Source organism: Benincasa hispida, chromosome 9 (assembly GCF_027475165.1).
Source record: "Benincasa hispida cultivar pf3 chromosome 9, pf3_genome.v1.1, whole genome shotgun sequence".
NCBI lineage: Eukaryota > Viridiplantae > Streptophyta > Magnoliopsida > Cucurbitales > Cucurbitaceae > Benincasa > Benincasa hispida.
In genome coordinates, this window is record NC_143486.1 from 81,395,991 (window position 1) to 81,540,169 (window position 144,179).

General features: G+C 36.6%; 4 protein-coding genes and 1 pseudogene across 5 annotated transcripts; 1 reads left to right on the forward strand and 4 right to left on the reverse strand.

Moving 5' to 3' along the window:
* The first annotated feature begins 8,399 nt into the window (after positions 1-8,399).
* On the forward strand, positions 8,400-66,206 carry LOC120085557 (DNAJ heat shock N-terminal domain-containing protein). Its single transcript, XM_039041586.2, has 10 exons — positions 8,400-8,881; positions 9,543-9,602; positions 21,264-21,346; positions 21,462-21,621; positions 45,659-45,788; positions 58,918-59,076; positions 64,275-64,453; positions 64,561-64,641; positions 64,732-64,878; positions 65,839-66,206. The coding sequence occupies exons 1-10, from the start codon at positions 8,795-8,797 to the stop codon at positions 65,947-65,949; spliced, it is 1,197 nt and encodes a 398-aa protein (XP_038897514.1). The 5' UTR covers positions 8,400-8,794; the 3' UTR covers positions 65,950-66,206.
* LOC150034105 (uncharacterized) lies at positions 50,427-54,386 on the reverse strand (annotated as a pseudogene). The gene is made up of 2 exons (XR_016532130.1): positions 51,161-54,386; positions 50,427-50,515 (listed from the first exon to the last, which is right to left on the reverse strand). The product of XR_016532130.1 is annotated as an uncharacterized LOC150034105 (transcript).
* Positions 66,207-70,969: 4,763 nt separating the features above from the next.
* Positions 70,970-74,725, reverse strand: LOC150034106 (uncharacterized). Its single transcript, XM_090317228.1, has 6 exons — positions 74,354-74,725; positions 74,202-74,258; positions 73,146-73,349; positions 72,280-72,681; positions 71,993-72,103; positions 70,970-71,023 (listed from the first exon to the last, which is right to left on the reverse strand). The coding sequence occupies exons 1-6, from the start codon at positions 74,723-74,725 to the stop codon at positions 70,970-70,972; spliced, it is 1,200 nt and encodes a 399-aa protein (XP_090173354.1).
* A 38-nt stretch (positions 74,726-74,763) lies between these two features.
* On the reverse strand, positions 74,764-75,378 carry LOC150034107 (uncharacterized). Its single transcript, XM_090317229.1, has 2 exons — positions 75,260-75,378; positions 74,764-75,160 (listed from the first exon to the last, which is right to left on the reverse strand). The coding sequence occupies exons 1-2, from the start codon at positions 75,376-75,378 to the stop codon at positions 74,764-74,766; spliced, it is 516 nt and encodes a 171-aa protein (XP_090173355.1).
* A 37,260-nt stretch (positions 75,379-112,638) lies between these two features.
* Positions 112,639-114,434, reverse strand: LOC150034108 (uncharacterized). The gene is made up of 4 exons (XM_090317230.1): positions 114,232-114,434; positions 113,712-114,087; positions 113,070-113,391; positions 112,639-112,961 (listed from the first exon to the last, which is right to left on the reverse strand). Exons 1-4 carry the CDS (start codon positions 114,432-114,434, stop codon positions 112,639-112,641), a joined length of 1,224 nt encoding a protein of 407 aa, XP_090173356.1.
* Between the last annotated feature and the right edge of the window lie 29,745 nt (positions 114,435-144,179).

Genomic DNA, 144,179 nt, shown 5'->3' on the forward strand with positions numbered 1-144,179 from the left:
TATGTCCAAAAACTTGCAGTTTGTAAAATGATAAACATTTTCTATAATCAATAAACTTATTATTGATTTTATAAATGTATGAAAGTTTAAATCCAATAAACTAAGACCCATGACTATTGCATGAGCACTTGAACTTTATGTGGAGATATAAAAGTGGATCAAGTTCGAGTAAATAGTCAAAATGATCTATGGTACATGAATAAAGGTTGGGTACCTTATTCTAGTAACAGCATTGGATGCAGCTTACTCTGTAGTTGTTACAAAGAGTTGTAAAGTGCTACATACGAAGTAATCCTAATTTGTATATGTTATGACATGAGGAGTGGGGGCGTCCTTTGCAATGAGTTTGCATAATATCAGACCAAGAAATAAGTCACTCTTACTTTATAACGTTGTTTACTGTATAAGATTGACTATTTCACCTAGATGATCTAGGTAACTCGATCTTAATCTTGAGCTAACTATGAACTCTTGTTTATTCGAGATTATCCTTAGATTTGCATAGGTGAGGGTTGGCTCAACAGTGTCGTCTCAATAAGACTCCCATTTCAAGGGTAAGACCGAATAGATAGCTGGGGACATAGGGTGTAAGACGGGGTTCACGCCTACCCGATTTAGGGATAGGAGAAAGGTTGTTCTCTCAAGTACTGAATCCAAGTCTTGTACAAAAGGCCCCACCCTCTCACTGGGCTGAGAGAGTTTGGTTTAGTGATTGAATCAAAAACTAGTTGTTCATTAGAGGATCAGTAAGAACTTGAGAAATAAGACGTAATCTCGGGGGTAAAACAGATATTTGACCCAGCCGTTATTACGAACAACCTGTGAAGGGTCAACTTGCTGATTGTGGTTAAATCATGTGTACATAATATATCTACAGTGAGGGGAGTGCAACTATAGGCTTTAGTGGAGTGACCCATTAGTTAATGAATGGGGATTAATTTGGTCTAATGAGTTTAGCCAATTAATCTCGGATCGTTGGAGCCCATGATCTGTAGGTCTGCGAGGTCGCCCTACTAACCGTGACGGACTAGCTCTAGAATAACCTGATAAGTTAATTTGAAATGTTCAAATTAGAATTAAGAGAATTAGTAATTATATGAGATATAATTTCATGTTTAATTTGAGAATTAAATGGAATATGAGAATTTATATTTAAATATGATTTAAATATATAAAGATGGATGTGTGTAAAAATTAATTTAATATTTGATCTTAAATTAATTAAGTATTGTTTAAAAAATTAATTTTATTTTTCAGTTTTTTAAAATCAAAATGGTTTTTGGAAATATCAATTTTTGATTTTGAGATAAAATTGGAAAATTGGAAAACAAAACACAAATGGAAAACACATGGTTTTCCATTATCCATCTCCTACTTGCTCACACAAAAGGCATCAACATTACCTTGTGTTACTCCAAGCATGAGCTGCAACTCATGCAATTCTCTCCCTTGCATGTTGATCTGCAATATATTGAAGAGTTTGGAGTGAATTTCAAGTATGCAATCAAGAGAGAATTTTAGAGAAAATTCATGCTGATGAAAGTGTTCTTCACCAAGATTACTACTGTGAGAAATTCTCAATCATCCCTTGATTCAAGCTTGTTCTGAGTCCCACAACTCAATCTAGAGCACCAAGAGAATAGTGGAGAAGATCTTGAGGTAGTCTACAAGAAGATTTAGAGAAGATTGCAACTGGAGATCAAACTTTGAAGAAGTTCTACAAAGGTATGTCATGAAACTCATTTGTTTTCTGCAAGAACATAATTTATATTTTGCCAAAATTAATGAATTAGAGTGCTTAAATGATCCTTGTTGCTTCCGCTATTGCTAATACATTCCTACATAACAACATTTATGAACTGCGTAGTTTAGGACATTCCCAACAGAGTTAGCATTGGACTTAGGTTTAATCAGAGTGTTTGCAATGCTCAGCAAGGTAGCATCCTTCAATCCATCGTCATTTGATCAATTTAGCTCCTAACTTCATCATTTTAGCGCCTTTTTGTCCCGAACGCTTAATTGACTGCTTATACACTCGAGTCCTACAAAATAATCAATTTAACTAAATTAAGTAGGTAAACCACCCTGAGTTAAGCGAAAGAAGATAGCACAGTTCTAGTGATATCAGTATTCTAGCAACGAAGTTATTGGTAACACTCTTGCTTCTTTGGTAATAGCATTGAAGCATTCATTGTTGGGGTTAATGCCCTAAAGTCTCATGTCCTGTAGTTTGTAAACAGTATGTATGAACGCTTGTGTTGTTAATATATGATATTTACTTCACATCTTGTATTTTGCTCAGTTACTTGTTTTATTTGCTTTACCACAAACTAATGAACATAAAATCCTTGGTTATCTGTATGTGACTCAAACATGTATGTGGTGACATACAAGTGGATCATGTCTTGAGTGATAACCAAAATGGTCTGTAGTATATGGATATAGGAGGGAAACCTTATCCTGGCAACGCTAAGGATGCGGCCCGCTTTGTGGAATAGTCACAAGTGTTGTGATTTGTCACATATGGTCTGATCCTGATCATTCGTGTTGGGGACATGCAAGCGGGGGCGTCCTATACAAAGAGTTTGTATAAGACCTGACCATGAAGTGTTAATGTCTCGTTATATAACACCGTTCATGACAGAGACTTCACTTCATTAGGATGACCATAGGTAACATGACCTCAATCCTGAGTGAGTTGGGAACTCCTGCCATTGAGGGCGGTCCTTTGATTTGTATTGGTGCGAGTGGCCAAGTCGTCGATTCAAACCTACCATTTTAGGGATTTGTCTGATTTGGGAGCTGAGAACTCAGCTACACTAGATGGAATTCACTCCTTCCCTGAGGTAGGGTTAAGTAGATAGATAGCACTCTTAAGGGTTGATTCCGGGGCTTGAACGATGTGGTACCACACATCTTCTCTTGGCCCGAGAGGTGTTCACACATAGTCGGACTATGTTTTATTGTTCATTAGAGGAATTAGTGGTACTTAAGGAGTGAGATGTAACTACAGGGGCATAATGGTAATTTGACCCAGTTGTACTTACGAGCATCTGTGAAGGGTCATCGTACTCATGATTGGTTATATCCGATGGACACAGAAATATATATATGGTAAGAAGAGTTCAGCTGTTGGTCTTTAGTGGAATGCCCGACAGTTAACGGATGGTGGATCTCGTGGCTAAAGAGTATAGTCAGTTATTCACGGACCATTGGAGCTTCGAGTCACAGGTCCATTAGGTTCCCTTGGTAGCTTGGATAAAGTCGAGAACTAGTATTTGGGTTAATTTGAAATATTCAAATTGACAAGAGGAAGTTCGATTATATATGATATAATTGGACTGGTTAATTATATATGATATAATTGGTTGAATATATGAGATACATTGTTTTAGAGGAAATTAAATATAAATATGATTTATATCAAGTAGAGGAGAAAATACTATAGTAGATATGTGATATCGAACTATAGGATAAAAATATAATATGATTATATTTATTAATTAATTAATTGGTTAATTATATGATAATTAAGCCAAAATTCACGTTCGGACGTGGGTTAGTAGACAACGTCGGTTATTGTAACCGATGAGTTAAAATAAAAATTGTTTTCATTTTTGCATTGTCCATCATTCGCCCAAAAGATTTCGAGAGCGCGCGTTGGTGAACATTCTAAGCGATCGCTTAAGAAAAACGAGACTATATGATAGTTCTTCTCCGCCTAAAGAACGTCCACCTCGTGCTAAACGATCGCACACTGTCGCCTACACGATCGGATAGCTTCTCTAAACGTTCGTATAGTGTGCCGATTCTACTAAATGATCGTGTACCTTTTCCTAAATGATCGTTCAGTAAATCCTATACGATTGTGTAGCTCCTCCTAAACAATAAGCATTTCTGCTATGCGATAGCGGCTTTTTCCCTCCCACTTGCTTATCGCCTACACGATTTGTGTTTCCTCCTTCCTCTACCAAATTCACCAAAAACCACCCTTTGGGTTTTCACTCCGAGAATACCCGGGGCTCTGGTGGTGCCATCCCCACAGTGTTCGTGTTTGTGGTTGTTCATGTTACTTTTGTTTACACTGCTGCTGGGCGCTGGTAGATCGCGTGGAGGGTTTCCGCTGCGTTGGAGTTCCGAAGTGTGAAGAACGTCTTCAACTGGTATGAAACTCTTTCCCTTATTATTTTGTTGTTCATAGCATGCCGATAATTACTTGTTGTTTGCATAACTGTATGTTGAATGTATATTGTTGTATTTCGGTCACTGTGAGATTGGAGCGATCCCAACGCGCTCATGGAACTCTTAGATTTGAGATCCTTCATTCAACACTATTACTGGCCATGTTATCATATTGGTTCCGGAACTAGCAACATCGTGCCCACTTCTGAATACAACATCCTCTAAATATCTAACAAAGGAACCTTTCTTGTAGTTCACTATTTGGACCCAATGACACTTGAACTCTGATTCTCGATACGCTCTACAAGCATCGTGAAACAATTTTCTAACGACCTTATCTTTGAAGTATTTCTCCATGTTCCTTTTCAAATGGAAGGTACAAAGTCTGTGGTAAGATTTGGGAAATACAATATCAATGACATTAGCTATACTCTATCTATGGTTTGAGACGAATATGAGTTAGGGCATTCTCCAATTGCTGTTTTAAGGTTCGTCATGAACCACTTCAGGACTCGGTCATTCTCATTATCAACAATTGCATATGCTAGTGGATATAGTTGGTTATTACTGTCCATTGTAACACCAACTATCATTATTCCCTTATATTTACCCTTTAGATGAGTGCCATCTACAATGATCACAGGTCGACAACTCTTAAAACCTCTTAAACTTGGCACCTAGTGCCATGAACATGTATTTGAAATATTTTGATTCTTCAAGCTCGATCTCAAATACAGTTCTAGAATTTTCTATCTTTAAATCACATGCATGCAAGACGACATATGATTCCTCTGGCATCCCCTTTGCAAGAGCAAAAGCAGTTTCTCTCGCAAGCCATGCCTTGTCATAACTAATATTGACACCATATTGATGTCGCATATCCTCAATAATATGGTGCGATTTGTCCCCCCGACCAATGCCAAACTTGTCCTTGATTAGGTGACCAATAACAAATGTGTTGGCTTGCCCGTGGTCATGATTCAATACTTCAATCAAGCATGTGTGATTGGACGTGCATTTTGTGATCTTGAAAATATTACATTCATCCATTTTAATTACTCGAACGACCCACTTATAAGTCTGATGTAAACATCGAGCACTATATAATTTTGTTGTTCGATTTTTTAACCTGTAGCTCAAAGTTATTCTTAATGGCCAACATTGCTAACCTCATCTTCACGTCATTCTCGTTGAAGAAAATTTGACCTTCTTAAACTGTATCTACCAACCCTATAGACGAATTTGGTTATATGACCAAGTCCCTCGTTCTGGTGTTACTACTAGATGGTACATTGTTCAAATTTTGGTGAGGCACACTCCCAACAAAATGGCCGAAATAAATTGACAGAACCGGAGTGGTTGTTCTTCATTCCCAACAAAAGGACACTCCCTAAAAAAACCTAGGTTGGCTGTTCTTCATTCACAACAGAAGGATTACTCCCTCAAACTACCAGGGTTGTATATTCTTCATTCCTAACCTCTTCCTCTTCTATCATCACATTCTCATTTACACATGTCCCAACATCATCTATTGTCACATTTCGATGCAATACGTTTGCTATATTAACATCGATGTTGTTGTTTTCTAGTGAGACACCCCATGGACAAACATCATGCTCATTTACATCACCTCCACACATGGCTTGGTCTGATCTCTCTGGGTAATAAAATGTTGTCCCGCGATGAATTTCTTTGAATCATGTATATTGTCAGAAAATCCCCCAATTTGTGTATATTCGTACATGAACATTAACTATAGAGCAGGTTCCGACAACACAGAGAATTCAAAAGAATCGAGTATAAAGTAATCGAGCATCGAGTATGACGTAGATATGATCGAGTATATATGTATCGATTGCAGCCGTATCGAGTGAACATGAAGCTGAGTATCAAGTGACCATGCATCGAAGAACATGTGACAAGCCATCGGGTATCGAGTGACGAGCCATCAAAGATCGAGTAAATTCGTATTGACAGGTGTGCATGTGCATCTCAGGGGAAAATCGGTAAAATCACATACTTATGATGTAAGCAGAAGACCACTTTCCATTACTTTCCCTACAGATAGCCATTTTTCATTTGGGCCTCCAAAATGAGGCAATTTGTATAAAAAAACCTTCCCCGTCCCCATCCTTGTCCTCACCCCTATTTCAATCCCCATCCTCGCAAAATTCTTCGCGGGGATCGAGGTGGGGATTCCTGACTAGGAATGTTCAAAAATCTGATGACCCAAAAAAACCAATCAACCCAATCCAACCCATGCGGTTTGGGTTGGGTTATCAACTCATTTGAGTTGGGTTCAAATAAATGAAAATTTTATGGGTTGGATTGGTTTATGGGTTCACCTAATATAACCCAAACCAACCCAAACCAATCCGAATTTATTATTAACTTTAAAATAAATATTTTTTTATTACTTATAACACAATTATTTATACATATATTGATTTTAATTTTATTTAGTTCCAATATTTTTTGAATAATTTATTTTTTAACAACTCTTAAAAGCAGTTTCTTTGCACTTTAGAAAGAATTTTTTCACTATATAAATTGAATTGAGTTGTGAATCTTAATTCTATATATGAAAATAATTAAATTAGATTTTTACATATTTATGTTTTGTTTTTTTAAGAAATTTTTTTAAATAAATGACCCGATTAACCTGAACCAACCCAACCCTGGGTTAATTTTTTTAATAAGGGTCATTTGGGTTGAAAAAAAATTATAATGGGTTGGATCTAAAAAGTCTTTCAACCCAACCCAACCTATGAACACCACTATTCCTGGTGGGGATCGGTTTCCCGCGAGAAAAAATATTTCCATTTCTTTTCTTTTTTTCATTTTTTTTAACAACTTTTAAATTATTTATGCTCAACCTTGATACAAATTATTAGTCAAATGAGTCATTTCCAATGCATTCTTTTTAAAGAAAAATTTATAAATTTTTCTAATAAAAACAACAATATTTTATGTGCAAAGATATTAGACATACTTAAAAATTTAATCTCACAATTTCTAAATGTTAAATATTACAAGTCTAGTCTTCAACTTAAACATTATAACATTCATGGTAATAAAAGTAATAAAATTTTAAATATTAAAAACCTACGTATCTTAAAAATGTATTAAATTATGAAAAAGTTGAGATGAAAAGTAAAAAATAAGTAATGATTGATGTTATGAATTTTGTAATATACACATATATAAGATCTAATCATAAAATATATGTATGTAGTTTAGTATATATATTCATCGGGGCGGGGTGGGGAAATGGGACAGGGAGATCGGAGTGAGGAACATAATCCCCGTCTCCGTCCTCGTTTAATCAATGGGTTGGGTCTAAAAAGTCTTTCAACCCAACCCAACCCAACCCATGAACACCACTATTCCTGGCGGAGAATTCGCGGCGATCGGTTCCCCGCGAGAAAAAACATTTCCATTTCTTTTCTTTTTTTCATTTTTTTTAACAACTTTTAAATTATTTATGCTCAACCTTGATAAAATTTATTAGCCAAATGAGTCATTTCAAATGCATTCTTTTTAAAGAAAAATTTATAAATTTTTCTAATAAAAACAACAATATTTTATGTGCAAAGATATTAGACATACTTAAAAATTTAATCTCACAATTTCTAAATGTTAAATATTACAAGTCTAGTTTTCAACTTAAACATTATAACATTCATGGTCATGAAAGTAATAAAATTTTAAATATTAAAAACATACATATCTTAAAAATATATTAAATTATGAAAAAGTTGAGATGAAAAGTAAAAAATAAGTAATAATTGATGTTATGAATTTTGTAATATACATATATATAAAATCTAATCATAAATATATGTATGTAGTTTAGTATATATATTCATCGGGGCGGGGTAGGGAATTGGGATGGGGAGTTCGGAGCGAGGAACATAATCTCCGTCCCCGTCCTCATTTAGTCAACTGGAAAAAAAATCTTCCTCACTCTCTCCTTCATTTCCTGGGCGGGTCCCCGACCCTACGGGTTAAATGGACTTTTGTAAATTTGAGTTCTCCGATGCTTCTTTTCATGTACTTCATATTCTTTTTTTTCTTTTACAAATATGTGAATTGACAGATTTATCATTTTTTTAATTGAAGATAAATTTATATAAAGTCTATATTGTAATATTTAATAAATTATAGGGAGTTTAATTAATCAAATTAAAAGTATAAGGATGTAACTGTAACATACCGTGGTTTGTGCAATTTTCCATTATTTTCCCGTTTACTTTGTTTTGAGAAAAGGAATCCCGAATCAGTGATACCCAACGCCAAGTCTTTTATAAATCATAATATTCACTTCAGAAGGTGGACGGATGCACATACGTAGCAAAGTAACGCCACCTGCCATCGTCCCACGCGGCTAGGGAATACTGTTCTTCGTTTTTCTTTTCTTCTTTTTTAATATTTCTTCTATCCTCCAAGGAGTGACCCCTCCTCTGAGTTCGTCGCTCTTCTTTAGATAAATAAATCCTTCTCCCAAAGACTTCCAACATTTGAACCGGGTATTCCGATATTCATTCTAGCAAAAGGCCCGAGGGGACTTATTCCTACATCATAGAATCAATTGGCTGATCGGAAGTCCCAGATGGTGAAGGAGACGGAATACTATGACGTGCTTGGAGTCAGCCCCGCGGCTACAGAAGCCGAAATCAAGAAAGCTTATTACATCAAGGTGGTTTCCCTTTACATAATTTCCGCCCAGCTTCTGTGATATTCGGCTTAATTTTATTCCCTTTTCTCAGTTATCCTTTTTTTTTTTTGGTCGTCGTCTTACTTAGAACATCATGACATTCGGACTTGATTATTCCTTCTGTATCAACCTATGCTTTACCACATTTCAGATTAGCTTGAAGAGATTTGACATTCATCCCTCATCTATTATATGTGAGCAATAATTTGCAGCTGGATCTATTCAGTATTGTTGATGTATAGACCTCACCGCATCGAATCTAATTGCCTGCGAACTTATTTCTCGTATTGTTTATCGAATATGCTTTAATTGCCATCCTTACTACCTAAAATTTCCCATTCCAGATGTTTTCATATTCCTAAACACAGTAATTGTATTATTAGGTGTCTAGAGCATGCGAATCACGGCCTTCTTTGCCCAATCGTTAAACCTTTATGTAAAGCAATGGATGATGTGTAGTTGTGATTGATTACATTTCCAACTTTGTCTTCATTTGGAATTCACTTTATTCGATCTTGTCCTTCTGCTTTAATGAATTATTTTAATCTTACCATATGTTGTATCTGTGCTCTACTTGTTCTTCTATGTGGTAGGCAGATTCTTTGACTTTTATCAATAAATCATTTTTTTGTATGGATTTTAGGCACGGCAGGTTCATCCAGATAAAAACCCAAGCGATCCTCTGGCAGCACAAAAATTTCAGGCATGCTTTGTTAGCGCCCCCCCCCCCCCAAAAAAAAAAAAAAAAACCAATGTTCATCATTTGACGGCATGTTGAATGGTTTCTAATTGTTCGTTATTATGTTTTAACTTGTCTTGTGTTCATATTTACATTCCCAAGATTATATGCTAGAGCTTTTATTTTATGAAAGGATCTTATACTGTAGTTGATATCCTTTGTCTGATTGATGGAGAGAATGACATTAGTGTGTCATGGTTAAATTCAACCACTTGTAAAAACATGAATACTGCTAGTACTAGGTAAGTATTATGTATGGATATTTCCTCACTTTTCTTGATAATCAAATCACAGCAACGATTACAAATCAAAACAAAGTTCGCAAGCTAAAAACGAAAATCAACTAAACAAGATAATCCAACCTATTTGAGAGGGCTGGTGACTCTCCCAAAAGAAACCTGCACGTGCTAATACAATTTCAAGATAATGATCCCTAACCACAAAACAGACTCTTATACCAACATTCTCTTGACAATGTACAACAAACTCTCACGTCCTGCTATTCTCGCGTCTAGGGTGAAATCCCTTTCTTTCCACTCCTTTCATAAACCTTTTGGATAGGAGGCCTAACTTATTAATGTTATCTTGAAGAGATTTGAGCCAACAGTTTTTGCATTAATGATAAATCCGGAGTATTCTCTCGTTTAAGGCCAAAAGTTAAGATTGTTGGGTGGGGGAGTGACCTCTTTGCTCTTTGCTTTCTGACCTTTATAATTTGTCGTACCTTAAAAAAATCATTTTGTTTTTGACTTCTTAGAGTGGTCTGGGAGCTCCTGTCTTTTTCTTTCAACTTTTGTTGCTCTCTTTCCAATATGAAGTGATGGATGTGGCCTCTTTTCTTTCTTTGCTCGAGGGCCACTCCTTTAGGTGTGGGAGAAGGGATGTGAGGTTCCGAAGTCCCAACCCTTTGTAGGGATTCTCGTGTAATTTGTTTTCTTCGTAGTTTGGTTGATCTTAATTCCTTAGGAGCCTCAATTTTTTTTTGGGGTTTTTTGGAAGATTAAGATCCCTAGGAAAGCGAGGTTCTTTACTTGGCAAGTTTTACATGGTCGCGCTAACACGATGGATTGGCTTGTGAGAGAGTGCTCGCTTGTTTGACCATTCTTTTGGATCATTTGTCCAAAGATGGAGGAAGATGTGGACCATATTCTTTGGTGTTGTGAGTTTCATTTGGAACTTTTTCTTCCAAACGTTTAGAGGGATGGAAGGAACCTAAGTGAACTTTGGCCCCTTATTCACTTTTGTAAAACTCTTAGGTTTGAGAGAATCAGAATACATTATTCCATTCCTAAAGATATGAATATATGCAAGTATACAAGAGTGACTAAAGAAGGAAAGCATAGAGAAGGCCATAAAAGGAAAATATAACAAAGATATTTACAATAATGGACTAACAATAGAACTATAACACTCACCCTCAAGTTAGAACATATATGTTAATCATGCCCAACTTGTTACATAGATAATCTATACATGTTCCATTAAATGCTTTCGTGAAGAAATCTCCTAATTGTTCTCCAGTCTTCATATATCTCAACCTTGTTGAATTTTCTCACGTACAAAATGGCAATCAACTTTAATATGTTTAGTCATGTCATGAAATATTGGATTAGACGTGATATGAAGTGCTGCTTGATTATCACACCACAATTTTGTCGGTGTGATGATTTCAAATCCCAACTCAACAAGAAGTTGGTATATCCAAATCAATTTACACATAGATTGTACCATTGCTCTATATTCTGATTCCATACTTGAACGTGACACCATATTTTGCTTCTTACTCTTCCAAGAAATCAAATTACCACCAATAAAAACACAATATCTTGAAGTTGATCTTATGTCTTCTTTAGATCCTGCCCAATCGGCGTCTAAGAAACATTCAATATTAGTATGATCATAATCCTTATATAATAAACCACGTCTGGGAGCAGCTGGCTTTCAGATAACACAAAATTTGTTCCAATGCAGCCCAATGATCAACTGTAGGGCCTGACATATACTGGCTCACAATACTCACCAAATAGACTATGTCGGGTCCAGTCACTGTAAGGTAATTAAGTTTTTCCACTAACCTCCTATATCTTTCAGGATCTTTTGGTATTCTCCACCTTTTGTGAGCCGTAAGTTGGGCATCATTGGGATACTACATGGCTTGCCCCTAGCTTCCCTATTTCAGTCAACAAGTCAAGTACATATTTTCTCTGTGATAATAGTATTCCTTTCTTGCTTCTTATTACCTCAATTCCTACGAAGTATTTCAACATCCCAAATTTTTTTGTATGGAATTGACTATGAAGAAAGATCTTTAGGGACTGGATACCAAAAGCATCATCACCAGTAATCACTATATCATCAGCATATACGACTAATAAGATGACACCACTCTTAGATCTCTTAAAAAAGACCGATGGCTCTTCTGCATTCCAAAGCTTTCAATCATTTGACTGAATTTATCAAACCAAGCTCGTGGACTCTGCTTTAATCCATACAAAAATTTACGAAGACGACATACTGTTCCATTATCTCCCTGAGCAACAAACTCTGGTGGTTGCTCCATTTACACCTCTTCTTGAAGATCATCATGAAGAAATGCATTTTTAATATCAAGTTGATGTAAAGGCCAATGATTGATTGAAGCTAATGAAATAAACAACCTTACAGATGTCATTTTTACTGTTGGAGAAAAAGTATCAGCATAGTCAACGCCATAAGTTTGTGCATAGTCTTTCGTTACAAGGTGTGCTTTTAACCGAGCAACAGAACCATTAAGATTGACTTTAACCGCAAACACCCATTTACAATCGATAGCCTTCTTTCTTGTAGGGAGGAAAACGAAATCCCAAGTACAATTATCATCTAAGGTAGTCATCTCCTCCACCATTACCAACCAGGATGAAACAAAGCTTCATGAACAGTTTTAGGGATGGATACAAACTTTAAGGATGCAATAAGTGAACATGTAGAAGACGACAAATGGTTATATGAAACAAAAGAGAAAATAGGATGAGCACACTTACATCTATCTTTACGAAGAGCAATAAGAAAATCATCACTCATTTTCGGATCTAATGACAAAGAAGACTCTGGTCTAGGACATGAAACTGAAGGAGATGAAGAAGCCTCTGGTATAGGGCATGGAGCTGAAGGAGGTTGTCGTCGAGTATAGACCTTAATGATGGGTGGAAGAATAGAGGTAGTCATATGTAGGGATGAATCAGGAAGAGGATCAGAAAGGGAAACAATTGTGTAGACATAGAAATCATCCTCTAACTCCTTATGCTCCTCTTGATTCTTATTCGAAGAGAAAGAAAGTGATGAAAAGAATGATGAATGTTAAAAAAACGTGACATTAGGAGAGACAAGATATTTACTTAGACTAGGACAATAGCACCGATACCCTTTTTGAACATGAGAATAACCAAGGAAAATACATTTTAAGGACTTTGGGTCCAACTAGTATGTTGAGGCTGAACGTCCCGAACAAAGCAGGTACAACCAAATATTTTGGGTGGAATGGGAAATTTGGGGCATGAAGTACGAAAAGATATTTCACCCTTAAGAACGGAAGAGAGCATGCGATTTATTAAGAAACAAGCTGTGGAAACAACATCAACCCAAAAGGATTTTGGAACATGCATTTAAAATATCAAGGCTCTAGCTGTCTCAAGAAGATGACAGTTCTTTCGTTCTGCAACCCCATTTTGAGATGGAGTATCGACTCAAGAAGATTGATGAAAAATGCCATGGACATTTAAATAAGAATTGAGTGTATGAGAGAAATATTCTTTAGCATTATTGTTTCGTAAGATTTTAAGAGCACCATTAAACTAAGTTTGAATTTCAGCATGAAAGTTACAAAAATGAGAAAGTGAATTAGAATGAATTTTTATTAAGTATAACCACGTCACACGAGAATGGTCATCGACGAATGTAACAAAATATCGAAACCCTCCTTTGGACTCAATAGGACACAGACCTTAAATATCAGAATGGACTAATTTAAATGGAGCACTAGCTTGTTTATTGATTCAAGGATACAAACTCAAACGATGACATTTAGCAAACTGACATGATTCACAATTTAAAGAAGACAAATGTTGACGCTGGGATGAAGACTCTTCAACACAGAGATAGAAGGATGACCCAAATGACAATGTTCTTCAAAGGGAGACGACACGCTAGAGCACATGATGGTTGTAGGTATTTGTGGTTCAAAGATGTAAAGATCCTCAAATTCATGCCTTTTACCAATAGTCTGCTTTGACATAAGATCCTGAAATGAGTAATAACTAGGAAAAAAAGAGACACAACAATGAAGATCACGAGTGAGTTTACTGACTGAAATCAAATTAAAAGAGAAATGTGGTAAATTTAAAACTGATGACAAAGAAATTGATTCTGTAAGATGGATGGTTCCTGATCCTAGAAAAACAGTGGAGGTTTCATCAGCTATAGTGGCATTAGGTGAAGAGGTAGATGTACAAAGGTTAGAGAATAAACTGGGGTTACCAGTCATATAATCTATAGCTCCGAACCATATAACAGGTAACCTTAGTTTATTAAAAAGAATAAACGGGAGGTTGGTCCTTAAGAGGCTAATACAACCGGAAATTAAAAAGAATGGAGGCAAAACAAACCATTTGGTGAAATGGGACATTGTTACACGTTCCTTAATTGATGGAGGCCTCGGTTTGGGGGGTCGAAAAATAGAAATATGGCTTTACTAGCTAAATGGGGTTGGCGATAATTGGAGGAGGAAAATTCATTAGGAAGGCAGGTGGTCAAAAGCATTCATGGAAAAGACCTCTTAAATTGGCACACGGCTGGGAAAGTTGGGAATAGCTTGAGAAGCCCTTGGATTAGCATTTCGAGAACTTGGTTGAAAATGGAAGCTTGGGCTCCTTTCAAACTTGGCAATGGTGCTAGGATTGCTTTTTGGACTGACCTATGGGTAGATGCACTTCCTCTAAATATTCGATATGCAAGACTTTTTAGGATTGTTTTGTTACCAAAGGGATCCATAGCATCTCATTGGGATCATATGCTGGCTTCTTGGTCTATTGTATTTCGTCAGTGGCTTAAAAGATGACGAGATAATAGAGTTTCAAGATTTGTTAACTCTAATTTCAGGTGAGAGAATACATGGTCCCTAGAAGCTTCCGGTAGTTTCTCCGTTAAATCTCTCACTACTCATCTCTCCTCTTCATCCCCTTTGGACAAACGTCTATACAAGGCTTTATGGAAGACTAAAAGTCCGAGGAGAGTTAATATTCAAATCTGGATAATGATGTTTGGCATTCTAAATTATTCCTCAGTCATGCAAAGAAAGTTCCCGCGGTCTGTTTGTTGTTCTCTATTTGCCCTTTGTATAAAAAGGATGCTGAAGATTTGCCGCACCTATTTTTCAATTCCTCATGTTCAACAAGATGTTGGTCGAAAATTTTCTCCATTTTTAATATTTTTTTGGGTGTTCCTAGATATTTCTAGGAGTAATGTTCAACAAATTTTAATGGCCCTTCGGTTAATTTAGGTTAATATAGTTAAGGCTCTACTTGCAGAATTGTGGTTTGAAAGAAACCAAAGAGTATTCTATGATAAAGAAGCAGGTTGGATGGATCGGTATGATTTAGTGCGAAGAAATGCTTCATCCTGGTGCACGTTATGTAAGACTTTCAAAGATTTATCCATATAGGAATTATGTTTAAACTGGCCAGCCTTCATCTTCCTAGATTTTTAATAGTTTTTGTCTCGGCACGGTTTTCTTCTTTTGTATTAGTGTATCGGTTAGTGAATTGTCTTGGGACCTTTGTTGTCTTTTGTTTTTATCATTATGTTAGTTTTGTACGGATATGATGAGGGTGCTGAGGGGTGGATATGATGAGGGTGCTTAGGGAGTGTCAACCTAGTTGAGATGTTCGGGTGTACCTCTGACCCTTAGGATTCTTGCTCTTTGTATAATTCTCTTGTACTTTGAGCATTAGTCTCATTTCATTTTATTAATGAAGAGGCTCGTTTTCATTTAAAAAAAAAAAATTATAAAAAGAACATAAAACAGGACATAAAAAGGGGCAGCAAATAAACATGAAACAGGGGAAGCCAAGGCAACTAAACCACTGAACCCAAGTACATTATCGGTGACCTTGGGGAGAAAGATAGTATCTCCCAACTTTTAAGATAAAATCTCGTATCATGTCACAAAAAACAAACCAACCCTTTTTTCAACACCAATGGGTACATGTAATATCTTTCTACCTCCCAAAGGTGGGCAAGCAACGCAATCAAGTTTCCATCCTTAGGGAGATCTACACTTGGCCAAGCAGATAGTCCTAGAAGCATCTCTGATTTGCTTACGAATATATGTGTATGCTGGATTTTGCATCAATTCAACCATAGGATTTTAAAACCAAATCAGATGAGAGAAACAGAGGGGAATTTTCATTTTGTTTTCAATGTCTTCAACAAAACCCAAGTCACTTTCATACCAAATGCAAAAATAAAGGTTACAAACACAACAACTAATCAACTACATGGAAAAAAGGGCTACGTTGCTACGACAGTGACTGACAACGAAACAAAAGAGGGAGGAGAATTCCGGGGGATCTACTCCGTTTCATTTCTACAATAACCGGCTAAATATAGTGTAATTTGGGCAAATGATGGAGAATTCTTTATCCAATCATCACTCTAGTGGTTGGCTTGGATATGTCCTTCATTTGAAGCTACTCATTTTGAAAGCTGATATTAAAAATGGCATAAAGCATGAGTCCAAGCAAAGATTGAAGGAAAAGCAACTCACTGATATGATTGTATTGTTATGAAAAATCAGAAAATAATCCATTACTAGATCCTATGCTCAAAGTGAGCTATGAGTTTTTATGTGGTTGAAGAATGAAATTTAATTCAGAATTTTTAAGGGTGTGGAGAGGGAGCCTTGTGAGCTTTCGTCATGGGTGAGGTTTCATGTTTCTATTTGGGCTTCGATTTTGAGGACTTTTTTGTGATTATTTGCCCAAAAATATTTGACTTAGTTGGTACTCTTTTTTGTGGGCTTGGATTTTTGTATACCCTTGTATTCTTTCGTTATTTCTCAATGGAAGAAGTTGTTTCTATAAAAAATTAGCTAGAAAAATAAAATGATGTAGTCTAAGTAGCCTCAAGGTGTGCGGTTGCCGATCGGAGAGTTCCTCCTCCATCTGCCTTTCAAAGAGAAGGACCGTTTTTGTGGTTTGTGGGGGTGTGCACTTTATTGTGGGATCTTTGGGGGGAAGAATAATTGAGTGTTTAGGGGTGTGAAGAGGGACCATAGCAAGGTATGGTCTTTGGTGAGGTTTCATTATCTTTGGGCTTTGATTTCGAAGGTTTTTTGTAATTATTCTTTTTTTTTTTTTTTAAAAAAAGGAAACAAGTCCCTTTATTAATATAATTGAAAGAGACTAATGCTCAAAGTACAAGAGAGTTATACAAAGAGCATTAAGCATAAGACCTATGGATCAGGAGGCACACCCGTACATCTAAACTAGATTGATTCCCTCCCCCCTTAGCGCCCTCATTATATCCCACAAACTAATCTCAAAGTAAAAAGATTCAAGGCTGAAACACAACTCTTACAATGAAAAAAATGAAGATACAATAAAAGACCACTTCCCATAAAAAACACTACAACAAAACATCGAATAAAAAGAAAACAGCCTAAAAGCAATAGCCAAAACTATATGCTGTAAAGAGAAATGCCCGCCGGCTTCTAAAAAGGAGGAAAAATAAAAGCTCGCCAATTCAGATTTAGCTCCTGAATTGAGTAAACTTCAAAGGATCTTTAAAGTGCACCAAGAAGAAGCGTTTGGCCGAGCAGACTCAAAACAATCTAACCAAGGGGAAGCTTTCTTAGGGAAAACTCTTTGGTTTCTTTCAAACCATAATTCAGCTAACAGGGCTTTAACTGCATTGCTCCAAATTGATTTAGGACCTCTTTTAAGGGCTGGCCCAACCAGTAACTGCAAAACATTGCTCCTAAAATCATAACCAAAAACCGAACAAATATTAAAATTATGGAATAAACCAGACCAACACTTTTTAGCATAAACACAATAAAAAGGTAGGTACTGTAAGTCTTCCTGGTTATCCAAAGCACAGTGGACAAATGTGAGGTGAAAGGCAGTGAGAGGGGAGCTTTCTTTGCATGACTGTGGCACAATTTAAGTTCCCAAACAGCATGATCCATTAGTGATGTTCACTATCCGATCCGTGGACTTTTTGGGAGAGGCCACGGATAAATGATTAACAAGAGGTTTAACAGTGAAAACACCACTTGCTTCTGGTGATCAAAATCCCTTATCCGGAATGCTAGAGATTTTTCTGTCCATAAGAAAGCCCATAAGAGTCTGGAAATCAATGATTTCTTCATCTTTCAACAACCTTTGAAAGAAAATTGACCATGAGAAGTGGATAAGTCCCAATGGTCGGATACAGAGGCTTTAGGCATAAGTGCAATCTTAAAAAGCCATGGAAATTTAGCCGAGGATCAGACCGAAAGGCTGTTATGCTCTCATTCCCAACCTTAAACAACGCCAAGTCTTCAATTTTTTGTCACTGCCTTGAAATATTTACCAACGGGCTTCTAAGGCTGGAGTGTTCCTTCCCATTAGTGTGCCATTTGAAAGGGTTGCTCCCATGTATGCTGCATATAACCTGACACCAAAAAGAATCTGCCTCATTCATAAAACGCCAGCCCCATTTGGATAACAAAGCAAAGTTTCTGGTCTTTGAACTTCCCAAACCAAGGCCCACGTCCTTTTGGGCTTTAACAACATTCTCCCATTTTACCAAGTGGTTCAACTTACCCCCTAATGTCCTTCCCAAAAGAATTTTCTCATGGATCTTTCTGAGGATGCAATTACCTTTTCTGGCATTAAAAAGGTAGATATATAGTAGGTGGGATGTTTGGACAACACTGCTTTGCAAAGTGTAATTCTGCCTCCACGGGAAAGGTTGTGATTCCATTATCTAATTTCTCTTGGACTTTATCAATGATAGGTTGCCAAAATGATACCTTTTTTGGGTATCTTCCTAAAGATAAACTGAGATACATCAAAGGGAGCTGCTCAACTTTACAATTCAGCGAGGAAGCAACCACACGAACCTTGTTTTCATCTATATTGATCCCACAAATGTCTGATTTTTCCAATTAATCTTTTGACCAGAGCACCACTCAGAGTTATAATTTCCTTTGAAAAATCTCTAGCATATCATCATCATATTTACAAAAAAGAAGTGTATCATCGGCAAATTGAAGAAGAGGGACATGAACCTTTTCTTTTCCCACTATAAATCCTTCGTTCAACTCTTTCTCATGTAGTCTACAGATAAGACTGCTCAATACTTCACTGACAAGGAGGAAAAGGGAGAAAGGGGATCCCCTTGTCTTAAACCCCTAGAAGCAAAGATTCTTCCGCTTGGTTGCCCATTGATGAAGATAGAGAATTTTGGTTTTTGATGCAACCCAAAATCCATGAAATCCACCGAGAATCGAAGTTTTTTCCTTTTAAAAGCTTCTCCAAGAATGTCCATTCAACTCTGTCAAAGGCCTTTTTCAAATCCAGTTTAAGGATCCAGCCTTTCTTCTTTTTGGATCTATACTCCACAATTTCATTGACTATAAGAATGAGATCTAGTATTTTACGAGCTTCAATGAAAGCACTTTGAGTGGGGGCAATGATAGAATATTCTTTTCAGCCTCTCAGCAAGGACTTTTGCAACCACCTTTTACACTAAAGTGGTAAGACATGTGCCTAAAGTCTTTTACCAAGATAGAATCTTCTTTCTGAGGCTAGTGAAATTGGCCTTAAACTGCTCCCAAAATTTAATGAAAAATTCCACTGTGAAACCATCTGGTCTAGGCGCTTTGTTTTTCCTCAAAACCTTCAATGCTTCTCTGATTTCTCTCAAAGTGAACCTCAAAACCAGCCACTTGTTCTGATCTTCGGAGACTACATGCCATTCTAAATTGGTTGGAAAGGATCCAGCACTAGGAGTCTTCTTAAAAAGGGACTTATAGAAGTCAATGATGAGATTTTCAATTTCTCTGAAAGAATTTGTTGGAAGGCCTTGATTATTTGTTAATTCCGAAATCAGATTTCTTCTCCTTTTTGCAGCAAGGAAGCGGTGGAAAAACCTCGTATTCTCATCTCCCAGTTTGATCCAATTAAGTTTACTCTTTTGAATTAGATTTCTTTCATCCAATCTATAAAGGGACAATAAATCAGCCTTCAAGGACATCCTCATATCCAGATTTAGAGAGTCAAATTCATGAGATTCCACTTTATCTTCGTCTTTACTATTTCTTCTAACTTTTCTTCCTGTCTTCTATGTTTAGCTTCACAATCAGCACGACAAACTTTTAAGGTGTTCTTTAATATTCACAATTTTGAGGCTATTACAAAACCCGCCCAGCCTTGGTAGTTACCCGAGTTTAAGGATCTTTCTATAATTTGGCAACAATGCTTGTTTAGCAGCCAGCTGTTGCAAAAGCGAAAAGGAGAGGGCCCCACTCAAAGGAACCAGCTTCTAGTAGAAGGGGGAAATAATCCGAGGAGATCCGGACTTTCCTTGGTACTCTTGTGTCTGCAAAAGCCTCATCTCAGTCATTTGAAACAAGGAATCTATCAAGTAGAGAACGTGAAACCACCCTTCCTTCTCTTGACCAAGTTAATCTTCAATTGGATAATGGTATTTCCAGTAAATTGGCTTCCGAAATAAACTTTTTGAACTTCCTCATGCCTCTTGCCAATCTTGCTATTGGAAAGCGTTTTTGGTTTGTTCTAGTAATATTGAAATCTCCACCTAAGCACCAAGCTTCTGTGCAGTAGGCTGAAAGGGAGGATAATTCGAGCCGAATATATCTTCTTTCTTGTAATCTGAAGGACCGTATATGTTAGTCACCCAACAGACCTTTCTATAGTTAGTTCTACATTTAGCAGATAAAGAGTAGCCTCCTTTTAGAACTTCATTAACTGAGATTTTGCTTTCATCCCACATAGTTAGCAATTCCTCCTGATTTACCAAAGGCTTCAACACAAATCCAGCCTACATCTTTTGAGCTCCATAAAGCTTTGATAAGGTCAATTTCAACTGATTCTCTCTTAGTCTCTTGAATTAACACGAAGTCTGGATTTGTAGTCTTAAGAAGATTTTTAAGGGCCAGATGTTTAGATTGGTCTTCGAGTCCTCAAGTATTCCAAGTTATAATCTTCATTGTGGACAATTACCTTAACTTTCTCACTGTTCTTTTTTCAATGAAATAGCTTCTTATATAAATACATAAACTCTCCCAATTTTATTTCTTAGTTAAAAGAGGAAGAGAAACTGAAAGATAATACCAGAACCTTTTATTTATTTTTTAAATTTAGAAAAAGAAAAAGGATTTTGATCAAACACCAATTCACCATGCATTATTAGAGTTCACTAGTTTTGCTTCAGATATTTCTTCTGAACAAAGGACCTCTGTTCCTTTGCTTCATGGATTACCTCTAACTTCTGTTCACTAGGTTGTCTTTCCTTCCTTCTTCCTTCTTCCTTCTTCTTCTTATTATTTTTTAATGTTCCTTTTTTTATTTTATTTGGAATCAGGTTCTGGGAGAAGCTTACCAAGTTTTAAGTGATCCAGCTCAAAGACAAGCTTATGATGCTCATGGGAAGTCTGGAATCTCAACGTTAGATTTTCCTCTGTTTAGTTTCGCTTTTTATGTTTTCTTTGTACTTTCTTTTGTTTGTAATTACTGGATGCGTTTTGAAGCTTTCATGTGCATTATCGTCTTTTTGTTGCAGTGATGCGATTATTGATCCTGCAGCAATTTTTGCAATGCTTTTTGGAAGTGAACTTTTTGAGGAATACATAGGTCAGCTTGCCATGGCATCGATGGCTTCTCTGGACATTTTCACTGAAGGGGAGCAATTTGATGCTAAACGGTTGCAAGAGAAGATGAGGGTATAACTTTCACCCTGATGTAATGCCATTCTTTTAACCTAAAAGTCCATCACTTCCTTGCTATTTTGCTTGATTCAAAATTGGGGACTATTATAGTTTTTTTTTTTTTAATTTTTTGATAAGAACAACTTTTTTTTTTAAAATGGAAACAAGCCTCTTCATTAATAAAATGAAATGAGACTGATGCTGATGCTCAAAGTACAAGAGAATTATACTTCAGTGAAGAAAAAAAGAAAATTATACAAAGAGCAAAAGCAAAAAAGCCTAAGGATCTGGTGGCACACTCAGACATCTCAACTAGGTTGACACCCTCTTAGCACCCTTATCATTTATGAGCAAAACTAACCTCATTATAAATAAATCCAAGGCTAAAACTTAGCCCATATAAAGGAATAACAATGTTAGATGATTAAAACATAAACCAAAATTGGGCAAAACAAACAGAGCAAAAACCTTCACAAAGCCGAGGACAAATTGACAAAACAAGTACAAAAGAGACTCAATTTAAAAACTAGAATGGAACTGATCCGAGAGGCAATCTTCTATCATTTTAGGAAAATGAAAGCCCACCAATTCAAGCGTAGTATTGAATGGAGTAATCTTCGAAATCCTTGCTTAATGTGCTTCAAGAGGAAGCATTTCGACGTGCTGTTTCAAAGCAATCCAACCAACCAGATTCATTATCATGGAAAACCCTTTGATTTCTTTCAAACCACAGTTCAACCAGTAAGACTTTGGCCATATTGACCCAAATTAGTCGAGGGCTCTTCTTTAAGAAAGGACCCATTAAAATCTGCTGAACATTGATGCTGAAAATGTCTTCTAACACCCAAGCAACGTTAAAGTTAGGAGAAGAATCTCCACCAACAGTTAGCCGAATAAGTGCAAGCAAAGAATAAGTGCTGTAAATCTTCACCTTCCTTTTTACACTGAGGGCAAATAGGTGATGACAGGTAGCTAGAAAGAAATTTTCTTTGCATAACTTAGAGTAGCTTAGGAGCCCGAATATCATAATCCACACGATTGTAATCCAATAGGTTTTCTTGCAAGTAGTGATGCATTTGACTGAAAGAGAGTACCTCCTTTGAGTGTCTCCATTACCAATAGCTTGCTCATATCCCATATAGTCAAGATTCCTTCAGATTTTCCATAGGGTTCTACGAATTCCAATCCTATAACCTTGAAACTCCACATCGATTTAATAAAGGCTACATCAAACTCATCTCTTTTTGATTCTTGAATTAGAAGTAGATCTGGATTATGTATTTTGAGAAATCTTTTAAGAGCTAACCGTTTAGACAAATCTTTAATACCCCTTGTATTCTAGGTCACAATCATCATTTGAATGCTGCCAACAAAGTTTTGGACGTATCGTTAAGAAAGTGGAGAAAAGTCGGGCCAAGGTTATTCTACCGTCCTTAACAATGGAAACCAAATGTTTTGGTATTTTCGATGGTCGTAGTGGAGAGAATCTGGAAGCGCCTTGCTATTTGCATAAACAGAGCATAAAGATCCATTCCACATATTTCTTCTTTCACCAGATCATCATGATCAATTTCATTCTTCAAGCCTTCAGAGTTCTCACTATTGACACTAATAGGGGATTCAATATTTGATCCACATTTTCTTTCTTTAGTGGAGTTTGGAGGAGGGCATGGTGTACCTCTCGAAAAGTTAATTTTCGAGTTAGGAATGGTGAACAGACTAAAAACAAAATGCTCTCCCCTCTCTCCTCCTTTTCTCCCTTCCCCCGCATCCCCCCTTCCGACCACCCCACCGGAGCCTACCATGCCTTCCTCAGCCTTCCCTCCCTCTGATCGCCTCTCCCTCCCTTCCCCTTCTGTTCTCCCTCCGATTCCCTCCCTTCCCCCGACCTCCTTTCCTCCCCTATTTCAGCCTTGCTTTCCAACCTTGGCTTTTAACTCTTGCCATACCAAACCACGTTGGTAGTTTAGTTCTACAGTCAGCCCCAGACTCCATGGAGGTGAAGAGTTGCAAAATAGGTGTTCATTTCTTCTGTATGTGGAAAGTGAGCAACGGATTTTTCATAGAAGACTTGAAAAAAGGACAAAAAGTTCTTTTCTCTCCACTAATGGCGCAATGGCTAGAGGGCAACTTGAAGAGATTACTGTATGGTTCATCTTTCGAATTTTTCCTCCTTAAAAAAAGGGTTGATCAGTGTGTCATTCGCCTGTCCAAATTCCGGAAAAGTAGGGGTTGGTTCATAGAATGTGCAGTCTGGCCCTCAATGGGAGGAAGGAAAAACATTCACATCCCTTTTAGGGATGGCACCTCAGGCTGGCAAGAATTCAATGATATGGTCAGCGGCTGCCTCAAGAATTCCTCATCAAACTTGTGTTCTTTTGAGAACAAATCCCCCCCTTCAGCTGTAGACAAGCCGTCACTGAGCTCCCCTCTTCAACCGCAAACTTCCCCAAGGAACCAGAGTTCCCGTCTCCCTTGTTTTGATGGTAAAAAAACAGAATAGGCAGCATCAATGGGTGATCAAGCAAGCTGATGACTTCTCTAACCTTTGGATTGTCTCACGTCTTTTTGAATTCGATAATTGGCTTGATATTTGTAAGGCACTCAAAGACCACTTTCAATCTAATGTTATTATCAATCCTCTATTTGCAGAAAATGCCCTGGTAACAATGAATCGAGACTCATTGGATGGACTTGATAATTTCTCAGGCAAGTGGCAGAAATTTGGCTCCTTCCATCTGAAATTCGAAAGATGGAACAACTCCACCCATGGCAGACCAGCTTATGTCAGGGGTTATGGGGGTTGGATCTCTATCAAGAACTTTACCCCTTGATTATTGGTGCAAGCAGATCTTTGAGGCCATTGGAAAATACTTTGGGGGATTAGAAAGCATTGCTATGGAAACACTTAATTTAATCAATGTTTCAGAGGCCAAAATTAAAGTAAAGGAGAATCTTTGTGGTTTTATCCCAGCAACAATTGAAATATCAAATGAAAAAAGAGGATCAATCTACTTGAATTTTGGAGATATCTCAACATCTAGCCCTCCTAGTAAGGTCAGGGGTGATTTATTTGAATCTGACTTTACAAATCCCATTGATTTAATTCGGATAAATGAAGTTAAATGTGATGAAGGCATTTATTGTGATCCATTAAATTCAAAATTCAACTTCCTACTTCCCCCCAACTACAACATTAAGTTCTCTAGATAGAAGTCCAGGAGTCTTTGTGGATAATAAAGAAAACAAGATGGGAGAGATTGAATCCAAGGCCAAGAAGTCAAGAGGCCGCTCAACCTCTAAGTCGCCCCCTCATTCATACCTCATGCCTCAACCTTTTGATTTTCCCGAGCAACCACCTTCAGAGCCGTCTGCAAAGGACAAAGATTTAATTAAAGGAATAATTACAGAGGGTCGTGACCCTTCAACTTCCTCTAAAAAAGGCGCCAAAAATGATTTATTGATTGGAAATAAGTCAGAGGGTCGTGACCCTTCAAATTCTTCTCACAAAGGCGCCAAAATTGACTCGGGGAAATCCGGTCCGATCCTTCCTACTCAGAAAGCCGGTTCGTCTCCAACCAAGTTTGAGAAGTCTGTTACTCAAGATTTTATCATAGAGAAGCTGAAGGCCTCGATCTCTATTCTTTTCTCCCACAGACGGCTCCAAAAGGTGAAAAGGATTAAGCCATTCAAGCATCACAATTCTGCAAAATCGAATTCATTTGGGCTGCGACCTTTTCCCAGACACTTCATCAGAAAGCACACATCCTTTCAAAACCCCTGGTCAGCCATCTCCAACCTGGATATTCTTGAAGTTGTGCTAACCTACAAGCCAATCCTCAAACTTTGAGGCCTGATAGGGAGAGTCCTATCCAACCTTCTCTTCACTGCACCTAAAGTGATTAAACCTCTACAGATAGCCAATTTCCCAGCTGTAACAAGTTTATTTTCCCCTCTCCATTCTCCTAAGACTCAGATGATGACTTGTTGGCTAGTGTGAGCAGTGAGGAGCCGGATATTAATGATGTTGAAGATAAAAAAGAACTCGATGACAATCAAGAAGGCATGGACTTCTCCCTAAGTCAGCTCTTCCTCCTCCCGAATGAACATTCACAGGTTAGTGAAAGCATTTTCCCGACCCCCCTCTAACTTTGTCAGTTGTACCACAGACTCTACATTGCATCATAAAAGAGTGTGATTTCATCTTAGCTTGATCAAAGGGAAAAGTATTGAAGAATCCTCGATGGGCCTTAATGAAGATAGTTACTTGGAACACAAGAGGTTTAGGGGATTCCTCAAAAAGATTGCTTCTAAAAAGATTTATGAAAAAAGTCAATCCAGATATTGTCCTTATCCAAGAAACAAAAAAAAGGACAGAATTGAGGGCTCATTTATCAAAAGCCTTTGGAGCTCAAAAGAGGTAGGTTGGGACTTGGTGGAAGCTAAAGGAAAATTGGGAGGCATACTCACAATGTGGGATGAGAGCAAAATTCTAGTCTCCTGCAGCTCAAAAGATGAATTCTCCCTTTCAATCAAATGTCAAACGTTAAACAAAAAGATTTGCTGGATAACAAATAAATATCGCCTTTGTGATTACCGAGAAAGGAGAAGATTGTGGGCAGAATTATCCTCTCTGGTAGAGAAATTTGATGATCCGTGGTGTATTGGTGGAGATTTCAACAGCATTCGAAGAAGGCATGAGAGATATCCAGTTGGTAGAGCAACGAAGGACATGAATAATTTCAATAAGTTCATCACAATGTGGGATGACATGAAGCTAAAGGAAAATCGGGAGGCATACTCACAACGTGGGATGAGAGCAAAATTCTAGTCTCCTGCAGCTCAAAAGATGAATTCTCCCTTTCAACCAAATGTCAAACGTTAAACAAAAAGATTTGCTGGATAATAAATGTATATGGCCCTTGTGATTACCGAGAAAGGAGAAGATTGTGGGTAGAATTATCCTCTCTGGTAGAGAAATTTGATGATCTGTGGTGTATTGGTGGAGATTTCAACAGCATTCGAAGAAGGCATGAGAGATATCCAGTTGGTAGAGCAACATAGGACATGAATAATTTCAATAAGTTCATCAGATTAAACAACCTGCTGGAAATTCCACTCTCAAATGGACAATTCACTTGATCTAGGGAGGGTAATGGTGCTTCAAGATCTCTTCTAGACCGTTTTCTTGTATCAAACACATGGGAAGAAGTTTTTGATAATTCAAGGGTTGCAAGACAAGCTAGAACCATGTTAGACCACTTTCCTCTTACCTTAGAAGCAGGAGCTCTTGAATGGGGGCCCTCACCATTTTGATTTTGTAACAACTGGCTGAGCAATAAGGATTGCTGTAAATTGATTGAAAAATCTCTAAAAATGAAGAAAAAACATAAATGGGCAGGTTTTACTCTCTCCACCCACTTAAGAGAAACAAAATCAGTTCTAAAGAAATGGTTTCATGACTATGAAAAAGAGAAGAAGATGAAAGAGGACAACTTATTAACAGAAATTCATAGAAAAGACTCTCTAACAGTGGGAGTATTCCCTCAAGTCAGTGATGAAGATGCAGCCTTTTCCTTGAAGGCAGATCTCCTAGCCTTTTACCAACTAGAAGAAAGAAGCCTCATTCAAAAATGCAAGCTAAAATGGTTAAAAGAAGGGGATGAGAACACTTCTTTCTTCCACAGATTCCTATCTGCCAGAAAAAGAAAGAATTTGATTGCAAAATTGCTTAATGATCAAGATATTTCAACCAAACCCATTCGGGATGTTGAAGATATTATTTTGGCCTTCTACTCATCTTTATACTCAAAAAGTAACGATCCTCGAGTCATTCCTATCAACCTTGACTGGTCAAGAGTCTCAAGAAGTCAAAATGAGCAGTTGGTAGTAAGTTTTTTTCCTCTAAAAATCAAGCTAGCAGTGAAAGGGCTAGGAAGGAATAAGGCACCAGGGCCAGATGGCTTCACACCAGAATTCTTCATCCATTTTTGGCACCTTCCGAAAGACAACCCTAAAAATGTTTGATGATTTCTACAGCAATGGTAAGCTCAATTCATGTATTAAAGAGAACTTTATTTGCCTAATTCCAAAAAAGACTGATGCAGTGAAAGTCAAGGACTTCAGACCAATCAGTCTCACTACCCTCTTGTACAAGATAATATCAAAAGTCCTAGTTGAGAGGCTAAAAAGAATCATGCCAAGCGTAATTGCCCCTACTCAAAGTTCGTTTATTGAGGGAAGACAAATCCTAGACCCCATCCTAATTGCAAATGAAGCAGTCAAGGACTATAGATCGAAAGGGAAAAAAGGATGGCTTCTAAAGCTTGATTTGGAGAAAACATTTGATAGAGTAAATTGGTCATTCCTTGACAAAGTCCTAATTGGGAAGAATTTCAGCTCAAAATGGATATCTTGGATTTTGGGGTGCATCACCAATCCAAAATTCTCCATCTTTATCAATGGAAGGCCTCGTGGAAGGATAGTTGCATCTAGAGGAATTAGGCAAGGAGATCCCCTTTCTCCTTTCCTCTTCATCCTTGTGGCAGAAGTCTTAAATGCCTTAATCAACCGGTTACATGAGAAAGATCGTTTTGAAGGCTTTTTGGTTGGGAAGGATCAAGTCCACATTTCAATTTTGCAATTTGCCGATGACACCCTTATCTTTTGCAAATATGATGATGATATGTTAGAGTCTCTACGGGCTACTCTTGACTTTTTTGAATGGTGTTCTGGACAGAAAATTAATTGGGAGAAATCATCTCTTTGTGGTATAAACATTGGCCAAGACATGCTGAATAAGTGGGCAGAAAAGTTCAATTGTAAAGCAGAGCACTTTCCCCTTCTCTATTTAGGACTTCCATTGGGAGGTTACCCGAAAAAGATTGATTTCTGGCAGCCTGTTATTGATAAACTTCAAGGTACTCTTGATAAATGGAGAAGATACAACATTTCAAGAGGAAGAAGAGCAACCCTTTGTAAATCGGTACTTTCAAACCTCCCCACTTACTACATGTCTTCCTTCTTGATTCCTAATAAAGTGTTGCATATCTTAGAAAGAATATTGAGGAATTTCTTTTGAGAAGGCCACAAACGGGGTAAACTTAATCATTTAGCCAAATGGGAACTTGTGACCAAATCTCATGAAGAAGGTGGCCTCGGTTTGGGTGGCTTAAAAGAGAAAAATCTAGCTCTTTTAACAAAATGGGGCTGGAGATTCCAGCTTGAAAGCTCTTCCCTTTGGTGCAGAGTGGTCAAAAGTATACATGGCAGTAGCATTTTCAGGGGTCACACCTCCGGTAAGGCAGTGGGCTGCCTTAGAAGCCCATGGATCAGCATTTCAAGAGCTTGGTTGAAGGTGGAAAATCTGTCGGTGTTTGTTTTGGGCAATGGGCTTAATATTGGCTTTTGGTTAGATGCTTGGATGGGCAATCTTCCACTTTCATCCAGATTTTCCAGATTATTTAGACTGACCACTCATCCAAACGGCTCTGTGAGAGAGCATTGGGATCACACCACCAACTCTTGGAGCATCTCTTTTAGGAGGTACTTAAAAGATGAAGAGATTATTGAATTTCAAGACTTGTTAAGTCTCATTTCTAACCTAAAGGTGCAAGATCGCCTTGACTCAAAGGTTTGGTCTTTGGAACCCAATGGAGCCTTCTCGGTTAAATCCTTAACCAACTTCCTTCGCAAAGCCCCCCGAATTGATCCTCTACTTTATGAAGCTCTTTGGAAATCAAAAAGTCCAAGGAGAATAAACATAGTCCTTTGGATAATGGTTTTTGGATCCCTAAACTGCTCAAGTGTGCTGCAAAAGAAGCTTGCCTCCCACTACCTCTCCCCCAATATGTGTGTTTTGTGTAAGAAGAATGGGGAAGACCAACAACACCTATTTTTAACTGCTTTTATACACAAAGTTGCTGGTTTTTGCTCTTCAATATCTTCAATTTGAGCTGGACCTTTGGAGCAGATTTTAGCCTAAATGTGCAGCAGCTGTTGATAGGGCCGGCTGTCAAGAAATCGAACCAGATTCTGTGGATCAATGCTGTCAAGGTTGTGTTAACTGAATTATGGTTTGAACGGAACCAAAGAGTCTTCCAAGACAAGGAAACCCCGTGGTTCTCAAGATTTGAAGCTGCCAAGTTGAAAGCCTCTCTTTGGTGCTCCCTCTCAAAATCCTTTGCAGCATACTCTAGCTAGGAAATCAGTCTAAATTGGCATTCATTCCTTTCTCCAGCTTTCTGAAGTTCTCATTGCTTTGATTTTAGTTGTCTTTTGTTGTCTCTTGTTACGATTTTCCAGTTTCTCTCTTTATCATTTCAAGTATTGTTTCCTATTGTATCGTTTAATTTAAAGGCTTTTCTAGAGTTAGGATGTGATGAGGGGTGCTAAGGGTGTGTCAACCTAGTTAGATGCCCGGGTGCACCTGCTGATCCTTATGAATTCCTTGTAAATTGAGCATTAGTCTCACTTCATTTTCTTAATGAATAAAGAGACTTGTTTTCTTTTAAAAAAAAAAAAAATGGTGAACAGACTAAATGATTAAATTGTCAAGAAGGAGGAGAAGTAAGAAATGATCCTTTAGATGAGACGAAGGCTTGAACATGGGAGCAACAAGCTTCTAACAAATTAGGGTTATTTTTTGTTATTATTGGCCTGTATAAACCTAGACTTCGATGAAGGTAGGCGGGAACCAGTTTCTGACAGGTAAGTTCTCTCGCCTCTCTCCTCCCCGGCTACTTTTTGGCGTCTTCCCTTCTTCCTCATCAACATAATTCTTCTTTGGTGTATTACGAATCATTTCAGTCCCAATATGGAAGTAGAAAGTTGCAAAGTGAATGGGTATTTCTTTTGTATTTGAATCAAATCCGATTGTTTTTATATTGAGGATATGGAAGCTCGCAAGGTTCTTCCTCTATCAAAGTTCCAACTTTGTTGGTTCGTGGAGCAAACCTCAGAACTTCTATTGGGTCTGAGTAAAGGATTTCTTCTTAAAAATGGCAGAGACATTTGCAGAGCCACAAGGCTATCCTAGTTTAGAGATACTTCAGGTTGGATATCGAGGCTTGTTGTTTGACCTTCCACCGAGGGTCGTTTCTACATTCATGTTCCAGAAGGGCCCTTGCATAAGGGATGACATTCCTTTCGGTTTCTTAAAGAAAAGTGAGATTGTTGAACGTCAGCCATCGAAGAAGCCATTATCAGAGAATTTTTCATTCCACCAAGGCTCTCCTTGAGTTAAATTTTCAGAGGAAATATGAAATAAGTTTTGCAGACATGGTAAAAGGAAAAAGAAGTCTTAAGTACTCTACTCCAACATCGTCAAATTAGAGCTTGAACAAGAAGCTGCAATCCCTTATTTCAGCAATGGTAAAACAGAGCAAGAATTCTTTTTGGGTTCAGAAGAACTATGAAGTCTTTAAGGAAGTTTTTTAACAATTTATGGATCATTTCAAGGTGTATTTAAAGAACTATTCCATTCTAACATCATAATCAACCCCCTATTTGCAGATAATGGCAATGGTGAAGACTAAAGAGTCTTGGAGCAATCTTGGAAGAATCTTGGAGCTGAAGTTTTTATTAATTATCAAAATCTAATCAATACAAGAGAGGGATTCTTTATTTATAGAGAATTAAATGTGGGATAGGGTAACTAATCTTGAATTTACTAAACTTCCCCAATTCCTACTACATCATATTCTATCCCTCCCAGAAAAAACTCGTCCTCGAGAAAGAAGAGAAACAAAATGAAACAATTAAGAAATAAAATAAACTTGTACAAGGGAGTATGGCCAAACCATAAAATTTCCATCAAGTTCATCGAGACTCCAAGGGTTGTAGGTGTGCGAGTACCCATCGACCAAGACAATATCTCTAAGCAAAGAAAAGAACATTTTTGGCTAGCTAGTTATAGGTATTTTTTCCATAAGCACGTTGGTTGCCTTGGATTTGATCCCACCAAGCCGATGCCTCACTCTTTAGTTTCAAAGAAACCAGTTTAACTTTATTGCTCTCAGGGTTTCTCAAGTAATTGAAGAAATTTTCCACATTTTTTACCAATCTGAAAAGACCTCAATGTTCATCTTCCCATTGTATGTTGGAATATTGATTTTCATTTTGTAATCGGTTTCTTGCCTCCAAGATGGTTGATCTTGCCAATCTTGAAAATAATCTTGGTTAACACATCTTTGCGGTCGAATGAGAGGAATTTGCCTTTGGAATAAAGGATTTTCGACATGATAATGAGGTTGAAATCTTGGAGGATAAATGGGCTGAGGACTATCGTATTCTTCTTCTTTGGATGAGTCATAATCTAAACACATCAAATGTTAGGACATTGGTCTTATTTGTGGATAATTTGGGATTTGAAGAAGGTATGGAATAGGATTAGGCATTAAAACTACTCTGTTTAAACCTCCTTGAAATTTTCTGGCTGGTTCTTGATTTCTTGGAAGAACTTGTTGGTTATTTTCTTGGTTTCTTGGTAAAACTTGTTGGTTATTTTCTTGCTTTTGCTGAAAATCTTGAAGTTGCTATTGAATTTCTTGGCTATTTGATCACACCCATGAAAATCTTGATGAAAATTCCCACATTCTTGGTTGCGGATTGTATTGTCGTGTTGTTCTTGATTGCGCAGAAGGTTATGGTGTTGTTCTTGAATAGGAATTGTATTATTTGGAGCTGCAACATTTGAAATCTTTCTCACTTTTTGAGTAAGATTTTCTACAGCTTGGTGGATGTGCAAATATGTGGTGATAATTCTAGCCATATTGGCTTGAACTTCAAGCAATTTCATGTTGAACTTTCCTCGAGAAATCTCTAAAAGAGTTAATCGCTGGTTGACAGATTGAGAGGAGAAAGAGGATGCTTCCACACCTTGAGGATGGAGGTGGGGAAGCTTGTTGGTGTTCTTGATCACCATCAGGCCCTTTTGCGTAGGCGCTTTGATACTGATTGGTGAAGATTGAAGAGTCCTGGAGAAATCTTGGAAGAATCTTGGAGCTAAAGTTTTTACTAATTATCAAAATCTAATCAATACAAGAGAGAGATTCTATATTTATAGAGAATTACATGTGGGATAGGGTAACTAATCTTGAATTTACTAAACTACCCCAATTCCTACTATATTAGGTAGCCTTCGACACTCACCAGCAATAATAATGAGAAATTGATACATGAAGAGTCACAAGGCAATTCTCTTAGAAATTCTCAAAATGTAGGGACCTCGAGCAGATCTCCTTTCACTTCAGACAGTAGGAAACCAACTTCAAGTTGTAAGTCTAGAAAGCTCTCTGCTTCTCCTGCTTCTCGGTCGAAGCATTCCAGTCTTTGGAAGCCTTTTCCAAACATTTTGCCAGAAAGCAAACTTCCTTCATCAACTCTTGGACAACAATAGTTAATCTGGATTTGTTGGAGAGCTGCAATCTCAGAGTTTCAAGACCAATTGGCTCCTCAGTCGGACAAGAGGACTAGTCCTCGTAGACCTAACTCAACAGAAAATAATCCTGATTTATTAGAGGTTTGTTGCACAAGTGTTCAAGCACCCTCTTCTTCTAAAAGGTCAGATAGCACCTCTCCTCTTTCGAAACAGTTTAATCATTCTAATTTCACCATTCCTAACTGGAAAATTAATTTCTTGAGAGGTACACCTTGTTCTCCTCCGGACTCCCCTAAAACAAGGAAATGCGAATCAGACATTGATTCTCCAATCAATGTTAGCAATGAAGATATTGATGGCTTAGAGATTGGTATTGTTCATGAGGACAGAGTGCAAGAAGATATAAGCGGCATGAATCTACATACTTTGTTTATGAATGAAGTTGAATTGAATGCTGTTGAGCAAAATTCTTCCTGTTTTTCCCCATTACATCCATCAGAAATACCAGCTCACTTGATCTCCATTGCGAAGAATGTGGAGTAACCTTGGCTTGAAGATTCTTCCTTCATATTGATACCTGCAGTGTTTTATTAACAAATTATAATGTTCATTGTGTCCTGGAATACGAGGGGAGTTAAAGACTTGAATAAATGAATAGCTCTCAAAAGCTTTCTTAGAAAACATAATCCGAATCTAGTTTTAATCCAAGAGTCCAAGAAAGCGGAGTTTGATGTAGTCTTTATTAAATCTCTATGGAGTTCTAAAGAGATAGGATGGGAATATGTTGAATCCTTTGGAAAATATGGAGGAATTTTGTCTATATGGGATAAGAGCAAGGTAGAGGTCACTAAAACACTCAAAGGAGGTTACTCCCATTCGGACAAATGTACTACAATTTGCAAGAAAATCTGCTGGATTACAAATGTATATGGGCCAAATGATTACAAAGGAAGGAGGTACCTATGGCCTGAATTAATTTCCCTTTTGGACTATTGCACAGAGGCATGGTGTATAGGGAGTGGGTGGTGGTGTTTAATATCACCAGATGGGCAGATGAGCGGTTCCCTTTTGGAAGAACTACCAAAGGGATGCGGCAGTTTAATAAATTTTTAGAATCAACCAACTTGTTGGAAATTCCCTTATCAAATGGAAGGTACACTTGGTCCAGGAATGGAAGCTCAACCTCTAAATCACTGATAGATCGTTTCTTTATTAATAAAGAGTGGGATGATCTTTTTGACAAGACAAGAGTTGCTCGTCAGGTTCGTATTTTTTCAGATCATTTCCCTTTGGTGCTGGAAGCAGGATCATTTGTTTGGGGCCCTTCTCCTTTCAGATTTTGCAATAGTTGGCTGTTGAATAAGGATTGCATCAGAATTATTGAAGACTCATGGAGAAGTAGTTGTATGAATGGATAGTTTGGTTTTGTCATTATTGCAAAATTGAGAAAGGTGAAAATTGCAATAAAGGGCTGGTTTGCTGATTTCCAGGAGATGCAAAAAAGAAAAGAAGAATTGTTAAAGGAAGCGGAAACTATAGGGTTGAACTCAATTGAGACTGATTTCATTACAGCATTGAAAGCTGATTTGATGAATCTATACAAATTGGAAGAAAGGAATTTAATTCAGAAAAGCAAATTAAATTGGCTGAAGTTGGGAGATGAAAACTCAAGCTTCTTTCACCGTTTTTTGGCAGCAAGGAAAAGGAAAAATTTAATTACAGAATTGACAAACGATCAAGGGGTGCCAACTAAATCGTTTCGCGATATTGAAAACCTTATTTTGGGTTTTTATGATACTTTATGTAGCATTCCTAGAACCAGATATATTCTGTTATTCTTAGATTGGTCATGTGTTAACCCAACTCAAAATGCCTCGCTTATTGCCCGCTTTTCAGAAGCAGAAATTTGTTTGGCTTTAAAGTCACTTGGCAAGTGTAAAGCCCCGAGTCCAGATGGTTTCATGGTGGAGTTTCTTACCAAGTTTTGGTATTTGGTTAAGGAAAATTTCATAGAGTTATTTGATGATTTTTATGAGAATGGAAGATTAAATGCATGTATCCAAGAAAACTGCATATGCTTAATTCAAAAGAAAGAGGATGCAACTCTCGTAAAGGATTTTAGACCAATCAACCTTACTACTTTAACTTATAAGGTAGTTGCTAAGGTCCTTGTGGAAAGGCTGAAAAAAGTTATGCACACTATAATTGGCCCAACTTAAAATGCTTTTATTGAGGGCAGACAAATACTAGATCTGATGTTAATTGCTAATGAGGTGGTGGAAGAATACCGTGCAAAGGGGAAAAGAGGATTCTCAAGTTTGATCTAGAAAAAGCTTTTGACTGTGTTGATTGGGGATTTTTAGAAAAAGTAATGTTTTCTAAAAGATTTGATCCACGTTGGATTCTTGGATTATGGAGTGTAAAAAAATCCCAGATTTCAATGTTTATTAATGGAAGACCACAAGGATGAATTCTTGCTTCTAGGGGAATTAGGCAAGGTGAAGTGTTGGGTGCTCTTCTAGACAAGCTCTATGGGAATGGTTTGTATGAATGTTTTGTGATAGGAAAGGAGAACATTCATATACCCATCCTCCAATTTGTAGATGACACTCTTCTATTTTGCAAATATGATAACTGTATGCTAGAAAAATGGAAAGAAACCATCGAGTTGTTGGGGGAAGGAGGAGAGAGGAGAGAGCGTGGGGGGGGGGGGGGAGGAGGTGTAGTGTTTTAGAGACTTCTTAAAAACACCCTCCACAGCAGCCGCATCTAATTTCGATTAATCTAAATATTGCATCATCAAACTAAGAATTTTGATGAAACCTCATTTTCCATAAATATTTCAGGCTCAAAAGAATACAAAGTCACAAACATTAGGACAAGTCCCCCCATGATGCATGGTACATAAGTTGATATATTATATTCTAGATCCCCAACTCAAATTTTGGGATCAGTTGAAGGATAGCTTTATTTGATGAATTTTACCGCAATGGGAAGTTAAACTTGTGTGTTAAAGAGAATTTCATATTCCTAATTCAAAAGGAGGATGCAGTGTTGGTAAAAAACTTTAGACCTATTAGCCTAACCACTCTTGTATATAAAATAGTAGTAAAAGTGCTTGCCGAAAGAGTGAAAGGGATCATGCCAAGCATAATAGCCCCAACTCAAAGTGCATTCATTGAGGGGAGACAAATTCTTGACCCCATCCTCATAGCCAATGAAGCAATGGAAAACTACAGATCTAAAAAGAAAAAAGGGTGGATTCTAAAGCTTGACTTAGGAAAAACATTTGATAGAGTAGATTGGGAATTCCTTGAGAAGATGCTTCACAAAAAAAAAAAAAAAAATCGATCTTAAATGGATCTCTTGGATAAGGGATGTATCTCGAATCCAAAGTTCTCCATTTTCATAAATGGAAGACCAAGAGGAAGAATTATAGCAACTAGAGGAATTAGGCAAGGGGATCTCTTTATCCTTTCTTATTCCTTTTAGTAAGTGAAGTGCTTAATGCTTTAATTACAAGACTGCATGAAAAGAGGAAATATGAAGGCTTTATGGTGGGAAAAGAAAATATCCACGTCTCCATCCTACAATTTGGATGACACTTTAATTTTTTGCAAATATGAAGATGAAATGTTAGATAATCTTAGAAAAATTGGATCTTTTTGAATGGTACTCCAGCCAAAAAATTAATTGGGAGAAATATGCCCTATATGTTGAAAATGACAAGCTGTTTTCATTGGCTGCGAGATTAAACTGTAAAGTTGAACATCTCCCTTCTATGTACCCTGGCCTACCCTAGGGGGAGGGTACCCAAAAAAGATGGATTTTTGGCAGCCGATTATTGATAAAATACAAGGCAAGCTGGACAAATGGAGAAGATACAACTTCTCTCGTGGAGGAAGAGCAACCCTTTGTAAGGAAGATACAACCTTGGCCTACCCTTGGGAGGGTACCCAAAAAAGATGGATTTTTGGCAGCCGATTATTGATAAAATACAAGGCAAGCTTGACAAATGGAGAAGATACAACCTTTCTCGTGGAGGAAGAGCAACCCTTTGTAAGTCGGTACTTTCAAATCTTCCTACTTACTATTTGTCTTCCTTTTTGATGCCAGGAAATGTGCTATCTAAGTTGGAGAATATGATGAAGAACTTCTTCTGGGAAGGTAGGTCATAAAGGAGGAAAGATTAATCACTTAGCTAAATGGGAGTTGGTTTCTAAGGCCCAAAAGGATGGAGGGCTTGGTTTGGGAGGTTTAAAAGAAAGGAATCTGGCCCTTCTAGCCAAATGGGGCTGGCGCTTTATGAATGGGGATTCCTCTCTGGTTTTTTTTTTTTGAAAAGGACGAGTCTCTTTATTCATTAAGATAATGATGTGAGACTAATGCTCAAAATACAAGGATACGAATTGGATCAGTAGATGCACCAGGACATCTCAACTAATGCACTCTCTTTTGAATTTGAGCAATGTTTAAACCAGGACATCTCAACTAGGTTAACACCCCCCTAGCACTCTCATCATTTACGAAGACATTTAAGAGGACAAAATTACAAGGTTTTAAAACAAAACAAAGAAAACCTTTTAGTACAATACAAAGGGAATCTGTCAAACAATATGGACTAAGCAAAACTCACTCCTGACCCTTAAACAAACTTGTGACAAAAAGAAGAGATAGGACAATAGAATAGTTCACGACTAAAAATTAAAAACAAGACAGGCTATGAACAATAAAACAACACAGCTTGCCGAACTTCCTTCAAGATGGTGAATTCAAGGCTTTGGAAAAAGGAAGGTTTGCCGGTTCAAGCTGATTTCTTCGCAAGAATAATCTGCAAAGGCTTTAGAGAGATAACTCCACAAAGAAGCATTTACCCAAGCTGCTTCAAATCTTCTGAACCAAGGAGTTTCCTTATCTTGGAAGACTCTTTGATTCCATTCAAACCGCAAATCTGCCAGCACTGCCTTAACTGCATTGACCTACAAAATTTGTTTGTTTTTCTTAAGAATTGGACCTACTAACAATTGCACACATTTTCTCTAAAGGCTTCCCCAAAAACCCAGCTTATGTTGAATGTCTTAAGAAGTGAAAACCAACCATTTTGAGCATAAACGCAATAAAAAAGATGTTGGAGGTCTTCCTAATTCCCTTTACATAGAGCCCATCTACTAGGGGATAGATAATGGGAGGACAACTTCTTTTGCAACATACTTGAGCAGTTTATAGTTCCAAAAACCATTATCCATAAGACAATATTTACTCGCCGCGGGCTTTTAGACTTCCAAAGTGCATGTCTTAAAGTTTTATCGATTGGAGGGGCCTTGCGTAAATGAGTGACTAGGGATTTGACAGTGAAAAAGCCGTTAGTTTCCAATGACCATGAGCGTTTGTCGATGCAATCCTTCACTTCTTTTGGTACAACTAAGCTTAACAAAATTTGAAAATATGAGATTTCTTCCTCTTTCAGCATTCTTCTAAATGAGATGGACCAAGAAGATGTATTATTATCCCAATGATTCGACACCGACCCATTAGGTTGGAGAGCTGATTGAACAAGCTAGGGAACCTGAATTTAAAAGGAGTATTGTCGAACCAAGCATCCAACCAGAAGGCTATTCTGCAACCATTTCCAATTTTGAAAACAGCCAAGTTCTCCACTTTCAGCCACGACCTAGAGATGTTGATACATGGGCTTCTAAGACTACAACTTGCCTTTCCAGATGTGTGCCATCCAAATAGGCTGCTGCCATGTATACTCTTAACAACTTTACACTAAAGGAGGAGTCCTCATTCATAAATCTCCACCCCATTTTTGCTAAGAGGGCCAAATTTCTTTCTTTTAAACCTCCTAACCCTAGTCCTCTTGGCCTTAGAAACCTGCTCCCACTTGACTAACTGGTTTATTTTCCCCCTTTATGGCCTTCCCAAAAAAAGTTCTTCAAAAAATTTTCCAATCTGGACACCTCCTTCCTTGGCATAAAAAAGGAAGACATATAATAAGTAGGAAGATTTGAGAGTACTGACTTACAGAGGGTCGCCCTTCCTCTACGAGATAGGTTGTATCTTCTCCATTTGTCTAGTCTTCCTTGAAATTTGTCAATAACTGGCTGTCAGAAATCCACCTTTTTTAGGTATCCTTCCAAAGGGAAGAGCAAGGTATTTAAGAGGGAGTTGCTCGATTTTACAATTGAATCTAGCAGCCACTGAAAATAGCTTGTCAGAATCTACATTTATGCCGCAAAGAGTTGATTTTTCCCAATTGATTTTTTTGCCTGAGCACCACTCAAAGAGATCGAGATTACTCCAAAGAGTATCTAGCATTACATCTTCATACTTGCAAAAAATTAAAGTGTCATCCACAAATTGTAGAATAGAGACATGGATTTTATTTTTTCCCATCGTGAAGCCTTCATATCTTCTTTTTTCGTGCAATCGTGTGATTGAGGCATTTAACACTTCACTAATTAAGATGAATAAGAATGGAGAAAGGGGGTCACCCTTGTCTAATTCCTCTAGTAGCATTGATTCTTCCTCTTGGCTTGCTATTTATGAAAATGGAGAACTTTGGATTGGAGATGCATCCCATTACCCATGAAATCCATTTTGGGTCAATTTTTTTTTTTTTTCTTCCATAAAGCACCTTTTCTAGGAGATTCTAATCCACTCTATCAAATGCTTTTTCTAAGTCCAACTTAAGGATCTAACCTTTTTTCTTTTTAGATCTATACTCCTCTACGACTTCATTGGCTATGAGAATGGTGTCAAGGATTTGTCTCCCCTCAATGAAAGCACTTTGAGTTGGAGCTATTCTACTTGGCATGATCCCTTTGAGTCTTTCAGCTAGCACTTCTACAATTATTTTATATGTAAGAGTTTGAGACTGATTGGCCTGAAATCTTTTACTCGCACTGCATCTTCCATTTTTTGGATTAAGCATATGAAGTTCTCTTTAACACAAGAGTTGAGCTTTCCATTGCTGTAAAATTCAACAAACAGTTTAGAAAAGTTAAGCTTTAGTTGACTCCAAAATTTGAGAACGAATTTTGGTGTAAAACCATCTGGGCCGGGTGCCTTGTTTTTCTCCAACTCTCTCACTACCTTTCTGATTTGTGGGAGTGTGAATCTTGCCACAAGCTATTCGTTTTTATTGCTTGATACTCTTGACCAATCAAGATTAAGAGGTATTGGTCGAGACCTTTCACATTTGGAATAAAGAGGGGAGTAAAACCCCAAAATGAGATCTTCAATTTCACGGTAGGATCTGGTTGGGATTCCTTGGATAGCTTTGCTATCGAATTTTTCCTCTTTCTCGCAGCTAGAAACCGATGAAAGAAAGAAGTGTTTTCATCCCCCACATTTAGCCAATTTAGTTTACTTTTTTGAATGAGATTTCTTTCTTCCAGTAAATCTGCTTCCAGTGCTATTCTTACATCGACTTCCCAAGATTGAGGGTCATCATCTGCCAATTGATCTCTTCTCTGAATTTCAAGACTTTCCTCGTCCTTCTTCATCTCTTTCTCATAATCAGCTAGCCATTTTTTTAAGGTTGTTTTAGTCTCTCAGTTTTGAGGATAGTAAAAAACATGCCCATTGATGTTGTTCCTCCGTGCTTATGGATCTTTCAATTAGTCTACAACACTCCTTGATTTTCAACCAACTATTGCAGAAGCGGAAGGGAGAAGGTCCCCATTCGAAAGCTCTTGCTTCCAAGTGGAGGGGAAAATGATCTGACATGATTCTTGCTTGCCTGACCACTCTTGGGTTTTCAAAAGCCTCTTCCCAGTTGTTTGATACTAAAAATCTATCAATGAGTGATTTTGAAACTACTTCACCTTCTCTAGACCACGTGAATTAGCCGTTTGAAAGACGAATTTCCATTAGGTTGTTTATTCTAATGAACTTATTGAAGTTTTTCATGTCTCTTGTTGCTCTTCCCATTGGAAACCTTCTTCGAATGCTGTTAAAATCCCCACCAATGCACCAAGGCTCTTTACGCTCTACAGCAAGGGAAGACAATTCTGTCCATAGTCTTCTTCTTTCTCTATAATATGTGGGGCCATATACGTTCGTAATTCAGCACTGTTTCTTGCTTATTGTCTGACACTTGACTGTCATGGAAAATTCAGCTTTGATTGTGTCAACTACAGAAATCTTTCCTTCATCCCACATTGTGAGTAAGCCTCCTGATCTTCCTTTAGCTTCCATAAAGGACGATCCTACATCTTTTGAACTCCATAGGCTTTTGATAAATGCTCCTTCAAAACTATCTCTTTTTGTTTCTTGAATCAAAACTAGATCCAGATTGATCTTCTTCATAAATCTTTTAAGAGTCGATCTTTTTGAATACTCCCCAAGCCCCCTTGTATTCCATGAAATTATCTTCATTATATATCACCCGAGAGATGAGGCTTTCACTTGACTCTTCTTGCCCCTTTGATTAGGCTAGGGCAATATCACAATCATTCAAGATAGAGTGCAAATTTTGGGGGTTATCCTTCAGATTTAGAGGAGGAAAAGGGAAGACTTCACTTCTAACTTGTGGAGGAGCTTCTGTTGGCTGAAATAACAAATTTAAGGAGTAGTCCATGCCCTTTAGATTGTCTTCAAAAGCATTGGTTTCATCAACTTCCTCTCTATTAGGCTCTTCACTGCTTAGTCTTACCAACGATTTGTCTTCAAAGTCTAGAGGATCTTGATTAGACGAGAAAGTTGGCTTGCAATGAGAACCTCGTACAAACGGAGTGAAAGACTCATTAGATTTGCTTAATGATTGAAAATAGAAACTTTTGGAAGAAGGTAGGGGTACTGAGCTTGATTTTTTACACAACATAACTCAATGAGGTCTGGATTTGTGATGGCCGTCCATGGATTGCAAAATGATGTTTGCTTCCTGGTGAAGTGTCTAGGGTACGGTCTGAGCCCAAATGTTTTCTTTTTGGTTGCTTTGAGTGCCTTGTGAGCTTTGCTGACTTTCCAGTCTTGGGGCCGAAGGGAGGCAAACTCCTGCTGCTTTGTAATTTCCTCCTGATTGGTAATGAGAAAGGAGTGTTTATTGAGGCCTGGTTCCATGCTTTCATTAATGAGAGTTTTTGGAATCATTTCTTCACTTTCGGGATGGTTGGAAACTTCAAGAATCGAGGCTGATGCTTGCTTGGAGTAACCACTGATTGCATGAGTCATCCGATTCATTAATGAATGATGCTGTTTTGTCTTCCTAGAATACGAAAAATCAATTGACAATATTTTTTGAAATGACCCTTTGACGCCTTTATGAGGGGATGCTGAACGGCTGCATCTTTTTGAATTCCTTTCATTTAAGTTCTCTCTTCTTTAATAGTGCTTCTATGTCCTCACAAAATTGGGTGCTCCCACAAAACGGAGACCTTTGGTCTTCTTTGAGTGAAATTTTACGTGATAAAGTTTCCAAATGAGTCTCAATTGGCAGGAACTCGAGGCGTTTACTTAGAGGTGGCTCGGACTTCCAACGGACCTCTGCTCTTTTTGTCCTTTTTTGTTTCTCTTTCTTCTTATCCTCATTATCATTCACATTGGCTAGATCTTGACTAGACAAACTTTGTAAGTGATCTTCGGCTTTTGGACCAACAACAGTTTTCCGATTAGACTTCGGATCGATCTAAGAGGTGTGCTTAAACTTTTTCCCTACATTGATTCCTGGACTTTTGGAGTATTTTGTTTTGCACCTTGATGGAAGGAGAAACTCGAATTTGGAATTTAATGGATCACTTATTATTTCCTCATCTTTCATAACTTGGTTTAAATGAACAATGTTAATTGGGTTTATAAAATTGAACATGAATAAATCTCCTCTAACCTTGCTTGGTGGGTTGATCGACAAAATATCACCAAAGTTCAAGAAGATGTTGCCCCTCTTTTCGTCTGTAATTTCTAACGTTGCAGGGATGAATTCACATAAATTTTCCTTAACTTGGATTTTGGCCACTGAGACATTAAGCAAATTTAAAGTTTCAATTGCAATGTTCTCCAAGCCTCCGAAATAGGTTCCGATAGCTTCAAATGTTTGTTTGTTCCAGTAGTCGAGAGGAACATTTTTTATTGAAAGCCACCCATCGTAGCCTTTTGAATACAATGGCCTACTATGAATGAATTTGTCCTACTTTTCAAATTTCAAGTGGAAGGAGCTAAACTTCTGCCATTTGCCAGGGTTCTCAATTATTCCATCCATTGCACCTCGATCCAAATCCACCAGTGCGTTTTCTGCAAATATTGGGTTGATAATAACATTAGATTGAAAGTATAATTTAAGTGTTTTACGGATTTCTAACCAGCTATCGAATTCAAAGAGGGGTGAAACAGCCCATAAATTATTAAAATCTGTTTGGAACATTTCTGAATTCTTGATAACTCATTGTTGTTGCATACTCTGTTTATCAGGCAGGAGAACAGAGGCCTTGGAACTCTGTTTTTCTGGTGCTGAAACAGAGGTTTTGGAGACCATAGAACTTCTCATTTTCTGACTTAAAGGTGGTCTATCTGAAGTTTGTTTGTCAATCTTTTTCGCGAAGTAGTTCTTTTCATCCTTTGTTGAATGTTGGATATTCTCTGAACTAACCAGGGGGCCAAGGATTCCTTGATACAAAAGCTAACCATGTCATTGAATTCTTGCCAATCGGACTTCTGGAGATGGTTCTTTCTTCCTCCTGTTGAAGGCCAGACCGCCACTCCACGAACCACCCTTTGTTAGCACGAAATTTTGAAAGGCGATTGACACTTTGATCGACTTTTTCCTTTAGTAAGAAGAATTCAAACGTTGGACCATTCAGTAACTTTTTCAAGCTTTCATCTAACCTTTGCGGCATAGTCATTGAGAATAGTATTTTCTGCCCTTTATTCATATCTTCTACATAGAAACCTTTACTCACTCTCTACATACAGAAGAAATGATCACTGATGCTACAACATTTCACCTCTATACTTCACAGTAGAATGTTTGGCAAGAAAGATTAACGGAAGAGAGGATGCTGACCGCTGATTAGAGGACGAGAAGAGAAGGGAGAGGAGAGAGAGGAGAGAGGAGAGAGCATCCTTTTCAATTTCCTTCACAAATTGCATAATGCCTTTAATAATCTACGAAGAGATTATACATGGAATAGATGATTCTATCAAAGTTCTTTCACAAATTCGAGATGATCCCTCTCTTTGGTGTAAAGTTGTCAAGAGTATCCATGGTAGGAGTATGTTTAGTTGGTACACTTCGGGTAAAGTAAGTTGTAGTCTTCGAAGCCCATGGATCAATATCTCAAGGTGGTGGCTGAAAGTGGAGGCTTTGGCAGTGTTCAAACTTGGTAATGGCAGCCGAATAGCTTTTTGGTTGGATTCTTGGGCTTATTTCAAATCTTACACGACCCCAATGGTTCGGTCTTGGACCATTGGGATAATACAACTTCCTCTTGGTCCATCTCCTTTAGAAGACTCTGGAAAGATGAGGAGATTTTTAGAATTTCAAGGCTTGTTAAGCATCGTAGCTACGAAAAAAGTGAAGGACTGCGTTGATAAACGATCGTGGTCCTTGGAAGCAAATGGCACTTTCACCGTCAAATGACTAGTCATCTATTTTTCTACAGCTTCTCCAATCAATCAACCTTTAAGAAAGACGTTATGGGAATCTAAAAGCCCCCAGCGAGTCAACATTGTCATATGGATAATGTTATTTGGATCTCTCAACTGTTCAAATGTTTTGCAAAAAAAGCTGTCCTCCCATTATTTATCTCCAAATAAATGTGCACTGTGTAAAGGAATTTGGGAAGACCTTCAGCACCTTCTTTTTGACTGTTGCTATGCTCAAAATTGCTGGTTTTTGTGACTCAAATTATTCAATATCAGTTGGGTTTTTGGGAAAATCTTCAGAGACAACATCTTGCAGATTTTTGTGGGACCAAAACTCAAGAAAAAAACAGCAAATCCTGTGGAATAATGCAGTAAAGGCAGTGCTGGTAGATTTATGGTTTGAAGAAACTAAAGAGTTTTCCATGACAAGGAAACTCATTGGTTTTCTAGATTTGAGGCAGCCTGTTTGAATGCATCCATGTGAAGCTCATTCTCCAAGGCTTTTGCGGACTATTTCAGCCAAGAAATTAGCTTGAACTGGCGTGCCTACCTCTCCCCGGAGTTCTAAAGTTGCTGTCTCAGTTGGCTACTCTAGGAATCAAAGCTGGTTGCTTCTTTCTCAGAGGACAGTAGCTTCTTTTAGTATTATATTTTGGAATACCCTATGTAATTGTCTTAAGTTTTTTGTATTAGTTCTTATTTGTCTGGGCTATATTGTACTGAATTAAACTGATAAGTCCACATTTCTTTGTTCTTGGAGATGATGATGGTGCTAAGGGGGTGTCAACCTAGTTGAGAGGCCTGGATGCATCTGCTGATCCTACGTTTTAATCCTTTTTGCTGTATCTCTTGTACATTGAGCATTAGTCTCTTTTCATTATCTTAATTAACAAGGAGGCTCGTTTCCTTTTTTTTTTAAAAAAAAAAATATTTGCATTAATTAGCTTCTTACAGTAGTAAAATCGCAAACGTTACAGCAGTAAAATCGCAAACGTTACAGTTGTGTATCTTTTATTCTTACACTTGAGTGTTATCATCATTCAAAGCTGCATAGCATGCAATATGAAGTTTCTTCTTTCAGTGCAGATTGTCCAAAAGGAAAGGGAAGAAAAGCTTTCAGAAATTTTGAAAGGTCGTCTCAACCAGTATGTTCAAGGAAACAAAGATGACTTTGTTAATCATGCTGAAGCTGAAGTAGCAAGACTCTCCAACGCAGGTACTATGATCCTTTAGAAACTTTTTCTAAACCAAGATGACGGGAAAGAGTGAATGAAATGTCAATGACTCAAATGTTATAATTCCATATCATCTGGACTACATTCATATGCTCCCAAGCTATTAGCATCAGAGCATGTTGATTATGAGCACATTTAGAGTTCTAATCTCCCTCCAAATTTCATTCGAACTTACATTTCCACTACCATAGAGTGTATTCTTTCATAGGGACATTTTTTTGGAGGTAGCTTGGACTTCATTATATATATGCTTCATTGATTAACGAAAAGAAAAAATGGATTTTTAAACCTCAAAGGATACAAACTCTAAAAGGAGTGAAAAAGAAATAAACCGAAAGCATAAAGTATATAAAAGTATTGGTAGAATTGTATATAATAATTGCATTCTTTTTATTAGTATTCTATTTTTGAGTATTTTTATTATTCTTTCCTTTTATAATAGTTGCCTTGGTTGGTTCTTTATTGTTGTATTATACTTGCTCTCTATTGGGACCTTGAGTAATATGAAAAATAATTTCTCTAAAAACCTCATGGTATTAGAACTTAACCCTAAAAATACCAGTTGTCATAATTCCTAAGAACCCTATTCGTAAAAACTCTTGTCGGCAACCTTCCCTCACTCTTCCCCTCTGTTTATCCCCATTCTCTCCTTCTCAACCGGCTTCTTCTCCAACAACGTTTGCTTCGAGATTTGTGTTATATGTTTGACCTTCAACGATGGAAGTAGAAATCTGCAAGATTAACGATTCCTTCTACTGCATTTGGTTTGATTCTGATATGTTTTATGTGGAAGATATGGAAGTAAACAAATTTCTTTGGGTTTCATTCTCCCAACCCATATGAAACTTAATAGTATACTGCTTCTACGAATAGCTCTTAATGCCACATCTCTTCCGAGACCAGGGCCCTTTATCATAACTTCGGCTCGTTGCATACCTTGATCCACTACTGCCCAAATAGCATTTCCTGCTGCAGTTTGAGCGGCAAATGGTGTCCTTCTTCTTGTACCTTTGAATCCACGCATACCGGTGGAGGACCAAGAAATTACCCGACCCCGTACATCTTTAACAGTCATAATTGTATTGTTGAAACTTGCTTGAACATAAATAACGCCCTTTGGTATTCTACGTGTACTTTTTATGTGAGCTAATACGTCCATTTCTACGTGAACCGATTCTTGGTATGGGTTTTGCCATATTTTATCATCTCATAAATCTAAGTCAGAGATACATGGATGTATCCATTTCATGTCCAAACGGATCCTTTAATTTTATTTTTATGTGTATATTGTGGGTAAACAAATTTCTTCGGGTTTCATTCTCCCAACCGAGTTGGTTTATCGAAGCCATTGCCGGGCTACTTCAAAGTCCCAATTGCTTGTTTCTAAAAGATGGACGAGATGAGTATGACACAACAAAAATGTCAAAGTTCAAGTCCAACTCTGGTTGGATCTTATGGTGAGTCATTTGGCCTGTCACTGGTGGTCGTTATTTTATTCATGTTCACTCGGGAGATTATTAGACAGGATGGAAATCATTTCATGACATGCTGAGCGGGTTTTTTAAAGTAAACAGATCGTTGGGGCATCATTCAGTTTGCATGATATTCAGCCTATTTCTTCTTCACTAATCAAGGATAGCTCTGGTTATTCTTATTCATTGCCCATCATTCAGTTTGCATGATATTCGGCCTATTTCTTCTTCACTAATCAAGGATAGCTCTGGTTATTCTTATTCAAAGGGCAATGGTTCAAGTTTTGTGGGGATAGTGAAGAAGAAAGCAAACGCTAGCTCCTCTGTTTCAGTATCTTTAATACAGAGCACATTTCCAGTGCAAGGAAGAAGGCATTCTCCCTCCTCTGTTTTAGGTATGGAAAAACAGAGCATGAAAGAATTCTGGATTGTAAAAAATACAGAAGTTTTTATGGAAGATTTCGACAACTTTTGGGTTGTTTCAAGATTATTTATGTATAATGATTGAAAAGAAATAGCAATGACATTGGAAGATATTTTTCAATCAAAGGTTATCATCAATCCTTTATTTGCTGATAATGCTTTTTTGATTAAGATCGATAACCAAAGGATGGAGGATTTAATTGTGTTCCCTGAATAGTGGCAGAAGATTGGATTATTTCATTTTCTTTTTGAGAAATGGAACAAATTTAGACATAGCCGGCCATCAATTGTTCAGGGGTATAGGGGCTGGATCTCAATTAAAAGCCTCCCTTTGGGTTACTGGAGCAGACAAACTTTCGAGGCAATTGGAGCTCATTTGGGAGGTCTTGAAAGCATAGCAGTAGAAACTTTAAATCATATTAATTGCTTTGAAGCTAAGATTCAAGTGAAGAAGAATTTGTGTGGGTTTATGCCGTCTACCATTGAAATTATTGATACACATCCTGGAAATATCTTGGGAAATTATTGCTTTGGGTTTTTTCAACAATCTATGTATAAAATGCCCTGATTATCGGCCAGTCCCTTTAAAACTACAATGGTCTTAAGTTTCTTCAGTCCAAAATCAAATTCTCGTTTCTGTTTTCTCTTTAGATGAAATTAAAAGAGCCGTTGGTTTCATTGGGAAAAACAAAGCTCCTGGTCTGGATGGGTTCACGGTGGAGTTTTTCTTGAAGAATTGGGATTTTTTTAAAAGTGATTTTCAGAAACTATTTGAAGAATTCTTTAAAAATGGCAAATTAATGCTCGTCTTAAGGAGAACTTCATTTGTTTGATCCAGGAAAAGGAGACAGCTGTTTTTGTGAAAGATTTTAGGCCTATTAGCCTAACTAACTCAGTTTACAAGATTGTGGCAAAGGAATTAGCAGAAAGATTGAAAAGAGTAATGCCAAGTATTTTTCCTCCACTCAAAGTGCCTTCATCAATGGAAGGCAGATTCTAGATCTTGTACTAATTGCAAATGAAGATGTGTAAGAATATAGAATTAAAAAGAAGAAGGGCTGGATATTGAAACTTGATCTAGAGAAAGCTTTTGACCGAGTAGATTGGGATTTTTTAGAAAAGTGTTGAAATTAAAAGACTTCACTGCTAAATGGATTCAACAAATCATGGGTTGTGAGAAGAATCCCAAGTTTTTGGTCTTTATCTATGGAAGACCATGTGGAAGAACTTTTGCTTCTAGAGGTATTAGACAAGGAGATCCTTTCTCTCCTTTCCTTTTCCTATCAGTTAGTGAGCTCTTGAGTATCCTTGTTGATGTAATACATGAGAAAGGAGAATATGAAGGATTCTTAATTGGTAAGAACAAAGTTCATGTTTCAATCCTCCAATATGCTGACAATACTTTGATATTTTGTAAAGATGATGACACAAGTTTGAAGGCATTAATTAATGCCATTGAATTATTTCAATGGTGTTTGGGGCAAAAGGTTAATTGGGAAAAATCTGCTTTATGTGGTGTGAATATTGATGAAAACAGGGTGCTGGCAACTGCTTCCAGCTTGAATTGCAAAACAGAAACATTACCTTTTCTTTATCTTGGTCTTCCTCTTGGAGGGTATCCAAGAAAAGTTTCTTTTTGGTAGCCAATTGTTGATAAAATCTAGAAGAAGTTGGATAGATGGAGGCGTTTTAATTTGTCAAGGGGTGGTAAAATTACTTTGAATAAGGCAGTTTCTCAAATATTCCAATTTATTATATGTCTTCCTTTGCAATGCCTTCGAAAGCGTCAAGGTCAAGGGGTGGTAAACTTACTTTGAATAAGGCAGTTTCTCAAATATTCCAATTTATTATATGTCTTCCTTTGCAATGCCTTCGAAAGTGATCTCAGAAATAGAGAAAATCAAAGAAATTTCTTTTGGGAAGGATCTGGTGGAAGCAAGATTAATCACCTTGTCCAATGGGAGATAATTTCCAAACAACAAAAACACGGAGGCCTTGGTTTTGGTGATCTAAAAAATTGAGATGTGGCTTTGTTGGTAAAGTGGGGATGGCGGTTATGCATGAGAAAGAAGCTCTTTGGCGTAAGATAGTAAAAAGTATTTATGGAAATGATTCATTTGAGTGGAACACGGATGGAAAAGAAGGGAGAAGCCTTAGAAGTCCTTGGATTACTATTTCTCGGGTTTGGCAACAAGTTGCAACATTTGCATCCTTTAACCTTAGTAATGGCTCTAGAATTTCTTTTTGGCATAACAACTGGTTGAGTTCCTCTCCACTGAGTTCCTTGTTTCCAAAATTATATAGAATCACCTTGTCTCCTGATGGTTCAGTTTTTCAGCATTGGGATTTAACTACTTTATCATGGTCAATTAATTTAAGAAGATTATTAAAAGATGATTAAATTCAGGATTTTCAAAATCTTGTACTTTTATTAAAAGCAATGTTTTAAAAGGTTAAAGGCGGCCTCGAGGCGTTTTCCCTTAGAGAGGCGAGGCGTAAGCCTCATTTTAAATTAATAAGACATAATTAAATCATAAAATATATTCTATTATATATTTATGATGTTATAATATTTGCTTAAACATACTCAAAATTGATCATGACAAAGAAAATAATTCCAATAATTAATCATGACAAAGGAAAAAAAACCCAATGTTTCATCTAAATCTCATCTTCAATATCATTATCATTATCATTACTAGCATCTTCCATAGAATCATCCTCTTATCTAATAGTTTCATCCTCATTTTCATTGTCACTCTCAATATCTACCCATTCCTCTTCATCCAATGTCATCGGCCTCTTCCCTTTATCTGTTTGTGAAATAAATTTTGTTAATAAAAGTTACAACTATATGAATTTTGGAAATTTGTTTAAATCTTTTCAGTAAGTAATATACCTCCTTTTTTAATATTTGGTTGTTTGTTCTTATCACTACTTCTTTGTTAAAAATTGCTTACTTCTTTGTTAAAAACTGCTTCCTTCTCCAAGCTCATACACGTTGATGTTATAATCATCATCTTGCTCAACAAAGGAATTTGTGGCCCCACTATTATTTTCAGCGATCCACTCATCATCATATGACACATCATCTACAACCAATGGATCGACTTCTTCCTTGAGACACTTTCACTTCAAGTGTCTATCCTTTAATCTTTTATTGTACATGATATAAACTAAGTTATTTAACTTAGTTGTGCTCAAACGATTCCTTTTCTTTGTATGCACCTATCCATGAAACATAAACTTATCATTAATGGTAGAAGTCTTAGACAATTCTTTTCAAAGTAAGGAAATACAATTGAACACTTCCTAGCAAAACTTTGATGGTGAATGTTGCTAGTTTTGGTGTTCCATTCCCGAATTGAGTCCACCAATCAACTACATCGCCCAATATCACATCAAGTAATGAAACCAAAATAAATAAAAATATGATATATTATCTTCATGATGCTTACTTGGAGATCTTTTCTTGCAAGAGGCTATTGCTTGTTGGAACCCAAAGAATCCTTCTCTCTTTTGAAATGAATCTATTTGAATGTCAGCTTTTATTCTCTCGTTTTCATATGCTATCAACTTATCCATACATGTATATAAGCCTAACTTAATTTTTGGATGAGTGGAAAAATTATCATCATACTGAAAATGTGGGTTCAAGAAATATGCTGCCGCGTGTAAGTGTTGATGTAGTTGAAACTCCCACTTTTCATCAATAATATTCCATCTCCGTATAACTTGCTTCCTCCCCATCAAGATTCTTGACAATTTCTTCTTTTGCTGAATCCATGGCACCATATATAAATCCCATTGCAGACACCTTCTTAGAATCAATCTATCTCAAAACACTCACCAAAGGTTTTGTCGTCTTAACTGCATACACTACAGCGAGCCAAAAATTTTTGTCACTTAAAATTATTCTTTTCACTCCCTTTCCTTCAGGTGTTTTTTTGCCCAAACACTATCTTGCCATTCCTTAGAAGTAAACATTGCTTGTAATGGTTGTTTAGATTGGCAAATACTTTGCAATGTCAAATAGGCAGTAGAAAATCTAGTGGTGGCTGGACGAATAAGCTCTCTTTGTGAAAGATCTCATTAATGCTAACACCAACCATGATTATAGATAAAATTACTAACCTTCTTTGCTTTTAACAATGCATTCTTATGTTGAGGCAACTTACCAAGTTTTTCAAGCATCAAATTGAGACAATGAGTAGAACACGGAGTCCAATACAAATGCTTTCGCTTTTCCATCAATTTTTTTACTAATTGCCTTGTAGTTAGATATGTTGTCCATCACCACTTGAACTACGAGGTTCTCTCCAATTTCCTCTACTACATCATCGAGAAGTTGAAACAACAAGTTTCCTTCTTTTATGGCGTATGAGGCGTCAATCGATTTCAAGAAAATCGTTCCACTTGGTGAGTTTACAAGAAAGTTAATTAAACTCCTCCCTCTCATGTCCTTCCAACCATCCGATAAGATTGAAACTCCAGTGTTCGCCCATGTCTTGTGGATGTCATTAACAATATTATTTGTACTTTTCATCTCTTCCTTCAAAATCCATGGTTCATTCATACTCGGTGGCTTCAAACCTCGACCATATAATCCAATGTATCGGCACATATTTACAACGGAAGAACTCGTCACATTAAACGAAATACCATTTAAAAAAAAAAGATCTTCCAATATCCATCCAGACAAAATTGCATGCTTCCTTTGCATTCATAGGAGCATCTTGATTTTGAACCATATTTTCATTATCAACACCACTATCATCAATTGCCATATATCGATCCATTGGCCCTCGAATACCTCTCGAAGAAACATCACAACTACTTGATGTCGGACTATAATAGTATGCCCCCCCTTCAGCCATGTCCTCAAATTCCTTCTGACTAGCCATCTTTGCCATTTCTCCTTGTTTAAGGTAATCTTGAATTTCTTGTTTAACTTCATCGGGAACTTTATTATATGATGCAACATTTTTACATGTTCCTCCAAGATGATCTTTCATTCTTTTGACACCTCCCGTAATAACCTTGTTGCAAAAATTGTATTTGATATAAATGTAGGATTTTCCTATTCGACCTTCTTGTACTTCAGTGCCATACTTCCAAGCTGGATCTTTCCTAGTCCCACTATTTGTTCTTTTAACACTTCCAACCATATTTAGGAAGAAAACATAAATATGAGCATAGTTAAGAAATAAGAGTTGAAGTCCAATTCTAAAAACATGGGGGAACAAATAGGAAAAGCACAAAATTAGGGGAAAAAAGTCTTAATAGATCGAACAGAATAGGAAAAAAATAATAAAATTTCTGTATTTAGAAAAATAAAGAATACAAAAATGTGTGAAATAAAAAACTGTGGAAAAAAAAGTAAGTATAAAAAATTTAAAAGATAGAAAAAACTTCAGACCATAACTATTAAGAAAAAAACTCTTTAAACAAAACGAAAAAAATAAAAGAATAAGACGGGAAAAGATCAATTAAGGAAAAAAAAAACTATTTAAACAAAGGAAAGAAAGGACAAATCAATTAAGAAAAAAACTTTTTGAAGTTTAAAGAAAAGGAAAAAAACAAAAGAATGACACAGTGAGGAAAAAATCTATAAAAATAACAAAAGTAAACAGAAATCAATTTTATTACAAAGATAAAAATGGTGAAGAAAGCTAACCTTAGAAGTTGATTGGATTGTGTAGACAAAATTGAACAAACTCTCCCACTTGGTATTTTGAGTTGCTGTCAATTCCACTAAATCTTTTAATGGTTTTAAATTAGTATTGGGTTAATTTATATTTTAAAATTTGTTGTCCTTTAAAAAGAACAGAACAAAACAAAACAAAATTTTGTTAATGGGACGATTCAACTTCTCTATATTGCAACCGCAAGATTGAAAATTTCGGTGGTGGGGCCCAACCCCTATAATTGCACAATTTTGGTGGTGGGGCCCAGCCCATTTAATTTTGTGATTCAAATTTTCGAGGCTTTAGCCTCAAGAGGCATCAGTGCATACGACCAAAGGCGTATGCCTTTCTGCATAGAGGATGTGGTGCGTTGCTCACTCCTTCCCTGGGTGGTTGGTCCTTCCACTAGTTGCTCGATTGGGGAGTGATGTCCCTCCTCAAATGCCATATGCTTGGCAAGAGTTTAAGGCTACGTGGGGTGTCTAGGTTCCAAGAGCACGACTCTGATACCACTTGTCACGGGGTCAGTGTTGAGACGATCAACTGTGCGACACTTGGATACTCTTGCTTACCAAAGAGTGCACCAAGTAAGCCTTAAGAAAAGGTTTGGCCTATTCAAGGCACAAAGGAACTCGTTGATAGGTTTTAAGATGAGTAGGCAAGGGGTCTTAGAGTTTGAGTGAATGAGAGCTTTATTGGAAATGTCCCAAGGGATGCTTTACAAATGAGTCCCAATAGGCTATATATAGGCAAGCCCCACTGACTTTATGGGCCTTAGATCCGACCTAGGAGGTCGGTTAATACTCTTCTAGAGACTTCTTTATGTCTCTTACATACATCTTAGGTCATACTAGGCTCTTCTAGAAGCTACCAAGTACATACAAGACATTTTTGGACATTCCTAATCTATTCTAGACTCTTGTAGAGTATTCTAGAGTATGTACATGTGGGCTGTTGTTTGGACCTTCCAGCACATTTTAGGGTCTTCCGAAACCATCTAGCATGTTCTAGCACCATCTCGGGTCTTATAGAGGCTTCCGGGGCTATCTAGCCCTTTCTAGTACTGTGTGGCTCTGTCTAGTGCATTCCCGACGCATCTTTGGCGCTGGCATTGCCCAGCACCATCTGGGTTTGCCTAGGCCTGTCTAGAGCCTTCCAGAAGGTTCTCGGACAGTCTGGAGCACTCTCGGACCGTCTAGCATCGTCTGGAGGTGTCTGTCATTGGGTCGCGCATGCAGGGTGGCGCGCGTATGTTGCTTGCGTGCACGGTCGCTCGTCTAGGCGTTGCGTGCGTGCATGCTGGGGCGTGTGCGTTTGGACTCGTGCACGCTGGAGCCTCGGCCGCGCGCACGGTTGCGTGGCTGGCCTCGCGCACGTTTGTGTTGATGGCCGTGCGCATGCCTGCTCACTGGGGCGCTTGTCTGGGCACCTTTCCGGGCGTGTGCCTATCTCGGCATGCCCTTGCGTGCCTGTGCCTGGCCACGTAGATACGTTGGGTGTTCGTGATGGGCTTGCGCCTGGGATAGGGGCACACGACTTGGCGTTGTGTGGCGACTTAGGGATGCCTTTCAACAGGTCTTGACTCCTCCTTAGCTAGGCTAAAGGAGCCTTGGGCATTGCATTGGTGCAGTTTGAAAGGCCATTTTTGCGGGGCGTGACACCTTCCCCCACTTGTTTTCGCAACGTCCCTGTTGCGTTTCTTCTCTTATGGTGCCTTCTTCTTATCCCTTGCATGGCAGTCATTATCTGTGGCTTAAACTTCTCCAAGCTCTTTAGGGAGATGATACGGAGATTGGATCTTCGAGCACCAAGAGAGTGTTTCAGGATGGTACCAATAGGGCATCGCCTTTTCTAAAAAAGGCTAGACCAAGTATTGTCTTATGGTCATCCATAGACACAATTGTATAGTCAAGCTTACCGTGCTAATCGCCTATCCTTGTTTTTACTCCCCAAGCTATACCTTTTGCTTGCTTGGCGTCGGAGTTAACGACTTTGATTGAGGTTCTGTCCTTTGGATATTTTAAGCCAAGTTGTTGACCTTCTTGCACATCCATGAAGTTGTGCGTAGCCCCTGTGTCTAGCATCATGGTTGCCTCTTTACTATTGATTGTGGCGTCCACATAGAGTAGGCCCTTGTCTTTGCTCTTCTTGATACGTGCCTCGAAAATGGCCGTTATTTGCTGCAGCGAGCCCATGTATGCTTTGGAATCTTCTCCTTTTTGTCTCAATATTGTGCTACAAGAGCACTTAGGGCATTCTTACTTGGACAATCCATTGTCCAGTGTGGCCCATTACAAATGAAACATGGCTTAGGAGGTGTGGACTTGAGAGACTTACCTTTTCGTAGAAGAACCACTCCCTTTTTTTCCATTCGAGGTTCGTGAGTTCTCCTCATCCTTCCGGGCAAGTTCTTTCTTCAGTTCAGACCCTCCATCTTCTTCATTCAAAGGAATGGACTTCTTGCCTTTTTGGGTGGAGTAATTTGTGAGCAATTCAACAGCGGCAATGGCATCATCTAGTGTCGTAACTTGCGCCTGTCAAGCTCTATCTTTGCCCAATCTTTGAGTCCATCTTTGAAGTAGAAAAGGGCATCCTTATCTGACAGATCATCAATCTCAAGAATGAGTGTTGTGAACTCCTTGATGTACTTGGGAATGGTACCGGTTTGTGTCAACTGTCTGAGTTTTCCTCGAGTCTCCATCTCGGCATTGTGTGGGACAAAGTGTTTACAGAGCTCGGCCTTAAATTGTCCCCAAGTGTTGATGCGACATTTGTCATGCTCCCGCTCAACGTGTTTTCTTAATGTGGTTAGCTAATGGATGGTGCCACGCACGACACTAGAAATAGAATAGAAAAGTTTCCAGTGGCTAGGTACGTTGTCGTGCGATTATAAAAACTATCTTTCGATAATTAGGGCATACTTTTGAATGGGGTGGGTGTTTTAGCCGAATGACTACTTGTTTTCTTCGTTTTTTCATCCTCTATCTATCTATAGCATTAGTTTTAGGTTTTCCATTGAAACTTCCCCTGTAATTGAGCTGAAAGATGGCGGGTTTAGCTTCTCCATCTCAATGGGAAGGTAAGGATCCCCAATTCCTAGTTTTTGAGGTTTTCTCCAATTATAACCTTGTGAGACTTATGCTAAAATCTAAATCTTGATTGTTTCTATTTTGTCTATGGATTTTCATCTTGGAATTATATTCATGGTTGTGTTTCTTTGATATTGTTTGACAAACTAGTCAAAGTTGCATGATTGATTTCTATGGATTTAAACTTAATTTATAATTGTTAAGTCCCTTAATTGACAAGTAGCAAAGGTTCAGTTAAACTTGTGGTTTGTATGGTACCCATTTGATTAGCATTGTTTAATTAACCTGGATGAAAATCATTTTGTGTGGCTAATGAGGCATTACCTATTCGTCATTCATCTTGGCTTATTTCCCAAATCTTAATGTGGTTAGCTAGTTTGTTTAGCATGCATTACATTTGTATATGTTTGCTAGTTAGTTGGTGAGGACTTTCATTTAGCATTACTAAATGAGTTGGCTAAGCTTAGGCAAGAAATAGAAATTAAAATGTATGAATTCCATGATCAAGCAAGCAATTAGGGATATCTCTAAAACCTAGGAGAGGCTGCCTTTACTTTTCTTGCAACTTACATTCCGCATTTTATTTTTCCATGCTTGCTTCTCGAACAACACACAAAACCCCCCATTTACCGTTTTAACTAAAGATTAGCTTTGAGAAACTAATCTTCGTGCTTCCCTGCGAATCGACATGGTCTTACTACTAAGACTACCCACTAGTTGATGTTCACGATTGATAATACAAATTTTATTTGATCGACTGAAGGTAACCTTCGGTCCATTGGAGACCATTTAATACAATCAATCTGCAAGTTGAGAATGTTTTTTCACACGAGAATAGCTTTCCTTTGGTTACCGACTTACCGTTCATGAACCACCAGCAGTCAATAGGAATGATGAACTTATTCTCCAACAAGTAATGCGGATTGTTTCCTATTTAAAAGGAGGAAAAAAAAAAAAAGGAAGAAACGAGGATTGTCTCAAAAGATGATGCCACTAATGATGGGAGTTCTTCATTGCCGACTGCCCAAGGAAACTAAGGTTTCCTGTAAATATTGAGCCAGGGAATATGATTTCTTCAATTCCTTCGACCGTGGAAGAAGTTAAAGATAGATATATTGAAGTTTATTGAAATTTTTATACAAGGAAGACCATCTGGCCTCCCAACATTTAGATGATTTCACTTAAATGCAGATATAGTTGAAGAATCTTGCTCAAAACTTTTGGTTTCGATGGCAAAATAGTTGATTGCTTAGGTTGGGAGTCTAAAGGTCATTTCGGACTTTAAGTTGTGTGGAGCTTGATCAACAACCTTTTCGTAGGTTGATAGACGATATTGTTGAAGATTCTTACCAAGTAACCTTGAATAAGTTGTTTATGACTCCTAAGGAAGATTCTGTGTTTTACTGAAGACTTGGTGTCATCTGTGAATATTTTTATTATCAACCCAAGATGGGTTACGGTAAATTTAGTTATATCACTACTTTAACAAATTTTTATACATGAATTGATATATTTCTTAAAACTTAAAAGAACGACAAACAATAATTTTCTCCCTTGGAAACCTAATACCTGACTGCAGATTTTCTATCCCCAAACTCCCAAAATAAGGAATGACACATAATCGAGATAATAATCTCTATGGGGTTGGGGATGGGGAGTGCTCTCTATTCTGATTCCATCAAGCCTTTTTGTCATCTCTTCTTACATGCCGAAGATGGTAAAAAGACAAAATAAGACAGAAGAAAGAGATCTAGGAACGTGATTTAGAAATTCTTCATTTAAGGGAAAACGGCAGAGGAATTATAACAATCTAAAACAGAAGAAATTTGGTACTTGCAATTTGCTGAAGAAAGTTGGGATTCAGACCTGCCCTGTATTATTGTTTGATAACATAAAGCATGGATGTGAGTAGCAATGCCCAACTCATTGGTTACAATATTTCAAGGCTCCTTGCAATCTTTGTTGACAAGATCTTTTCTAGCAAAAATTGATTAGTAGCTTTGGCCTATTTGAGAGTTTCACTTTGATACGAATTGGTGTAGTGGTGAACCAACTTTCTGCAAGAGATCACTCACAATCAATCTTTGCTGACAGTTTATAGAGATAATAATGTTGACAGTCCCTTAATATGTCATGGAACAGGGTTGGACTAAACCCAATAATCAAACTAATGTCATTCGGTTTATTAGCATACATAACGATCGGTTGAGTACAAGTATGTACAAAAGGCATAGTGGAAGCATAGTATCTTACAGTATGGTTCATGTTCAATTTCATTCACCTTTCCCTCATAGTTTTTGAGTCTATTATGATTTTTATTGGAAAGAAACTGAACTTTTATTTAGAAAAATGAAGAAAATACAGAAGCATACACAAAACAAGCCCAAACTTTCAGAGTCTATTGTGATTATTTACAGTTGTCTGTGTGCTTCTTTGCAGCCTATGGAGTTGACATGTTAAACACAATTGGTTATATATATGCCAGACAGGCTGCTAAAGAGCTTGGGAAGAAGGCAATTTATTTGGGCGTGCCATTTGTTGCTGAGTGGTTTAGAAACAAAGGGCACTTCATAAAATCCCAGGTCACAGCAGCCACAGGTATTGTTTAGCTCCTTGTTTGTTTTCTGTTGTGTTTTTTTTAGTATTGTTCTGACTCAATGGTGTTACTTCAGCTACAACACTTTTTTTCTTTTTTCTTGAAACTTTTGTCATGGCTCTTCCCTTCCCCCTCAAGTATATTCAAATTAGCATGTTTCTGCAGGTCTTATCATATTTTGGCTTATTCCTTGTTTGATTAGAAACAAAAGATATGGTACATGCAAAAGCTAAAAGATTCTCCAAATCTTGGATATTTATAGCCTCATAATAAGATCTTTTCTTTTATGGCAAAATGCACCTTTGGTTAATGATGTTCGAGTTACATGTCTTTTGGGTGTTTGAGGTTTCAAAATAGTCCCTTTTATTTTAGTTTTAGAAATAGTTTTCAAAGGTCCCTCGTCATTTATTGAATAACAAAAGTATGATGTGGCGGTTTGCTAATTGTGCTATGCTAATTTGACAAAAAAAAAAAAAAAAAAAAAAAAAGTTTAATAGTATTTTGCTGGGTACTGGATTTCCCCTTCCTCCCTCCTCTCTTTCTTCTTCCTTTCTGAATCTCTGTCTTATGGGTCTCTAGAACCCTCTCTTGGTTTTCTTCCCATTACTTCTTCAAGTGATCATCTCAATCTTTCCTCCCCTGTTTTCTTCTGGACATTGAGATCTAATCTCTCCAATTGATCGTTCTACAGCCATCACCACTTCCATTTTGTCTTGTCATCCTATCCATTGTTAGGTGTAAACCAGCAAAGTTTGATCTAATCTCTCCAAACAATCGTTATTGGAAAGTAGTTGATCTAGGAGAAAGAACCTCTGTGATGTAGCCTAATGAAATAAGAGGAGAGGAATCTTCAAGAATAAAATCAAAGTCTTTATTATAAATCAAAAGTTATCAATACAAAAAGACAATTGTTCTATTTATAGAGAATTGTAAAGCAAATTAATCCTAATCCTAATTAATCAAAGAAACTAATCGAGACCTCTAATAAACCAAGGGAACTAATCATAATCCTAATCAATTAAGAAAACTGATTCTAATCCTAATCAATTAAGGATTTAACCAAGTTATCCTAATTTACTCTTAATCCTACCACATCATTCTATCCTAGGAAGCATAAATACTTATAATTGTGCAGAGAATCGGTATCAGATATGGATACGTCCAGATACGTGGTAGATACGTGTCCAATACGTGATTTGAAGCATCTAATTTTTTTTATTTTTATTTTTAATTTTTAGATACACGTATTTGCTTCCAGATACGTGAAGGGGATACGTGGGTCAATTTTTTTTTTTTTTTTTCAAATTTAAGCCCAACCATTTAAAAAGTCCAACCCACCACCTATTTTATTTTAGTGCATGTTTAGGAGTGATTTTAAAATCATCCAAAATCACTTTTTTTTCATTTTTAAAATCACTTGAAACACATTTTTAATTATTCAAAATTAATTTAGTTTTCAATTTTACATTTTTAAATGCAATTTTCATATCATCAAAATTAGTTTTGAAGAATTAAACATGTTTCACAGATTTTGAAAATGACAAAAGTGATTTCAACCATTGTAAAATCACTTCCAAACATAAAAGTCCACTTAAATTGAGCAATCCAAAACAAAATAAATTAAAAACGATAAAATATAAAAAATAAAATAAAAAACTGAAGCGTAATTAAATCTTCATTCTTCCCTTCTTTCTCACTATTTAAATCATGATTCACACCCTCTTCATCCCCAACTTCATTCTTCAATCTTCATCTTCTACTTCTTTCCTATCGTCTACTCTTGTTGCTCAACAATCACTCAACGTTACTGGATTTTTTTTTCAAGTTTTCACTCTCTTCTTAAATCTAACTTAAAATAAGTATTATAGCAATTAATTAGACATTATATATATATACACGTATCTTCAACGTATCCGTATCTTAGTTTTTTATAAATTAACGTATCGTCGTATCGTATCTATATCTGTGTTTGTGCTTCTTAGATTCTATCCCTCCCAAAAAAACCTCGTTGTCGATTTTTTTTTAAAAAAAATGAAGATTACAAAAAATAAAATAAAATAAAAATAAGCATCCTTCGTGAAAATAAGTTGAAAAACGTAAAAGAAATTCATCTTTCATGCCAATTGGATACAGATAATAGTGTGGTTCAAGGAAAAAATTGTCTAGCTGAATAACGTTGAAGATGAGTTAATTCTGTAAAAAATTTGGTTGTGGTTGGTTTGTATTTGGGCTTGATTAGTTTGAGGAAAAAAATGAAGATACCCAAAGTTGGGTCAGGTTGTGAGAATTTGGTGCCAAAATGAAGGGAACTAGTTAGAGATCGAGTTATGTATGGTTTGGGCAAAAAGACTCATCACGTTGGTGAGATCAGAGGTTCCAATTTTCTTCCTTCTCGATTTCTTTGTTTTTGCACACAACAGACACATTTCGTTTTTTTCCTTTCTTTGTAACGTTGGGGAATTCGCATGGGAACCTTAAAATTTTTTCGTTCGGGTTGTGGAAGTAATGGGTTGAAATTAATCGCACAACTTTTTCCTACAAACATGTTTATTATTAGGAGTGTGAACGAAATCCCACATTGGTTAGGGAAGGAATGGTCATGGGTATATAAGTAAGGATAGTTATCTTCATTGGTATGAGGCTTTTTGGGTGGTTCCAAAAGCAAAGCCATAAGAGTTTATATCCAAAGTGGACAATATCAAACCATTGTGTAGATAGTTAGAGGCTCATTGTCCCTAACAAGTGGTATCAGAGCATTGGTCTAAATCTAGCTGTGTGGGTGAAATCCTCATATAATGAATAAAGAAGTTTAGTGAGCCTTGTTCGTGCTCTATTTGGGTAATCTTGTGGCTTTCCCTACCTTGATAAGAGCAAGTGTGATCCGTGCCCGTGCTCGTGTACTTTGTTTGGATGTTGACTCGAGATGAATGGGATGTGCCTCTAGATAGAAGAGCAAGCTGACTGGAGATGAACTGGCGTGTCTCTAGATGAAGAGCAAGTGACCCAAAATGAACGGGACATGTTTGGGATTTAGAGCAATCTCTCATGGCTGGGAGTGGGTGGATTTGTTCGAAAGGAGACTCAAAGTGGTACTTTGTTCGAGTGGAGGATTGTTAGGAGTGCGAACAAAATCCCACATTGGTTAGGGAATGGAATGATCATGGGTATATAAGTTAGGACAATTATCTCTATTGAAATAAAGAAGGGTAGAAGAAAGAAGACAAGTTTACATGGAAAACTCTAGATCAGAGAGAAAAAACCACGATAGAAGAATTTTTATTATTTTTCCACACCTAGCATCACCACAGATACAACGTATAAATAGACGAAGGCAAACCCAAATGTAAAAAGACTAAAATGCTCTTAGGGAAAATACAACATTTTCAACACTCCCCCTCAAGTTGGGGCATATATGTCAGCGACTTGTTGACTAGAAGGAATGTAGGGAATGCAAATACTACCGCTATCCAACCTTTCTCTAATGAAGTGTCTATCGATCTCCACGTATTTAGTTCTATCATATTGCACAGGGTTGTTAGCTATACTTATAGTTGCTTTGTTATCACAATAGAGTTTCATAGTAGCGTCGTTATCTTGGTGAAGATCAGACAAGACCTTTTTCAACCATATCTCTTCATATATTCCCAGGTTTATAGCCTTGTATTCCACGTCAGCATTACTTCTAGCTACCACTCTCTGTTTCTTACTCCGCCAAGTCACGAGATTACCCCATACAAAAGTATAATATCTTGACGTTAATTTACTGTTAGTAATAGACCCTGCCCAATCGGAATCAGTGTAAGCCTCAATGCATCTTCTGTCGTGTTTCCTGAACGTTAGGCCCTTTCCTGGAGTAGATTTCAAGTATCTCAGGATTCGAATACCAGCCTCCATGTCTTTCATAAGGTGCCTCCATAAACTGAGTAACCAAAATAACAGCATAGGATATATCTGGTCTAGTATGAGACAAGTAAATTAACTTTCCTACCAGACGTTGGTACTTTTCTTTATTGATAGGAATTTCGTCAGCTGAGTCTCCTAGCTTAGCGTAGGCTTCAACAGGAGTATCAGTAGGTTTACAACCAGTCATACCCGTTTCTTTCAACAAATCAAGGGTACACTTTCGTTGACACAGAAATATTCCTTTTCTCGATCTTGCCATTTCCATCTCGAGATCTTTAATCTCAAATTCACCTGCCATTCTCTGTTTCAGTTTGATAATCTCAGTGACATCATCCCCTAACAAAACAATATCATCGACATACATGATCAGGACAGCCACCTTCCCTGATGCAGACTTCTTTGTGAATAAGGTATGATCTGAGTGTCCCTTAATGAAACCTTGGGACTTAACAAAGGTGGTGAATCTGTCAAACCAAGCTTGCGGAGACTGTTTTAATCCATATAGGGAGAGACACACGGAGCATGAGGGATCGGGCATCCTCAGGCGAGTGCCTCCTTAAAGTCACTCACCCAGACCCTACGAGAGGTGCACCGACTCCAGGTCGCCTCGTCACTCGCCTTAGATGAGCGCCTAGGGTCGCATCAAGAACACTGCTTGAAATGTCATACCATTGTGGAAATAATGAATAAAAAAAAATTGTAGATCTCTGATACCATGTTAATTTTGTATATTATTAAATAGATCAGAGTACATGATCAACTTTTTACAATAGTGAATAAATAGACACCAATATAGGGAAATACTATAAAGGAAGTAATAATTAGGAATAACTAGTTGGTCAGTCTCTGGAAGGTTGCATCCAAGGTGGTTGTTCAATGATACCATTTGGTCCTCAAAATCGGTAATAAATATAAACTCAGACATTCATCACAGGTTCACCAACCACCTCACGATGACCACCCAGATAAAAATGGAATTCCCACCAGCCAAAACCCACCTCATGGTGACCATTCAAACAAAGATGGAAATTTTCCTACCAGACGAAGGTTCCATCTTGAAAAGAGACGAGATATAATCCAGAGAGTTTCTATCTTATAGGAAATGTCATTGTTCTAGTCCTCTAGACAATAAGATTCCTTTATACTCGCTTCTGTTATTCTGATCCAAAGACGCTACAAAAGATAATATTGAAGAAGTTAATTATCTTATTGAGATTTTTCATCCTGTAGATTTCTGCTTGAAGAACCCTGAACACCAGTGTAGGTTGATTAAACTGGTTCTTTTCTGGTGCATTAGGTGCTATTGCATTGATTCAACTGCAGGAGGACATGAAAAAGCAACTTAGTGCTGAAGGAAATTATACTGAAGAAGAGCTTGAAGAGTACGTGCAATCTCATAAGAAATTGATGATTGATTCCCTCTGGAAATTGAATGTGGCCGACATTGAGGCCACTCTTTCCCGCGTCTGTCAACAGGTTGTTTTAATACATACATATATATATATTTAACTTTTTTCCCTCTGTTGATCAAGAACAGTTATATTCTAAGGTCTCTTGTTAGTAATGATAATAAATTGTTTTAGGTTCTTCAAGACAACAACGTCAAGAAGGAGGAGCTCCGTGCAAGGGCGAAGGGATTGAAAACTCTTGGTAAAATTTTCCAGGTATTGTTCTATATTAATTCTCCATAAGATATTTTGGCCATGACTTGTTCCCTGAGTGGTTATTATTTCAAAATTTGTATGTCGATTAAGAGGGTTAAGTCAACCAATGGGAATGAGAGTGAACCGGTAGTAAAAGGTTCAGTAGACAAACTGAATGGAAGTGAACCAAGCCATGATGCTTCCCCAATTTCAACATTGAAATCTTCCGGCTACGAAGAAACATCTTTTGCAACGCAGGTACTCATGCTTCTATTTCTTTATATCTTCTAAATTTTTGTTTGAGTTTAACCCTTTCGATTTTTTGGTTGTAAGAATTGAATGAAACTTATCTAACGTCTCCATTCTTCAGCATAGATATGTAGGAAAATAGTATATTATTGAGAAGTGAATATGTAAAGTAGCAAACATTGAGTACGATAGGATGAATTTATGCATACCTCACGTAGCTCCTTCCTTGATAATGTTCATAATATTTAATAGTATTTCTCGTACCATTGTTGCAATTAATTAAATATTAACAATGACTTGAACACGTTGGCTTGTTTCTGAATGTTTATCGGTGGTAGTATTTGAGATGCCTTTAAGGCTAAAATAGTGTATTTTCGATATTTAGAGAAAATTTCAATTTCTTTTTTCAAAATGAAAAAGTTACAATCCTACACAAAGCTCTTCTCGATCTATTTTGTATTTACATATATAAGTATTGAAACGTGAGTCTTGGTTGTTGCCTACTACAGTTTTGTTGATAACTCATCTTCTCCCTTTGTGATGCTTTTGCGGTAAGATAATTTCAATCTATTCCTGTAATACTCATTAACAGATTTAATTAACATCATTGCGAATAACTGGAATTGCTACGTTTTTTAATATTTGCTCTACTTTCAATAATTTACGGGGTTAATATAGATGTATAATAAAATATATATATATAATTCAAGTAATGGAATTTGCATTGCGATAAGGACAAAATCAATTTTTAATTATAAAAAAATCGGAGCCTATAGCGTAATAATTCTATTAGTTTCCAGTGGAAATTGCACTTAATATAATGCCCGGATTAGTCTGATGTTCCTTTTACATCGTAACCAATCTTGTTTGGTGCTCTAACCTTTAACTTCTTTCCGTTTTAATAGTCCGACTTTGTGGATTACCCTTTTCCTTTCTTTCATTCTTAAAATTAAAACAATTGTACTACAGAGTCCCTATGTGGAGGCTCCCAATTTTGCAGGTGCACACTTTAATAACTATTTCCCGAGGCCAACACCGCCTCCAGGTGCACAAAGACATCCGTCGTCCAGCAGGGATTGAGTGGGTTTGTATGTATTGTGTAGGATATTATCTTGTATTTGTAAGGCTATAGATAATGGTTGTATGTGTGGATAACCTTGCTAGAAAGCAGCTGCCATTCCTTTACTCGGGGGATGTGTGTCGTGAATATGTATTTAACAGAACAGACTAATGGCTGTAGTCGGAACTTTTCATCATTCTGGCTGGCTGTGTTCACCGTTGGCCGCTTGGTGGTGATTCTCGAACCCTTTATTACATTGGAGTGTGTTTTCGTTGCACCAGTCGGTCACCACGTGCCCCTTTTCATTGTAGGCTCTTTCATAATTCTTTAAATGTGGTTGGACTTGAACCTGGATCACACCATTTCTTAATTAATGGGGTCGGGTGTATTTTATGTTTTCAGGTTTATTGAATTCAGTCTATGTGCTTGGCAGAAAATTCAAATTTTGTTTCTTCTTTGAATTTTATTATGCAGATAGTAGAAATTTTGGAAACAATATTTTTATATTTTATTATATCTAGATTTTGAATTTTAAATTTTAAATTTTAAATTACAAAATTATATTAAATAAAGATAAAAACATTGAAACACAATATATCATAAACTTTAAAAAATGAACTATGTAATGTATAAAATGATAATTATATAAATTTTTAATATAAATCATATTCATAAATTAATTAATAATAGTTTATTATCAACTAAATATTAATAACTACGACTAGTTTTGTAATTTATAAATATATAGTATCAAATGCATTTTAAACTATTGTTTCAATTACAATTTTAAATCTGCTATCGAACACATGAAAACGTAGACATATCCTAAAATTTCCTCTTCAATTCTACATTTCACATTCACAAGGAAAAATGCTACTTTTACGGGTACGATTTGTACTTCATGTTTGGTTATGAAATTAGAGCTTATATTGGTATTTATATTTGTAATGAAATAAGGGTTGTATCCTATACTTTTTGGAGAATGAATTTCTTATCATTTAATTAGATAAAAGGTACATATATACAGGAGAATGAGAAACTTTAATCTAGGATATACAAAATTACAATAAAGGACAACTGTACATATTAATTTAAATATAACACTCCCTCAAACTAGAGCAAGTATATCAATCATGCCTAGCTTGTTACATAAATTGCTTATTCTTGCTCCATTTCTAGCTTTGGTAAATATATCTCCAATTGTTCTCAAGTCTTTATATAGTCTATAAATTTCAACCATTGTATTTTTCCGCGAACAAAGTGACAATCCTCTTCAATATGTTTAGTTCGTTCATGAAACACTTGATATGATGCAATGTGAATTGTAACTTGACTCACCATAATTTAGTTGGCACGGTTACACAGAAATCCATCTCATATAAAATTGGTGTATACATAATTTTACACACGGATTGTGCCATAGCTATATATTCTGACTCAACATTTGAAAGCGAAACTACATTCTGTTTCTTACTTTTTCATGACATTAGGTTTCCTTCTACAAAAATACAATATCTAGAGGTTGATCTCCTATCCTCTTGAGATCCAGCCCAATTAGCATCTGAAAAACATTCAACCCTTGTATGACTATGATCTTTGTATAAGATCCCACATCTAGGTACAATTTTTAGGTAATATAGAATTTGTTCTACTGCAGCCCAATGATCCGTTGTAGGAGAAGATATAAACTGACTTACAGTACTTACAGAGTAAGTAATATTTGGTTGTGTCACTATTAAATAGTTCAACTTTCCAACTAATCTTCTATATCTCTCAGGGTCTTCAAATAATTCTTCTTCTCTAGCAAGTTACAAATTCGATATCATCGGAGTATTACATGGTTTGATTCCTAATTTTTCAGTCTCAGACAACAAATCAAGTACATATTTTCGTTGTGACAGATAAATACCTTTCTTGCCTCTTATTACTTCAATACCCAAGAAATACTTCAATTGTCTAAATTGATCCTAGAGAAAAGTCTTGAGAGAAGATATACCTGATATATCATTTCCAGTGATAAGATATCGTCAACATACACAACAAGCAAAGTAATACTATTATCAGACCGTCGATAGAATACGGAATGATCAGAATCAATGTCAACTCTACCTACTTGCACGTAGTAATAACTAAATACTGTCATACCTTATGTATTATGGCCCGGATACCTTCTCAATCTTACTGCCCTTCAGTATTGGGTTCATCATAATTATCAACAAATCTTACTCATTAAAACATGTATAAAAGCATAGTAACATGAAACATATGCTTTAACATCCTTATCATAAAATCATATACTTCTAATGCATGTTAGTAACATAAAGTAAATAAATTCTTGCACATGCTTTGATAACTTCTTTAAACTAAGTCATACATTAATAGGCACTTTAAAATCAATTTGTTTGGAACTATCTTAAGCATCTTTATAAATAAAGCTAGCATGAGTCTGAACTTTTAAGTAAAAGATGAATTTACTAAAATTTTTGAAAAACACTTAATTTTGTCACTCTGTTAGGAATGATGTCCTAATTATCTCGGAGTCTTGTTGTTTGTAATTATACACAATGTTTTATGAATAAAATAACTGTTATTTCATTTTGGCATTTGCTCATATCCAATAAACAAAGCTCCATGGTTATCTTATGTAAACTTAAGCATGTATATGTGATATACAAGTGGATCATGCCTTAAGTGATAACCTAAATTGGTATGTAGTATTAAGGATTAAGATGGGATACTTGATCCTGGTGACACTATGGATACGACCCGCTTTGTAAAGGTTTTCAAGTATTGTAAACTACTACAGATGGTAGATCCTGACCATTCATGCGGAGACATACGAGCAGGGGTGTCCTGCCTTTGAGGGCAGTCCTTTGATTAGTATGGGTGAGAGTGGCTAGATTGCTAACTTAACATACCTACCTTTTTGGGGACTTGTCTGATCTGGGAGCTGGGAACTCAATACACAAGATAAAATTCACTCATTTCCCGAAGTAGGGATAAGTAGAGAGATTGCTCCCTTAAGGGCTGATTCTGGGGCTTGAACATAGTGGCCACAATTTCTCCTTGGAAGAGAGGACTCAGTCATAATAGGACTATGACTTATGTTCATTAGGGGGGTCATTGGTACTTAAGGAGTTAGATGTAACTATAGGGGCATAACGGTTATTAGTCGAGTTGTACTTACGAGCGATCTATGAAGGGTTGTCGCACTATTGATTGGTTAAGATGGACATATAATATATCTGTGGTAAGGAGAGTTCAACTGTCGGTCTTTAGTGGAGTGCCTGGCAGTTAATGGATGGTGGATCCCGTGACTAAAGAGTTTAGTCAGTTATTCACGTACAGTTGGAGCTTCAAGCTACAGGTCCATAAGGTCCCCTTAGTAGCTCATGGATTCAGTTGAGGATTAGTTCTTGGTGTTGATTTGAAATGTTCAAATTGACAAGAGGTAATTTCGTTTATATATGATATGATCGGTATGATGTATGAGATATATCTAGTGGAGGATTAATGTAAATGAGATTTACATTAAGTACCATGGAATAGAAAAAGAGCTATGGTTTATATGTTTCATTAGATGAAATATTAAAACTATAGGTTATAAATATAGTATGATAAGTTAGTTATCATTTATATTTATAATAATATTAATTATTGGATAATTATATCTTTTTCTCTAATAATCAATTGAGTGGGAGGTTATTGGTGGTTTCATGGTAACCATGAGATAAAAGGAAAAATCTTTTCCTAATTTTAGTAGGTTTTGTAAAAAGCTTGAGATTTTGTGAATTAGAGATTTCCTCTCTAAAAAATATTCTCACGGAAGTTGTCAAGTAAATAAGATTTACTAAGCGACAGCTTGGATAAGGTAAACAATCGTGGAGTGTTTGTAGGCGACAGACACTTAGCTAAGCGATGAGCTAAACGATCGCATAGCTTTTGCTAGACGATTGGGCATCGACCTATACGATAGGTTCTGCCATCTCCCACTTTCTCAATCATTTACACGATTGTGTTTCCTCCGTCTTCTGCCTCAAACCAAGTCCACATAGAGCCCACCATCTGGGTTCTCACACCGAGGATACCAAGGTAGCCTTCTTGGTGGTGTCATACTCAACTCAATACTGTTGAGGTTCTGTGGAGACCATTCGTGTTGTTTGGGGTCTTCGTGACTTAGACTATCGTTGAGTTCGAGTGTGCGGTGTTCGTGCAGTGTAGCGGTCGTGTTGGACGAGCGTTCGGGTATTGCTGTGTTCGAGCGTTTGTGATCAAGGAGCTTGGCGATGAGTCTACAAAAGTGTGTAGCTTTTGTCCTTGATCTTATGTATTATCATGTTGTAATTTCTGTAATTAATGCATAACCATATGTTTCTGTTTGAGATTGTACTTGTAAAGTTCATATACTATTGTAATTAGGAATGATCTTTCTGCTGCTCATTGAAATTCTCGTATTCGATTTCCTTCACCCTCGTGAGACTAACTCACATAAACAAGCTTAACATTCAACTTAGTACATCATCCTTCAGCTTAACGCATACCTTCCTTTTACGTTCAACACTTAAGAATTTTTTTGAGTTATAAAGCTTAGTTATGCGGAAAACAATGCCTCACTAGGTGTCAACGCATGCCCATGCGCCTACTCAGTCGCATGCCACCATCGTATCACCTTAGCACCAACGTGTGCCCTATCACCCACAGTGCAACCCTTGCGCCCACGCCTCGCATGCACACTAATGCAATGTCTCATGTCAACTTTCCCTTTCGCATGCCTGCAACTTACCGATTGAGTTGCTTGCTTGCTCGACGATGGTAGTTGTCTGCTTCTTTAAACCAAAATTTCATATTCATATTTGAGCTCAAATAACTTATTTTCCAGACCTTTTCTTCGATAATTTTCTTCTACAAACTTGTTTAAAAATATCTTAACTTGCTTACCTTAAAATTTAAGCTTCAAATTCCTCGTGGTCTGGTTGGAATCCTTCGATCTCTACTTTTGCCCTGGATTCATCTAAAAACCTAACATTCTTGAAGAATTCTTCAGATTTCAACTTGAACCTCTAAGAATTTCTTCTCAGCACCCAGGGCCATCAACTACACTCATAAATCGTTCAAATGGCTATAGAGTCATCTCTTTTGTACAAGTAGACTGCTCAAACCGACCCTTTGAATCAAGACCTTCTTTTTATACTTGGAACTACATGCCCCCTTCAAATCTTAGGTTGCCATCTCATCCACTAAGTGGGTTTAATTCTCCTAACCTTGATAGCTGGCCCACAACTGGTCATTTAAGTTGGTGATTAAGCTGAGAACTCCCTCTAATCCAACACATGGTTCCTCAATTCATCGCAAGGCACACTTGGTGCTCACAACTGACTGGTTAGCGCATACCTTGGCGCCTCTTGCACCCATCGCCTTGTCCCTTAATCATCGTATAACTTCCTCACACATAGCCCTTCGCCTAGCCAACGCACATTACAGACCCATCGCCAAGGCAACTTGCCACGTTGCATGCATCCATGCCCATCTAACCTCAACATAAGGCTTGGTCATCGCATAGCTCATGCCCAATGCAAGGAAATCCCTTCGACCAACACTTAGCCGTCTACTCCTTGCCTCACGCCCAACATGTGCTCAACTATCCTCAAGATGCTTAGGCTGTCGCATGCCTCAACAAACCTTCAATGCAAGGCTTTCTTACTTAGCCAAATTTCCTTCCTTCTTTTAACCATACATACTTACACTTTAACATCCGAGAGCCTAAATATTCCACACTTAGAATATTTTCCTTCTTCTTCTATCCTTCTCAAGCTTCTTCCTTATAACATAATATTAACTCATTTTTAAACTTAATTAACATGCTTAAGTAGGGAAAATAGGGTTTGGGGTTTACAATTTACCTCCCTCTTATGAAATTTTGTCCTAAAAATTTACTTCAAGTCCATCAACTGAATAAATGAGGGTATCTACTCCTCATTTTCTCTTTAGTCTCTCGAATGGTTCTTCAACTCCATGATTCTTCCATAATACCTTTACTAAAGGTATCGTCTTGTTCCTCAGTACCTGCTTCTTTCTATCAAGAATCTCTATTGGTTCCTTTTGATAATCCAAAATTTCCTTTAACTGTGCTGGTTGTTCTGGCAACGCATAAGCAGGATCTGGTACATACTTCCTCTACATCAACACATGGAAGACATCATGTATACAAGATAGTTCTGAAGGTAAATCTAACCTATAAGCCGTTATACCAACTCGCTCCACTATCTCATAAGGTCTAATATACCTTGGACTCAAGTTTCCTTTCTTGTCAAACCTTATATTCCTTTCCAGGGGGATAACTTATGGAATACCTGATCATTTATCTCAAACTCCAATTCCCTTCTTTGTTTGTCAGCATAACTCTTTTGCCTATCTTGGGCTATCTTTAGGTTTTCCCTGATTAGCTTAACATTATTTGATGTCTGTTGTACAAGTTCTGGGCCTATCAATTTTCTTTCTCCAACCTCGTTCCAACACACAGGTGTTCTGCAAGGTCTTCCATACAAAACTTTGTATGGAGCCATTCCAATACTAGAATGATAACTATTATTATATGAAAATTCGATCAATGACAAATGCATATCCAAATTTTCTTTAAATTGTAATGCACATGATCTTAGCATGTCTTCTAACGTCTGTATCGTCCTCTCTGACCGACCACCTATTTGAGGATGGAAAACTATATTGAAATGTAGCTTAGTACCTAAAGCTTTCTGTAAACTAGACCAGAAATTTAAAGTAAACCTCAGATCTCGATCTAACACTATCGATACTGGAGTTCCAAACTGGCTTACTATCCTATCAACATACAACTTGGCCAATTTATCTAGGGTAAAAGTGATCTTCTCTGGTAAGAACTTAGTGGCCTTAGTCAGTCTATCAACAATTACCCAAATTCCATCATAACCCGATGCCGTTTTAGGTAAGCCAAATAGGAAATCCATCATAATGTGCTCCCACTTCCATTATGGCACTAGGAGTGGATTAAGCAATCCTGCTGGCCTCTGCCGCTCAGGCTTTACCAGCTAATATATCAAACACTTATCAATGAACTCTACTATCTTTCTTTTCATGCCAGGCCACCAGTACGACTTCTTTAACGTTCTATACATCTTTGTACTGCCTGGATGAATAACATAAGTTGAACTGTGTGTTTCTTCGCATTTGGCACACATACCCTGCCATCCTTGAGTAAAACTCCATTTGTTCGCTCATAATCTATCCTCTGTCTCTTACCTACCTCTTCAGCTATCCTTTGGAGATTAGAATCTCCTAATTGCTCACGTAGAATATCATCAACTAAGGTAGGTTGTACCTGAAATGAAGCTAACAAACTTCTTACTTGGTTCACTACTAACACAACATCAACATTCTTCAACTCCTACAACAATAAACCTCGTACTGAACAGAGAGTAGCTCTTGTCGTTCCTGACTTCTTGCTTAGGGCATCGACCACTAATTTGCTTTCCCTTGATGGTACTTAATAGTACAATCATAATCCTTGATCAGTTCTAACCATCTCCTTTGTCTCAAGTTCAACTCCTTCTGATCAATATTATACTTTAAACTTTTATGATAAGTGAATATGTGGCAACGCTTACCAAGCAAGTAATGCCTCTACAACTTCAAGGCTAATACTACTGCTGCTGTTCAGCTCCTTCTGATCAATATTATACTTTAAACTTTTATGATAAGTGAATATGTGGCAACGCTCACCAAGCAAGTAATGCCTTCACAACTTCAAGGCTAATATTACTGCTGCTAATTCTAGATCATGAGTAGGGTAATTACACTCATGCTTTTTCAACAATCGGGAGGCATAGGCTACCGCTCTACCTTCTTAAACTAAAACATATCCTAGTCCCAGCTGGGACACATCACAATAAATCTCAAAGTCCTTACCTGGAATAGGAAATGTAAGTATTGGTGTAGACACTAGTATCCACTTCAACTCTTCGAAACTATGTTCATATTTTGCCAACCATTCAAACTTCACATCTTTCCTAGTTAGACTAGTCAATGGAAGGGCTAACCTGGAAAAGCCTTCCATAAATCACTTGTAGTAACTTGCTTATCCAAGGAAACTACGTACCTCAGATACTATTATAGGTCACTCCCAGTTTACTATCGCTTCTGTCATCTGGGGATCTATAGTAACTTCTACTGTAGATGCTACATGCCTAGAAATATAACTTGATCTAACCAGAAATCACACTTACTAAACTTAGCATACAACTTCTTTTCTCGCAACATCTGAAGCACCATCCTCAGATGTTCCACATGCTTTTCCCTACTACTGGAATATACTAAGATGTCGTCAATGAAAACAATCATAAACTGATACAGATAGGGATGAAATATTCGATTCATTAAGTCCATAAATACCACAGGGGCATTCGTCAAACCAAATGGCATTATTAGGAACTCATAGTGCCCATATTTGGTTCTAAAGGTAGTCTTAGGAACATCTACTTCTTTTACCTTTAACTGATGGTTTCCTGATCTCAAGTCTATCGTAGAGAACACCATGGCTCCCTTTAACTGATCAAAGAGATCATCTATGCGAGGTAAAGGATACTTATTCCTGATCTTCACCTTATTCAACTGCCTATAATCTATATACGACCTGAGAGTGTCGTCCTTCTTCTTCACAAATAAGACTGGCGCTCCCCAGGGTGAAACATTGGGTCTAATGTACCCCTTATCAACTAACTCCTGTAGCTGCACCTTCAACTCTTTTAACTTAACTGGTGCCATCCTGTATGATGCTTGGGAAATAGGTGTTGTACCTGGAATTAGGTCAATAGTAAACTCGACTTCCCTGTCAGTGACAATTCTAACAACTCTTCAGTGAACACATTAAAAAACTCCTGCACAATCGACACATCTTTAGGCTTCAACTTCTTGACCTGTGAAATAATCACATATGCCAGATAGGCAACACATCTTTTGTCCAACAACTTCCTAGCTTTAGTTGCTGATATCAAACTGTTAGGGAGAAGTCTTTTGCTTCCTACAAACAATATTTTATGTTCTTCTGGCCTTCTAAACACTACCTCCCTCTTAAAAAAATCAACAAAGGCATAATACCTACTGAGGAATTCCATGCCTAAAGTAGCATCAAACCCAAGTAATTCTAATGGAATCAAATCAACCCATAAACTCTGGTTGTCAATGACTACCTCACAGTTCCTATAATATTCTCACACTACAAGTATGTATCTAATAGGTGTAGAAATAAACAACTCATCAAGCATGCTTTCAAGCATCCTATCTATATGCAATGCATACATGTTGGATATGAATGAATGTGTAGCACCAGGATCTAGTAATACATAAGCAGACTGGTTACATAGAGTTACTTTACCAGTCACGACATATGGCGCCTCTTTCGCCTCTTGGTGGGTCATTGCAGACACTTTACCCTATTACTGAGGTCGTCCTATTACTCCTTTTTGCTTAGCTCCACTGTAACCCTCACCTCTGGCTCCAGTTGCTTTTGACTGATCCACTGTTTGAGAAATCACCTTCTATTCTGCCTGAGCTTCATGATCTAATTAAGGACATTCTCTCTTGAAATGGTCTGTCTATCCACACTAGAAACAGATATTCCTTCCACTATAACACGCCTTTAAATGACGCTTGCCACAGTTTACACATAAGGGTTTCTTACCTGTACTAGCTATGGACTCACCAGAATGCCCCATCCTTAATCTACAACTAAATCAGCTGTAGGTCTCGATCTCTTCCTGTTCGAACCCTGCTGGCTCCCAGCCCACTGTCATCTCTTAGATGACTGTTTAGAGAAATTAGGCCTAAAATTCTTACCTCTCGATTCTGCTGGAGCTCTTTGTTGCTCCTATTTTCTTTTCTGTACTTGATCTACATCAGCTGAGCTTCTCTCGACTCTAATAGCTGTCTCCACTAACTGAGTTAAATCCATCAAGTTAGCTATAGAAGTGACTAGAGTATGAATTTCTTTCTTCAAACCATTCTCGAACCTTCTACATCTATTTTTCTCTTCCGCTATAATCATCATAAAAACTTACTCATTAAAACGTGTATAAAAGCATAGTAACATGAAACATATGCTTTAACATCCTTATCATAAAATCATTAACTTCTAATGCATGCTAGTAACATAAAGTATATAAATTCTTGAACATACTTTCGTAACTTCTTTAAACTAAGTCATGCGTTAAGTAAAACATGAATTTATCAAAACATTGAAAAACACACTTAGTTTTGTCACTCACAGCCTTGGGCATCCTTCCAAGGGTTGATAAGCTTTCCCTATTGGCGTTAACCCTGTGGAAATGATAAACATGTTTGGTTGATGCTATTAGTCCCCTTGTGAGACTAACTCACATAAACAAGCTTAACATTCAACTTAGTACATCATCCTTCAGCTCAACGCATACTTTCCTTATGCGTTCAAATTTAAGAATTTTATTGAGTTATAAAGCTTAGCTATGCGGCCAACAATGCCTCACTAGGTGTCAACGCATACCCATGCGCCCACTCAGTCGCATGCCACCATCGCATCACCTTAACACCAACACACGTCCTATCACTCACAGCGCAACCCTTGTGCCCACGCCTCGTGTCCATACTAGCGCAATGTCTCGCATCAACCTTCTCTTGTGCATGCCTGCAGCTTGCCGATTGAGCTGCTTGCTTGCTCAACAGTTGCAGTTGCCTACTTATTTAAACCAAAATTCCATATTCATCTTTGAGCTTGAATAACTTATGTAGTAGACTTTTTTTTTTTTGGATATTTTCCTTCTACAAAATTGTTTAAAAATGTCTTAAGTTACTTACCTTAAATTTTAGCTTCAAATTCTTGTGGTCTGGTTGAAATCCTTTGATATCTACTTCTGACCCAGATTCATTTGAGAACCTGACCTTCTTGAAGAATCCTTCAGCTTTCAACTTGAATCTTCAAGAATTTCTTCTCAGTAGCCTAGGGCCATCAACTACACTCATCAATCATTCAAATGGCTCCAGAATCACCTCCTTTTCACAAGTAGACTGCTCAAACCGACTCTTTGAATTAAGGCCTCCTTTTTATACTGTGAACTGCATGTCCCCCTTTAAACCTTAGGCTGTCATCTCACCCACTAAGTGGGTTTGATTCTCCTAACCTTGATAGCTGGCCCACAGTTGGCTCACTTAAATCGGTGATTAAGTTGAGAACTCCCTCTAATCCAACGCATGTTTCCTCAATTCATTCCAAGGCACACTCAGTGCTCACAACTAACTAGTCAGCGCATACCTTGGTGCCTCTTGCACCCATCACCTTGTCCCATAGTCATCGCATAGCTTCCTCGCATGTAACCCTTTGCCTAGCCAACACACATTATAGCATCATCACATAGGCGCCTTTCCATGCCGCGTGCATCTATGTCCATCTAACCTCAACATAAGGCTTGGCCATTGAATTGCTCATGCCCAACGCAAGGAAATCCATTCGACCACCACTTAGTTGTCTACTCCTTGCCTTATGCCCAACATGCACTCAACTATCCTCAAGATGCTGAGGTTGCTGCATGCCTTAACAAAACCTTTAAAGCAAGGCTTCCTTACTTAGCCAAATTTCCTTCTTTCTTTTAAACATACATACTTACACTTTAACATCCGAGAATGTGTTAGAGTATATTAATGTGTAGCGAAGAAAAAACAAAATCAATAAGCACTTTAATTATAATTAATTTGAGCTTAAAACATGCTTCAAAATAACAGTTACAAAAAAGGTGTGAACCCTGAGCCCTAATTTCTCTACTTGAGTATGTTCCCTACTGAGACCAGTATGATGGGTAGGTTGATGTGGAAACTAACGTGTAATTGTAGAGAAAAGGGTGAAAAATTAGAAGAAAGGTGTGAATTTGAAAGCTTGACTCTTGGGTAAAACTTGGAAAATTTGGCTAAGTATAACCCATGCGTTGGAAGCTAGAAATTTGACTAAGTGTTGTCCATGCATTGGCCTTGCTCATTTAGAGGTTATTTGGGGTGTTGAAGAAGGCCAAAGTGTGGCCAAGAGAAATGCATGCGGCAACCAATGTCTTGAGAGGTTAGAAAGATGCATGTGGTAGCCTCAAGTGCTACGCGATGAAATTTAGTAAATGGGCATTGGAGTTGCGCGCGCTAGATGCTACATGATGGAGGCATGCGGCGATGCTATGCGATGGAGGCATGCAGCGATGCTACGCGATGGATGCGGCAGTGCTATGCGATGGCATGCGGCAATGCTATGCGATGGATGCGGTAGTGCTACATGATAGTATGCGGCGATGTTACACGATGGATACATTGATGCTACGTGATGATATGCGGTAACACTATGCGATGGTGCTATGCAGCGACCTTGCTAAAGGGTCAGCTAGGCAATGAAACAAGCTATGGTGGACGCATGGTGAAACGTCTTGCGTTGCTAAGGCTTGCGATACAAAAGGCTAATACTATGCGTTGATGATGTGTTATGCATTAGACATCTGAGAGCATGTGGGCGCATAAGACAAGCTAGTAGTATGCATTGAAAGAGTGTTGGTCATTATCCTAGTTGAGTGCATAGGGCAAAGGTAAGCCATGCGAGAGGAAAGGATATGCGGCCAAAGATGAGCCTTGCGAGCATCTAGCATATGTGACCAAGCTGCGTCAATCAGATGCACAAGGTAAGATTGAATGGACGCATGCGCTGATTGGTGGTGTCCGGACATAGGAAGGTTGTGGCAATTGGATGGGCGCATTGGTGGTTAGATGACTCCATATGAGATTGGATAGACACATGCAAGGATGTCATCCAGACATGTGGCTTGTTGGGAAGAAATCTTGAGCCTTAAGAAAATGATGTGGATGCACAAGAAGACATGCAAATTTAAACATTTTGTGTTGGCTAATGAAGAGGAAGACACCTTAGATTGCAGTTATTTGAAGGTTGCATTGATAGTGTAGGGAGAAGACACTTAGACATGCGGCCAAGTAGGAGGTGTCGGCTTTGGAGAAATTTTGGACGTCTATAAACAGAGCCAAGGACTTCTCTTCAGATCATAATTCAAAAAGGATATTAGGAAGAGTGTGAAAGCTGATTAAACTATGCGTTGATAGCAAATCTATGCGTTGGTCACAAAGCTTCAAGAGGAAACACAGTTGGACAGTGAAGTTTGGAAATTGCATCAACTTGGGACGAGGGATTCTCACAGTATACTCGTGCGTTTGGAGTGATTTCAAAGTCACCTGAAAGCTCCACGAGTCTAGTTTTCAGGGTAGGAATGTCGGAGAAGAAGCTCTAAGGGATCGGGATGGAAAATGAGAAAAAGACAGAAGGGTCAAGATGTCGGGTAAGCTGGGGCTAGTCTTGAAGATTTGAAGATTCCGACCAAACCATGAGAATTTCTAAGCTAAGATTTTAAGGTAAGCTTCCTAAGACATTGTAGAGCATGTTTACAGAGGGAAGTATCACAAGATAAGTCTTAGAACTATGAGTAATCTGAGCTTTAAATTGAATACGGATTTTAGGGGTTCAAAAGAGAGCCCGAGGTAAACAAAGAACTTCTAGAGAGAAAAGTTCCTAGACGATCAAGGTGAGGGACTAAAATATTTGACTAAATATTTACAATGTTTTAAAGAAAGATTATTCTTATGCCAGCTAGTTTTACAAAGTAATTTTCAAGCAAACCATGAGTTATGTTTCAAACCCATGCATGTATGAAAGTTTATTGAAAAACTATTTATGTGTGTTTAAATACACCCAACATGCGTTAGTATCTTTAAGACATGTTTTCTATACGGATTGCTTTACATGTTTTGAAGAGAAAGTCATTTATGACTAGTTCTACTTGAAACGCGATACCGAAGGACAGTTGAGAAGGTATCCGAGCAACTCGATACTGAAGGACAAGTTTAGAGAAGGTATTTGAGCAGAAGTCCTAGATATGATGGTACTTAGTATGGCCACGTGCACATAGGTAGTTAAAGTCAGAGATTGAGCAAAAGGGTTCTCTCTTGACTAGCAGTCGGAGATTGAGCAAAAGGGTTCTCTCTTGGCTAGCAGTTGACGTTGGGATTTAACCACAACAGGGTTATTCTCAACTAAGGAACAATTTTAATATTTTCTGATAAAAGAAGCTTTATATACTTTATGCTTGGAAAATGTTTATACTACAGTACAAGGTTACTGTAGAAGTTTATATTTCAGTTTAATCTCTTTATTGAGACTTTTGCATGAGAATCAATTTTCTTTCTTAAGTCACTCACTGGGCTAGCAAGCTCACCCCATTTTCAAATATTTTTCTTTCCCCTAGGTAGCAGTCAAATCCTCAGGAGACAGCTCTGCATATGCTCTGCCACTAAAGGACAAAGATATTGTAACCCGTCTATTAGGTGGTTACTGTAAATATTGTACACAGGTTACAGTTGTTCATTTAGGCACTAAGATTTTGCGCATCGAGACTTGTGAAACTAGTAATGTAATCACTTTAAATATGTTGTGTTTTTAAACTTAATAAATTTGGACTAAGAGGCATCCCCTGTACATGAATTTGTACATTGGTATCAGAGTTATTTATGCAAGAGTTATTAGGCAGTAAGTATCAACAAAAGGGTTGATAACTGCTGCAGTCATGTCCTTTCCTAGGGTCAGAAATAGTCTGGGACGGGGTGTGACAAAAGGGTTTGCTGAACACAATACCTTTGAAGAATCCTCTTCAACTCTAGCTGAGTTCTACGTGAAAGAGTTTCAATCTTTAAGTAGATCACCACCAAGATCTTCTCTATTATTCTCTTGCAAGAATTGTGTGATGGAAACACTAAATTGAGCTGAATATATATGAGATTTGAAGAGGGTTTGGAGGTTTCTACAGAGTTCTTTTTTTAAGTTCTAGTAAGCATGAATCATTATTTAGCTTAGCACTTCAATTTATAGAGCTTTCACCATGCAAATTCATGACTTGCATGAATGCCAATTCCTACTTCATGGAGAAAATGGAGTTGAATGAATAAGGTGGTAAAATTCTTTTGGAAATCTCCACTTTGAAAAAAGATTTTCAAAAAGTTTTTTTTTTTTTTCAAAAAATGATTTCCAAAATCATTTTCAAACTAAACTTATTTAATTTCAATTATTAGTTTTATAAAAATTAATTCAATTAATTAATTTAAATAAAACTAATTAATTAAATCTTTTAATTAATTTTGTTAATTTAATATCTAATATTAAATTAATAAATAAACAATTCCATCATAATGAAATTAATATTATAAAATTAATATTTAAATCATATTTTAAACATTAATCGTGATGGAATACACAAGCATGCAACAGAAGCAAACAAAACCAATAAGCAGTCTAATTACTTTCAATTTGAGTTTAAAGCATGCTATTTCATAAATTCAAAAGAGGGTTTCATAAGAACATACCTTTGACGATTTCTCCCAAATCCAAACTGCTCTTCACTCCAAATCAGCTCTAAATCGACAGTGAACCACCAATAGATCTTCTTTACTATTCTCAGCCTTGAATTTGAGTGGTGGAACATGAATTTGAGTGAATTTGGTGAATTATATTGAGGATTCTTGTGAGGAAGAAGATGAAGTAGTAGAAACTCATTTCAACTCAAGAACCACTCTCTTTCTTCTTCAAAATTGAGATTTTTATATTTCTTTAGCATGCAAGCATTCCTCAACCATCAAATGACCAACACTTACTTCTCAATTCAAGTAGGATTTGTGTATGCTTGTAGGAAGAACACTTCCTACTCAAGGTGTTTTGTGGGCAAAACCCATATAATCCAGTTTTTAATTTTTTTTTTCATTTCAATAATTAATTAATTAAAAAATTAATCATAAATTGATTTAACCCATTCATAATTAATCAAATATCAAAATTTAATTTCTTAAATTGAATTTTAAATTGGAATTTAATTTGAATTTTAATTAATTAAACATAATTAATTAATTAATTAAACATATTCAATTAATTAATTAATTTAATATCAATTATCAAATTAATCGTACATAAAATTTAAACATGAATCTAATTCATGTGATTGATATTTAAATCAATATTTAAATATCATAGACTCTCCAATTTCATTTAATTTCAATAAATTAAATGTTAAATAATTATATTAAATATAATTTATACAAACCTAATTTGAATTTGAACTTATCCAAATTCAAACCCTAATTTCGATTTGAACATTTCAAATTGATATCATTCCAAATTCACTCAATTTAATAATCAGTATTGATTAACTATCAAGTTACACCACTATAGCTCAATAGTTGCACTCTCCTCACTGTAGATATATTTGTGTCCACATGATTTAACCATAACTAGTAAGTCGACCCTTCCCAGGTTGTTCATAATAACGACTGGGTCAAAACGCTGTTTTACCCCCGATATTACGTCTTGTTTCTTAAGTTCCTACTGATCCTCTAATGAACAATTGGTTTATGATATAATCATTAAACCGGATCCCTCTCGAACCGGTGAGAGGGTGGGGCCCTTTGTTCAAGACTTGGATTCATTACTTAAGAGAACAACCTTCCTTCTATCCCTAAATCAGGTTGGCGTGAATTCCGTATTGCACCCTATGTCCTCAGCTATCTACCCGGTCTTACCCCTGAAATGGGAGGCTTATTGAGTTGGTGCTATTGAGTCAACCCTCACCCATGCAAATCTAAGGATAATACCAAATAAACAGAAGTTCATAGTTAGCTCAGGATTAAGATCTAGTTACCTAGGTCATCTAAGCGAAATAGTCAGCGAAATAGTCAGTCTTAAATAGTAAATAGTGTTATAAAGTAAGAGTGACTTATTTCTTGGTCCGATCTTATGCAAACTCACTGCATAAGACACCCCCACTCCTCATGTCATTACATGAACAAATCTGAATCACTTCGTTTATAGTATCTTTACAACTTGTAACAACTACAGAGTAGGCCGTATCCAATAGTGTTTATCAGAATAAGGTACCCAACCTTAATCATATACTATATACCATTTTGGCTATTTACTCGAACATGATCCATCTGTATATCTCTAAATAAAGATAAAGTATTTATATAATAGCCATGGATCTTAGTTTATTAGATTTAGACTTTATGAATGCAATTAATAGATTCAATACCTTTATTGAAGAAATGTTGAATGACATCTTTTATTTGATAATAGAATATGTTTAATTTTTACAAACCGCAAGTTTTAGGAAATAAAACCCAATAAATTGTTTCTCCAATTTCATTTAAATTCGATAAAATTAAACATTTTAATTGTATCGAATGCAATAAATAGAAACCTTAATTGAATTTGAACATTTCAAATTCTAAACCTTAATTTCAAATCTTATCAAGATTACTCATTTTACTAATCCAAATTACGAGCTAGTAGAGGGCCCTTATGGACCTACAGATCATGAGCTACAATGACTTGTAATTAATTAGTTAAACTCTTTAAACCCAATTAATTACTATTCGTTAACTACCAAGACATTCCACTATATCTTGATAGTTGCAATCTCCTCACTGTAGATATACTTCTGTCCATTTTAACCATAATCGGTAAGTTAATCCTTCACGTTCGTATTTACAACTGGGTCAAAGATTACCATTTTACCCCTGTAAATACATTTTGCTTCTTAAGCTCCCACTGATCCTCCATTGAGCAATTGATTTATAGTCCAACTTATAAATCATAACCCTCTCTTCCACGAAAGGGCGGGGCCCCGTTGTTCAAGACAAGACATCAGTGCTGAAGAGAACAACCCATCTACTAACCCTAAATTGGGTAGGAGTGATTTTCATATTGCAAAGCTATGTCCCCAGCTATCTATCCGATCTTATCCCTAAAATGGGAGGCTTATTGAGCATTGCTGTTAGACTACTCTTACCTATGAAGATCAAAGAATAATCCCAAATAAATAGGAGTTCATAGTTAGCTCAGGATTAAAATCCAGTTACTCTAGGTCATTGAGTTTGACATAGTCAGTTTTAATAGTAAACGATTGTTAATAAGAAAAGTGACTATTTCGAGGTCCGATCTTATGCAAACTCATTGCATAGGATGCCTCTACTCACATGTCTCTACATGAATGATTTATGGATTACATAATTTGTATCAGTATACAAAATGGGCCGCATCCAATAGTGTCACCAGGATGAGGTACCCAATCGCATCCGTATACTTATAGACCATTTTGGCTACATACTAAAACTTGATCCAATTTTATGTCACCAAATAAAGTTAAAGTATTTATGTTATAGCCATGGATTCTTTTATTAGATTTTCATAGAAGGATGCAATATCAATAGTAATTTATTGAATAAAAAACTTCACAACATTTTTATTGATTAATAGAATCTGTTAACAACATTTACGAACTGCGAGTTTAGGCCATTACCAACAATCTCCCACTTGGACTAACACTTTAGTGAGACAAACATATAATGTTTACAATGTTAAGAAATAAAGGGAGAAAAATACAATAAACTAGGGCATCCAAAATACCCTTTGACACTCCCTCATTTGCCCTAGATTATGCTCGTAGTCCTAGTCCAACCAAGTGGCTCTTGAACACTTTAGCCGAGAGGGCTTTTGTAAATGGATCAACAAGGTTATCTTCTAAAGCTATCTGCGTGACTATCACGTCTCGTGAGTGTACAATTTCTCTAATGAGATGGTACTTTATTTCGATATGTTTTCCACGTTTGTGGCTTCTACGTTCCTTGTAATTAGAAACTGCACCACTATTGTCACAATACAGAGTAATGGGCAGGTTCATATTTGGAACGACTTCCAAATCTGTCGGGAACTTGCGCAACCACACCGCTTCTATAACTGCTTCACATGCAGCTACATATTCTGCTTCCATCCTGGAGTCAGTTATACAACTTTGTTTAATGCTTCTCCACAATATAGCTCCTCTGTTAAGAGTGAAAACTGACCTTGAGGTAGATTTTCTGGAATCTACATCAGTCTGAAAATCAGAATCAAGGTATCCTGTAAGGATTAAATCCTTAGGTCCATACACAAGTGTATAGTTCCTCTTTCTCCTAAGATACTTGAGGATGTTTTTTACAGCCGTCCAATGACTGTAGCCTAGGTTAGATTGGAACCTACTGACAATTCCAACTACAAAGCATATGTCAGGACATGTACACAACATAGCATACATCAGACTCCCAACTGCTGATGCATATGGAATTCTTTTCATTTCCTCAACTTCTTGAGGTGTCTTAGGAGATTGTTCCTTTGACAGATGAATTTCATGTCCAAAAGGTAACATATTTTTTTTTTTAGAATTTTGCATGTTATATCTTAAAAACATTTTGTCAATATAAGATGCCTGAGATAGTGTTAAGGTTTTGTTCTTTTGATTTCAAAAAATTTGAATCCCAATAACATATTGAGCATCTCCCAAATCTTTTATTTGAAATTGTGATGCTAACCGCCTCTTTACGTCAGCAAGGTAACTTGTCTCATTCTCAATGAGCAAGATATCATCATCATAAAGGACAAAAAATGCCACAGTTTTGTTGACTATCTTCTTGTATATACAAGGTTCGTCAACGTTTTGTTCAAAGCCATAAGATTTGATTGCAGTGTCAAATCTTATATTCCAGGATCTTGAAGCTTGTTTCAACACATATATTGATCCCTTAAACTTACAAACCTTTTGTTCTTGACTCTGTTTAATGAACCATTATGGTTAAGACATAAAAATACTTTCATCAAGATGGAAATTCAGAAAAGTTGTCTTGACATCCATTTCCATATCTCATGGTCATAATATGCGGCAATGGATAAGAGTACTCCTATTGATTTTATCATAGCAACATGAGAGAAAGTTTCTTCATAGTCAATCCCCTCCCTTTGGGTAAAACCTTTTGCCATGAGTCTGGCTTTATAGGTTTGCACCTTGCCAGTTTGGTCTCTTTTCCTCTTGTAGATCCATTTACAACCTATAGGTTTAACCTCATTTGGTTGATCTACAAGATCCCAGACAAAATTGAAGTACATGTAGCGTTCAGATTGATGAACAATTTCTACATCCATGGCTTTTATCCATTGTTCCCTATCAACATCTTCCATTTCCTATTTAAAGGTCAATGGATCCTCAAGACCATCATCAAGTATGATGTCTTGGGTTTTTATTAAACCCATGCAGCGTTCAGATTGATGAACAATCCTCCCACTACATCGAGGTATTCTTAACTCTTGAGAAGAATGTGATGGAACAACAACTGTTGTTGATGGAGTTGATGGACCAGCTTCATCAACAACTTTTGTTGATTTATCTGTAGTATCTTTGGTCATTTCTTTCAATATTCGTTTACTGCAAGGTTGATGACTTCTAATATGACCTTCTTCCAAAAATGTAGCATCTGTCGAAATAAATACTTTATCTTCTTATGGATCATGGAACAATCCTCCTTTTGTTTCTTTTGGGTATCCAACAAGGAGGGATAACTTCAAACGTTGTTTCAATTTCTTAGGATTTTGTACCAATACGTGTGCCGGACATCCTCATACTCGAAATTAATGTAAACTACCTTTACGTCCTTTCTATAACTCATGCGGTGTTTTAGAAACACTTTTTGAGGGAACTATGTTCAGAATATATACCGTAGTCTATACTGCATACCCCCAAAAGGATTGAGGTAACTGAGCAAAACTTATCATGGATCGAACCATGTCTAACAAGGTTCAGTTTTTCCTTTCTGTAACACCATTTTGTTGTGGTGTTCCAAGTGCTGTGAGTTGGGATTGAATTCCATGATCTACCAAATAGTTCTGGAATTGTAAATCCATATACTCACCACCTCGATTTGATTGAAGTGTTTTGATTCTTTTACCTAATAAGTTTTCTATTTCAATCTTAAATTCCCTGAACTTTTCAAGAATTTCAGACTTGAGACTTATTAAGTAAATATAGCCATATCTAGAACAGTCATCAATAAAACTGACAAAATATTCATATCCCCCTCGTTCTCTTACATTCATCGGACAACAAAGATCTAAATGTATAAATTTGGGAGGTTCTTTGGCATGAAGACCTTTTCTAGTAAAAGATCTTTTAGTCATTTTCTGTCAAGACATGACTCACAAGGATGTAAAGAGTTGTCTTCTAACTGATTTAGATGACCGTTTTTAACTAATCTCTCAATCCTGTTGAGATTTATGTGACTAAGTCTGAGATGCCAAAGATAGGTGTTAGAAGAAATCTTCCTTTTTTATTTTGAGTTTCAGCCATTTTAAACATCTCTATATGTAAAATGGCTTTTTCTTCAGTTGGTTTTATCACATACAAGTTATTCTCAAGTCTAGCAGAACAAATATGAACATCTCTTGAAAAAACTAACACTTCATTAACTTCAAAAGATACTTTATACATATTTTCAAATAGACAAGAAATGGAGATTAAGTTTCTTTTCATCTTTGGTAATAATATACATTTCTTAACAAGACAAAAGAATCTCCAAAAAAAAAAACTTGCATCTTCCACTACTTCTACTTAAATGTCTTCCTCCGTTCGCACCTTGAAAGTCATTTCATACTTTGAGAGTTGTTTCCAAGAACTAGTTTCTTGTAGAAAAGTGAAAACATGGTTAGTGGCTCCTAATCTAATATCCAGGTCAAGTGAGAGTTTTCCACTAAACATGTTTCAGAAACAAGTAAATTTGATTTACCTTGGTTTTCCTTTTCTGCTTTCTTCCCAGCCAAATAATTCGGGTAGTTCCATTTCCAGTGCCCGGCTTCTTTACAATGGAAATATTTTCTTTTGGGAGCCTTGTTTTTATTTGCAGTGGGTTGTTTATTCCTTTTTCCCTTTTTCTTCATCTGTATATTTTTTTCTTTAGATGAAGAAGGGACAAACTTCTTTTTGTCAGCGGGTTTCGTTCCTGACGAAGAATCATTTAGAAATTTCTTTTGACGTGAAACAACATTTGCTTCACTCTCTTTTAATTTCATCATTGACTGGTAAGTCTATAGTTCGTTCAATAAAGTAGTCAAATTGTAACTTATCTTATTCATTACGTCATTAGTACGAAAAGTTAGGTAGCTCTTCGGAAGAGACTCTAATATCATACTGACTTGACTAGTTTCGTCTATAATAATCTCGTGAGCTTCAACGTCATTAAAATGAACCATAATGACTAGGACATGTTCCTGCACATTGGTTTCATCTTTCATTCTCGAGTTATAAACATATTTTATTGCCTCGTGTCGAACAAAAGATGACGGTTGCTCGAACATATCCTGTAATGATGCCATAATTTCACGAGCTGTGGGCATGGGATCATGTTTCTTGTTGATCACATCATATATGCTCGCTAAGATATAGGCCCTAGCCTTTTCATTCGCCTTCACCCACCTATCATAGGCATCTCGAGCGCTTCGGTTTGCCATTGAACTGAGAATAGAAGGACATTCCTCCGTTAAAACAAACATCAAATCATCAACTACTAATATCGTGTTTAAATTTGACTTCCAGTTGGAATAACCCTCTCCGTTAAATTTGTCAGAAGCTAGAAGCTGTATGATTGAGTTTAACATGCTGAAAAATAAACAAATTCTATCATTAAAGTGTATCTAAATCCAATTTTTTTAAAAAAACTAATTAAGTAACCATAGTTTTTTATTTATTTGCAACGATACTATAGTGATTTTGAATAAGTTCTACCTGTGGTAGTCAAATATCCCTTCACTAAAGTAAGACATTCTTGACTAAATACTGTCTCCAGAATAACTCATATTCCAACAGTCATTTAGCTACCGGTTTTTGGTCAAGAACTTACTAACACTTAGTAATTCTGTAAATGTGACCCACCATTTTCAGATCTTATAGAATGGTATGAATATGCCCCGAATTGGAAGACAATGTGTAAGACGGAACAATAAGACCCTATTCATTTATGAAGCTTGGGTTGTTCTGAATCCTATGTTACAACCCTCCGAAGGGATTGCCACTATTCACGACTAGCTAGTGTCACCTAAAAATGATAGCAGGCGCAACATAGGAATCTAACGGTTCAAACTAATGTAGGAGACTGTAGGATACGTTGACACATTTCCTTCACCCACTTACCATGAATTACTTTCCTCATTCACTTTTTTATTGACCTATGCAAATACTTTCGAATGGAGCAATCGAGGTAAAATCGACACGAAGCCGAGCATGGATCTCACGGTGTGAACTTTTAAGGACGTGAGAGTTAAAAACGATATATCATATATATTGTTAATCTCCCGCTGAAGTGTTCTAAATGTTTTGGGTATTCTTTAACTTAAGGTTTGTTACGGCAAATTTTAAACAACCTAAGTTTATGTATTTATTATCCGAGTATAACGTTTATATTTGGATTTAACCTACGATGTCTAGGTTAAAACTATTGTTATACCTCACATCGCTCATGCATGCTCATAAAACTGGTTATCAATGCTCATTATTTCAGTCATAATCCCCAGGTAGGAGGTGTTACGTAAACCGTCAACTTAAGTACCCTCAACCTTAGACAGGATTGTGAATTGATTGAGTTTGTAACCAAAATTTAAAACTATTAAAACAAGTTGTTAACCTAAGTGAGCATGCTTTTTATTTTTGTATGGATTTTAATGTCTAAATCAATTTTATAACAACTTACAAAAATAGACATGCTAAATATTCATAACATACATCAAAGGCATTCAATTTCTTAACATAACCTTTATATTAAAACTATTGAAACCCTATACATGCATACTATATATCATAACAATTTATAACATACTTCAATGCATGTAACATGCTTCCTATGGTGGGATTTTAAATTCTACATGGCATACTTTATGCATATACAAAAAATTTATCTAATTATAATATACATCAAGTCTATAAATAATTAAACATAAAACTGATATGGTTTTTGGTTTTGGCATTTTAAAGCAAATAAAAGCCTAGCTATCACATAAATCAGCAAAACCGACTTCAAAAACTTCTGGACCGCTTGGACCGCCTTGAACCGGGAAAAACTCATTGAGAATCAGCAAGCAACCAACATCGAGTATGCTAGTGTGCATCGAATATGACATCGAACATCATAAAACACCAAATATTTCACAAAAATAACATTGAGTAGATGCCATCAAGCATCGAGTATTGAGTGTTCCATGAAATATCATCGAGTAAATGCAACGATTACCATCGAGTATGGAATCGAGCATCGAGTATTTCATGAAATATCATCGAGTACCATCGAGTATGGCATCGTGAATCGAGTATTTCATGAAATATCATCGAGAATGCTATCGAGTATCCCATTGATCATCGAGTATCTGGCAGAAATTCAAATTTCCAATTCCTGCTGCTTCGACCTTCTTCACTTCTTTCTTCAATTACATCCTAATTGCAACTCTAATGTCTCCAAATGAATTACATAATCTTAAACACATATTAAGGCCCATCAAACAAGAGCCAATTACAAGAGTTACAACATATTTGAAAAGATTCAAATGCTAAAATACTGAAAAACCACATCAGTTCACCATTTTCATACAGTTCATGAAGAACACTCACCAAACTCAAATTAACAATAACTAAGTGCTTAAATCATGCTCTGATACCAATTGTTAGAGTATTAACGTGCAGCGAAGGAAAAACATAATCAATGATCACTCTAATTAATTTAATTTGATGTAAAACATGCTTCAAAATAACAGTTACAGAAAAGGGTTTGCTGAACACAATACCTTTGAAGAATCCTCTTCAAGTCCAGTTGAGTTTCACGTGAAAGAGCTTCAATCTTCAAGTAGACCACCACCTAGATCTTCTCTACTATACTCTTGCAAGGATCATGTGTTGGAAACACTAAATTGAGTTGGATGTATATTAGATTTGAAGAGGGTTTGGAGGTTTCTGTAGAGTTTCTTTCGAAGTTCTTGTAAGCATGAATCATTATTCAACTTAGCACTTCAATTTATAGAGCTTTTACCATGCCAATTCATGGCTTGCATGAAGGCCATCTCCTACTTCATGGAGAAACTGGAGTTGAATGAATAAGGTTGTTAAATTCATAGTGGAGATTTCCAACTTTTGGAAATCTCCACTTTGAAAAAATATTTTCAAAAAGTTTTTCTTTTTCAAAAAAAGATTTTCAAAATCATTTTTAAATTAAACTTATTTAATTTCAATTATTAGTTTTATAAAAATTAATTGAATGAATTAATTTTTAAATAAAGCTAATTAATTAAACCTTTTAATTAATTTTGTTAAATTAATATCTAATATTAAATTAATAAATAAACAACTCCATCATAATGAAATTAATATTATATAATTAATATTTAAATCATATTTTAAACATTAATTATTTCTCCAATTTCATTTAATTTCGATAAAATTAAACATTTTAATTGTGTCGAATGCAATAAATAGAAATCTTAATTGAATTTGAACATCTCAAATTCTAAACCCTAATTTCAAATCTTATCAAGATTACTCAATGTACTAATCCAAATTACGAACTAGTAGAGGGACCTTATGGACCTACAGATCATGAGCTCCAACGATTTGTAATTAATTGGTTAAACTATTTAAATCGAATTAATTACTATTCGTTAACTACCAAGACATTCCACTATAGCTCGATAGTTGCACTCTTCTCATTGTAGATATACTTCTATCCATTTTAACCGTAATCGTTAAGTCAATTCTTCACTGGTCGCTCGTATTTACAGTTGGGTCAAAGATTACCGTTTTACCTCTATAAATACATCTTGCTCCTTAAGCTCCCACTGATCCTCCATTGAACAATTGATTTATAGTCCAACTTATAAATCATAACCCTCTCTTCCACGAGAGGGCGGGGCCCCATTGTTCAAGACAAGGCATCAACACTTAAGAGAACAACCCATCTGGTAACCCTAAATTGGGTAGGAGCGGATTCCATATTGCAAAGCTATTGTTGGGAATGTCCTAGAACTCGCAGTTCGTGTTAAACATTCTATTTTATCAATAACAATGACTTGTTGATTTTTCATCTTATTATGAAAATCCACTAAACGTATCCTTGGCTATAGTCTGAATGCTGTAACTTTATGTAGTGACATAAACAGGATCAAGTTGACAGTATATAGCCTAAATGGTCTAATAAGTATATGGATGAAATTGGGTATCCCATCCTGGTAACACTATTGGATGCGACCCACTCTGTAGCTGTTACAAGAAGTTAGAAAGTGCTACAAACGATGTGATCCACAAATCGTTCATGTTGAGACATGAGAGTGGGAGCATCCTGTGCAATGATTCTGCATATAGACTGCACCACGAAAATAGTCACTTTTCTTTATAACGATCGTTTACTGTTAAAACTGACTATTTCATTTATTATTTATTATATAACCTAGGTTAACTTGATCTTAATCCTGAGCTAGATATGAACTCCTGTTTGTTCGGGATTATCCTTTGATCTGCAAACGGTGAGAGTAGTCCAACAACACTGCTCAATAAGCTTCATTTTGGGGATAAGACCGGATGAATAGCTGGGGACATAAATATGCAAGATGGAATTCAGTCCTACCCTATTTAGGGTTAGTAGATAGGTCATTCTCTTAAATACTGACTTCAGGTCTTGAACAAACGGGGCCCCGCCTTCTCATGATAGAGAAAGGATTTGATTCATAGAGATTATGAATCAGAATTATTCATTAGAGGATTAGTAGGAACTTAAGGAACAAGATGTAGTCACGGGGGTAAAACGATATTTTTGACCTAGCTGTGATTATGAACAACCTGTGAAGAATCAACTTACTGATTATGGTTATTAAGTGGACATAATATATCGACAGTGAGGGGAGTTCAACTATGGGCTATAGTGGAGTGTCCCATTAGTTAACGAATGAGGGTTAGATCGGACTAATGAGTTTAGCCGATTAATCTCGAATTGTTGGAGCCCATGATCTATAGGTTCGCGAGGTCCCCCTACTAGCTCGTAAATGGATAAGCTTTAGGGTAGCTTGAGAAATTAATTTGAAAATATATGTAAATATGATTTAAATATATGAAGATGATTATTGTGCAAAAATTAATTTAATATTTGATATTAAATTAATTTAAAAAATAATTTTTGAATTAAAATGGTTTAAAATCATTTTATGTTTTAAAAAGGAAAAATGGAAAATCGTTTGCATGGTTACACAAAATGGAAAATGAATTTTCTCCATTACCTTCATCTTTATGCTCACACAAAAGCCATTATCCTATCTACTTTGATTCTCTAAGCATGAGCTGCAAGCCACTCTATCTCTTTGCATGTTCATCTACTATATATAAAGAAGATTGGAGTTATTGGAGAAGGAGGAATGCAGAATTTTTAGAGAAAATTTTCTGTGACGAAGAATCTGTCTTCTTCAATCAGTTGTTGTGAGCTCCTCTTGCTTCTTCACATCTTTAAGCTATTCTTGAGTCCCACAACTCTGCCTAAAGCTCCAAGAGCATAGTAGGGAAGGCTTTAAGGTGGTTCACGGTGATATCAAGTGAAGACAGCAGCTGTACAAACGTTTTCTTGGATAGTTCATCAAAGGTATGTTCTAAAAACCCATTTTTAGAAGAGCATGCTTTAATTTTTGCCAAAATTAGTGAATTAGAATGCTTATGGATCCTTGATACTTCCGCTGCATGTTATTTAACTCTTTCAGTTATTTCCCCAACTATCTATCCAGTCTTATCCCCAAAAAGGAAGGCTTATTGAGTAATGCTGTTGGACTACTCTCACCTATGTAGATAAAAGGATAATCCCGAATAAACAGAAGTTTATAGTTAGCTTAGGATTAAGATCGAGTTACCCTAGGTAATTGAGTTTGAGATAGTTAGGTTTAACAGTAAACGATTGTTATAAAGAAAAGTGACTATTTCGAGGTCCTGCCTTATGCAAACTCATTGCACATGATGCCTCCACTCACATATCTCTACATGAATGATTTTTGGATTACATCATTTGTATCATTATACAAAATGGGCCACATCCAATAGTGTCACCAGAATGTGGTATCCAATCTCATCTGTATACTTATAGACCATTTTGGCTACATACTAAAACTTGATCCAATTTTATGTCACCACATAAAGTTAAAGTATTCATGGTATAGACATGGATTCATCTATTGAATTTTCATATAAGTGATAACGGGCAGAAATGCACGTTATCATAGTGCTAAGTTCTTAAACAATGCTGGCTTGCATTGATAAAACATGTTAAATTGCGTCCAAAAAGCATCAGATTCATAATATTACGGTCGCATGCGTTTATCGCATTAGAACAATTGATTTTTTTATTTTTGTGCATAATATGCGATGGTGAAAGGTGGAAATTTTGATCATTAGAAATCATTGGTCGAGCGCAGCATTACCGCAAGACTTTGCGGTGATCGTGTTCGCAAATATTCGCCCGAGAAGGATTGCCACAACTTGGTCAGCGCAACATGTTGGGCACATCTGGGTGAAAAGCTAATTAATCGTGATGGGATAGAAAGCTTATGAAAGTCGAATCCGAATTAAGTTGACAGCCGGTAACGATCACAAGTACATTCAGCTTTTCAATGACAAATATTCGGTGCATCTATTAGGAATTAAAGTAGTTCCATCTGTACAATCATGAGAGAGAAGCCGCCTTTCACCCTGGATGTTCTATAAATACCAAGGGCATCCTTCAGAAAAGGGGTTAATTAGTTTACGAGTTCACCATCTTACGAGTTAGCCTGGTTCTTAGATTTTCTTTACTTCAAGGCAGATGTGAGAGGAGAAGGTTGTGCCGACAGATCGTTCCAGTAAGCTTGGGAGAGCACCGAAAGCTTCAAGGACAGAGGGAGGGCCGACGCCTGTGGAAGCAGGAACATCTTTGGAATCGAATAGAGATTTACAGTGTAAAAGCCTCGGTCAGCAAGGAATTGCTACTAGGCTCTATACCTTTAACTTCCATTGTTATTTTGTACTCCACTCATTTATCGAAATGGAATCTACTTCTCTATATCTGTTCACTCTTTGTTATTTACACATGAGTAGCTAAATCTGTTGAATGGGTTGAGAAGCATTTAGCTAGCACAACTAGGGAATCTTCATTTTATGTGATTATCTTGTATTATGTATGCTTCATTCGTCCATTAGAGATACTCGGGAGGGTAGTCTAAGGACAGGATCTAGGCTTGAGAAGGTCAGGTTAGAATCTAGGCTCGGGAGAGTCAGATTAGAAGGCATAATCAAGAGATAGGAGCTTAGGAATAAGCACTATTTGTTATCAACGCATCGCATGCATCCTAGAGATAAGATATGATTGTATGCGGTCACCTTGCCTTTATGCATTTTGTATCATCACATAGGAAAAGAGTAGAGACTTAGGGATAAGCTCTATGGACACTTTTGCATTCAACACATGCGTCCTAGACTTAGAAGCATCACATTTGCATTGAAAAATGACTTGCTGTGCATGGTTGTAGCATGATCGCATAGTCTGATGCATTCCCAAGTAACGCTGGCTAAAGATCTTCTCAACCCGTTCATCCGCATACTCAGTGCATCTATCACACAACTGACTTTTCTCAAATCCGCCGCATTTGTTTATTTTTCATTAATGCAATCAACAACAAACCCACAATTAATTGAGTTACCGATTATCGCAAAGTTTTCATAAAAATTACCAACACAACCTATTTTCACAAGTCTCTAAGTTCGACCCTGGACTTACCAGGAAACTCAGTGGAATTTACATTTGGATTCTGCTGAGGAAACTTGAGTGTTCAACACAATTTCACCATCACATATCATCCATAATTCACTTCATAAAATCAAGCATCAATAAGGATGCAATATCAATAGTAATTTATTGAATAAAAAAACTCAACAACATTTTTATTGATTAATAGAAGATGTTAACAACATTTATGAACTGCGAGTTTAGGCAATTCCTAAAAATATGATCCTAAAACAATCAATAATGAGGAAAAAAACAAGACCTAATAATTAAGGTCCTGAGTAAGCTGGCTAATAGAAATTAAATTAAAAGACAACTAAGGAAAATGTAATACAGAGAACAAAGAAAGAGATGGCATGAGAGGAATGATGCTAGATCCAAGAATAAAGAAGGTGGATCCATCTGCCAAAGATACAGATGGGGATGGGGTAGGGGAACAAGGTGTAGAAAATAAGTTTAGATTACCTTTCATATGAGTGGTGGCACCTAAGTCTATGTCCTACTTGGTAGATGATGTAAGAAGGAATTTCGGATTACCTTTCTCAGCAATGGTGGCAATAGGGTTCGATGAAGAAGATGCTTGCAAGAATTCCTGAAATACTTGAAATTTAGTAAAATCGTCAACAGAGATGGTAACATACTTTTCAGCCATATCACTGGTGGAAGCTATCTGAGCATGTTAAGATCGTTGAGTCTTGTACAACAATTTTTGAAAATCATGTTTCAAATGTCCTGGCTTATGACAATAGTGACAAACAATCTCCTGAGAATCTTATTTTTTATTATCATAACTAGGCTTTTGAAAATTGTTGATCATCCCTAGATTAACTCAATAATTATTATTCTTTCTTATAAAAGCACTAGTAAGACGAGAAACAAACGAACCAGATTGAGAGCTCTCAATACGAAGAACATGACTGAAGACCTCCTCTAACAAAGGAATCTCAAAATCAGAAAGAATATATGTTTTAGCCATTCCAAATTCAAGTAAAAGTCCATTAAGAAATATCATAACAACCTTTTTTTTTCTCACTGGGCTTGTTTAACTTTGACATTTGGGCTAAAAGGTAACAATAAGGCAATTCGAAAGCTATCTTTCAAAGCCTCATAAAGTAACTTGTAACAGATTCTGCTTTCTGTTCGGTTTGAAAGAATTGCATACAAATTTCAAATATTCGATAGATGTGTTCTTTTCTCGAGTGCAAAAATTCTAAGAGCTCTAAGAGTTCTTTAATAGAATTACAATGATCTACAAAACCAACCCCACTCTCCATGGAGTTCTTCATATGAAGATAAAGTTGAGCATCATCATGAAACCAAGCCTTTTTCTTATCACTTGTGGTAGATTCACAGTCACATGATCTTCCATATCAGTACTAAGTAAATAAAACTAAATAGTACGATGCCAATCATAGTAATTAACTCCATTTAACTTATGTTCTGTAATCTTTGATGCTAAGAGAATTACATTGGACACAACCATATGATTCATCTCATCCATGAAGAAACAACACATGATCCCACAGGCAGAATTAAACAAATCAGAATCAAACGCAAGGTAAATCAAAAAGCGAAATAGCCCCAAATGAGAGCAAAACAGTCACAAACCCTAGAAACAAAAGGGTATTTTCCAAATAGCCTCACACTCGAGTTGATGTTGGTAGAACGAAAGGCATAGATGGACTAAAACATCTAACCTGAGATGAACCCAACCGATGAAAGAGAAGAAGGCGGCCTCACGCACTCCCACATGTCGGCACGTGGCGATGGAGCAACTCTGAATTGGCACTTATGTGACTCAAGCATGGCTATTTCTAGTGAACGGCGATAGTAGATCGAGGCGAACGATGGCGGCGCTCCTCCTGAGGTGAGCGATGTAATCAAACAACCACTCAAAGTGATGACACAAATTCAAACCCTAACTCACAAAGTCGTCAAAGAATATTCTAAACCCTAAACAAAGAATGGCTCTTATACCATTACTCTGTACTTTTGGAAAATGAATTTTTTATCATTTAATTAAATAAAAGATACATATATATAAGAGAATGAGAAACCCTAATCTAGGATATACAAAATTACAATAAAGAACAATTGTACATATTAGTTTAAATATATCTTATAACAAAAACCATATGAATAACACAAGAACAATGAAACCAAAATTACAAGAGATAAAAGTAGAAGAGAAAAAGTCGATAGCAAATATTGAACTCAATTGCGGTGTATATTATAAAGGTAGTGGATATGAAATGGTGTATGTTACAACATGGAATTCAATGGAGAGTGCATGTTACGACATGAAATTCAATGGGAGGTTTATCATATTTGATAACCTATGTAGATTATGGATATTTACACTTAATGGTATATTATAATATATATTACATTTATAATACTCTCCCTTAAATATCTTATGTTAAAATCTTACTAGGAAAAGATCCAATAGAAAAAAAAATCCTAATGAAGAAAAACAAGTATATTATTTTATATATTTTAGTGACTGCCTCATTAAAAACCTAGCTAGGAAAACCCAGTAGGAAAAACCATAGTCAAGGGTAAAAAAGAGCAATATTTCTACTCCCCTTTGTGGATACATCACTTGAGTTCTCTGAGTCGTCGCATTTCAATGTTGTGTTTTGATAACTGGTAGAAATACAAGTTATTACAGCTCAAATTAGTAAAACAATGAGGGAAAGCGATGGTAAAATAGGCAATATCATGTTTGAAAGCGCCAAACTGAAAGGAATTGTGATCGCTAATGCTCATCGCATAAAAGCAGTTAATTTACCTATTTTGTGCAGGTACAATGCGATGGTGCATATGAAATTGCGATCCAAGGGCACAATGCGACAACATGCTTAAAGTTGCGATCGCAAGTCATGCGATCGTGAGAAGTTTCTCAAAAAGTGATCGCATAAAGACCTTGCATCAAGGCGACAACATAATAAATCATGATGGGAAGTAAAGTTGATAACGGTTGATTTCGAATTCAATTGACAAGCCGTTAAAAACCGTATTGTAGCAAGTACATTGAACTTTCGGTGACTTTTAAACTGCGCAACAGAGTAGGGAAATTAATACTGCCCATCATTGCAATCATTAGTAAGAAAAGCTGCTTCACCTTGAAATCTATAAATACCGAATGCCACCAGAGAGAGAGAAGATCGAGATATATACATAGAGGACGGAGAGAGGAAGGAGACGAGGCGAAGTCGAGAAAAATCGCTCCTAGACAGATCGAGAGACTGCCAGAAAGAAATACAAAGGAGAGAAGGTCAACCCTTGCGAGAGAAAGAATCCGCAACTAAAACAGAGTTGAAGTGATAAAGAGTAGTGTAAAAGGTCACGGGAAGCAAGACATTGCTTATCGGGCTTGTTATTTCTCAAATCCATTTGTTATTTTGTACTCAATACTTTATTTGCAAAAAATGGAAACTTTATCTTTATTTATGTTCAACATCTCCACACCATGCATGAGTAGCTAAATTTCTAAATGGGTTGAGAAGTACTTAGCTAACATGACCTAAGCTATGCATTTTATGTGATCATCTTGTCTTATGTGTGCGTCATTCATCATTTGGACATACTTAAGAGAGTAGTCTAAAGATAGAATCTAGGCTTGAGAGAGTCGAATTAGATCGCATAAGCAAGAGTAGAAACTTAGAAATAAGTTCTAGCTATTTCTCATACACATCGCATGCGTTCTAGAAATAGGAATTGTGGCATTTTGCATTGAGAAATGTAGTATTGATATTTGTGTATAGCATGATTGCATAACTTGTTCACAATCTTGGGAAATGTTAGCTAAACCCGTTCTCAACCCCTTCATCGTATACTTATTTAACTTTACGCTTTCATCACTTCGCGTTCAACTCCGTCGCATAGGAAAATCTAAATCAAAACACCCTTTACTTCTTTTTACCACCGCAATAGAATCAAAGAGTCTGTCGCATATCTATTTAGTAGTCCTTGTGTTCGATCCTAGACTTACCAAGAACCTAAGAAGGCTTATACTTGGGCTTTGTTAGGAAAACTTGTATGATCATCGCATATGCACATGATCGCATAAACACATCATTGCATCACAAATAAACACATCATATATCAACTTTTCAAATGTCGATGTGGGTAATGCCTTTGTAAATAAGTCCATCAAGTTGTCTCTTGAAGGTCATGCGTGTAGAAAAGTTTTGGTGAGATATGCTTCGTTCTATCTCTTTTTATATATCCTCTTTCAGTTTGGGCTATACATATGGTATTGTCTACAAATAATATTGTTGCTAAATTTTTACTGGAAAACAAGCCACATGTTCCATGAATATGGTGAGTCATTGACCTCAACCACACACATTCTCTGCTAGTTTCATGAATTGTAAGAATTTCTATATGAATTAAGGAAGTGGTTGTGATGGTTTTCTTTACACATCACCAAGATATAGTAGTTCCTCCACATGTAAATAGATAACCTATTTGAGATCTTGCTTTGTGTAGATTAGATAAATAGTTAGCATATGCATAACCAACTAGATCAAAGTTTGATTTGTTTGAATAAAACAAACTTATATCAATTGCTCCTCGAAGATAACGAAGTACATGCTTAACTTCGTTCCAATATCTTTTTGTTGGAGAACCGTATCTTGCTAATAAATTTACTAAGAATGTTATATTTGATCTTGTGTTGTTAGCAAGATACATTAATGCACCTGTTGCACTAAGATATGGTACTTCAAGACCAATTAGTTTTTCATTATCTTCTCGAGGTCGAAAGATATCATTTTTCACATCTAGTGATTGAACTACAATTTTCAATGGGTGTGCTTCGTCCATGTAAAAACTTTTTAAAATATTTTCTATATATGTCGATCAATGAATAAAAAATTCATCGACTAAATGCTCAATTTGCAAGCTAAGACAAAATTTTGTTTTGTCAAGTTATTTCATCTCAGATTCTTTTGTGAGATATTCTATTACCTTTGAAAGCTCTTCAAAAGTACCATTTATGTTTAAATCATCAACATATACAACTACAATAACAAACCCTGATTGTGATTTCTTAATAAAGACACATGGACAAATTAGATTATTTTGATAACCTTCTTTCAATAAATATTCACGTAGACGATTGTACCATATTCGTTCTAATTGTTTCAATCTATATAATGATCTCTATAATTTGATTGAATATAATTCTCTAGAATTGGAATTATATGATTCAAGTATCTTAAATCCTTCAGGGATTTTCATGTAGATTTCATTTTCTAGAGATCCATATAGATATTTTGTGACAACATCTATAAGATACATATCATGCTTTTCATATATAGTCAGACTAATTAAATATCTTAATGTAATAGCATCCACCAATAAGAGAATATGTTTCCTCATAATAAATGTTTGGTCTTTGAGAAAATCCTTGTGCAACAAGTCGTGCTTTATATCTTGTGACCTCATTATTTTCATTTCTTTTAGGTACAAATACCCATTTGTATCCCACAAGTTTTATACCTTCAGGTGTATGGACTATAGGTTTAAAAACCTCACTTTTTGAAAGTGATTTTAATTCTGCTTGGATGGCTTCTTTCCACTTTATCCAATCTTTTCTATGACGACATTCTTCAATAGATCTAGGTATAGAATCCTCATTTTCATGGATTGTATCATGGGCAACACTATAAGCAAAAATTTTGTCTATAACTGCATCAGTTCTATTCCATCTTTTTCTTGTCATGATATAATTTTTCGAGATCTCATTGTTATCTTTGTATACTTGAGTCTCTTCAACATTTTTTGTTGGAATTTTATGTCATAAAACTCGTGGTTTCTAAACATTAGAACTTATTCTAAGAATTCAATAAAGTTGTTGTTGAATATATTGTTTTTTAGAAATCCAATAAACCTAAGTCCCTTGACTATTATATGAGTACTTGAACTTTATGTGGAGACATACAAGTGGATCAGGTTCGAGTAAATAGTCAAAATGATCTAGAAGATATGAATAAGGTTGGGTACCTTATTCTGGTAACACTATTGGATGCGGCCTATTTTGTAGTTGCACAAAGTGTTGTAAAGTGCTACATACGAAGTGATCCTAATTCGTGCATGTTTAGACATGAGGAGTGGGGGTGTCCTGTGCAAATGAGTTTTGTGCAAGATTGGACCATGAAACCTGTCACTCTTACTTTATAATGTTGTTTACTGTTTAAGACTGACAATTTCGAAGCGATGACCTAGGTAAGTTAACCTTAATCCTGAGCTAACTATGAACTCCTGTTTTTTCGGGATTATCCTTTGATCTGCAAACGGTGAGAGTAGACCAATTGCCTCTGCTCAATAAGCTTACCATTTTAGGGATAAGACCGAATGAATAACTGGGAACATAGAGTGTAAGAGGGAATTCATTCCTACCTGATTAGGGTTAGTAGAGAGGTTGTTCCCTTCAAGTGCTGATTCTGGGTCTTGAACAAGAGGCTTCACCCTCTCATTGGCCTGAGAGGGATTCGATTTATTGATTGGATCAATAATCAATTGTTCATTAGGGGATTAGTGGAACTTAAGGAACAAGAGGTAATTTCGGGGGTAAAACAGAGATTCGATCCAGCCGTTATTACGAGCAACCTGTGAAAGGTTAACTTACTAATTATGGTTATATCGAGTGGACATAATATATCTACAGTGAGGGGAGTTCAGCTATGGGCTTTAGTGGAATCACCCATTAGTTAACGAATGGGGGTTAGATTGGTCTAATGAGTTTAGTCGATTAATCTCGAATCGTTGGAGCCTATGATCTGTAGGTCCGCGAGGTCCTCCTACTAGCTCGTAAATGGGTATGCTTTAGGGTAGCTAAAGAAATTAATTTGAAACGTTCAAATTAAAAGGAACAATAGAATAAATATTTAAATATGATTTAAATATATAAAGATGATTATTGTGCAAAAATTAATTTAATATTTGATATTAAATTAATTAATTTTTAAATTAATTTAATAAAATCAATTTTTGAATGAAAATTATTTAAAAGTCATTTTAAAAAATAAAATGGAAATTCGTTTTGCATGGCACAAAGTGGAAAAAGGTTTTTCTCCATTATCATCATCTTTATGCTCACACACAAACCATGATCTTCTTTACTTTGATTCTCCAAGCATGAGCTGCAAGCCATGCACTCCATCTATTTGAATGTTCATCTTGATATATAAAGAATATTGGAGTTGTTGGAGAAAGAGAGGAATACAAAATTCGGAGAGAAAAATCGTGGAGAAGAAGAAACTGTCTTCTTAAATTTGTTGCTGTGAGCTTTCCCTGTTTCTTTACATCTTCAAGCTGTTCTTGAGTCCCACAACTCGGCCTAAAGCTCCAAGAGCATAGTAGGGAAGGCTTTGAGGTGGTTCATGTTGATATCAAGTAAAGACAGCAACTGAACAGACGATTTTCTTGAAGAGTTCTTCAAAGGTATGTTCTGAAAACCCATTTTTATGAACAACATGCTTTAGTTTTTGCCAAAATTAGTGAATTAGAATGCTTACGAATCCTTGATACTTCTGCTGCATGTTGTTTAACTCTAACATTTTTAGCATTAGTCATGTCTAGAGTTTCTTCCTAAATGAGTCATTTCGACTATTGCTTAATTTTCTTTTTCGAGGATTGTTATCCTTTGAACCTATTGGTCTAATGCGCTTCGGCATACTGCTAACTCATTAGTTGTAACAACATGCTAAGTTGGGATTTCAATTCTAGATGGAGCATTTACAGTTGGAATATATGACTTTCACTTTCTTAGTATCTGTAGATGCATCTGCATTTGGTTTGGTATGTTTTGTAAATGAAGTATCTTTCAAACTTTTAGTTCGCATTGATTTGTACGAGGATCTAAATAAAAAATAAAGATTCATTCTAGGAAGTTACATTTTCCAACTTCTTAATTCCTCCCCCTAATGTTTGAAAAGTTATCTCATTAAAATGACAATTAGCAAATTGTGCAGTAAATACATCACTGTCAGGGGTCCAAGATATCTAATAATTGACGGTGAATCGAATCTAACATATATTCCTAACCTCCTTTGAGGTCCCATTTTAGTACATTGTGGTGGGACTAAAGCAACTCTTATAGAAGAGAACCAGTGAGTGGAAGCAAGATCTTTCCAAGCCCATTGTGAAAGAATTAAACGCATTAATAAACATACAGGAACATTTATGCTTCTTAAACAAAATTATGACATGCTTTCTTAATCAAATACAAAAGGAATGAGAGACATACCTTTGAAGAACCTTTCTTTTATAAATCTCTTACTCTCGTGAAAATTTGAATAGCAACCTCTCGCTGTCGCTACAATTGTCTAGCCAATCTCTCGCTGTCACTCAGATCATGAATAGTCTGCTCCTCAAAAAAGAACCCTTCGACACAACCACTCAGCAACCTTGGTATTTTTAGAGTGAGAATCCAGAAGGTGTGGGCTCTGTGTGAATTTGGTAGAGAGGAGGAGGAAAAATAATCGAACTACACAATCAAGCAAGTGGGAGAAAGGTTCTATCTTTTGCATAGACTGAGAATGCTTGATCGTTTAAACGATCGCTTAGTAAATCTCGCAAGCACTCGATCGTATAGTAAATCTCGCTAGATCATTTACACAATTGTTTAGTAAATCTCTCACTGTCATTTAGTCTCTCGTGAAGGCTATCGTGTAGTCTCTCGTGAGTAAACGATTAGTTATTCACTAATTAAGTGATGTCATTGTAAAATGAAAACACTTTTCATTTTATTCTTCAGCTATAAAAAACTGAACATAACCTCTCACTTCAAGCACGGTTAAAGGAGAAACCAAATAACCACCCACAATTATCATTTAATTGTTTAATTATATATAAATATAATAATTTATCATATTATATTTGTAACCTATAGTTTTAATATCACATCATATGTAATATTTAAACCATAGTTCAGTTTGAAGGAAATCAGACATGAGGATTTCCATGAGCAGCGGAAGGATCGTTCCAAATTCCATTCGAAATTAAACTTAAACAATTATAGTACAAGAAACAGAAAACTTACTGGTCATGCACAATACAAAATTACATCATGCTTTAAGATAAGATTAAGGGACAGAGTATCATACTTTTGAAGACTCATTCTTTGAACTCCCTCAACCACAAATGTTCGATCAGTCTCCAAGACAACAATACGTGAATGCTCGAGCACAATGACTGCAACATAACACGATCAACAATAACCACCACACGAACACACAACGAACAGACTCCAAAATCTCGAACTCAGTCGGTTGAGTAAGGACACCACCACAATGGTTACCTTAGTATTGTCGGTGTGAGAATCCTAAAGTTGTGGGCTCTAGATGATCTTAGTTAGAGGAAGAGATTGGGGGAACAACAATCATGTAGACGATTGAGCAAGTGGGAGATAAGAAGTGTCTATCGTATAGACAAATGCTCAATCGTGTAGAAGAAGGCAACCTATCGTATATACAATGCCCTGTGATCGTTTAGCTACGACCAGCTGAGTGAACTATCGTATAGTGACACTCCATGATTGTTTAGTCTCTCTATCAGCTATCTTTAGTGAAACAATTTCACTTGATAGCATTCTGTGAGTTTTTTTTTCCGAAAGTAGCAACTCTAAATTTTAGGAAAATATATTTCCTTTTATCTCATGTTTACCATAAAACCACCAATAACCTCCCACTCAATTGGTTATAGAGAAAAAAAAGATAATTATCCAATAATTAATATTATTCTAAATAAATATCATAACCAACTTACCATATTATATTTATAACCCATAGTTTTAATATTTCGTCTCATGAAACATACAAACCATAGTTTTTTTTTCTATTTCTATGGTACTTAATGTAAATCATATTTACATTAATCCTCCACTTGATATATCTCATACATCACACCGATTATATCATATATAATAAAATTTTCTCTTGTCAATTTGAACATTTCAAATCAACCCCAAGAACTGATTTTCAACTTGAATCCATTGAGCTACCAAGGGGACCTTATGGACCTATAGCTTGAAGCACCAACAATACATGAATAACTAACTAAACTCTTTAGTCACCATCCGTTAACTGTCAGGCACTCCACTAAAGACCGACAACTGCACTCTTTTCACTACATATATATTTTGTGTCCATATCAACCAATCAATAGCGCAATAATCCTTCACAGACCACTCCTAAGTACAGTTGGGTCAATTTACTATTATGCCCCTGTAGTTACATCTAACTCCTTAAGTACCACTAATCCCTCTAATGAACATAAGTCATAGTCCTACTATGACTGAGTCCTCTTTTCCAAAGAGAGGTCGTGGGCACTATGTTCAAGACCCGGAATCAGCTTTTAAGGGAGCAATCTATCTACTTACCCTTGCATCAAGGAAAGAGTGAATTTCATCTTGTGTAACTGAGTTCCCAGCTCTTAAATCAGACAAATTCCCAAAAAGGTAGGCATGTTGAGTTGGCAATCTGGCCACTCTCACCCATACTAATCAAAGGACCGCCCTCAAAGGTAGGAGTTCCAAAACACTCAGGATTGAGGTCATGTCACCTATGGTCATTTAGGTGAGATATAAGTCTCAAGTATCAACGACATTATATAAAGAGACGAATCATCTCGTGGTCCGGTCTTATACAAACTCTTTGTATAGGACACCCCTGCTCGCATGTCTCCACATGAATGGTCAAGATCAATCATCTGTAGTAGTTCACAACACTTGTAAACCTCTACAAGGTAGGCCATATCCGTAGTGTCACAAGGATCAGGTATACCTCCTTAATCCTTATACTACATACCTTTTTAGGTTATCACTTAAGACATGATCTACTTGTATATTTCATATACATGCTTAAGTTTTCATACAATAACCATGGAGCTTTGTTTATTGGATATGAGTAAATGCAAAATGAAATAACTCTTATTTTATTCATAACAATGTGTATAGTTTACAAACTACGAGACTCCAGGAGAATTAGGACACCAATCCCAACAATCTCCCACTTGTCCTAATGCCTCGGGAGACTAATGTACAATATATTGAAAAATCCAAGTACAATATACAATAAACAAGGGCATACTCTATACCCCAATATCATCTCCCACTTTTCCTAGACAAGATGCCGCGTGTCTCGTAGACCTAGACTCTCCAGATGACCCCCGAACACTTTAGTTGTGAGAGCCTTTGTAAATGGATCAACAACGTTATGCTCCGACGCGATCTTCGTGACTATCACATCACCGTGCACAATCTCCCTGATCAAGTGATATTTTCGTTCTATATGCTTGCCTCTATGATGACTCTGAGGTTCCTTCAACTTTTCTATAGCCCCGTTGTTATCACAATAAAGAGTGATCGACAAAGACATATTTGGAACAACTTCCATATCTGTAAGGAATTTCCTTAGCCAAACAGCCTCTTTAGCTGCTTCACAAGTAGCTACATATTTGGCTTCCATAGTGGAGTCTGCGATGATCCTTGCTTGATGCTTCGCCACACTACAGCCTCTCCATTCAGAGTGAACACTGACCCTTATGTCGATTTTCGAGAATCTCTATCAGTCTGAAAGTCAGAGTCTGTGTTTCCTGTAAGGATCAAATCCTTATCTCCATATAAGAGCATGTAGTCCCTCGTCCTCCGAAGATACTTGAGGATCATTTTGATCGCTGTCCAATGATCTAATCCTGGATTGGACTGATAACGGCTGAATATCCCTACTACATAGCAAATGTCGGGTCTTGTACACAACATTGCATACATTAAGATTCCAACAACTGAAGCATAGGGAATCCGTCTCATCTCCTCAACCTCTTGAGGTGCCTTAGGACATTGATCCTTAGACAAAATGATTCCATGCCTGAAAGGTAATAAACCCCTCTTAGAATCCTGCATCCTATACCTGATTAGCATTTGATCTATGTACAATGCTTGAGACAAGGCTAACCTCTTGTTCTTATGATCCCGAATAATCTGGATCCCTAGAACATACTGCATCTCACCCAAATCTTTCATTTGGAATTAGGCGGCTAGTCACTTTTTAATGTCAGTTAGAAACCCTACACATTCCCAATGAGTAGGATATCATCCACATATAGTACCAAGAAAGCTATTGAGCTGTTGATGATTTTCTTGTAAACACAAGGCTCATCAACATTTTGATCAAAACCAAACGATTTGACCATACTGTCAAATCTAATTTTCCACGATCTAGAAGCTTGTTTCAGCCCATAAATGGACCTAGTAAGTTTGCAAACTCTTTGCTCTTGATTTGGAACGATGAACCCCTCTGGTTGAGCCATGTAGATGGTCTCCTCAAGATTACCATTATGAAAGGCAGTCTTGACGTCCATTTGTCATAACTCATAATCATAAAATGTGGCTATGGACAGGAGTATCCTGATAGACTTGAGCATGACAATAGATGAGAAAGTTTCCTCATAGTCCACTCCATCAACCTAGGTATAACCCTTTGCCACAAATCTAGCCTTAAAGGTTTGCACCTTTCCATCTACACCTTGTTTTCGATTGTAGATCCACTTACACCCTATAGGTTTTACCCCATCAGGCTGATCCATAAGCTCCCAGACGTTATTGAAGTACATAGACTCCATTTCCTAGTTTAGGTCTTAATCCACTCATCCTTGTCAACATCCTCCATTGTTTGCTTAAAAGACAATGGATCATCAACCCCATCATTAGAAATGATGTTCTGGGCTTTAGTCAAACCCATGTAGCACTCCGCTGGGTTCATAACCCTCCCACTACATCAAGGCAGTCTCAACTCTTGAGCTGGTTGACTAGATGAATTGACCTCAACAACTCTTATTGAGTTATCAGTCTATTCAACAACTCTTGTTGAACCCTCAGTAGTCTCACTAAAAGTCTCATGTAAAACAAGCTTACTTTGTGGTTTATGATCCCTGATGTGGTCTTCTTCCAAGAAGATAGCATTTGTAGAAACAAACACTTTGTTCTCACTCGGATCATAGAAGTATCCACCCCTCGTTTCCCTGGGGTAGTCTACAAAGAGGAAAACTTTCGAATGCGGTTTCAACTTCTTCGATTAATATAAATCATATTTATATCAAATTCCACCAATTAATGTATCTTATACATCAAATCAATTATATCACATATAATTGAACCAATTTAATTATATCATATATAATCAAATTCCCCCTTGTTAATTTGAACACTTCAAACTAACCCAAAAACTGATTCTCAACTTGAATTCATTGAGCTACCAAGGGGACCTTTTGGACCAGTAGCTTGAAGCTCCAACAGTATGTGAATAACTGACTAAACTTTTTAATCATGAAATCCACCATCCGTTAACTATCGGACACTCCACTGAAGACCGACAACTACACTCTTCTCACCACAGATATATTTCTATGTCCATTGGATATAACCAATCAACAGTATGATAACCCTTCACAGATCGCTCGTAAGTACAGTTGGGCCAATTTACCGTTTTGCCCCTATAGTTACATCTAACTCCTTAAGTACCACTGATTCCTGTAATGAACAATACAACATAGTCCTACTATGAGTGAACACCTTTCAGGCCATAAGAAAGTGTGTGGAGCCACATCGTTCAAGCCCCGAAATCAGCTTTTAAGGGAGAAATCTATTTACTTACCTCTGATTCGAGGAATGAGTGAATTCCATCTTGTGGACCTGAGTTCCCAGCTCCCCAATCAGACGAATCCTCAAAGTGGTTTGAGTCGGGAATCTGGCCACTCGCACCCATGCAAATCAAAAGACTGCCCTTATAGGCAGGAGTTCTTAACTCACTCAGGATTAAGGTCATGTTACCTATGGTCATCCTAGTGAAATGAAAGTCTCTGTCATGAACGACGCTATATAACAAGACTAAACATTTCGTGGTTTGGTCTTATGGAAACTTTTTTGTATAGGACACCCCTCGCATGTCTCCACATGAATGATCAGGATTAGACAATCTATAGCACTTTACAACATTTGTAACATCTACAAAGCAGGTCGTATCTGTAGTGTCACCAGGATAGGGTTTCCCTCCTTTATCCATATACTACAGACCATTTTGGTTATCCCTTAAGGCATGATCCACTTGTATGTCTCCATATATATGCTTAAGTCACAATGATAACCAGGGATCTTAGTTTATTGGTTTGTGGTTAATGCAACTAAAATATCTCATATTTCATAGACAATAGTGAAGAAAATATCTCATATTATTACATCACAAGTGTTTGTTCATATAGGTGTTTACAAACTATAGGGCCTTATGAGATTTAGGACATCAACCCCAATAGGGACAACTGGAATATATACTGCACAACCAAAAATTCGCAAGTGGGAAATATTTGGCTCGTGGCCATAAGCTAATTGTATTAGGGAGTACTTATGATAAGATGTCGGTCTTATGCGTATAAGTGATGATACATGCAAAACAACATGACCCAAATATATATTGGAAGTTTTTCTCTCATAAATAATGGTCTAGCAGTGATAAATAATTTTGCTAAACCATTTTGTATATGAACATGAGCTACAGGATGTTCAATACTTGTCCCAATTGACATGTAGTAATTATTAAATGTTTAGGATGTAAATTTGACAGTGTTATCAAGTCGAATGCTTTTGATTGTATAATCAAGAATGTGTGCTCGTAATTTAATTATTTGAGCAAGTAATTTTGCGAATGCAAGGTTTCGACTTGATAATAAACACACATATGATGTATGACCCGACCCCCTAGGACTTAAGTTAGGCCGTTACTAAATACATGCATGCATGGAACTCAAAACGATACTCGGTTATGGTGAAATAAATGATAATTAAATAAGGTAAGTTCAAAACACTTTCATTAAATTCAAATACTAAAACAATATTAGGGTACCCATAAATCATAAAGGATAATTAATAAGTCTGAAAAAACGATTCTTAAAAGAAAGTTTTAAACATCAAAACTAAAAGTTAAGAGAAACATGAAAAGAACTCTAAACCTCATGAGCGGAAGCGTAAAAACTAGTCACAGTGGCTCGATCACGAATTTCGCTTGTCCATCGCCCGTGCATCTCTACCCTTACCTAAAAAAAGAACATGAGAAAGAATGAGTATAAAATACTCAGTAAGTAACCCCACTACTAGGGTCAAACTAGGCATCTATGTCCTCTAGATACCTACCTCTTGTTAAACATATAAACTGCTCTAGTCCTCATGGGACACATATACACATGAAATAAAAATGAGACTAAGTTCTATCCTACTGTAGTTAAGTATGGCCACTACCACTAATGAATCCCGAAGGAAACACAAACTGGTGAATCCCGAAGGAAGCATAAAATCTAATGGGCATCTAACTAATCAGTAAGAACACTTGCACAATCTCAACATCATAATTATCACTATATAAATCTATGACATACATATATACCTCAACATCATCAGATCAAATACAACCATATGGAATCACATTCCATCTCATACTTGCATTCAAGTGTCTATGTGCACAACTTAATATTTCAGATCTCGTACATGAACATACTTTGGTCATATTATACTATCAGTCTATCATGCTATCATTCTGCCATAACATTCATTTATCATGCTAGCATACATCTAATGCCTGGCCCATGGGCAGATTCAGTAGTAAGATTACTTACCTCAAAGTTAAATCCAAAGAAACCCAAGCAAGCTTATCCTTTTCAAGACAAGCAACACCTAAACTATAGCTCGGTCTAAACTTAATTCCAAAACCCAATTCTGTTGGCTACCTGAACATACACAAAGTTCAAAATTAATAACTTAATTCTCCACAATTAATCTTAATTCAAAATAACCACACAACAACTTACTCCAAAAGATAATTGGCCTTTACTTTGATGAGCAACACCGCTAAACGTTTCAAGTCTTGAATCTAAAGTCCAAACCCAAGAGATATTAACAATTTTAACCCAAAACCAAAACGTATAAAATTTAATCTAACAATCCCCAAACCAAACCACAATGAGGGTTACCAAGCCTTGGAACTTACAAAATTGCCACGAAGAAGGAACTTCAACACCCGCTGGACAGCGCACAAATTTTCCTCCAAAACCCCCCCAATTAACCTTTAAATGCAAGGAGGAACACTATTATAAACCCAAGACATAAAAGTGATCCAAAAAACAACCAAGAACAATAACAACACCCAAAAACTTAAGCAAAAATCTTACTCCAACCAAGTTCGATTAGAACCAAGTGGTGAAGGAGATTTATGGTGGAAGTTGGTTTGACGACAAGGTCGAGCTAACGGCAAGGGGAGGGCATGGCTGGCTGGGAGTGCGTATGTCTAGGTGGCACAGACCTGGTGCTTTAGTTGCCAGGAGCAGATCTGAGCAGCGGCTTCGATGGTCGATCGACAAGCAGCACCGTGGAGCACAAACGGACGTTCCAGTTGGCAGTTGGATCCCGCAAGGACGAACAATCCACTCGGCGGCTAGATGACATAACGTCAAGTGGGGGAAAGGGTTGGGCGACAGTCGACAGCTCGACTGAAGTCGATTCCAACGACGACGAACGTCGAGCGGTGAAGCTATGGCTAGGGAGGAGTCTCGGGGGCGTGAGAAAGAAGAAGAGAGGAAGGGGAAAGAAAAAGAGGAAAAAGAAAAAAGAAAAGGAATAAAATATTTTATTTCCTTCCAATTCCCCTTTATTATTATTATTATTTTTATCTTTTCCATTCTTTTCCTTTCCATTTTTAAAACAACAATTCTTGCCCTTGATTTCCAACACTAAACTCCAGAATTAATTTCCACTTAAATGATTTAAATTCCAACAATTGCACTTAAATGTCCAAAAATTCCAAAAATATCCTCAATTAATAAAAATTACTGAATTACATAAATAAATAAAAAATTCGAGGTGTTACATTCTTCCCTCCTCAAAGAATTTTCGTCTCAAAAGTTCATTCCTGAAAAAGTTTCGGGTATTGAGCCTTCATTTCATCCTTCCGCTCCCAGGTAGCCTCCTTTACCTTTCTGGCGAGGACCTCTATAGGCTTCTCCTCGTAGCTCAAGTTGTCATTCAACTGTAAGGGCTCATAGTCAACTACATGAGACGGGTCTGTCACATACTTCCTCAACATCGAAACATGGACGACATTATGAACTGAAGACAGTGCTAGAGGCAATGCAAATCGGTAAGCTAGGGGGCCAACTCGCTCCAAGACCTCGAAAGGTCCAATGAATCTCAGACTCAACTTCCCCTTCCTGCCAAACCTCAGAATACCTTTCATGGGTGCCATTTTTAAGAACACTTTCACACCAGTCTCAAATTCCAGGTCCATATGTCTTACATCGACATAACTCTTCTGTCTACTTTGAGTTGTATGCATACGAGCCCTGATCTCTTGTATTGCCTCATTCGTGGTCTGCACCAATTCAGGTTCTAACAATTTCCTCTCTCCTATCTCATCCCAACACATAGGGGACCTGCAACTCTTCCTATATAGGGCTTCAATGGGTGACATTCCAACAGTGGACTGGTAGCTGTTATTATAAGCAAACTCCATTAAGTGCAAGTGAGCATCCCAGCTTCCTGAAAACTCTATGGCACAGGCACGAAACATGTCTTCCAATATCTGATTCAATCGCTTTGTCTGCCCATCAATCTGTGGGTGGAAAGTTGTACTGAAATCTAACCAGGTCCTCAAAGATTCCTAAAGAATTTTCTAGAAATTAGACATGAAACGAGGGTCTCTGTCCGACACATGGACACAGGCACTCCGTGCAACCTCACCATCTTCTTCAAGTATAACTGTGCCCACTTATTCACTGAAAAGGTAGACTTCCCAAGTATGAAATGTGCTAACTTTGTAAGTCTGTCTACCACAACCCATATCACAGTGAAACCTTTGACTGTCCGTGGCAATCCCATGATGAAGTCCATAGATACATGCTCCCACTTCCATTCTGGTACACTCAATGGCTGTAACAAGCCTGCTGGTTTCTGCCTTGGGGCTTTCACCTGCTAGCACACCAAGCACTTACTGACGAACTCTGCAATCTCTTTTTTCATATCATTCAACCAGTAGTAACGTTTCAAATCCTGATACATCTTGGTGCTGCCGGGGTGAATCGAAAGTAAGGAACTATGAGCCTCTGACAACAAATCATTTTTAATATCACTAACTACTAGCACACACAAACATCCCTGATAAAGAAGGCCACCTTCCGCTGAAAATTGAGAATTCCCATCCTGGCCTGACTCCACCCTACGAACTCTTTCTTCTAGATAAGGGTCGTCTCGCTGCGCATCAATAATCTTCTGCCTTAGACTCGGTTGCACCAGTAATTGTGCTAATTGTGTCGTGACCTTTCCCACTACCACTGCAATCTTTACCCTCTCCAGTTCCCTGCACAAATGAGTCTGTCTGGTAATGAGGGCTACTAAATGAGCCACCTTTCTTCTTAGAGCATCTGCCACTACATTTGCTTTTCCCGGGTGGTACAAAATTTCACAGACATAATCCTTCACCAGCTCCAACCACCTTCTTTACCTCATGTTTAACTCTTTCTGGGTGAGAAAGTACTTTAAACTCTTGTGGTCAGTGAAAATCTGTATCTTCTCTCCATATAAGTAATGCTTCCAGATCTTGAGAGCAAAAACCACTACTGCTAACTCCAAGTCGTGTGTGGGATAATTCTGTTCATGTTTCTTTAGCTGACGTGAAGCATAAGCAACTACTCTGCCCTGCTGCATCAATACACATCCCAACCCTTCTTGGACGCATCACTGTAAATGACAAAACCACCTGATCCATCTGGTACTATAAGAACTGAGGCTAAAACTAACTCTGCTTGAGGTCTTGGAAATTGTTTTCACAAGCCTCATTCCAAACAAATGCTGCTCTCTTCCAGGTCAATTGAGTCAATGGGGCGGCTATGCGAGAGAAGTCCTTTACAAATCGTCTATAGTAGCCTACTAACACCAAGAAACTGCACACCTCACTGACTGTGGTTGGACGAGCCCAACTCGTAACTGCCTCAATCTTTGCAGGATCCACAGAGACACCTTCCTTCGATACTACATGCCTTAGAAAGGACACCTGCCTCAAACATAATTCACATTTAGCAAACTTAGCATACAGCTTATTGGCCCTCAACGTCTCCAAAACTTTCTGCAAATGCTCCTCATACTCGGACTCTATCTTGGAATAAACCAAGATGTCATCAATAAAAACAATCAAAAAGGTGTCGAGGAATTCCTTGAACACCCTATTCATCAAATCCATGAACACTGCTGGTGCATTTATTAGACCGAACGACATCACTATGAACTCATAAACCTGGGGGGGGGGGGGGGGTAGAAGAAACATTTGGAAGAGTGTGAGCTACTAAGCCCAGTGAGTGGTGCTTTTAAAATAATAAACACTTTGCAAAACATATTTTTGGGAAGTCAATCACATAATCATAATTTCAGTATATTCTATGCATGATCAAGTGTAATTTCATATATCATTATCCTCCAGTTCCATGCTATCTTGGCATGTTCATATCATGTTCATACTATCAATCATAACATCTTTTAATGGAAACTTTCCTATAACCCACTTTTCTCGCCAATGTGCACATCGACAATTCTTTTCCCGCTAGTCATGCTTAGGTAACTTGACTATATTTTCTATCGGTCGTCACCGACTATTATTTCCCGCCGACCGAGACCGACTATATTTTCCTGCCAAGTACCCTTTTTAAGCATGCTAACTTATGTAGTCCGGGTATAATCTCAGTTTCCATAGAAATTTCACAAACAATATCATGGAAAACAACATAACATCATAAGCATGCATATTGCACTTACATATACATTTATCCACATATCAATGCATAAAACTAAGTAACCACTCACCGCAAGCAAGTTTTTCCACTAAAATCACCTTGAGAATACCTTCCTGAGAATTCCTCCATATCAATAGAAATTCCTCAATTAATACTTGTTATATCAATAAATAATGTCATAATAGCCAAAATACCATTATATAATGAAAATACCAGCTTACCCTACTCTAATTTAGCCAAAATCCAAAAACTAGCCTCTTTAGAGGTTATTTGGACTGTGGTAGGCAGCTGGGCATTTGGCAGTAGGCAAGGTGGGCATACTGTGCCGCACAAGGGGCTGACGCGTTGAGCGTGCATTGCATGGTGGCCTGTTGAGCTGGGCATGATGCATCGCACAGTGGGGCTGCTGCACTGGGCTAGCGTGGGATGCGTCGAGTGAGGCGCGCTGACGGGCGGACGCAGCGCTGCAAGGCGTGCGCGCAGAGTGCCGGATGCGTTGGCTAGCTGTGCATCCGGGCTGGCTCAATGCTTCACCAATGCAACCTTTGTTCCTTTTGAACTCCACTTAACTTGGCAACCTAATAACTCGAACGTAATACTCTAAATATGCTCTCAACACAAGTTTTTGGTGATGGTATGAATAAATCCCTTTTGCCCAACCCCTCTATTTATAGCCATTCCAAACTCATTCCTTTGTGATGACTTAACTCCCATTTGTCTCACTTTGAAGCTGCCAACACTTAGCCTACCCAGCCTAGCCTTGAGTTGTTCTCACCTCAACTTGCCAGCCAAAATTTCCTTTTTTTGCATGAAATCTCCTTCACCCACCTCCTGCTTAGGGTGATAAGACCTCCATTGCATGAAATCTCTTTTGTCCACCTCCTACTAGAGCTTTGTGTGAACCTCCTTTTGCCACCTAAATCACTTAAATACTTAAACATATTCCTCTACTTAAATTGTTTAAGACTTATGATCATATAACTCTTGACATCTTCCCTTGGAGTTTTTCCATCAATTAGCCTTACCTTTTTTCCTTAACGTATAGCAATTCAACCTTCCTTCATCAAAGTCCCACTTAGCCATTGCATGAGTCGGCCATCATCAATACATAGGGTGGCCGCTCACCCTTGACACATGGCTTGCTAGGTATGCTTGCTCGGCCTACTAAGCATGGACGTACGATGCTGACCATCGACGCATGGGTGTGTTGCCTAGGCGCTTGTGCGCTTGGCCGCATAGGCGTGTTCGGCCGCATAACGTGCCTTGCCGCATGGGTGTGCGCTTGGCATAAGGCATCGATGCATGGCTGCTTGGCAGACTTGGCAGCACTTGACGCATAGGCAAGGCGCTCGGCATACATGCTCGACACATGGGCTGCGCGCTTGGTCTCAGTGCATGGCCTATGCACTTGGTCTTGACGCATGACCTGTGCGCTTGGCCTCGACGCATGACCTGTGCGCCTAGTATGCTCACTCGACGCATGCCTCCAACGCATGCCCTGCTTGTGTTCGCATGCCCTTGCGTTTGTTGTATGCAAGCCCTTGGCCATTTTTCAAGTCTTCTTGCTTCCATCCTCTATGCACTCTTTCGTTTAACATATTTAAGCCTTACATATATGTTTGGTCTTTTGGTCACCTTTTTGGATAATTTAGTATTAATGTTTTCCACTCTTTGCTCCAATATCCTTACTTAGGATTTTTCTTCTCTAGTTAACCTCCTACTTTAAATTTAGTGTTAGGGTCTTACATTTACGACCCTCTTAAAATAATTTCGTCCTCGAAATTAAACGAAACTTAATTTACAACAAAACTTTTTATTTAATAATTTTCCTCATACAGTTTTATTATACCACAACTTTTATTCTAGTCTTCTAAAACTTTCTCTTTCCCTTTTTCCACGACCGATATATTGTCTTCCCTATCTTGAGTTATTCCATATAGTCTTCCCAACGTCATTTTTCCTGTTTCCTCTTTTATTCCTCCTACAGTTTGTCCTCCTTCAACCGTCGTTGATCTCCCTCCCGGTTTGTTTGATGGTTGTATATTTCCAGTATCCATCAGCTGGGGACATTCTCGTTTAAAGTGTCCCGGTTTGCCACACTTAAAACGCGTGTGTGATCGTTCTTATGTTTGTTCCCAACATCTTCGCCAGTGATATTTATTACAAACCGAACATCTTGGTTTTTGGTTAACGCTTACCATTGACTCCTTTATTTGGCTTTCCCATTCAGGATCTGCTTTAGTGTTGGTAATTCCTCTTCTTTTCCATCCACTTCTGCTTTCTACCCTGGGGGTAAAATTTCTTGGGTCTTCCCTCCGCCACCGACTCATTAATGAGTCTATTTCTGGTCTTACTTCTTCCGCTGTTAAACTTCTTTCTACTCTCATCGCGACTTCTATTAGTTTTGAAAATTCTCCCCATTTAGCGGTTGCTGTAACAGGAGTTTGAATCTCTTATCTTAATCCTGTTTTAAACCTTCGACAGCGTTCCTTTTCATCCACCACTATGTTTAAAGCATACTTGGATAGTTTCGTATACTTTAATTCATATTCTACTACAGTCATGTTTCCCTGCATGAGCTGTAGGAATTCATCTTGTTTCATATCCCTAAATGATCGAGGATAGAATCTTTCAAAAAATGCTTTTCGAAATTCCTCCCAACATATTTCGTCTTGATCGCCTCTCCTATTCTTTAGCAGCTTCCACCAATCTTTCACCTGTTTTTGTAGTAAAAAGCTTGCAAGACTTAACTTTCTGTTTTCAGGGCATCTCATCACCTCGAAACATTTTTCTATTTGATTCATCCATACCTCTGCATCTGTAGGATCCTTTGTTCCTTCAAAGTTTGTGGTTCCCAATGCCTTTAATCGTTCTATCCCATATTTCTTTTTGGGATCAGGTTGTATATTTTCTAAGCTTGCTTGAAGTCTTTGAGTGAATTTATCCATTTGTTCTTCCTCCCTAGATTTTTCTTTTGGGTGGCTTGAGGCATTTTCACTTTCGTTTCCAAAGGGTTGCCCAGTTCTACGTTTTCCACTTCTCAACATTTTGTCTACAACCATTCACATATAAATTAGACATACATTTATCAACATACTACTTTTATTTATAAACATTGTTGCTATTTACATTAGTGGTTTTCTTCAGTCTACATAGTTTCTTGTTTACTCATTCTCCTGTAGTCGTAAGTTTTCAAAATTAAGGCACATTCTCTCATTTCTCCACACACACCTTTCCGGAACATGTCCTATTTCCTTACAGAAAATACATAACTTATAAGATTCCAAGTTGTTAGATTCGTAGGTGGGTTGTTCTTCAAATTCGATCACGATATGTCAGGGAATATCCTTCTTTGCTGCACGCGCCCACTCTTGGTCCACCATCAGTTCAGGAAATATATTGTTACTTCCTGAACTCGAATCTCCTGCCAGTTCTCACTGATATTTTTCCTGGATTTCTCTTGTTTTTCTCTGAAAAACATAACAATTTTTGTGGACATGGCCAACCTTGCCACACCCATAGCAAATTCCGGTCCCTTTCAGACACAGACCGTTATGATTTTTACCTCATTGCAGACATCCCATGTTAGTTCGGGATCCCACTAAGTTTGCATTGTTCAAAGTAATAAGATATTCAGTATTATTGTTCACACTATTCTCAGATCTTTCAGGGTTTTCCCCTGGGTTAGCGTCGCGGTCTCCAGTTCGTGTTCCGGAGTCATTCCAACCACTAGTCTTGTCTGCTCGGATTCATTTCTTACAGTGGACATTATTCAGGTTATTACTTACTAATTGGGTTGTATGTCCTAAAACTCATAGTTTAGTTTTGTAAACAGTAAACATATAAAAAGTTTATTCAGACAAGTGTTGTTGATTGTTTGATAACTCTAAATCCAATAAACTACGAACCCTTGGCTATTATCATGAATACTTGAACTTTATGTGGAGACATAAACTTGATCAAGTTCGAGTAAAATAGTCTAAATTATCTATAGTACTTGGATTAAATTGGGTATCTATTTATGGAGATACTATTGGATACGACCCACTTTATGATTGTTACAAATATTGTAAAGTGTCATAAATGATGTGATCAATTCGTTCATATAGAGACATGTGAGCAGGGGTGTTCTATACGATGAGATTGTGTAAGACAGACCACGAATAATCATTGTTACGTATTAACACCGTTTACTGTTAAACTGATTAATTTCACTTCTTGATGACCTAGATAACTTGATCTGAATCTTGAGCTATCTATCAACTCCTATTTATTCGAGATTGTCCCTTGATCTGCATAGGTGAGGGTAAGCTCAACATCCTACTCAATATGCCTCCCATTTCAAGGACAAGACCAAATAGATGGCTGGGGACAAAGAATTTGCAAGAAGGAATTCACTCCTTGCCATTTTAGGGATAGTAGAAACGTTGTTCCCTTAAGGGCTGATCCTGGGTCTTGAACAGGGGTCCTATCCTCTCATTGGCTTGAGAGGGAATGGATTTAGTGATTATGATCCTAAATCAATTGTTCATTAGAGGATAGTGGTACGTTAAGAGAAAAGATGTAACTCAGGGGTATTTCAGTATTTGACCTAGTTGAGGTTACAAACAACCTATGAAGGATCAACTTATTGATGACGGTTATAGAGTTTCACCAGTTAGTCTCGAATCATTGGAGCCCATGATCTATAGGTTCATCAGGTCTTTTTGCTAGCTCAATACAGACAAAATTGAAGAACTAGGTGAAGTAAGAATTTGAAATGTTCAAATTCGAGCTTTAGGAAAAATTTTATTTTATATGAATATAATTTACATTAAATAATTAATTTATTAATTAATTATTTTTTAGAGTATACTTGATCATTAGCATGAAAATGTTCTTTAAAAAACTTGATTAATGTGATTAATCAAAGCTAAATGTCAAAGACAATTTAATATGTGATATTAAATTTGTTTGTTTTATTTAATTGAAATTGTTTTGATTAAATAATTTCCAATATTTGAAAATTTTATTTCATTTTTTTTAATAAAAATTAGTTAGTGAAAAAAATCCAATTGTTGTATTTTCCCACTAACTAATTGTTGGGAATGGTGTCCTAAATCTCCTTGTAATCTCGTAGTTTGTAAACTCTGTATAAACATATTGCTATTAGTAAAATAAATGTTATTTTATAAGCATATACCCAATCCAATAAACTAAGATACGAGGTTTTTTTTTTGTAAATTTAAACAAGTATATAGAGACATACAGGCGGATCTTGTTTAAATAATAACTTAAATGGCCTATAATAGATAGATAAGATCGGGTACCTTATCCTGGTGACATTACGGATACAGCCCACTTTGTAGGTGTTACAAATGTTGTAAAGTGCTACAAATGATCTGATCCTGATCATTCATGTGGAGACATGCGAGCGGGGTATCCTATACAAAGAGTTTGTATAAGACCGGATCACGAAATGATTAGTCTCTTTATATAACACCGTTGATCATAGAGACTTACATTTCACTAGGATGACCATAGGTGACATGACCAGAATCCTGAGTGAGTTGTGAACTTCTACTCATGAAGGTGGTCCTTTGATTTGTATGGGTGAGAGTGGCCAGATTGCCAACTCAACAAGCCTACCATTTTGGGGATTCGTCTGATTGGGGAGCTGGGAACTCAGCTTCACAAGACGAAATTCACTCCTTCCCAGATGCAGCGATAAGTACATAAATTGCTCCCTTAAAGGCTGATTCCAGGTCTTGAACATAGTGGCCACACTCTCTCTTGGTAAGAGAGGACTCAGTCATAGTGGGACTATGACTTATTGTTCATTGGAGGAATCAATGGTACTTAAGAAGTTAGATGTAACTATAGGGGCAAAACGGTAATTTAGCCCAATTGTACTTACGAGCAATTTGTGAAGGGTCATTGCACTGTTGGTTGGTTATATCCAATGGAAACAAAAATATATATGTAGTGCGAAGAGTGTAACTGTCGGTCTTTAGTGGAGTGCCCGATAGTTAACGAATGGTGGATAATGTAATTAAAGAGTTTAATTAGTTATTCACGTACCGTTGGAGCTTCAAGCTACAGGACCATAAGGTCCCCTTTGTAGCTCAAGAGGATTATGTTGAGAGTTAGTTTTTGGGTTAATTTGAATTGTTCAAATTAATAAGAGAGAATTTAATTATATATGATATAATTAAATTATGTATTTGATACATTAGTTGAATAAATAAATATTTGAATGAGATTCAAATAGTTGTTAATTTAATATAAATATGATTTATATTAAATGACATAAAATAGAGAAAAAGATATATAATTTATATTGTATGTGATTTAATATTAAAACTATACGTTATAAATATAATATGGTAAGTTAGTTATCATATTTAATCATATCATATTTATATTATTTATTATTTTGGATAAATATAATTTTGGATTCTTTATGGAAATTGGAATAAAATGAAAAAGAGTTTTTCATTTTTTAACTAAGAGACTTTGACAACTAAGAAATAAAATGCAAAGAGAGACTATACGATAGTCTACACGACAAACTCGAAGCATATACAATAAGCTCCCTTTGTCTCTGCGATAGCCTATGCAATAGGATTTTTTTCTATGTGATAGCCTAAACGATCGAAAAGCTAGCTATACGATAGTGCTTTTTCGATCATCTTCCTCCTCCAAACTCACCAAAAACCTCTTAACCAAAATAGTCAGAGCCCACCACTCATGGATTCTCACCCTGAGCATACTGAGGAATCCGAGTGGTAGTGTTCTTTCCCATTTGGTTCGTGTTACACTTGAAGAAGGTCTTCAGTTTGCCTTTGAACTGGGAAGAGGAGGGCATTCCTCCACTAAAACGAATTTCAAATCATCAACCACTAGTATCGTATTTATGTTTGATTTTCAATTTGAATAACCCTCACCATTGAATATATCAGAAGCTAGAAGATGAATTATCGAGTTCGAGATGCTGAAAAATGAACAAATTCTATTAGAAAATTGCATATAAGTCCAATTTTTCAGCAAAAGTAATAGAGTACACATATTTCTTTATTTATTTTCTATGATACTTTAGTGAGTCAAAATAGATGCTACCGAGAGGCAATCAAATACTCCTTCACTGAAGCAAGACATTCTTGACTTAATACTATATCCAGAATAAATATTATTCCTATAGTCATTTAGTTACCGTTTTTGGTCAATAACTTACTAACACTAAATAATTCTTGTAAGTGTGACCTTTCATTTTTAGATTTCATAGAACAATATGAATATGCCCCCGAATTGGAAGACAATGTTAAGACGGAACTAAGAAACCCTATGTTTTAGACAGGATTATATACCGATTGAGTTTGAAACCGGGTTTTATAAGATAAAGACCTATTTTAACTATTAAAACAAGTTTTTATTAGACTTGAGTAAGCATACAACTTATATTTGTTATAGATTTTAAATGTCTAATTCATTTCATAACTCTTATGAAATGATAGATATAACATACACTTAAGCATTCCATATTTTAATATAACAATTATATTAAACTTATGAAACCCTAAACATACATATATTATAACTAATTTATAACATATGTTAGTGCATGAAACATGCTTTCTTATGGTGGGATTTTAAATCTACATGATATACAATATGCACATACATGTTTTAATTTAAATATAACATACGTCACATGCATAAATATTTAAACAACATTGATATGGACCAACTTTGGCATCCTAAGCAAGCAAACAAGCTAATTATTACAATTTTAATAGAGAAAAAGCTTCAAAGTGCCTCTAGACGCTTGACCCGACCCGAACCAGACCCAAACCACCGAATCAACCCTCCAATGCTCCAAAAGAAGTCGAACCAGACCAAACCAGGTTGAACCAGACTTCAAGCCAACCGAACCAGTCAAACCGGTCCAAACCCATGAACCAACTCCTTGCGCACGCATTTCTAAGCTGGGACGAGTAGTGTTGCGATTTTCCATCCCAGCATTGCAATGCCTCGGGCTTCAGGAAGAACAGCGTTGCAACATTTTAGGCAGCATTGCAACGCTGCCTGGCAAAGGCACCAATTTCAATTTTCTCCAGCTGACCTTCCTTACTTAAATCTTTAATTACAATCTAATTTTAACTCTATTGACTCCAATAAAATCATAGACCCTCAAGAACACATTAAAGCCCATTAAACAAGAGTCAATTATAATTATTACAACATAATCAAAGAAGAATCTAATACCAAAGCTGGATGATCAACCACATCAGTCACCATAACATACATCTCAAGAAATTTACCCACCATACTCAAGTTAACGTTAATTGAGTGCTTAAATCATGCTCTGATACCAGTTGCTAGATTAAACATGCAAAATACAGAAGCTACAGAATTATTATACTAATTACATTAATTTGAGTAACAAGCATGCTAAAAAAATAAGTTTTTCAAATAGTAGGGTTTCGTTTTGGATACCTTTGATGATTTCCACTTGCTCCTTGCAATTTCCATGAAATTGTCCTTCAATTTCTTTAGTAGACCACCAAGAGCATCTTTTCTACTATTCTCTGCCTTAGATTGAGTGATGGAACTCTGAATTGAGAAGGAATTGGTAGTGAGTTTGGAGAGGGTTTAAGAATTAATTTCTACAGAATTTTTTTCTCTAAAAAAATCAGAATGCCTCCTATGAAACTGATCAAATTAGGAGTATTTAATCAGCTTGATCATGCAAGCAGTTGGTTAATCAGCCTAATGACACTTCAAAAGGCATTAACATAGTGGGATAGGTGTTAATCTATGGAAAAATCCACTATCAATATAGAAAAATTGGATAAATCCACTTTCACAAGTATTTTTCAATTTCTTTATTTAATTTAATTTAATTCTAAAAAAAATTAAATTAAACGAAAATTCAATTTTTGAAATTGAATTGAAAAATTGAAAAAATATTTAATTTAAATAATTAATTGCACAAATTTAATTAATTAAATAATAATAATTTAATATCAAATATTAAATTGATAAAATACCTAATTTAAACATGAATTCCTATTCATGTAATCACTATTTAAATCATTATTTAAATATATTAAACTTTCCAAATACGTTTACTTTCAATAAATTTAAACGTTAATTATATCGAATATAATTATCCAAACCCTAAAATTGAATTTGAACATTTCAAATTCACTCAATATTCTAATACAAGATTTAATCTTTTATGAGCTAGTAGAGGGACTTTGTGGACCTATAAATCATGAGCCCCAACGACTTGAGATTAATGACTAAACACTTTAAACTGAACTGATCAATATTTGTTAACTACCAAGACATACCACTATAGCTCAATAGTTGCACTCTTCTCACTGTAGATATATTTATGTCCACTTGATTTAATCATAATCAGTAAGTCGATGCTTCACAGGTCGTCCGTATTTATAGCTAGGTCAAAATTACCGTTTTACCCCTGTAAATACATCTTGCTCTTTAGTTCTCTACCGATCTTCTATTGAACAATTGGTTTACAATCCAACCAATAAACCATATCTCTCTCTATTATGAGAGGGTGGGGCCCCTTTGTTCAATACTAGAAATCAATACTTAAAGGAACAACCTATCTGCTAACCCTAAGATGAGCAGGAGTTAATTCTTTCTTGCAGAACTATGTCTCCAGCTATATATCTGGTTTTATCCCCAAAATGAGAGACTTATTGAATGGTGATGTTGAACCACTCTCAGCTATGCAGATTAAAGGATAATCTATAATAAATAGGAGTTCATAGTTTAACTCAGGATTAAGATCCAGTTACCTTAGGTCATTGATTTGAAATAGTCAGTTTTAACAGTAAACGGTTGGTATAAAGAAAAGTGATTATTTTGTGATTGGGTCTTATGCAAACGTCTTTTGCATAGGATGCTCCACCTCGCATGTCTCCACATAAACGATTTCGGGATCACATAGTTTGTATCAATATACAAAGTGGGCCACATCCTAGGGACTACTCATCTATATACTTATAGACCCTTTTGGCTATACACTAAAACATGATCTTTTTTTATGTCTCTACATAAAGTTCAAGTATTCATAATATAGCCATGGGTTCATTTAATTGATTTTATAACATAATGAAATTTCAATAACACTTTTATTGAATGAAGTTTCAATAATACTTTTATTGCAAAAATAGAATATGTGTAAAAATACGAACTGCGAGTTTTAGGACATTCCCAACAATCTCCCACATGGACTAGAACTCCAGTGAGTTAAAAATATATACAACTATACAATGTTGAGAAAAAGAGAGAAAATAAATAAATTAGGGCATCTATATACCCTTGACATTCTCCCACTTGCCCTAGATTTATGAAGCTTGTAGTCCCAGTCCTACCAGGTGGCCTCAGACACTTTAGCTGTGGGGGCCTTCGTAAATGGATTAGCAAGATTACCTTCAGAGGTGGTCGGCCACTGAATTCATAGTCGTTCGTGAACCCGCACCTATGCAAATAAAATTTTGTATGCACTGAACTAACCCCTTATACTAATTAGTAGTACAAGTAGTAAGTCTGAGGTCGAACCACAGAGAGTTGAATATGGATTCCTCAAAGATTGGAACTTGTAGGAAGTAACCAAAAAGGGGGTTTTTTTGTGAGAAATTCTGGAATAAATTGCTAGAGAACAAAAAGTGTGCAACGTAAATGAATATAAGAATTTATGAATCGAACAAATACTTAGCTTAGGTAATTATAGTTTGGTTCATTCCTCATCAATTCTATCATAGACCAATCAAAAGGTGCGTGGGAATATTCAAATTAAAACTTAGCCTACTCAATTAGAATCCTAACCGGTAGGTCCATAAAATCAAGTTAATTAACAAAAAAGTGAAATCCTCAACCAATCAATCAATCAACAGGCATTAAGATTCAAGGTAAAGCTAAGCCAATTAATTGATTTCCATCGTCTAACCAATTAATTGAGCGAGATTTATCTAAGTAGAAAGTAAATGCCTGCTAATTGGATTCTCAAATTAACACAACAAACTAATTTAACTCGTGCTTCTAGGTGACGACTACCTAACGATAACAAATTAGGGCCAATTAAAGCAATCAATTAAACATGCACAACTAATTTGTCAGATTATCCCATACACAAAAATTGAAGAATATGCTCAAGATAAATTCTCATAAATTCATAATAAAAACTCACAGAATTACAACACGAGTCTCAAGAATTGAATTGGAACCAAACTAAACTAACAAATCCAAGCTAAGTTCTTACCCTTTAGCCTCGAATCATGCTCGAATTCAATTCAATTGGCAAAAAAGGAAGAATATTTATAGAATTATGGTGTAAAAACGAAGCTAAAACTAGGCTGGACAGAGCGGCGACGTTCAAGAATTGGTGTACTCGAGGATGATCTAATCGGCTGACCCAAATTATTCTTTTATAAAACTTCCACAGCGTCGCAACGCTAGGAAGAGCGTTGCAACGCTGCGACGCATAATGGTCGAGCGTCAAGCAGCCATTGTAGTGCTAGCCTGACGCTGCATTGCACGCGCACTAGGGTTTGAAGGAACTCTATATCTAGAGAACCAATGAGCGAAAGTGGATCGTTCCAAACTCCATTGAGAAAGAACATATACATTTACAGTCATACAGAAACAGTTATGCATAAAGAATAAATTACAACATGCTTCTTAAGTAAATACAAGGGGATCGAGTACAACACCTATGAAGAACTCTTTTTTCATGTATTTCCCTGGATCAGTCTCCAACGTGTCCAAAAAAGAAGTCGAACGCAATGATCAAAATTCAAGCTTAATGAACAACTGGAAGATCCTCAATCACCAGTGAGTAGAACTCGATCCTCGATCCTCATTCAGAACTAGACACAATCACAAAGTTACCTTGGTATTCTCGGTGTGAGAATCCAGGAGTTGTAGGCTCTATATGATTTTGGATGAAGGGAAGGAGGAGGAAAACGATCGAGTAGACAATCAAGTATGCGATCAAATGATCGTGTAGAAGAAGAAGGCTATCGTATAGACTCGATACTCGATCATGTAGTAAACGAGTACTATCGTATAGTAACTCGACGCTCGATCGTTTATGCTCTGTTAAGCTATCGTTTAATAAAACACCTTTTACTCGACAGTGTTTTTTTGTGAGATGTTTCGAATGAATGATTTGAAAAATAATTTTTTCTTTTATCTCACAGTTACCATAAAACCACAAATAACCTCCCATTCAAGTTGGTTATTGAGAAAAATAATTATTAATTATCATATAATTAATAAATTATAAATAAATACAATAACTAACTTATCATATTATATTTATAACCTATAGTTTTAATATTGCATCATATGCAACAAATAACCATAGTTCTTTTTTATTTTATGGTATTTAATATAAATCATATTTATATTAATTCCTTCAATCAAATAATGTATCAAATACATTATATCAATTGTATCATATATAATTGAATTAATTATATTATATATAATCAAATTTTCTCTTGTTAATTTGAACACTTCAAACTAACCCAAAATCTGATCCTCAACTTGAACCCATTGAGCTACCAAGGGGACCTTATGGACCTTTAGCTCGAAGCTTCAACAATACGTGAATAACTGACTAAACTCTTTAATCATGATATCGACCATCTGTTAACTGTCGAGCACTCCACTAAAGACCGACAATTGCACTCTTCGTACTACAAATATATTTCTGTGTCCATTGGATATAACCAATCAACAGTGGGATAACCCTTCACAAATCGCTCGTAAGTACAGTTGGACCAATTTACCGTTTTGCCCCTGTAGTTACATCTAACTTCTTAAGTACCACCGATTCCTCTAATGAACAATAACTCATAGTCCCACTATGATTGAGTCCTCTCTTCCCATGAGAGGGTGTGGCCACTATGTTAAAACTTGGAATCAACCCTTAAGGGAGCAATTTATCTACTTACCTCTGCTTCGAGAAAGAAGTGAATTCCATCTTGTGTAGTTGAGTTCCCAACTCCTCAGTCAGATGAATCCTCAAAATGGTAGGCTTGTTGAGTTGGCAATCTGGCCACCCTCACCCATACAAATCAAAGGACCGCCCTCATAGGCAGAAGTTCTTAACTCATTCAGGATTCAAGTCATGTCACCCATGGTCATCCTAGTGAAATGTAAGCCTCTATTATTAACAGCATTATATAAAGAGAGTAATCATTTCGTGGCTCGGTCTTATACAAACTTTTTGTATAGGATACCTCCACTTGCATGTCTCTACATGAATGATCAGGATTAGATAATTTGTAGCACTTTACAACACTTGTAACATTTACAAAACGGGTCGTATCCGTAGAGTCACTAGGATAAGGTATCCCTCCTTTATCCATATACTACAGACAATTTAGGTTATTAATTTAAACAAGATCCACCTGTATGTCTTTACATAATTGTTTAAATTTACATAAAATAACCTCGGATCTTAGTTTATTGGATTGAGTAAATGCTTATAAAATAACACTTATTTTATTAATAACAATATGTTTACAGAGTTTACAAACTACAAGACTACCAGGAGATTTAGGACACTATTCCCAACAATCTCCTACTTGTCCTAAAGCCTCGAGAGACTAATGTACAATACAAAGACAGTACAAAATACAATAAACTAGGGCATACAATATACCCCAGTAACATCTCTTACTTGCCCTAGACAAGGTGCCACATATCCCGTAGACCCAAACTCTCTAGATGACCCTCAAACACTTTAGCCGTGAGAGCCTTTGTAAACGGATCAACAACGTTGTGCTCTAATGCGATCTTCGTGACAATCACATCACCATGATGCACAATCTCCCAGATCAAATGATACTTCCGTTCTATGTGCTTGCCTCTTCGATGACTCCAAGGTTCCTTAGAATTTTCCATAGCCCCGCTATTATCACAATAAAGTGTGATCGGCAAAGACGTGTATGGAACAACTTCCAAATCAGTAAGGAACTTCCTTAGCCAAACAACCTCATTAGCAGCTTCACAAGCAGCTACATATTCTGCTTCCATAGTGAAGTCTGTGATGCATCCTTGCTTGATGTTTCGCCGTACTATAGCTCCTCCATTCAGAATGAACACCGACTCTAATGTTGATTTCCGAGAATCTCTATCAGTCTGAAAGTCATAGTCTGTGTATATATTCCCTATATCAAATCCTTATCTCCATATACGAGCATATATTCCCTCGTTCTCCGAAGATACTTGAGGATCGTTTTGACTGTCGTTCAGTGATCTAATCCTAGATTAGACTGATATCGACTTACAATCCCTACTGCATAGCAAATGTCAGGTCTAGTACATAACATTGCATACACAAGGCTACCAACAACCAATTCATAGGGAACTCGTCTCATTTCCTCAACCTCTTGAGGTTTATTAGGACATTATTCCTTAGACAAAACAATTCCATGCCTGAAAGGTAATAAACCCTTCTTGGAATTCTGCATCGAATATCTGACAAACCTCTTGTCAATGTATGATGCCTGAGACAAAGCCAACCTTTGTTTCTTACGATCTCTTATGATTTGGATCCTTAGAACAAACTGCACCTCTCCTAAATATTTCATTTGGAATTGGGTAGCTAGCCATTTCTTAATGTCAGTCAGAAAACCTATATCATTCTCAATGAGTAGGATATCATCCACATACAACACAAGGAAAGCAATTGTGCTATTGATGATTTTCTTGTAAACACAAGGCTCATCAACATTCTGATCAAAGCCATAAGATTTGATCGCAGTATTAAATCTTATATTCCAAGATCTAGATGCTTGTTTTAGTCCATAAATGGACCGATTGAGCTTGCAAACCTTTTGTTTTTTATCTTATTCAATGAATCCTTCTAGTTGAACCATGTAAATGGTCTCCTCAAGATTACCATTCAAAAAGGAAGTTTTGACGTCCGTTTGCCATATCTCATAGTCATAATATGTGGCTATGGACAAGAAAATTCTGATAGACTTTAACATGAAAACAGGTGAGAAAGTTTCTTCGTAGTCCACTCCCTCAACTTGGGTATAACCCTTTGCCACAAGTTTAGCCTTAAAGGTTTGTACCTTTCCATCTACACCTCTTTTCCTCTTGGAGATCCATTTACAACTTATAAATTTTACCCCATCAAGTTGATTTAGAAGCTCCCAAATAGAATTGAAGTACATAGACTCCATTTCCTGATTCATGGCTTTAATCCATTCATCTTTGTCAACATCTTCCATCGCTTGCTTATAAGACAAGATCCTCAACGCCATCATGAGATATGATGTTTTGGGCTTCTGTTAAACCCATGTAGCATACAGGTGGATTCACAACCCTTCCACTATGTCGAGGCAATCTCAACTCTTGAGATGGTTGACTAGATGAACTGACATCACAACCTTTCCACTAGGTCGAGGAAATCTCAACTCTTGAGGTGGTTGACTGGATGAACTAACATCAACAACTCTTGTTGAAGTCTCAGTAGTCTCATTAGAAATCTCATTTAAAACAAGTTTACTTCATGGTTTATGATCCCTTATGTGGTCTTCTTTCAAGAAGGTAGTGTTTGTCGATACAAATACTTTATTTTCACTTGGATCATCAAATTATCCACCTCTCGTTTCTTTGGGGTAACCTACAAATAGGCATACTTTCAAATGATGTTCCAACTTTTTAAGGGTTAGCCACAAGCACGTGGGCTGAACATCCCCAAATCCTGAAGTGGCGTAAACTACTTTTACAACCTCTCCATAACTCAAAGGTGTTTCAGAAACACTCTTTGAGGGAATATTGTACAAAATGTAAATTGCAGTCTCTACTGCATATCCCCAAAACGAGTCTAGAAGATAAGCATAACTCATCATAGACCGAACCATGTCCAACAAGGTTTTGTTTCTCCTTTTCGATACACTATTTTGCTGAGGTGTACCTGGGGCTGAGAGTTGAGACGTGATTCCATGTTCTATCATATAGTTCTGGAATTCTAAGTCCATATACTCTCCACCACGATCAGATCGTAGTGTTTTTATCTTTTTACCTAACAAGCTTTCAACTTCAGTGTTATACTCCTTGAACTTTTCAAGAGCGTCGGACTTATGTTGCATTAGGTATAGATACCCATATCTAGAATAATCATCTATGAAAGAGATGAAATATTCATACCCACCTCGTGCTCGTACACTCAACGGACCATAGAGGTCTGAATGTATAAGCTCCAAGGTTTCCTTGGTTTTATAACCTTTTCCAGTAAAAGGTCGTTTGGTCATTATGCCTTCAAGGCAAGATTCTTATACTGGCAAAGAGTTTTCTTCTAAACTATTTAGAAGTCCACTATTTACCAACTTCTCAATCTTATTGAGATTGATGTGACCTAACCTTAAATGCGAAAGATGGGCATTTTCTTTAGGAGAAACTCTTGGTCTTTTTGCAATTGTTATTCTTTTGAACATTTTAGTATTAAGAAAGGCTTTTATGACTAACGGCCTTAGTACATACAAGTTATTTTCCATTGAACCAAAACCAATCTCCATACCATTCTTAAAAATAAACACTTTATTCTCAGAAAAGGAGATGGAATAATTTTGTTCAATCAAACAAGAAACTAAAATTAAGTTTCTCTTGATATGAGGAACTACGTAAACATTATCCAATAACAGATATCGTTTCTTGCCCAAAAATAACTTAAGCCTGCCTACAGCAACAGTTGAAACGGCCTCACCAGTATCGACTCTAAGAGTCAACTCCCTAGCTTCCAACTGTTTCCAATAACTAAATCCTTGATGGGAAGAACACGCATGGTTAGTAGCCCCTGAATCAATTATTCAGGCAGAATCATCATTCTCTACCAAACACGTCTCCAAGACAAATAAGTCACATTTATCGTCTTCGGATCTCTTCCTTTTCTAGAGAGTAGTGGGATCAGTATCAGAATCCATATTATAAACTCCAAGTTTCATTTCAGATAACAATTCTCGTCGATGAACTTCATCAGAGTCAGCAATAATTGCTTTCTCTGTTAGTCCCTTGACATTAAAAAAGGACTGGAGATTAACTTGGGAACTGACACCACTGGTTTCATTGTCGCTAATCTCATTTTTCTTAAGTGAGAACTTACGTTCAAACAATTCTTGCAACGATTCCATGATCTCACGTGCAATGACCATGTTCTCAACCCTTTTGGCCAAATCATTAGGTATGCTTGCCAAAATGTGAAGTCGGGCCTTTGAATTAGCCTTCATCCATACCTCATATGCATTACCAATATTTCGTGGTGCATCAAGGTTTGGGACTTGAGGACACTCCTCAAACATGACAAAATCGAGATCGTTTACCACGAAATATGTTTTAATAGACTCTTTCCACGTCATGTAATCAGTCAAAGTAGAAAAGGCAACTAACGGAAAATCAAACATAGACATTTTGCTTAAAAAATAAACATATTGATCTACGTTATATTTTAGCATACTCTTTTAAAACAAATCCAATCAGGTTTAGCAAAATCTAAATGAACCTCATATAACATCTAGTTTTGCAATGACGCTTTAGTGGTTTAGGACAAAAACCACTGAAAGGTAGTTAATTTATCCCTTCACTGAATTGAGACACTCTCAACTAACCATTACACCAGAATAACTCTTATTTCTATAACAATTAGCCACCATTGATTTAATCAAGAAATCATTAACCTGATTAACAATTTCCCGTAAGTGTGGCTCTTCATTTTAGATCCTAGAGTTCCGCTCCAAGCAGCCAACCGAAGGGAAAAACCGATTGGATCAAAAACTAAAGCGATCCTATCCATTTCTGGAGTTCGCCTAGATATTGAATAACTACACAAACCATCCAAAGGGGGATGCTCCCAGGGCACCTCGAGGCCGTGCAAGAAGGTCTCACGGTGTAAACCAATGAAAGAGACCACAGGACATGTTGACACACATCCTTCTCCCACTTACTATAAATACTCTCTTCATTCACCTTGATATTGACCCATGCAAACACCATCCGAAGGGGGACGCTCCTAGGGCACCACGAGGCCAAGCATGAATCTCACGGTGTGAACATTAAAGGAGAAATGTGAGTGGAATTGACATATCATATATATCTTTTCCTCCCACTGAGTATTTTAACAATCTAGGGTTTAATTTACTTAGAAAAATATGGCTAATTATTTTTACTAAGTGACTGTTTGAGTTTGCCCAAAAGTAACACTTACTTTGGAAAGTAACAACTTTGATCAACATTCTTTAAACACTTTAACGAATATTAATCAACAATTGCATGCTTGTAGAAAACCTATCTAATTCACCTTTGCAGGTAGGTTCCCAGGTAAGGATGTTCCATTTTCATCAGTTTAAATACCCCAGCTTAGCCAAAACCTACCTTACACAAAAGGTCCCTTATAGATAGATTTATTACAAATTTAATCTTTTATTGAAATCAATTTAATCCTATTAAACCGATTTAAAAGACTAAACTTAGGTATCTAATCTCATAATAACCGTGATCTTAGGTCTATCTCAATCAAATTTTAATATTCTTTGAGATCGAGGTAGGTTCCCAGGTAGGGGTGTTCCATTTCAGTTGCTCGTTGAGATCGAGTTCTGATCTTAGATCTATGATCAGGACTTGATCTCAACGAGCAACTGGAAGATCCTCAATCACCAGTGAGTAGAACTCGATCCTCGATCCTTGTTCAGAATTGGACACCACCACAAGGTTACCTTGGTATTCTCGGTGTGAGAATCCAGGAGTTATGGGCTCTGTATGATTTTGGATAGAGGGAAGGAGGAGGTAAACGATCTAATAAACGATCGAGTATGCGATCAAACGATCGTGTAAAAGAAGAAGCCTATCATATAGACTCGATACTCGATCGTGTAGTAAACGAGTACTATCATATAGTAACTCAACACTCGATCGTTTATGCTCTATTAAGCTATCGTTTAGTAAAACATCTTTTATTCGATAGTGTTTTTTTGTGAGATGTTTCAAATGAATGCTTTGAAAAATAACTTTTCCTTTTATCTCACAGATATCATAAGACCGCAAATAACCTCCCACTCAAGTTAGTTATTGAGAAAAATAATTATTTATTATCATATTATATTTATAACCTATAGTTTTAATATTGCATCATATGCAACAAATAAACCACAATTCTTTTTCTATTTTATGGTATTTAATATAAATCATATTAATTCCTCCAATCAAATAATGTATCAAATACATTATATCAATTATATCATATATAATCAAATTTCTTCTTGTTAATTTGAACACTTCAAACTAACCCAAAATCAGATTCTCAACTTGAACCGATTGAACTACCCAAGGGGACCTTATGGACCTGTAGCTTGAAGATCCAACGGTACGTGAATAACTGACCAAACTCTTTAATCACGATATCCACCATCCGTTAACTGTCGGGCACTCCACTAAAGACCGACAGTTGCACTTTTCGCACTATAAATATATTTCTGTGTCTATTGGATATAACCAATCAACAGTGCGATGACCCTTCACAAATTGCCCGTAAGTACAATTGGACCAATTTACCATTTTGCCCCTGTAGTTACATCTAACTCCTTAAGTACTATTGATTCCTCTAATGAATAATAATTCATAGTCCAACTATGATTGAGTCCTCTCTTCCCAAGAGAGAGTGTGGCCACTATGTTTAAGACCTAGAATCAATCCTTAAGGGAGCAATTTATCTACTTACCCCTGCTTCGGGAAAGAAGTGAATTCCGTCTTATGTAACTGAGTTCCCAGCTCCCCAATAAGACAAATCCCCAAAATGGTTGACTTATTGAGTTGGCAATCTGGACACTCTCACCCATACAAATCAAAGGACCGCCCTCATAGGTAGAAGTTCCCAACTGACTCAGGATTCAGGTCATGTCACCTATGGTCATCCTAGTGAAATGTAAGTCTCTATTATTAACAACGTTATATAAAGAGACTAATCATTTCGTGGCCCGGTCTTATACAAACTCTTTGTATAGGATACCCTGCTCGTATGTCTCCACATAAATGATCAGGATTAGATCATTTGTAGCACTTTACAACACTTATAAAATCTACAAATCAGGTCGTATCCGTAGTATCACCAGGATAAGGTATCCCTCATTTATCCATATACTACAGACCATTTAGGTTATTAATTTAAACAAGATCCACTTGTATGTCTTTACATAATTGTTTAAATTTACATAAAATAACCTCGGATATTAGTTTATTGGATTGAATGTTTATAAAATAATACTTATTTTATTAATAACAATATGTTTATAGAGTTCACAAACTACGAGACTACCAGGAGATTTAGGACACCATTTCCGACAGGGTTATGCGTCCACCAAACCACGTAACATTGCAACGCTGCCTATTCTGTCTTAGAGCGTTGGAGAGCAGCGTTAACGAGCGACGTGACAGTGGCATTGAGGCATCTCCAGAGTGTTACAACACTTATGGCAGACGACGCTACCCTACATTTGAGCATTCTGCCTTCTAACGTTGAGCTAGCGTTGAACTTAGGCTTATTAGAAGCATTGCAATGCTCGGCAGGGCAACATTCTTCACTCCTTCATCATTTAATCAATTTAGCTCATAACTTCATCATTTTAATGCCTTTTTGTCCCGAACGCTTAATTTGATTGTTTGTACACTCAAATTCTACAAAATGGTCAATTTAATCAAATTAAGTAGCTAAACAACCCTGAGTTCAGCAGAAGAAGATAGCACATTTCCAATGCTATCAAGAGGCTATTTTCGTGACTATCACATCTTCTCGGTGTACTATCTTCTTGATGAAATGGTACTTTCGCTCGATGTATTTTCCATGTTTATGGATTCTTGGTTCCTTTGAGTTGGCAACTTCTCCATTATTATCACAATACAGGGTGATCGGCAGATGCATATTTGGAACTACTTCCAAATCTATTAGGAAATTTCTAAGCCATACTACTTCTTTAACTACTTCACATGTAGCTACATATTCTGCTTCCATAGTGGAGTCAACAATGCAACTTTGTTTGATGCTTCTCCACACTATAGCTTCTTAGTTTAGAGTAAATATTGATCCTAAAGTAGGTTTCCTAGAATTTACATCAGTCTGAAAACCTATAAGGATCAAATCCTTAGGATCATACACGATCATATAGTCCCTCATTCTCGAGATACTTGAGGATGTTTTTAATAGTAGTCCAATGGTTGTGTCTAAGGCTAGACTAAAACCTACTGACTATTACAATTGCAAAGCATATGTCTGGAAGTGTACACAACATGGCGTACATCAAGCTCCCAACTGCTGATGCATAAAGAATCTTTTTCATTCCCTCAAATTCTTGAGGTGTCTTAGGACACTGTTCCTTAGACAAATGAATTCCGTGTCTAAAAGGCAACATACCCTTTTTGGAATTTTGCATATTATATCTTGACAACATTTTGTCAATATAAGATGCCCGAGATAGTGCTAGCATTATGTTCTTGCGATTTCGAACAATTTAGATTCCAAGAACATACTGTGCATCTCCTAAATCCTTCATTTGGAATTGTGATGCTAGCCATCTCTTGACGTCAGCAAAGAATCCTGTCTCATTCCTAATTAGCAACATAAAGTACCAGAAAAGCTATAGTCTTGTTGACTATTTTCTTGTAAACACATGGTTCGTCAACATTCTGTTCAAAGCCATAAGATTTGATCGTAGTGTCAAATCTTATATTCCAGGATCGAGATGTTTTTTTAACCCATAAATGGATCTTTTAAGCTTAAAAACTTTTTGCTCTTGACTCTGTTCAATGAACCCTTCTAGTTGAGACATATAAATACTTTCATCAAGATGACCATTCAAAAAGGTTTTCTTGACATTCATTTTCCATATTTCATAATCATAAAAAGCAGCAATGGATAAAAATATTCTAATAGATTTAATCATGGCAACAGGAGAGAAAGTTTCTTCATAGTCTACACCCTTTCTTTAAGTAAAACCTTTTACCATGAGTCTGGATTTTTAGGTTTGAACCTTACCAATTTGGTCTCGTTGTCTCTTATAGATCCACTTACAACCAATAGGTTTTACCACTTAGGTTGATCTACAAGTTCCCAGATATAATTGAAGTACATTGACTCCATTTTTAGGTCCATGGCTTTTATCCATTGGTCTCTATCTACATCTTCTATTGCCTATTTGAAGGTCAATGGATCCTCTAATTCATCATCAGGTATGATGACTTGAGCTTCTGTTAAACAAACAGGATAACTTCCACAGATTCTACTTAGATCATAGCTAGTCATAGCTACTTGACTCAATGAGTACTCATAGGCAATCATTTTAATACTCATACATTAAGCAAACAGGATAACTTCCACAGATTCTACTTAGATCATGATATTAATCTTGCCTCTTACCTCATTAGAATTAGTTACTCATGACAACAAATAAAGTGAAAGTGAAGATAGAAAAGATGATGAAAGTGGACATGATGATATTAAAATAGAAATACAGTTGTTGAATAGACAGATGAGCAATCTCTTAAACAAAATGCAATACAACAACTAAAGAGGTAAAGAGATAAGGTGAAGGGCAGTTGTTAATCTCTTGCTTCCTATAGATGAATGTCGGGGTTCCTAGTGATATAATGGTTGGGTGAATGGAGAAGGCCCTCTCAAACTCTTGCTCCGATGAGGCTCCGATGAAGAATCGAGGTGAAATATGGAGGTGAAATATGTCTCTAGGTCTAAAAGTCCATCCTTTCTTCATGGCGCCAAGGCTCTATTTATAGAGTCGTGTGCTAAATATTGGTGGGATTTCTACTATGATAAGTCGTTATCATCTGGCATGGTATGTGCAAATGTGGCCACATCAATCGTAGTCAACATTCTAAATGCTTGTCAAAAGATAACTGGTACCGGCTCAGAGATCTGGAGGCATGCGACCAATTGTTTGTTCGTCAGGTAGGGTTCGATGCATGTGACAAAATCCTATGATCAATCTGCAAAATAGACAATTTGAGGCATCATAACTCATGATATGCAGTCAGCGAGTGTTTTTGAGATACTTTAGCGCAAATTTAATATTTAGCATGAATTCTTAACAAAATTGGCATATATTCTTCTTATCTATCATCATTATTCTAAGTAAAAGACTATAATAACTTTTATTTCTACAAGTTATCAATTAGATTCATAAAAAATTATTAATAGAGAGATATTGCACATATACATGTGATGTATATGATAATTAAATATATACATTAAATTGGGTTTAACATATAATTAAATATATATATTAAATTGGGTTTAATATATAATTGGTTATTTTATTATTGTGAAAATTAAAATTAAATAACTATTATTTAATTGTGAAAATTAAATAAGTGTTATTTAATTAGGCTAATTAATTAAATAAGTGTTATTTAATTAAATTGACTAATTAATTAAATAATTATTGTTTAATTAATTACAAAAAAGAAAAATATATATTAGGAAAACAAAATATATTAGGGGAAATCCTTGGCCCTTCCCTATATAAAAACCTCCCTATGCTCTTTGCAACACACACAATACGGTCTCATTGTAGAGAAACTCTAACAATACATAACTCTCTAGTGTTATTGTGCATAATTTTCTCTGAGCCTCTCTACTCTCCAAAAAAACATTATTCTCCTCTCTCTCTCCTAGTTGGATACCAATTATCCTCTATTAGAATCCTAAGAGAATGATGAGGTTTCTCTCGTGGTAGTATTCGAGATCGTTCAAGGTGTTGTTCGTGATTAAGACTATTTGGAGATCTTTTCATTGGAACCTTGGAGAGACTTGTTCATGGCATTAGGAAATTTACAAAGGCAAAAATCGTTCTAATCCTTTCCCTAAAAGCATGCTAATTTACATGTATATTTATTCTATTTAGTGTAACGATTTTGTTTAATATAAAATCGAATCGCGGGATGTAAGGCATTCCTCGTCGAAACGCTTCCTCTACAGGATCCGATCCCTACAATTGATATCATAACTAAAATTCTTGCATCTTCGTTCTTCGTATTTTTTCTAAACAAAATCGTTTAGAGGTGGGTATTCTATTCTACGTTGTGAATATTTGAATGTTGGTTCGCAAAATTGGATATTTTCTATTTTGGCACTAGATTACTTTTTAATTTGATTAAATTGTAAGGGCCCGTTGTATTTTTGGGCAATTTATTTCTTGCTTCAAGTCCGTAAGTCCGTGTCGTTCATGAAAAAAATTCGTTGTGAAAAGAACCTAGACAACAAAGGCGAAACAAGAGAAAACGGAGAAAAAATGCAGTTCGGTTTTTTAGGGACAACTTTCACTAATTTGTTAGTTACCAGAGTTCTATCTGTTGGATCGTGCTGAATTTCGTCAGTATGTGAAGGATAACTAGGGCCTCTTTTTGAATTGTTGAATTTTCGTTTTGAGCTTTAGTTTATCTGCCATCACTGCCAAACGGAAGCAGTTTTTTCTTCCCTAATTTCCTTTTTTGTAATTTATTTATTAACTAATTAAATTAATATAATTTTATATTAATTTAATCAATTAATTTTGCATTAAGGTGCCAAAAATCAGTCCAATGTTTGCTGTTTAATTTAATTATTCATTAGATGGATGTTTTAACTTCTTTTTTTTTCTGAATTCATATTATATAATGTATATCATATAGATTTAAAGTACCCACCTTCGGATAAACATGTGCATGCATCATAATTGAATATAAAGGGTTATATTTTAGATGCATGATTAAATTATCATACTCATGTTGTTGGAAATGGAATAAACTCGCAGTTCGTAAATGTTGTTAACATATTATATTTATCAATAAAATATTGTTGAGTTTTTTATTCAATAAATTACTATTGATATTGCACCCTTCTATGAAAATCCAATAAACGAATCCATGGCTATAACATGAATACTTTAACTTTATGAGGTGACATAAGAATGGATCAAGTTTTAGAATGTAGCCAAAATGGTCTAAGTATACAAATGAGATTGGGTACCTCATCCTGGTGACACTATTGAATGCGGCCCATTTTGTATATTGATACAAATGATGTGATCCTAAAATCATTCATATAGAGACATGTGAGTGGAGGCATCCTATGCAAAGAGTTTGCATTAGACCGGACCTCGAACTGACTATCTCAAACTCAATGACCTAGGGTAACTAGATCTTAATCTTGAGCTAACTATGAACTCCAACAGCACTTCTTAATAAGCCTCCCATTTTGGGAATAAGACTGGATAGATAGCTGGGGACATAACTTTGCAATATGGAATTCGCTCCTACCAGATTTAGGGTTAGCAGATGGGTTGTTCTCTTAAATGTTGATGCCTTGTCTTGAACAACAGGGCTCTGCCCTCTCATGGAATAGAAGGTTATGATTTATAAGTTGGACTATATATCAATTGTTCAATGGAGGATCGGTGTGAGCTTAAGGAGCAAGATGTGTTTACAGAGGTAAAACGGCAATCTTTGACCCAATTGTAAATACGAACAATCGGGGAAGGATTGACTTACCCATTATAGTTAAAATGGACAAAACGATATCTACAGTAAGGAGAGTGTAACTATCGAGCTATAGTGGAATGTCTTGGTAGTTAACGAATAGTGATTAATTTGGTTTAAAGAGTTTAACAAATTAATTACAAGACGTTGGAGCTCATGATCTGTAGGTTTATAAGGTCCCTCTACTAGCTCGTAATTTGGATTAGTAAATTGAGTAGGCTTGATAAGATTTGAAATTAGGGTTTAGAATTTGAAATGTTCAAATTCAATTAGGATTTCTATTTATTGTATTCGATACAATTAAAATGTTTAATTTTATCGAAATTAAACGAAATTGGAGAAACGATTAATGTTTAAAATATGATTTAAATATTAATTATATAATATTAATTTCATTATTAATTTAATATTAGATATTAAATTAACAAAATTAATTAAAAGGTTTAATTAATTAGTTTTATTGAATTAATTTTTATAAAACTAATAAATGAAATTAAATAAGTTTAATATAAAATGGTGTTAGAAATCCTTTTTTTTTTTTTTTTGGAAAAAAATTTTTGAAAATCATTTTTCAAAGTGGAGATCTCCACTATGAATTGAACTACCTTATTCACAACTCCATTTTTTCCATGAAGTAGGAGCTGCCCTTCATGCAAGTCATGAATTTGTATGATGAAAGCTCTATAAATTGAAGTGCTGAGATGAATAATAATTCATGCTTACAAGAACTTCAAAAGGAACTCTGCAGAAATCACCAAACCATCTTCAAATCTCATATATATTCAGCTCAATTTAGTGTTTCCACCATACAATCATTGTAAGAGAATAGTAGAGAAGATCTTGGTAGTTGTCTACTTGAAGATTGAAGCTCTTTCATGTGGACCTCAGCTGGACTTGAAGAGGATATTTCAAAGGTATTGTGTTCAACAAACCCTCTTTTGTAAAAGTTACTTTGAAGCACGTTTTGAACTTAAATTAAGTATTATTAGAGTGCTTATTGATTCTATTTTTCCTTCGTTGCACGTTAATATACTCTAATAATTGATATCAGAGCATGATTTAAGCACTCAATTGTTGTTAATTTGAGTTTGGTGGGTGTTCTTCATAAACTGTATGAAAATAGTATACTGATATGATTTTTCAGTGTTTTGGCATTTGAATCTTTTAAATTATGTTGTAGCTCTTGCAATTTACTATTGTTTGATGGGCCTTAATATGTGTTTAAGAGCCTGTAATTTGTTTGGAGTCATTAAAGTTGCTATTAGGATGTAATTGAAGAAAGAAGTGAAGAAAGTTGAAGCAGCAGGAACTTGGAAATTCGAATTTCTGCCAAATACTCGATGCTCGATGGGATACTCGATGGCATTCTCGATGATATTTCATGAAATACTCTATGCTCGATGTCATACTTAATGGCAATCATTGCATTTACTCGATGATATTTTATGAAATACTTGGTACTCGATGCATGATGCCCTACTCGATGGTCGATGGCATCTACTCGGTGATATTTTTGTGAAATATTTGGTGTTCGATGATGCTCGATTTCATACTCGATGCACACTAGCATACTCGATGCTAGTTGTTTGTTGCGATCCGAGCGGTCAAGAAGTTTTTGAAGTCGGTTTTGCTATTTTATGTAATAGATAGGCTTTTATTTACTTTGAAATACCAAAATCAAAAACCATATCATATTTATGTTTAGTTATTTATGCATTTGATGTATGTTATAATGAGATATTTTTTGTATATGCATAAAGTATGCCACATAGAATTAAAAATCCCACCATAGGAAGCATGTTACATGCATTGAAGTATGTTATAAAATTATTATAATGTATGGTATGCATGTATAGGATTTCAATAGTTTTAAATATAAAGATTATGTTAAAAGTTGAATGCCTTTGATGTATGTTATGGTTGTTTAGCATGTCTATTTTTTTAATTTGTTATTAAACTGAATTAGACATTAGAATCCATAACAAAGATAAAAAGCATGCTCACTTAGGTTAACAACTTGTTTTAGTTAAAATAGGTCATTATTGTAGGATTGTATCAGCAACAGCGGAAGCACAAGGATCGTCTAAGCACTCAAATTCACTAATTTTGGCATAAAGCATGCTCTTGCAGAAAACAAGTGAGTTTCAAGACATATCTCTTATGGAACTTCTTCAAAGCTCTTTCTCCAACTGCTATCTTCTCCAAATCTTGTTGCAGACCACCTCAAGATCTTCCCCACTATTCTCTTGGTGCCCTAGATTGAGTTGTGGGACTCAAAACAAGCTTGAATTAAGGGATGAAGAAGAAATGCTCTCTGCAGTAATCTTGTTGAAGAAACCCTTTCTTCAACCCGAATTTTCTCTAAAATTCTCTATAGATTGCATGCCGATTTTCACTCCAATCTCTTGATTATATTGCAGATCAACATGCAAAGGAGAGAGTTGCATGAGTTGCAGGTCATGCTTGGAGAAGAAAAGGCAAAGAGAATTCCATTTGAGTGAGCAAGTTGAAAGATGGATAATGGAAAATCAACTTTTTCCATTTTGTGTTTTGTTTTTCACTTTTTTCAATTTTATCACAAAATCAAAATCTGATTTTAAAAATGAAAAATGTAATTCATTTCATAAATTAATTATTAAATAAAACTTAATTAATTTAATATCAAATATTAAATTAATTTTAACACATATCCATCTTTATATATTTAAATCATATTTAAATATATAAATTCTCCCATTCCGTTTAATTCTCAAATTAAACATGTAATTATATCTCATATAATTACTAATTCCCTTAATTCTAATTTGAAAAATTCAATTTAACTTATCATGCTATTCTAGAGCTAGTTCGTTATGAGCTAGTAAGGGGACCTTGCGGACCTACAGATCATGGACTCCAACGATCCGAGATTAATTGGCTAAACTAATTAGACAAAATTAATCCTCATTCGTTAACTAATGGGACACTCCAATAAAGCCCATAGTTGCACTCCCCTCACTGTAAATTTATTATGTCCACATGATTCAATCATAATCAGCAAGTCGACCCTTCATGGGTTGTTCTTAAAACGGTTGGGTCAAATATGTGTTTTACCCCCGAGATTACGTCTTATCCCTCA

Bases quoted from the DNA above. Each gene is read 5' to 3' on its own strand.
- LOC120085557 (XM_039041586.2), top strand. From the start codon at position 8,795: ATGGTGAAGGAGACGGAATACTATGACGTGCTTGGAGTCAGCCCCGCG. The intron at 64,642-64,731 runs GTATTGTTCTAT...ATGTCGATTAAG, and splicing joins CTCTTGGTAAAATTTTCCAG to AGGGTTAAGTCAACCAATGG. The intron at 64,879-65,838 runs GTACTCATGCTT...ATTGTACTACAG, and splicing joins AAACATCTTTTGCAACGCAG to AGTCCCTATGTGGAGGCTCC.
- LOC150034106 (XM_090317228.1), bottom strand. From the start codon at position 74,725: ATGGCACCAGTTAAGTTAAAAGAGTTGAAGGTGCAGCTACAGGAGTTA. The intron at 72,104-72,279 runs GTATTCCATAAG...GTGTTGATGTAG, and splicing joins AGTTTGAGATAAATGATCAG to AGGAAGTATGTACCAGATCC. The intron at 71,024-71,992 runs GTACTGAGGAAC...TTATGAGTGTAG, and splicing joins TTCTTGATAGAAAGAAGCAG to TTGATGGCCCTGGGTGCTGA.
- LOC150034107 (XM_090317229.1), bottom strand. From the start codon at position 75,378: ATGACCCACCAAGAGGCGAAAGAGGCGCCATATGTCGTGACTGGTAAA. The intron at 75,161-75,259 runs GTATGCATTGCA...AGAATATTATAG, and splicing joins CATTCATTCATATCCAACAT to GAACTGTGAGGTAGTCATTG.
- LOC150034108 (XM_090317230.1), bottom strand. From the start codon at position 114,434: ATGCAGCAGGGCAGAGTAGTTGCTTATGCTTCACGTCAGCTAAAGAAA. The intron at 114,088-114,231 runs GTAAAGAAGGTG...TCATTTGTGCAG, and splicing joins CAGAAAGAGTTAAACATGAG to GGAACTGGAGAGGGTAAAGA. The intron at 112,962-113,069 runs GTATGCATACAA...CACCCATGAAAG, and splicing joins AATACAAGAGATCAGGGCTC to GTATTCTGAGGTTTGGCAGG.